The 143,842-nt window shown below is 37.9% G+C and overlaps 10 protein-coding genes, 7 non-coding genes and 2 pseudogenes across 23 annotated transcripts; 9 read left to right on the top strand and 10 right to left on the bottom strand.

Moving 5' to 3' along the window:
- The first annotated feature begins 40,042 nt into the window (after positions 1-40,042).
- On the top strand, positions 40,043-43,795 carry LOC113279751 (annotated as a pseudogene).
- A 7,503-nt stretch (positions 43,796-51,298) lies between these two features.
- LOC113284698 lies at positions 51,299-51,454 on the bottom strand. Its single transcript, XR_003328328.1, has one exon. It is a non-coding gene; the product is annotated as a U4 spliceosomal RNA (small nuclear RNA).
- Positions 51,455-52,094: 640 nt separating this feature from the next.
- On the top strand, positions 52,095-52,165 carry TRNAG-UCC. The gene has a single exon. It is a non-coding gene; the product is annotated as a tRNA-Gly (tRNA).
- A 1,706-nt stretch (positions 52,166-53,871) lies between these two features.
- On the top strand, positions 53,872-57,189 carry LOC113279750 (serine hydroxymethyltransferase 3, chloroplastic-like; the record flags this gene model as incomplete). The annotated part of the gene is made up of 7 exons (XM_026528420.1): positions 53,872-53,883; positions 53,976-54,133; positions 54,213-54,387; positions 56,397-56,514; positions 56,617-56,729; positions 56,841-56,963; positions 57,091-57,189. Coding segments are annotated over exons 1-7 (798 nt in total), but the record flags the coding sequence as incomplete, so codon positions are not given.
- Positions 57,190-57,748: 559 nt separating this feature from the next.
- LOC113279749 (serine hydroxymethyltransferase 3, chloroplastic-like) lies at positions 57,749-62,083 on the top strand (the record flags this gene model as incomplete). The annotated part of the gene is made up of 9 exons (XM_026528419.1): positions 57,749-57,900; positions 57,980-58,154; positions 58,280-58,397; positions 58,500-58,612; positions 58,724-58,846; positions 58,974-59,078; positions 59,534-59,585; positions 61,311-61,432; positions 62,018-62,083. Coding segments are annotated over 9 exons (1,026 nt in total), but the record flags the coding sequence as incomplete, so codon positions are not given.
- LOC113284658 lies at positions 60,914-61,111 on the bottom strand. Its single transcript, XR_003328298.1, has one exon. It is a non-coding gene; the product is annotated as a U2 spliceosomal RNA (small nuclear RNA).
- A 1,743-nt stretch (positions 62,084-63,826) lies between the features above and the next one.
- LOC113284855 lies at positions 63,827-63,990 on the bottom strand. Its single transcript, XR_003328408.1, has one exon. It is a non-coding gene; the product is annotated as a U1 spliceosomal RNA (small nuclear RNA).
- An 88-nt stretch (positions 63,991-64,078) lies between these two features.
- LOC113277906 lies at positions 64,079-67,840 on the top strand. 6 transcript variants are annotated; one of them, XR_003325203.1, is made up of 6 exons: positions 64,079-64,363; positions 66,385-66,490; positions 66,673-66,712; positions 66,828-67,120; positions 67,241-67,384; positions 67,510-67,840. XR_003325203.1 is itself a non-coding variant. In XM_026526880.1 (4 exons), exons 3-4 carry the CDS (start codon positions 67,271-67,273, stop codon positions 67,753-67,755), a joined length of 360 nt encoding a protein of 119 aa, XP_026382665.1. In that variant the 5' UTR covers positions 64,079-64,363; positions 66,385-66,490; positions 67,241-67,270; the 3' UTR covers positions 67,756-67,840. The 6 variants fall into 6 exon arrangements, 3 of the variants coding, with proteins under 3 accessions (XP_026382665.1, XP_026382664.1, XP_026382663.1); XR_003325204.1 differs by having other exon boundaries at positions 66,362-66,490; positions 66,828-66,904; XR_003325202.1 differs by having other exon boundaries at positions 66,362-66,490.
- Positions 67,841-68,107: 267 nt separating this feature from the next.
- Positions 68,108-68,304, bottom strand: LOC113285092. The gene has a single exon (XR_003328590.1). It is a non-coding gene; the product is annotated as a U2 spliceosomal RNA (small nuclear RNA).
- A 387-nt stretch (positions 68,305-68,691) lies between these two features.
- On the bottom strand, positions 68,692-68,840 carry LOC113284705. The gene has a single exon (XR_003328333.1). It is a non-coding gene; the product is annotated as a U4 spliceosomal RNA (small nuclear RNA).
- Positions 68,841-69,293: 453 nt separating this feature from the next.
- Positions 69,294-69,414, bottom strand: LOC113284719. Its single transcript, XR_003328343.1, has one exon. It is a non-coding gene; the product is annotated as a U5 spliceosomal RNA (small nuclear RNA).
- A 723-nt stretch (positions 69,415-70,137) lies between these two features.
- On the bottom strand, positions 70,138-72,414 carry LOC113277904 (mitochondrial inner membrane protease subunit 1-like). The gene is made up of 5 exons (XM_026526875.1): positions 72,125-72,414; positions 71,533-71,702; positions 71,223-71,447; positions 70,846-70,956; positions 70,138-70,410 (listed from the first exon to the last, which is right to left on the bottom strand). Exons 2-5 carry the CDS (start codon positions 71,665-71,667, stop codon positions 70,366-70,368), a joined length of 516 nt encoding a protein of 171 aa, XP_026382660.1. The 5' UTR covers positions 71,668-71,702; positions 72,125-72,414; the 3' UTR covers positions 70,138-70,365.
- A 662-nt stretch (positions 72,415-73,076) lies between these two features.
- LOC113277905 lies at positions 73,077-76,189 on the bottom strand. 2 transcript variants are annotated; one of them, XM_026526876.1, is made up of 6 exons: positions 75,719-76,189; positions 75,246-75,415; positions 74,956-75,149; positions 74,227-74,272; positions 73,433-73,751; positions 73,077-73,310 (listed from the first exon to the last, which is right to left on the bottom strand). In XM_026526876.1, exons 3-6 carry the CDS (start codon positions 74,956-74,958, stop codon positions 73,289-73,291), a joined length of 390 nt encoding a protein of 129 aa, XP_026382661.1. In that variant the 5' UTR covers positions 74,959-75,149; positions 75,246-75,415; positions 75,719-76,189; the 3' UTR covers positions 73,077-73,288. The 2 variants fall into 2 exon arrangements, with proteins under 2 accessions (XP_026382661.1, XP_026382662.1); XM_026526877.1 differs by lacking the exons at positions 74,956-75,149; positions 75,246-75,415; positions 75,719-76,189 and adding an exon at positions 74,357-74,417.
- A 690-nt stretch (positions 76,190-76,879) lies between these two features.
- LOC113282986 (B-cell receptor-associated protein 31-like) lies at positions 76,880-79,917 on the bottom strand. Its single transcript, XM_026532091.1, has 2 exons — positions 79,435-79,917; positions 76,880-77,458 (listed from the first exon to the last, which is right to left on the bottom strand). Exons 1-2 carry the CDS (start codon positions 79,721-79,723, stop codon positions 77,100-77,102), a joined length of 648 nt encoding a protein of 215 aa, XP_026387876.1. The 5' UTR covers positions 79,724-79,917; the 3' UTR covers positions 76,880-77,099.
- Positions 79,918-83,415: 3,498 nt separating this feature from the next.
- LOC113279748 (protein MAINTENANCE OF MERISTEMS-like) lies at positions 83,416-84,348 on the top strand. Its single transcript, XM_026528418.1, has 2 exons — positions 83,416-83,688; positions 83,770-84,348. The coding sequence occupies exons 1-2, from the start codon at positions 83,416-83,418 to the stop codon at positions 84,346-84,348; spliced, it is 852 nt and encodes a 283-aa protein (XP_026384203.1).
- A 4,044-nt stretch (positions 84,349-88,392) lies between these two features.
- Positions 88,393-96,430, top strand: LOC113282985 (methyltransferase-like protein 13). Its single transcript, XM_026532090.1, has 15 exons — positions 88,393-88,959; positions 89,067-89,133; positions 89,463-89,644; positions 89,807-90,067; positions 90,473-90,556; positions 90,663-90,710; positions 90,863-90,927; positions 91,288-91,336; positions 92,070-92,307; positions 93,165-93,286; positions 93,627-93,707; positions 93,800-93,874; positions 95,000-95,124; positions 95,231-95,381; positions 95,974-96,430. The coding sequence occupies exons 1-15, from the start codon at positions 88,444-88,446 to the stop codon at positions 96,169-96,171; spliced, it is 2,262 nt and encodes a 753-aa protein (XP_026387875.1). The 5' UTR covers positions 88,393-88,443; the 3' UTR covers positions 96,172-96,430.
- Positions 96,431-97,195: 765 nt separating this feature from the next.
- LOC113279746 (cytochrome P450 CYP749A22-like) lies at positions 97,196-97,852 on the top strand. The gene is made up of 2 exons (XM_026528417.1): positions 97,196-97,406; positions 97,483-97,852. The coding sequence occupies exons 1-2, from the start codon at positions 97,204-97,206 to the stop codon at positions 97,850-97,852; spliced, it is 573 nt and encodes a 190-aa protein (XP_026384202.1). The 5' UTR covers positions 97,196-97,203.
- A 757-nt stretch (positions 97,853-98,609) lies between these two features.
- On the bottom strand, positions 98,610-103,788 carry LOC113282984 (annotated as a pseudogene).
- Positions 103,789-116,960: 13,172 nt separating this feature from the next.
- On the top strand, positions 116,961-118,064 carry LOC113279745 (uncharacterized protein DDB_G0286299-like). The gene is made up of 5 exons (XM_026528416.1): positions 116,961-116,997; positions 117,081-117,119; positions 117,230-117,307; positions 117,593-117,781; positions 117,868-118,064. Exons 1-5 carry the CDS (start codon positions 116,970-116,972, stop codon positions 118,062-118,064), a joined length of 531 nt encoding a protein of 176 aa, XP_026384201.1. The 5' UTR covers positions 116,961-116,969.
- The last annotated feature ends 25,778 nt before the right edge of the window (positions 118,065-143,842 follow it).

The raw sequence follows: 143,842 nt of genomic DNA, 5'->3' as shown, positions 1-143,842 counted from the left end.
AATGAATGGGGTTAGGTGCTGATATCTAGTTCAGTGATTAATCGAATGGATCAATGGAAGATTTCAAGTAGCCTCATCCAAGCAGCTGGTGTTAATGGAGGAAATCGGTGAAGAACCGGAGGCTAATTTCTATTACAGAAACAACAGTTGAAATTGGGGATTTCGGGTTTTGGTTTTGGTCTAAATTGTTGTTGATTGTGTTCGATGTATGGAGTAGCTATATGTAATGATTTTGGGGGATTGAATTGTGGCAACTGTGGTTTCTTGATGCTGTTTAAGAAAGTGCATACTTAGATGTATGTTAAGACAGGGTTGTGAAGATGAAGATGCAGATGTAGCTCATGATTTTTTGTGTTGAGTGGATCTGTATTTGATTTTTGTGTTGAAATTGAATGGATCCTTATTTGATTTTTGTGTTGAATAGAGATTTAAGATGCTCAAAGCTTAAACGAGACCACAAATTAACTTCATTAGGTTTTAGATTAATATTAATTAAACAAGACGGGTAACCCGTAAGCCCGCAGGTTTTACCCGCTGCGGGTGCGGGTTGATGAAATGACGACCCGTGAAGAATATCAACCCGTAAGCTTGGACCCGTGTTAACCCAAACCCGTATAACCCGTAACAAGCCAGCCCCGGCCCGCCCGTTTTCCAGCTCTACTCACATCCAGCTACCTTTCCGCGGTGGTTAATTGAGGAAGACATTTGTTATTACACTAGAACTTGATTGACTCACGAGACAACAAAAAACACCATGAGCACATGCCTCCCAAGTCAAATTATCAATGATCTCAAGGTTATTTAGATATATGCATGCCAGTAGGTTGTTTTACTGATATTAAAGAAACTTTATGCATTATTATTTTACCGATATTAAATATGATCACTTCTTTGTTCCACTGATTTGGATGATTATTTTACATATCGGTCATACCATCTTGGGTGATTACTTAGGATCGGTTACACTAATAAAAGTCATACCAATACATAAGTCAGGCACTGTGATTATTTTTACCAATATACATAATAAACCATGATCGGTTCTACTAACTCACACATATTGGTAATCCAAAGATATGCAATGAATAACAATACCAATAAGCCTAGTGATTTCCCTTTCGATTCACAAAAAAAGTTTATGAATGTACTTCCTTTAAACAAATATAAATATTGTTTCCTAGGATGAAATCTTCACCTTTACCCATACACATAATCACAATAGCATTCATACGATTATGTCGATGTCATATATACGAAGTTCAAAAGATAAGTGTTATACTTCCTATTCTAATTCCTTAATATTATGTCTCACTACTAGAGTATAATCATTCACAGCTTCGCAGTCATGTTTTCAATATAGCAAGACTTGAAAGATATGTTAGGAATGAAACAGTTCAAGTCAAAATAAACTAACCTCAAGAGGAAGGATGACGTCGTCGTTGTAGCTCGTCACGTCTTCACATTCTTCAAGTCTTTGAGTAATACTTGTATGTCTCATAATCCTAGTCTCTCTAGTTCAACCTATACGAAGTTGTCTCTAGTACATAATCAAGCGACAAATGAGTTTTGATTCACTAAAATATGACAACAAAACTTGACATACCAACGCTTGGTGGGTTCAACCGAGCTATGTTCTAACAATTCTTCAAGTCTTCGAGTAATACTTGTATGTCTCATAATCCTAGTCTTTCTAGTTTATCATATACGAAGTTGTCTCTGGTACATAATCAAACGACTCTTTAAATGAGTTTTCATTCACTAAAATATGACAACCAAACTTGACATACCAACGCTTGATGGGTTCAAACAAGCTATGCTCTAACACATATGTCCCCTCGGAACCTGTTTCAGACCAATAAACACATCCTTGAGACGAACTTAAAAAAATCGATACTGAAATATACTTGGGGGAAACTCGAAAGATAAGCAACACAAAATTGAATACTTATTTTATAGATTATTTATTTTCTTATTCGGTTCTTTAAATAAATCAACCAAAACCCCAGGTAATGACAACAAAGGAAAATACAGCTATCCAAGTGAGATTATTTTTACTTTACCATAATAACACGGGTCGGCCAAGTAAGTTACATTGTCTCCCTCCATGCCCAAAATATGCTTAGTAAGAACCTTTTTAGGATTCTCAGGTGAGTGTACAATAAGTATATCTCCATTATTCACCTTTCGATATGTTCTCCCCCCCACCCCACCCCCAAAAAAAAAAATCACAAGTTAGATTTAAAGTAGAGAGACCATACACCTGGAAAAGAGAAAAAGGCTGAGAAAAAACATTCAAACACAATTGTCCCTTAATTTGCAGAGCCAGATAGTAGAAAATTGGGATCAGTTGCTTACAAGAGTAGGACTGCAGATGTAGGTGTTAGTAACATGAAGAAAGCAAAGAAATTTCCCAACTAAAATTGTTCGATCAAATGATTTTTTTGCAATCTCAAGCCCTATACTTTCAATAGATTCCTTAATCCATTCATCTCTCTTTATATTCCATTTTTTGCGCTTCTCCAGCCAGTTAAGTATAGAATTTAAACACACTTAAACAAAATCCTTCAAACGGCAAATTTACAACCTTTTTTAAACTGACTTAACTAGTGCATTCTCTCTATATGAACACAGTTAAATTCAAATCGACATTTCGTCGAACACTTTCATGGCATAATCTAGGCATCCAAATAATCACGTGCAACTGAAGTATTTGATTACCAGCATGAATACTAGACTCAAATACCTAAAGTAAACAGAATAACCTTTCGAAGAACAGATTTGAATAACGAAAGTGTCATCTAACAATTTTGATATCAGTTGTAAACAAATCAAGGATAATATGTGATAAAATTGATAATATAACTGTAAAATTCTACACATGGTATGCGAAAAGATTGCTTATTTTACTGATCACAGAGAAGCTTCACCTAATGCTTTTGCTACAACAAGAAAAAAAATCACTTAAGCTTGAGGGCAGGCATTGAATTCCGGTCCACGCTTCGCACCCCAAAAACTAAGCTTCAGGGAAGGCAATGAAAAACCAAAAATAAAAATGAAAAATTTCCCGCCTAGCCAAATGCAGTCAGCAATGGTCGCTCGGCATCCCCGCAAGGAGCGAACTACGAGGTTAAATAAAATACAGTTCCAGTACGCTTAACTCGATGCTAGTCTTGCACATCTTGGTGTATATATACCAAAGCAAAATGAGAAATCTGTAGGATGTAGGACTAAATATTATAAGCTAAATAAAATACCACAATTTTTGTTTGTTTGTTTTAACGTTCCTTCCGAGTCCCCAGTAGGGATAAGTGAAATTTAGGATCCTAATGATCCTCAAATTAGGAATGGGATTCTTGTGGTTTCTGTCTTTCAAACACAGATTTGGAAGAAAGTGAAATGATTGACTGGCTGAGAATTCTGTTTCTACATCTATCAGTTTGTGTTTTGGTTTTGGATATCACCCACTAACTCAAACTTAGCCTTCGGTGTTGCTGCAAATAAACTGTCAAGGATGGGAAAGCTAATTGACAATGATAAATGGAAAATAAGACTTAAGCAACAACCATTAGATCATGAAACACAAGAATTGTATAATCTGTTGCAGATTCTGGGAGACTCACCAACTCTAGTGTAAAATATGGCACACTACTTTGCACACTGGGATCAGAATCTCTGGTAAGGGAGAGATGCTTGTGGATAAGTAACCAACATCGTTCTGTGTGTAGCTGACCTTCCGAAAGCATATGGGTAAAACATATACCCCCAAGGTACAAATTTTTTGCTTGGTTGACAATCCAAGATGCAGTTACTACGGTGGCTAAACTGAACAGGATAGGATGCAACATCACTTCTAATGTGCCATTTCTTTTACTTATTTGCTTATCAAGACCACTTAAGTTTTTCTTTTGTCTAATTACCTATTTTGGTGAGCATTATTGTATCGTGTGTTTGCAATCTAGCACTGCATTATACTTTCCTCTTGTTGCCGGATGACTATTTTGGTTCTTCACTACATTGTTTTTTTGTCTCTGTAACTAGCTATCCAAATGTCTCATGAGTATCTTTACTTCTTATTCTTCTTTTTTCCCACTTGAAATAGAACAAAGATGAGAACAAAGAAAGCCTTGATAAAGGTTTGCCTGTTGTGTCTATTTCAATTGGTGATTCAACAGAGTTACTATATGGAGAGCATGGATATGTTGAAAGAGAAAATAAAATAGTCTTGGAATTAGGGGATGTACTGATATTTGGTGGTAAATAACGTCGATTCTTCTGGATACAAATACAACACCAAAATCTTTGGATGCTGAAGCCAATCTCCGTCCAGGACGACTCAATTTAACCTTCAGAAAATACTGAAGTATGTTCGAGATGAAGTTTTTTCTCATATTGATCTTGATTGTTATTCTGAACTTTTGTTCTGCCTTATTTTTTCAATAATTACTGCATATTCACTTCACTTATTATTGGATGGCAATTGATTGTAATTTGCCTTGCAATTAGGTCCAAGTTGTTTTTTTCCCTTTTTCTTTCAATAAAATTTTATTTTTTTGGCTCAAAACAAGAACAACAACAACAAGCAGATAAATTTAAAAAAAAAAAAAACCATTGACAAAACTTTCTAAGTTAAGAGATTGGTTACAAAAAAATTTAACAGGAATTCAGTTAAACGCAATCTTCCTTTGATATGCTTAAAATGCCGCTGAAGGTTGGAACCTATCATCATTTTTGGATGATATCAACGAAATTTGCTTGCTTAACAACAACAACAGAAAAGTCTAACAACAATTCAGTTTAACTATATCTTATTGACTATTTTAACTTCTCAATTCAGTTTAACTATATCTTATTGACTATTTTAACTTCTCTTCCCAATAACGAAGCTGCATATTAACAGTATGAGCACATAAATTAAGAATGTTGTATGACTAAAACACATACCAAAACTCTAATATTATAAAAGAGTGAAGAACATAACAAAAGTTTCTAGCCAAATAATGTTTTTTTAACACATACATGAAGATGAGTAAACATTCATCATATAAGATGAATGTTTTTCTAAATAATGAGTAAACATTAAATAAAATTATATAATTAATAAACATCATACATTAAACCATATTAAATAACATTATACAATGAGTAAACATTCATCATATAATGTTTTTCTAAATAATGTTTTCTAAATAACCATATAAGATGAGTAAATATTCATCGTAGCCAAATAATGTTTTGCTAACTACACGAATCCTACATCAAAACCCCATACGGGAGTTACATTTTTTTTCTTTATTTCATCTATTCCATGACATATTAACTCATTATTTGCTAATAACAAAAAGCAAAAATCAAGTTTTCACACGGATCTGTCAAGTTGTTCTAACACAAACAACAAAAGTAATTAACAAAGCTTTTACCAATACCACTTCTTAAAATCTTTCAACTAAATTAAAAGATAATTCAATCTACAATTAACAAAGCTTTTACCGTTATTACTTCTTAAAATCTTTCAAGTAAATTGAAAGATAATTCAATCTACAGATATAAAATTACCCTCAATCAACTTTGGTCGTTGATTCACACCATTAAATCTTGAAACTTCCAACAGTGAAGCTCCCCACTTGGTGAGACCATTGGCGTTGTCATCCCCACTGTCAATTGTCTGTTTCAACTTTTCTTGCCAATAACCAAGCTGCAAATTAACAGTATGAGCACATAAATAATACTAATAATATCACTAGAACGCATACCAAAACTCTAACAGTATAAAAGAGTGATGAACATAGCAAAAGTTTCTAGCCAAATAATGTTATTCTAACTCATACGTGAACATGAGTAAACATTCATCGTAACCGTATAAAAACTACACGAATCCTACATCAAATTCCCATATGGTATTTACATTTTTCTTCTTCTTTATTCATCTATTTCAAGATGTATCAACTCAATTGCTAACAACAAAAAGCAAAAAAAATAAGTTTTTCACACAGATCTATTGTCATACAAACAACAAAAATAACCATGTATACAAACTACTCTAGATCTACAAAATTATAAAGAAAAACAGAAAATCACACCACTTCTACAAATTTAAATCCAAGCCATAACAGTCTACAAAATTAGAAAATCACGTCAGATCTTGCTGCTAATCCGCTTTTTATCGAGAGATCAACAAGAAAAGTTTTCACCTCAGAGCAAGAAAAGTTTTGAAACTGATGGAAAGAAAGTGAGACATTTTGTTAGAGATCTAATGTAGATGTATTTACAAAAAAAAAAAAAAGAATTTAAACTAAAATAGACATACCCAGTTTGGTTAAAGTACAAACTGGGTTTTTCTGTTATCCTTTACAAGTTTACAAATGCGGCAATTTTTCCTTGTCCCGCGAGCTTTATTATTTCAAATTAACTGATTGTGTTATATAAGGACATCCGATATGGTTAAGGGGAAACTGTCTTTTAGTCTTTTTTATGCCCGGAAAACAGAAGACCAAATTAAGAACGTAATTGATGAATTCAATTAAAATCATATTTTAAGTGCTGATAATCTGATGATGTTGATCTTTATTATTTCTATTTTTCTTTAGTTGCGAGTCTTGTAATCGACTTTAGTCCTACAGTCCCTCAAACAATAAAAATAAGCAATTAATTATAATAAATTGTAATTAACCATGTTTTGTATATAGGGAGCCTTTTGGAAAAAGCGTGGGTCTAACAACACCATCCAATATTTCACTTAGCAATCTATATGGACTAACTCGAATATACTTTTAAGAGAATCAACAAGACTCAATCAATTAAAAGTACATCAACGAGTTTATATCTCTCTCTTGATTTGATTTCCTCAAACTAAAACTGCGAGTACTAATCAAATACAAGGAATAACTTGGATGGTACCAAAGGCCAATATTCAAGGATCAATCAATGAAAATCAACAACCAAAGGTTGGATTACTCTAATTGATGATCTAATGCACAACCTGTATTATTTCAATTATAAAGATAAAACAATATAATGCGAAAATTGAAATAACACAGACACCAGAAATTTTGTTAACGAGGAAACCGCAAATGCAGAAAAACCCCGGGACCTAGTCCAGATTGAACACACACTGTATTAAGCCGCTACTGACACTAGCCTACTCCAAGCTAACTTCGGACTGGACTGTAGTTAAACCCCAATCAGTATCCCAATGATCCAAGGTACAATTGTACTCCCTACGCCTCTGATCCTAGCAGGATACTGCGCACTTTATTCTCTTAGCTGATCTCACCCACAACTAAGAGTTGCTACGACCCAAAATCGCAGGGTTTAACAATAAACAAATTTGTCTCCCACAGAAAAGTCCCTCAAAGGATCAATCTGTATCCCACAGATAAACCCTAAAGGTTTTGTTCCGTCTTTTAATAATAATCAAGGTGAACAAGAACCAATTGATAATCCGGTCTTATATTCCCGAAGAACAACCTAGAGTTATCAATCACCTCACAACACTCTTAATCGTATGGTAGCGAAACAAGATGTTTTGGAATCACAAACAATGAGACGAAGATGTTTGTGACTACTTTTTATATCTTGCCTATCGGAGATATCAATCTCAAGCCAATCAATCTGATTGTACTCGTACGATAGAAGATGCAAGATCAGATCACACAACTACGATAAAAGTAGTATCGGTCTGGCTTCACAATCCCAATGAAGTCTTTAAGTCGTTAAACTGGTTTTAGAATAAGAAACCAAAGGTTAAAGGAGAAACAACTCTAGCACTCAAACTAGTATCACGCGTAAGGTGTGGGGATTAGTTTTGCACAATACTAGATGTCTCCTTTATATAGTCTTTCAAATCAGGGTTTTGCCTTGGTGACAAAGCAATCAATATCCACCGTTAGCTGAAAACCTGATTTAGATCCAAGCTAATATTTCTCAACCGTTAGATCGAAAACTTAGCTTGTCATACACACTTGACAATGCACGTTTCTAGGTTTGTTAACCGTACCCAAACGTATGACTTGTTGGTTCAATAATAGTTAACCAATTGGTTAGCCATATGAGCATTTCATATCAACCATGTTCTTCTTCACCATAACTAGTTCAAATGACTTCAAATGAACTAGTTAGAGAGTTGTTCAATTGCAAGGAAATCTCATGTACTACACAAGACACTAGTGAAGCAAAGATGATTTGATTTACTTGAATCAGTTCATGAACTTTTATAGCCACGGTTTGCAAACTGCACTCCTTAGTCTTTTTAAGTTTAAGTTCAGAAATCATCTTTAGATATGTAACCTTCTTAAGTTCGCACACTAGGTTGGCGGACTTAAGCAATCGGGAAGAGTTTACAAACTCCGGCAGAAAATCTCGGCAAAAGACCTTCCGCCGGTTCGCGGACTGGTACTCACGCAACTAGTTTGTCAACTCCAGCAGAATTTCTCGGGATGAGAGGTCCGGCAGTTTGCGGACTGAGTTCGCGGACTTGGCAACAAGCCATTCTTCCGGTTTCTATTGATCAACAAAGTTCGCAAACTTTGGTTCAAGGAATAGGACTTATGCACATATGTGTTTCCACAACAATACTTATGTCCGTCATTGGTTATATAATCTAAACTCTCATTCCAACCATTGAAACATTCTTAGAGGACATTATACAGTTGTTCATATTTCGAGATATAGATAGGCGAGGTATACTCGGCTCGAAATACCAAATGTGTATAATCCAAGTCTATATATATATATATATAGCATACGAATTCTTGTCTCAAAGAGTATGAGATAGAGTAGATAGACTTTTGAGTGACAGATAAGCTCAAGTCTTCACATACCTTTTTGTCGAGAAGTTCCACCGGTTCCTTAAGTAGTTCTTCTACTTGTATGATGAATCGCCATGAAGTCCTTGAGCTTAACTACACTTTCTATTCTAGTCCAAGACTTAGATATAATAGACTAGAAATCAAGACTTATAGTTTTGATCACTAACATAGACAAACATGCTTGAGATAGAAACGCATGCGAGTTCGACCGAGAAATGCTCTAACGATCTCCCATTTGTCAATTTTAGTGAAAAAACTATTAATACATATGGAATACAAAAAAGATAAAGAAACTTTTGTAGTTCCTATTCCACATGTATAATCTTCAACATTCCTCGAAATCTTCGTCACTTCCAAGTACTCCAATGATCCCAAAGGTTGTAAGTTTAGCATCACCGTTGTCGAATTTTCGTAGCTATAACAATGAGAAAGCATCGGTCTCGATCATTGTTGTACAGTGCATAGTATTATTACACAGCGTCAAAGTTCAATTGTATCACAACTTCAACAATAATACTATGGTGATATGTATCACTCCCCCTTAGTCAATACTCCATCTCACATGGAAACCACTCCCCCTTACACAATGATCCGAAAACCATATGTATTTGTAGTATGAACTACATATTAATTCTCCCCCTTTTTGTCAATAAAATTGGCAAAGGTACAAGAACGAGATCATAATGAAATTTCAGAAAGATACATTTCATGACTAAAAGAAAAAAGTACATACCAACTAATTTAGATGCAATCATAAAGCCGAAGCTAAATGCATTCATCAAGGAGTTTAAAGATACAAGATAACTCCTCTAAAATTCCACAACCGCACAGCCCTAAAGATATGACCATTAAGCACAAGTTCAAAAGAACTCTCCCCCATTTGATGTCATTCCCGAAAGAACAACAAGAGCGACCTTAATTTCGAAAGAAAAGAAGGATTTTTATTGGACACCAAAAACCATGAGAATGATTTCCTATATCCAAAAACTCAATCAAATTAATCACAAGTAAACCCATGATTAATTTAATCGGAATACGCAATCAAATTAAACACAAAAGTGATCAACTTAATTGATTATGCTTGACATAAGAGAACTTACAGAGCATACGACTAACATAACCATTAGAAAATGAATATGATAGTCGTTCATATACTCAACATAAGAGGAATCTTACGGAGTATGAAAATACTCAACTAGATTAATTACAAGAGAACCCATAATTAATCTAATTGGAATACACAACCAAACTAATTACAAAAGTAATCAATTTAATTGTCATTTTTTTTGCTCGACATAAAAAGACTTATGAAGCAATAACTAAATAACCAAACAAGATGATTAATTTAGTTCAAGAATGCTCAACATAAAGTACCTTACAAAACAACTAACAAAGCTAATCAACTTGGTTGTATCGTGCTCAACATAAGACACATTACGGAGGCTCACAGTAATACATAAAATATGGATCAGGGATGATCAGTACTGTGGAATACTCAAGGATTCATTCTATCTTCCCATCACTATTTGCATAACGATATTAATAGACATAATCCTTGAAAACAAAAGATTTTAACCTATCTTCCATCAAATAAATTGACAATATAGGCTTAACTTTTGTATTTCTCAAAATTCCATTCATTCTTTTACCAGTACGTGAATACCGACCACGAACGACTTTACTTTTGACAAAGTATGGTACAATCAAAGTTCACGGACGCAAACACACATATCCCATAACAAATTGCAATTTCACAAAATTATAAAGATTAATACTGCAATAACATCTTTTTTAATATTTTTAGAAAATAAACCCAAATCTATAAAAAAAAAAAAAGATGAAAATAATAGCTATGTGTAATCACAATCATTGTTATTCAAAGCACTAGTTATTCTTCCAACTAAACCAAAAAGAAGACATACTAGGCAACAATTGAATCAGATTTCTTTAACCACTTCATACCTTTGAAACAGACCATCAAAGTAAGTATCGCAGATATCCTTGATCTTCTTGACAGTCGAAACACCATGTTCAAGAGTTAAAACATTAGTTTTTCGGTCAACAATGAAAGCAAGATGTCTAGCTTTGGCGCAGTCAAGGATAACTTTCTTCCGATTCCTGATTAAGATATTATGATTACCAAGGATTTTTGCCTGTCCATCAATAAGCTGGTTTATCTGCAATTGAAGGTTAGCAAGTTCGTTCTTAACCTCAATTTGAACGAGAATTAAATCCTTGACAGATTCTCCAATCCAAGAGTTATACTCTTTTCTTTCGAGCATCTTCTTCAGAACAAAATCTTGAGTTGGATCACATCCTTTTAGGTCTTCCTCAATTATAGGGTTTACTTCTTCTTTAGGAACAGTTTCCATAGACATCCTTTTTGAAGATTAAGAACACATATATGAGATATATACATGTTAAGTAGTACACCCTAGACAGAAACCCTAGAGTTCCTTGAGGAGATATGGACGTCCGTGGGCTAACCCGAACGTATGAACAAAAAGGATGGACCAAACAGGGAAAACTGCATATTGTGACATTTTCAAAGCTTATGAACACGTTAGAAGAGTCACAATGAAGAAATACTAAAAACTCACAAAGAATCTATCAATCAGACATATGAAAATCAACTAAATACTTGAGCATCTCTCAATCATCATCCTTGTATCTCTCAAGTTAGATACAAGAATGGAACTTTCTATTACTAGGTAGCAGAGGGAGACATAGTCTCACCATAGGTATTGAGAGAATAGTTGTGTTTTTCACCTGGATGTCTGACCTCAGTATTTCTTGTCTTCCCTTGGCTGTTTTCAAATTTAGAGAAATTTCTCACAGCCCTTCCTGAAAACTCAAGAGAATAAGCTTTCTGATTACTGAGTCTAGGACCTCTAGAGATCGGTTCTAGAGGATTTTCCGAAATGGGTCTCCATACTCTAGACTTAGATTTACCAGAGTTGTTCTTATAAGCACAGGACATGCTTTCATTAGCAGCACAAGAACTTGTACCACTAGAATGCACAAAGGTTCTGTAATGATTTCTAGGGAAAAGATCATTCTTATAAGTTGTATGCTTTCCTATGGACATAAGGTTCACTGCTGTAGTCGACTGACTATTTGTTCCATTGACAGCGAAGTGAAGAAAATTGTAAAGATTAGCAATTTGTTTCCTCCTAGCAAAACAATAGATAGAATAGTGGTTCCATTTTCCACAGAATGTACAGGTTCGTGGAGGAGAAGCAAAAAACGACATCTGTTTTAACTTCACAGCCCTGTGAGAAGATGGTAAGTTATGTAAACTTTTCTTGACACAAACTTCTCTTGGAGGATATTTCTTCATGTACTATACGTCAGGAACAGTTGGAACAGAAGAATTTTTCCTTAAGACAAAGTTATCCTTTTCTAAGGACTTGCACTGTTCATGGGATGGTGAAAGGGATGATTCTAGTTTCTCTTTTTCAACACAAAGTCTGTCAAGATCAGATGAATGCATCTTGATCAACCGTTTTCTCTAATTGACCCTTCTTTGAAAATCTTTTCAAGATCACAAATCTTTTCACGTTGTAGATTATTTTCTTGAAGAAGTTTCTCAATATCCTTAGAGAAGGACTCAATAATGTTATAGAGTACACGTTCTCGATCATTAGACTTTTCAAATTCATCAATGAGTTGATCATGATTATGAAGATCAACAAACTCAGTAGATTTTTTTGCGATTCTGGTGAGCTCCATTTCAGCTTTTTCCATTATGTCCAATGTCTCATTGGAGGAAGAGTGATCAACACAAGATGAGACAATATTCCTACCTCGGGATTCGGAAGAATCAACTAAGGAACAATCCTTTGAGGTATTCCCGAGACAGCTGACATAGTTGAAAGCTTTATGAGGCATCTTGGTATGCGTAAGAGATTCTGTCCTCAGACTCAGATTGCTACAAACACAGACTTGTAAGATCTTGAACGTGTTTGCTTTCTATAATACCAATTGAAAAAGCGAGGGTCTAACAACACCACCCAATATTCTTATCAATCTGTATGGACTAACTCAAATATACTTTTAAGAGAATCAACAAGACTCAATCAATTAAAAGTACATCAACGAGTTTATATCTCTCTCTTGATTTGATTTCCTCAAACTGAAACTGCGAGTACTAATCAAATACAAGGAATAACTTGGATAGTACCAAAGCCAAAATCCAAGGATCATTCAATGACAATCAACAACCAAAGGTTGGATTACTCTAATTTATGATCTAACGCACAACCTGTATTATTTCAATTATAAAGATAAAACAATATAATGCGGAAATTGAAATAACACAGACACCAGAAATTTTGTTAACGAGGAAACTGCAAATGCAGAAAAACCCTGGGACCTAGTCCAGATTGAACACATACTGTATTAAGACGCTACTGACACTAGCCTACTCCAACATAACTTCGGACTGGACTGTAGTTGAACCCCAATCAGTCTCCTACTGATCCAAGGTACAGTTGTACTCCCTACGCCTCTGATCCCTGCAGGACACTGCACACTTGATTCCCTTAGATGATCTCACCCACAACTAAGAGTTTCTACGACCGAAAATCGCAGGCTTTAACAATAAACAAATTTGTCTCCCACAGACAAGTCTATCAAAGGATCAATCTGTCTCCCACAGATAAACCCTAAAGGTTTTGTTCCGTCTTTTGATAATAATCAAGGTGAACAGTAACCAATTGATAATCTGGTCTTATATTCCCGAAGAACATCCCAGAGTTATCAATCACCTCACAACAATCTTAATCGTATGGTAGCGAAACAAAATGTTGCGGAATCACAAACAATGAGACGAAGATGTTTGTGATTACTTTTTATATCTTGCTTATTGGAGATATCAATCTCAAACCAATCAATCTGATTGTACTCGTACGATAGAAGATGCAAGATCAGATCACACAACTACGATAAAAGTAGTATCGGTCTGGCTTTACAATCCTAATGAAGTCTTTAAGTCGTTAACCTGGTTTTAGAAGAAGAAAACCAAAGGTTAAAGGAGAAACGACTCTAGCACGCGAACTAGTATCACACGTAAGGTGTAGGGATTAGTTTTACACAATACTAGATGTCTCTTTTATATAGTCTTTCAAATCAGGGTTTTGCCTTGGTAACAAAGCAATCAATATCCACCGTTAGATCGAAAACTTAGCTTGTTATACACACTTTACAATGCACGTTTCTAGGTTTGTTCACCGTACCCAAACGTATGCACTTGTTGGTTCAACAATAGTTAACCAATTGTTTAGCCATATGAGCATTTTGTATCAACCATGTTCTTCTTCACCATAACTAGTTCAAGTGACTTCAAATGAACTAGTTAGAGAGTTGTTCAATTGCAAGGAAATCTCATGTACTACACAAGTGTTGATGGTGGTTTTTAGCTTAGGGTTAAAATCGTAAAACTGTACAACTGACATGACGTCACTATGAACATTAGCACATTTATTGAATCAATCAGCATGCCTACGTAAGAATTACCAAAGTACCTTTTTTTTATGTGTCATGTTCCACTACAGAACCCTTAACATTGACCGACATCATCTATGTCAAACCCTAATTCTCATGCTACCGCGCCAAGGCATGCCAACCATGCCAGCCACACCACTGTGCCAATGGCAAACCATGCCAGCCACATCTCCGCGCCAAGTGATAGACGCATTTATTTGTCTAATTTGTCCTCAATGTTCTGTATTGTTAGTACTCGTTTTCGTACTTATTATGGTGTTTTGTGTGTTTGTAGGTATTTTTTGGAAATAAATATTGTTGGAAAAATTCGGCTCGAAAAGTTGTGCGGGGTACCCCCGGAGGACAATTGCTCTACGGATCCCCACCTTTGCTAAGGGGAACCCACGTCTATGTGTAACCCATTTGTCTATAGCACCCACTGGTTATCTGGCACCCAAGACGTTGGATAAGGGATAACCTCCTTCTTCGTTTGAATTCTGAAAAATGGCGGGAAAACCAAGTTTCAACTGCCGGAAATAGGGTTTGGGATTTGAACTTGTTGTAGTGAGACTAAAGGGCTGGAATTAATTGGGTCTACTCCAATGGGCTAGACAGGGATTATGTATGTGTTGGTTTCGATCCAGTTGGGCTGAATACCAAAATTCGAAGAAATCAGGGAGATACTCACTGGAGGATATATTCACAAGATTGCGCGAGCAGCAGAGGAGTTTGCACGTGTTTGGAAGACCCTAACAACTATTTGGAGTGTTAAGGAGTTAAATATGGCAACTTGGAAGCTTCAGAACGCGTGTAGAGATCAAAAATCTGAATTATTTCCTAAACTGGCCGCGAAGAATAATGCCGAGTAATGGAGAATTATATGAAGTTATTACGTGAGAATTTGTTTTTGCTAGGTTATAAATAGGTGCTGGGATATCATAGAAGGATGACGGAGAGTTTGTGAGAGTTTTGAATACCACAGAGGCGAGAAATTGGAGTTGCAGAGAGTCACCATTTCTACTGCTGTCCAAGAACACGAAGAACAAAGACCCACAGAGACAGTCGTTTTTGCTACAGTAACAACGACAATTAGGTTTTATCGTTCCCTGTAACAGTTCGGTTTGTAACAAATATAATTGTTACAAACCCGGTTTTAATCATTTTCATCATTTGTAAACCCTTTGAGCAATAAAAATGATTTTTGAGCGTGTTTCCAACATGATGATGAGCTAATTCTCCCACAACCAAGGCAATGAGGAAGCTATTTACGCATGAATAATTGGTAACTATTTTATTTTCTCTAATTTTATAATTTATAATTCACTCAATCACTGCTTTTGCAGAGTTTTAAATTGTTTGCATAATTTTCTTAATTAGTTGTGATTCAATCTGATAGGTTGTACTTTGTTTAGTCAATTGATAATCTATGCTTAGGGAATACAATTAATATTTGAGAATTTTCCTGATTATTTGTGAGTTAAGAAATAAGGGACTTAAAAGATAATTAGAGTTTGTGGTTATTTACCACATTCATTCATGTGTAATAGTGGAATCAGTGTCTAGGTTATTTTTAATATCTTGAAATAAATTTTTCAATAAGTTTTCTTTATTTTTTAAGTTTTATAAGTCTAAAATCTATTGCTTTCACAAATCTCAACGAACCTACAACTACAACAACTTGAAATCACAACAATTTTTGAGATTAATGTGTTTTTAGGCCCATCTGAAACTTTACCTGTGATTATAGCATCCGTCTCGGATAGTGACCAGGAAAGTAGGCTAGTGACCGTCCTTCAGAATAACAAGAAAGCTTTAGGGTGGACCATAGCGGACATTAAGGGTATAAGTCCCACTGTTTGTATGCATCAGATCTATTTAGAGAGTGATACCAAACCTTCTAGGGAGATGCAACGTCGACTAAACCCTAATATGAAAGAGGTAGTTCGAAACGAGGTCCTTAAGTTGTCAGATGCAGGCATTATCTACCCCATTTCAGACAGTAAGTGGGTCAGCCCCGTTCAGGTTGTACCCAAGAAATCCGGTATTATTGTAGTCCAGAATGATAACAATGAGTTAATCCCGACCCGAATGACCACGGGTTGGCGTGTTTGTATTGACTATAGGAAATTGAACAAGGTCACTAGGAAGGACCACTTTCCCCTTCCCTTCATCGACCAAATGCTAGAGAGATTAGCTGGACGTAGCCATTATTGCTTTTTATATGGATACCCAGAAGACCAAGAGAAAACCACTTTTACCTGCCCCTTTGGTACCTTTGTGTATAGACGCATGCCTTTCGGGCTATGTAATGCCCCTGCGACCTTTCAGCGTTGTATGCTGAGCATATTTTCTGACATGGTAGAACGGTTCTTAGAGGTCTTTATGGATGATTTTTCAGTGTTTGGTTCATATTTCGATGAGTGCTTGCATCATTTGTCATTAGTTTTGACTAGGTGTAAGGAAAATAATTTAGTGCTTAATTGGGAGAAATGTCACTTCATGGTTCGTTCAGGAATTGTTCTAGGGCATATCGTATCTTCGAAGGGTATAGAGGTAGATAGAGCCAAAGTTGACCTTATTAAAACTTGACAGGTCCCAAAAACCGTAAGAGATATTAGGTCATTCTTAGGGCATGCAGGTTTTTATCGTCGATTCATTAAGGATTTTAGCTTGATTTCTAGACCTCTTTGCAATTTGCTTACAAAAGACGTTAAGTTTGTCTTTGATGATGCTTGTTTAGAGGCTTTTGAGAAGCTTAAGAATTTACTCACTACCGCCCCTATAGTCCAGGCACCCAACTGGAACCTACCCTTTGAGATCATATGTGATGCTTCAGATTATGCTATTGGTGTTGTGCTAGGTCAACGAGAAAACAAATTACTTCATGTGATTTACTATGCTAGCAAAACTCTGAATGATGCCCGGTTGAACTATACCACTACCGAGAAGGAATTGTTAGCCATTGTGTTTGCCTTAGACAAGTTTAGACCCTATCTCTTAGGTTCTAAGATCGTAATATATACTGATCATGCTGCTTTGAAATATCTTCTGTCTAAAAAGGATACGAAACCTAGATTGATTAGGTGGATTCTTTTGTTGCAAGAGTTTTCTCCAGACATTAGAGACAAAAAGGGTGTCGAAAATGTAGCAGCAGACCACTTGTCTAGGCTAGTTGTTGATTCCCCTGATGATTCCCTTCATATAAGGGATGGCTTTCCTGATGAACAACTGTTCTTTGTCACCCAATTACCTTGGTATGCAAATATAGTGAACTATCTTGTTACTGGTCGAATGCCCCAACATTGGGGTAAACAAGATCGTTCTAGGTTTTTAGCCGAGGTGAAGCACTTCTTTTGGGATGATCCTTATTTGTTTAAGTATTGTCCAGACCAGATTATTAGGAGATGTATACCTGAGAGTGACCAGTCCAGTATTATTTCCTTTTGTCATGATCATGCTTTTGGGGGTCACTTTAGTGTTAAGAAGACTGATGCTAAGATATTGCAGTGTGGATTCTATTGGACTTCGTTGTTTAAAGACTCCCGTAGTCACTGTGTTACTTGTGAGCGTTGCTAGAAATTATGAACCATTTCCCGTAGGAACATGATGCCCTTGAACCCGATTCTAATTGTTGAGGTCTTTGATGTGTGGGGTATTGACTTTATGGGTCTGTTTTCTAATTATTTTGGTAACCTATACATCCTTGTCGTTGTAGACTATGTCTCTAAGTGGATTGAGGCGGTTGCGTGTAAAACCAATGACCATAGGGTTGTGGTTGAGTTCTTGAAAGATAATATACTTACACGTTTTGGTACACCGCGTGCTATAATTAGTGATGGAGGGTCGCACTTTTGTAATGGACCTCTTAGGCTTTTGATGAACAAATATGGTATTACACATAAGGTAGATACCCCGTATCATCCACAGACTAGTGGTCAAGTAGAGGTGTCCAATAGGTAGATAAAACGTATATTAGAGAAAACAGTTAATCCTAATCGGAAAGACTGGTCATCTAGGCTTACTGATGCCTTATGGGCTTACTGTACTGCGTGTAAGACCCCCATTGGAATGTCACCTTATCGACTTGTGTATGGAAAGGCATGTCACTTACCTGTTGAGTTAGAACATAGAGCATATTGGGTTGTTAAGCAGCTAAATTTTTCACTCGACAAGGCAAAATCCCATAGGAAACTCCAGCTCAATGAGTTGGAAGAAATTCGTTGAGATGCATACGATAGTGCTAAGGAGTATAAGAACAAAATGAAACTTGTGCATGATAAGAATATTTTAATAAAGTCATTTTCTCCAGATCAAAAAGTTCTTCTGTATGATACACGCTTGCATCTTTTCCTTGCGAAGTTACGTTCTCGGTGGACAGGTCCTTTTATTGTTCGCACTGTCTTTCCTCATGGAGCTGTTGAGATCGAGACACCGGATGGTAGTAGTTCTTCGAAGGTTAGAGGTCAGAGATTGAAACCCTTTTTAGAGCCCTTTCGTATAGGTGATGTTGAGGAGGTCCCTCTGGAGGATCATGTTTACCCTTGATTGACCATCGAGGCGATTGTATGTTGTATATTAGTTTTTAATTTCTCTCTTCACCCAGGTACTATCTTTCCGACTTCTCTCACTGATTCCTCATGTTACTTTACTTTTTAGCATTGCTCTTTCATTAGAAACATTGAGGACAATGTTAAATTTAAGTTTGGGGGTGGGGAAGAAACTTTTTGTTAGCTTTTAGTTGCAATAAATAAACTCCAAATCCTAGAAATGTATGCTTATTAAGGTTGGCACTAACCAATCTAAGTGGATGGGAACATCTTGGTTGTAGAAGTTGAGGAACCAATTTGATTAGATGGAAACATCTAAAGAGTCTATTCATAAAAGCACATAGCTCAGGTGTTGGAATTAAAAAAAACATGGTAGTTTCGCCATATCTCGTTGAATCCTAATCCCTTCTGTTTTATTTCTTAAGTGATTTGGTGGGGCACACGATTGAAGTTGCTACCATTGCTAGGTGAAATAGAGTGAGTGAGATATAAAAAAAATGAGACCAGACCATCAAACCAACCGGAATAAATTCAATAAAGTCGACAACTGGTGCCCTTGTATATGCCAGTTGTGTTGACCTAGAGTTAGGTTTATCGACCACTGGTCCCCTTGTATATGCCAGTTGTGTTGATATTAGTCAGACCGGTATCTCAGTCCATTAGGATATGTTCATCTTGGCAGAGGCCTTCAAACAGATATGGGAAACACCGTTCACTTTAAACCGTCGATTTTTTTTTCTCTTTATCCATCTTCTTAATCTTTCCGTGTGATTGGTTGACTCCGGTTATGATGTCCAGAAACTATCTGAGTAGAGCTTTGTCACTTATATATGAATTTTAGTATGCTGAGTGCAAACTCGTATACAACAATTGGAATTTCGCATCAGGGTACTTCCTTCTGTAGTCAATGAGAGTATGCCAACCAAGGAGATTCTTTAGTGCCTTCCAAGGTTCTGCGTAGATAGCTAGGGTTTGGAGTAAAGGTTTTGTGGGTACACCTCTGGTAAACCCTCCGGAGACAACACTCCGCCGCTAGGGCCACCTAGCGGTTTAACGGCTTGCTGCACGTGCTAAGTGTAGTCATTTTATTTTCTAGATTAGTTTTGCTCGAGGACTAGCAAATAATAAGTTTGGAGGTATTTGATAAACGCATTTATGTATCTAATTTGTCCTTAATGTTTCGTATTATTAGTACTCGTTTTCGTACTTATTATGGTGTTTTGTGTGTTTGTAGGTATTTTTTGGAAATAAATATTGTTGGAAAAATTCGGCTCAAAAAGTTGTGCGGAGTACCCCCCGGAGGACAATTTATATACGGACCCCCACTTTTGTTAAGGGGCACCCACGTCTATGTGTAGCCCATTTGTTTATAGCACCCACTGGTTATCTGGCACCCAAGAAGTTGGATAAAGGCTAACCTCCTTCTTTGTTTGAATTCTTAAAAATGGCCGGAAAACCAAGTTTCAACTGCCGGAAATAGGGTTTGGGATTTGAAATTGTTGAAGTGAGACTAAAGGGCTGGAATTAATTGGGTCTACTCCAATGGGATAGACAGGGATTATGTATGTGTTGGTTTCTATCCAGTTGGGCTGAATACCAAGATCCGAAGAAATCAGGGAGATACTCACCGTAGGAGATATTCACAAGATTGCGCGAGCAGCAGAGGAGTTTGCACGTGTTTGGAAGACCCTAAAAACTATTTGGAGTGTTAAGGAGTTAAATATGGCAATTTGGATGCTTCAGAATGCGTGTAGAGATCAAAAATCTGAATTATTTCCTAAACTGGCCGTGAAGAATAATGCCGAGTAATGGAGAATTATATGAAGTTATTACGTGAGAATTTGTTGTTGCTGGGTTATAAATAGGTGCTGGGATATCATAGAAGGATGACGGAGAGTTTGGGAGAGTTTTGAACACCAAAAAGGCAAGAAATTGGAGTTGCAGAGAGTCACCATTTCTTCCGTTGTCCAAGAACACGAAGAACAAAGACCCACAGAGACAGTCATTTTTGCTACAGTAACAACGACAGTTATGTTTTATCGTTCCTTGTAACAGTTCGGTTTGTAACAAATATAATTGTTACAAACCCGTTTTTAATCATTTTCACCCATTTTCATCATTTGTAAACCCTTTGAGCAATAAAAATGATTTTTGAGCGTGTTTCCAACATGATGATGAGCTAATTCTCCCACAACCAAGGCAATGAGGAAGTTATTTACGCATGAATAATTGGTAACTATTTTATTTTCTCTAATTTATAATTTATAATTTATAATTCACTCAATCACTGCTTTTGCAGAGTTTTAAATTGTTTGCGTAATTTTCTTAATTAGTTGTGATTCAATCTGATAGGTTATACTTTGTTTAGTCAATTGATAATCTATGCTTAGGGAATACAATTAATATTTGAGAATTTGCCTGATTATTTGTGAGTTAAGAAATAAGGGACTTAAAAGATAATTAGAGTTTGTGGTTATTTACCACATTCATTCATGTGTAATAGTGGAATCAGTGTCTTGGTTATTTTTAATATCTTGAAACCAATTTTGCAATAAGTTTTCTTTATTTTTTAAGTTTTATAAGTCTAAAATCTATTGCTTTCACAAGTCTCAACGAATCTATTACTAGAAAAACTTAAAATCACATCACCAAGGCATGCCAACCATGCCATCCGCACCACTGTGCTTATGGAAAACCATGTCAGCCACATCTCCGCGCCAAGGCATGCAAACCATGCCAGCCGCACCACTGTACCAATGGAAAACCATGCCAGCCATGCCTACCGCGCCAAGGCATGCCAACCATGCTACTCGCACCACGCGCCAATGGCATTCCAAACCCTTGGCCCCACCATGCGAAGCCAACCGCACATTTCCTTGGACCCAACCATGATATCCGCACCATGCGTCAATGGCATGCCAAACCCTTGGCCCCACCATACCAAGCCAACCGCACCTTGCCTTGGCCCCACCATGCCAAGCTGTCTGTACGAACCCTTGGCCCCACTATGCCAAGCCAATCGGGCCATTGGCCTTGGCCCCACCATTGCGGCCTTCCCTATGCGTCTACCAAGACGAAGGCCTGCGACAGTCAACGGCCACCCTTCCATCCTAGATGCAAATCCTAGCCGTCCAAGGTCGCCAAACAACGCATGGTAACCTTTGGCCCAAAACCCTAGTTTGGCCACGCCAAACCGCGCCAAGGCATGCCATGCCACATGTACCAATGGCATGCCAACCACCATGCCGGCCTTCCCTATGCGTCTACCAAAAAGAAGGCGTGCGACGATCAACGTCCACCCTTCCATCCAAGATGCAAATCATAGCCGTCCAAGGTCGCCAAACAACGCATGGTAACCTTTGGCCCAAAATCCTAGTTTTGGCCACGCCAAACCGTGCCAAAGCATGCCATGCCACATGTGCCAATGGCGTGCAAACCACCTTGTCGCGCCATACCATGCCGGCCTTCCCTATGCGGCTACCAAAACGAAGGCCTCCAACAATCAACAACCACTTTTTCATCTAAGATGCAGATCTTAGCCGTCCATGGTTGACAGCTAACACATGGAAACCTTTGGCCCTAGTTTGGTCGCGCCTAAACAAAGCCAAAACCCTAACTTTTGGCCGCGCCTAAACTGGGCCATATTAAAGCCATACTGATCATACTTTCATGCCACTGGCTACCAAACGAAAGGTTGCAATAATCAACGGCTAACTTCCTCTTAAGATGTAAAATCTCGACCGTTGAAGGTCACCACCGAGCCGGCAAGTCTCCCAAGCTAAACTTGCCAGACAACAATAAAATGCTACATGTTTTCCACGAAAACACTCGAGACATCAACACATGTCACAAACTGGGGGATGCTCATTGGGTATTGGTTTGGCGGTTTACAGCGTGCGGCATACACTATGCTCGTTATAAGAAAGTGTCATAAGGATGAGGCGGTTAGTAAATACAGGGAGTAATGGTGAAACGCTTTCTTTTATGGAACATCAATTCCAAGCGTTACCGGTTACCACCTCCTCCCATTTACTCACTCGTTTTCCATTTCTTAATGAGACCAGAGTACGTTTCACTTCGACTTGTATAAATAGGCATTACCTATTTCCATCGAACAACAAGTTCAGGTCAGGAGGACACAACACTCAGAAAATATTTGCTAGCTTTACATTTGTTAGCTTCCCACTTTCTGGTACAAGTCGTGAAACAACTACTCTTCCAAGATCAACTATTTTGGTCTCAACACTTTCTTCGCTTCCCTCCCCAAAACCAACCCTTCTCCTTCACTTTGTGACCGAAGCAAGTCTGGAACGGCCATTTCTTGGTTTAGGCCGGATTTGTACAGATTGATCTCTCAAATCTAAAGTACTCCCTTGCAGTACATTGTTTAGGGTTTAAATTCGTTTCTCACCCACACACCCGAAATTACCAAAATCAGCAAAAACCGTTTTCACCCTCAAACAATTGGCGACCACAGTGGGAGATTGATCTTTCGGTTACAATGTCAATTTTCGACCATCGATCTCATGCTTCGACCAAGACATCAAGGCGGTAGAAGCAGGCGATCCGCTCAGGGATCGACGACTCAGTTACCAGACGACCCGATTATCAGTCTTGACACGGCGAGGGATGACTGGGGACTGCTTAGAGTTTAAAAGCGAACGATTCAACCAGGGATCGACGACTAGATTATCATATGAGACGACTGGAGACTTTCCACAATCACGGCGGTGCCTCCCGTAAAACTCGGTCTTACACCCGAAAGATTCCGCTTTCATCAGGAGACCTGAAAAATCGAGTAAGTCTTACCTAGAAAAAAATACATGGTTTGCTATTTCAAGTTTTCACGGGAATGATGAAACCGATATCCATGTTATGTTTCACCCCATGTTATCTACCGACACGCAACGCTCACGGTTCCATGGTTTTCCTGGGATGTTTACGTTACTTGCAATCGTAACCAAGACAATATCATTCCCAAAACAACCCATTCCAAAATAATTCATTCCAAAAGAATAATCCAAAACCCTCAAGGTAACATTTATCTATCAACCCAAAAATCCAAGAAATCAAAACCATAAACTAGGCATTTCATTTGCCTTTCAAAAAAAAAACCTAAAAATAAGAAGTTCAGAAGATAGAAATACATCCAAGGAAAGTTTTTCAAAAATGGTTTGCTCTTCTTAGCAAGAGCCTCCTTCGTGCTTTGGAGAGCCGCCCTCTTCAACTTCAGCTTCCTGGACAATTTTTCGACTTCCGCTTCCTGCTTCTTTACTATATCCGCAGAAGGACCTTCGACTGTTTCGACCAAAAACTTTTCAACCTCAGAGAAACCTTCAACGAACCAAGGAACATTGAACTCGAAGTTTACACACATGTCACGATGGAACCTCCAGCTCGAGATTACATCCTTAGAAACAGTATTACCAGTCACGTTGCACATGTTGTCAATCGAAGACAAAGCTTCCTCCACACGCTTAACCAACGCAAATCGACTAGTAACCTTCTTGGTCGTGGAGATATGTCAGTAGCTTTCCCATATCTTGGTGTATAGCGCCGCATGTTTGGCTTACACGCTAAATCCCCCTACCAACACATGATCCGGATAAGGAACCAGGTATGGAAGGTTGAAAGTGGCGCCCGCGTCTACATCAGCAACCGGCAAAGGATTACTAACGACAATTGCACCTGCGGCCACTGGAGTACTCTCCATTGTCTGAGTCACAACTACGTTTTCATCTCGATCAACATCCATTCCAAGGTCGCCCGGTGCGGCTGCCACAATTGGAGACAAAGATGTATCACCACCAGTCTCCGTCTCAGGGTCATCTTCATAAACGGTTTCCCCCATGACATCACGGATTAGATATTTTCCAAAGAGGAAAAAAAAGAACATGCAGGAGACTCACTGATTCGTTTTCAGACTGGCTAGAGGAAGATTCAGCGCTACTGTCGGAAGAACTAATCTCACCATCACTGAACTTTGAGCTTTCATCCTTCTCGGGTTCCCCATCGCCACGGATAGGCTCAGCACCGCCACCCTCCGTCTCGAGAAGCGATGTTTTCTGACTATTTGCAAGTTTGGTAAAGGCGTTCACGCTGCTGAGACCCTAGGCAAGATACAAAGACGGATACTCAGGAAAGAAACAATGATATACACGATCCAACTAAAGTCAAGAGGAAAATCACACGTACCCGCATATTGAACGAACTGAAAGTCGGTAGGGCTGTCGAAACTGACTGGGAACCATCTGCACGGCTTTTATATCTTTGCACCTTCACTTGGGGACTATCTGCATTCGGGCTAACGGATTTTCGCTTGGGCGAAGAAGGATCCCTCAGCAGTGGATGCTCCGCTAAAACCGCATGAGAAGGCCTACCACGACGGTTTTCTACCACATCATTCACGAATCCATGGAAAACGAGAAACTCATTCTGCCAAAATATGTTATATTTGGAGGTTGTTGATGGATTTTGTTCCGCAAGCAGGAAAGGGAGACTTTTACCCGACACAAGAACAGTAGCATCGAGAACAGTTGTAAACGAGACTTATGGAATAACCGGCATGACGAACAAGTGGGACCCCTTGGTCAAAAACCATATGCCGATTCGCCCTATCAATATTATAAGAGACTGGTTTGCAAGATCCTCGAAAGAAATATGACACATAACCGGGCGTGCAGCTTAGCATGAATACCATCTCTCCAACACTCATGTCCTCTTTATCAGAAGACAAAGACATGCTCGGAGCAGGAGCAAAGGTACTTATCTGAGTTATGGACCCATGCACAGGAGCCCATGGAAGAAAATTGATCGTGTGCGAGTTGTCAAGGAATCCAACCAGATTCGAACCAATCTTTGGGCGCCTATTCGACCAGCGTAGTATCCTAGAGCCACCCCAAGACTCGGGAAGTACGGCCAACAGTTTTGGAGCATACCTTTCGAATTGCTCCCACAACCACGCTTGGAGAAAGGAGGATGAATACACGAATTCACTTTCATGTAACCATTTGAAGCGCACATGTCCGCGACCAGCTGATCCAAGTGTATGTACATAGAACCAAGAAACAAGCCGCCAATAGGGAGAATGACACCTTTTGAAAATTTTATGGCAAACTTGATAGGTTCCTGTCTTATCTCCTTCTTACCCGAGCCGTCATCAAAAATATCTCTGGATAACCAAAGAGCCAAGAACGCCGCGACATGAAGCGTACTATTCTTCTGATTCGGCTCCAACTCATCGGAAAACCACTGAGACACCCACCAGACATAGAAGCACCTCGTCTCGTTTTCTTTCCGAACTAATCCTTTTGATTCGCAACCAGAGCGGCGCACATTTATTCTTCACCTGCAGAAAATTTGACATCGAGGTTTCCTATTACAAGAAGGTTCAGCAACACTGACACGCTCTCTAAGGAGACAGTCATTTCACCCCACCTGCATATGGTCGTGTGAGTGTCTGGACACCATCTGGAAATAAAAGCAACCAAGCCTGGAATATCTTTCCTAATTTGAAGCACTGCGGAAGCCGCGACAGCATCAATGATCCGTGCCTTGGTTAAACTGGCTTTTACACATTCCTGGCTCATCATGAATCGCATCCATTTCTCAAAGGGACGCAACGGATTCACAGAGATTTTAAAGTCAATAAGAGAAGCATGATACTCTTTCCTCTGAAGACAAAACCTTATTACACCTCCTGGCCGAACCGACCGGGCCTCTCCTTCACTTTCCGGACCAGTCAGAAGAATCAACACATACTTGGGATGATTTCTCCTAATCGTGGAGGATGTTGTAAAGAACTCATCATCTATGTTTGGATTGGAATTGCCAACATCTTTCGGTATGGCAGAACTTTTCTCAAATGACATCCTAACAAAAATTCTCTCACACTACTTCCACCTTCGAAATAACTACAATGGAACAATACGAAGAGAAATTATTGCGGAAAGTACATGGAAATTATTTTATCAGACACAGGAGATCCATCCTGGACGCAAGCCAATTTATTTCAAAGTCATAATGCGCATAGGCAAAGAAATGGGGACTAACAGACCCTGCATCACAACCTCATGCCAAGATCATACCCTGCAGCGGGAAATTTGCGCCCGGCCGAGGAGGCGCGCCCCACCACGGGAACCATACACACGGTCACACCAGGAAAAAGGAGTAAACCCTAGAAGCTAGGTTTTCGCGGGAAGGGAATGATAATTAGCAGCTCATGCATGCCTACTTTGCACGATAATTGAGGCGGCCAACATCACTACGGTATTCACACCTAAATGTTACTACAAGTTCGTGCAAAGCATACCTACGGCTAGGATTCACACCAACGCAGAAGGACAACGTTTCTACAAGTTCATGAAAAGGTACGCCTACATCTAGGGTTTGCACTAACACAAAAAAAAAAGTTACAGAGGAAGTGTTGGAAGACATACCTGGGATTCGCTCGTCTGTTTTACTGTTACCACACGACCAGAATAAAAAAAAATAGGTGTGAAGTAAAAAGAGAGGTCGGCCCTCCTTTTATAGGCGTGATACTTGGGATTTTGAATAAGGAAAGGACTTCCTACTTGAGTCAAGTAAGGAAAAGAGGAAACCGGGCCCGCGAAGACCTATCACCATGCCAAAACCGTCCGCGCCATTGCTTTGGCCCCACCACGCCAAGCCGTCCGCCATGCTTCGCCAGGACCGCTCCATGCCTTGGCCTCACATGCCAAGCCGTCCGCACATGCTTTGCCTCACCAAACTGAGTCATTGCCTTGACCCCACCATGCCAGGCCTTCCGCGCCATGACTTGCCGCACCAACACCGACAACTCGCCAAGCCAGGGTCATGATGTTCCCTAACCCAGCCAAGGTGATGCATAGCCAGACTAAGCCAACGATCTTCATCTCACCACTTCGCGATCTACACCACGAATAGAATCTACACAAGGCCGCAAAACACGAGGATCATGGACTCTCCTTACCTCTCGAAAAGGTTAGTCGGACCTTCCTGACCATCTTTCCACGACTTGTCGTTTCGATTTTTGTCATTGCCCGTCACCATCTTATGCTTACCTCAAAACAATGCTCTAGTTCGGAGCTAAGCATGGGACTTAATGTTGATGGTGGTTTTTAGCTTAGGGTTAAAATCGTAAAACAGTACAACTGACATGGCGCCACTATGACCATTAGCACATTTATTGAATCGATCATCATGCCTACGTAAGAATTACCAGGGTACCTTTTTTTTTGGTGTCATGTTCCACGGTAGAACCCTTAACATTGACCGACATCATCTATGCCAAACCCTAATTCTCATGCTACCGCGCCAAGGCATGCCAACCATGCCAGCCACACCACTGTGCCAATGGCAAACCATGCCATCTGCACCACTATGCCAATGGCAAACCATGCCAGCCACATCTCCGCACCAAGGCATGCCAACCATGCCAGCCGCACCACTGTGCTAATGGCAAACCATGCCATCCACATCTCCGCGCCAAGGCATGCCAACCATGCCAGCCTCACCACTGTGCCAATGGAAAACTATGCCAGCCACATCTACGCGCCAAGGCATGCCAACCATGTCAGTCGCACCATTGTGCCAATGACAAACCATGCCAGCCACATCTACGCGCCAAGGCATGCCAACCATGCCAGCCACGTCTACCGCGCCAAGGCATGCTAGACGCACCATGCGCCAATGGCATGCAAAACCCTTGGCCCCACCATGCCAAGCCAACCGCACCTTGCCTTGGCCCCACCATGCCAAGTCGTCTGTACCAAACCCTTGGCCCCACTATGCCAAGCAATCCGCGCCATTGGCCTTGGCCCCACCATGCCGGCCTTCCCTATGAGGCTACCAAAACGAAGGCGTGCAACGATCAACGGCCACCCTTCCATCCTAGATGCAAATCCTAGCCGTCCAAGGCCGCTAAACAAGGCATGGTAACCTTTGGCCCAAAACCCTAGTTTTGGCCACGCCAAGCCATGCCACATGTGGCAATGGCATTCCAACCACCTTGCCACGCCATACCATGCCGGCCTTCCATATGCGGCTACCAAAACGAAGGCGTGCGACGATCAACGGCCACCCTTCCATCCTAGATGGAAATCCTAGCCGTCCAAGGTCGCCAAACAACGCATGGTAACCTTTGGCCCAAAACCCTAGTTTTGGCCATGCCAAACCGCGTCATGGCATGCCATGCCACATGTGCCAATGGCATGCCAACCACCTTGTCGCGCCATACCATGTCGGCCTCCCTATGCGGCTACCAAAATGAAGGCGTGCGACGATCAACGGCCACCCTTCCATCCTAGATGAAAATCCTAGCCGTCCAAGGTCACCAAACAACACATGGTAATCTTTGGCCCAAAACCCTAGTTTTGGCCACGCCAAACTGCGCCAAGGCATGCCATGCCACATGTGCCAATGGCATTCCAACCACCTTGTCGCGCCATACCATGCCGGCCTTCCCCATGTGTCTACCAAAACGAATGTTGCGACAATCAACGGCCACCCTTCCATCTAAGATGAAAATCCTAGCCGTCCAAGGTCGCCAAACAACGCATGGTAACCTTTGGCCCAAAACCCTTGTTTTGGCCACGCCAAACCGCGCCAAGGCATGCCATGCAACATGTGCCAATGGCATGCCAACCACCTTGTCGCGCCATACCATGCCGACCTTCCCCATGCGGCTACCAAAACGAAGGCGTGCGATGATCAACGGCCACCCTTCCATCCTAGATGTAAATCCTAGCCGTCCAAGGTCGCCAAACAACGCATGGTAACCTTTGGCCCAAAACCCTAGTATTGGCCACGCCAAACCGAGCCAACGCATGCCATTCCACATGTGCCAATGGCATGCCAACCACCTTGCCGCGTCATACCATGTCGGCCTTCCCCATGCGGCTACCAAAACGAAGGCGTGCGACGATTAACGGACACCCTTCCATCCTATATGCAAATCCTAGCCGTCCAAGGTCGTCAAACAACGCATGGTAACCTTTGGCCTAAAACCCTAGTTTTGGCCACGCCAAACCGCACCAAGGCATGCCATGCCACATGTGCCAATGGCATTCCAACCACCTTGACGTGCCATACCATGTCGGCCTTCCCTATGCGGATACCAAAACGAAGGCATGCAACAATCAACAGCCTCTTTTTCATCTATGATGCAGATCTTTGTCGTCCAAGGTTACCAGCTAACACATGGAAACCTTTGGCCCTAGTTTGGTCGCGCCTAAACAAAGTAAAAACCCTAACTTTTTGCCGCGCCTAAACTGGGCCATATTAAAGCTATACTGATCATACTTTCATGCCACTGGATACCAAACGAAAGGTTGCAATAATCAACGGCCACCTTCCTCTTAAGATACAAAATCTCGACCGTTGAAGGTCACCACCGAGACGGCAAGTCTACCAAGCTCAACTTTCCAGACAACAACAACATGCTACATGTTTTCCACGAAAACACTCGAGACATCAACACATGTCACAAACTGGGGGATGCTCATTGCGTATTGGTTCGGCGGTTTACAGCGTGCGGCGTACACTACGCTCGTTATAAGAAAGTGTCATAAGGATGAGGCGGTTAGTAAATATAGGGAGTAATGGTGAAACGCTTTATTTTATGAATATCAATTCCAAGCGTTACCGGTTATCTCCTCCTCCCATTTACTCACTCGTTTTCCATTTCTTAATAAGACAAGAGTAGGTTTCACTTCGACTTGTATAAATAGACATTACCTCTTTCCACCAAACAACAAGTTCAGGTCAGGAGGATACAACACTCAGAAAATATTTGCTAGCTTTCCATCTATTAACTTCCCACTTTATCATACAAGTCGTGAAACAACTACTCTTCCAGAATCAACTATTCTGGTCTCAACATTTTTTTCGCTTCCCTCCCCAAAACCAACCCTTCTCCTTCACTTTGTGACCGAGCAAGTCTGGAACGACCATTTCTTGGTTTAGGCCGGATTTGTACAGATTGATCTCTCGAATCTAAAGTACTCCCTTGCAGTACATTGTTTAGGGTTTAAATTCGTTTCTCACCCACACACCCGAAATTACCAAAATCAGCAAAAACCATTTTCACCCTCAAACAACAAGATACAATTGAAGCAAAAATGATTTGATTCACTTGAATCGGTTCATGAACTTTTATAGCCACGGTTGGCAAACTGCATTCCTTAGTCTTTTTAAGTTGAAGTTTAGAAATCATCTTTAGATATATAACCTTCTTAAGTTCGCACACTAGGTTCGCGGACTTAAGCAACCGGGAAGAGTTTACAAACTCCAGCAGAAAATCTCGGCAAAAGACCTTCCGCCGGTTCGCGGACTGGTACTCACGCAACTAGTTTGTCAACTCCAGCAGAATTCGGGATGAGAAGTTCGGCAGTTCGTGACTGAGTTCGCGGACTTGGAAACAAGTCATTCTTCCGGTTTCTCTTGATCAAGAAAGTTCACAAACTATGGTTCAAGGAATAGGACTTATGCACATATGTGTTTCCACAACAATACCTATGTCCATAATTGGTTATGTAATCTAACCTCTCATTCCAATCATTGAAACATTCTTAGAGGACGTTATACAGTTGTTACACCATTTCTCGTCAAAGCAATTTTCAAGATGATTGAAAAATACTCGGTAAAGATAAACTTGATCGAAGCGAAAAGCTTACCAACACATATTTGGAGATATAGATAGGCGAGGTATACTCGGCTCGAAATACCAAATGTGTATAATCCAAGTCTATATATATACAATACGACTTCTTGTCTCAAAGAGTAGGAGATAAAGTAGATAGACTTTTGAGTGACAGGTAAGTTCAAGTCTTCACATACCTTTTTGTCGATAAGTTCCACCGGTTCCTTAAGTAGTTCTTCTACTTGTATGATGAATCGCCATGAAGTCCTTGAGCTCAACTACACGTTCTATCTTAGTCCGAGACTTAGCTATAATAGACTAGAAATCAAGACTTATAGTTTTGATCACTAACATTGACAAACATGCTTGAGATAGCAACGCATGTGAGTTCGACCGAGCAATGCTCTAACACATTTAATTAATTATATACAGACCAATTAAAGAGCAAAATAATCTAATATCTCATATTCTCATTGTTGCTATGTTATTCGTATTTCCCCCACATAAGTTGTTATTCTGCACCAAACAACTTTGCTAGTTCATCTGCTACTTTATCCTACAAAGGATGGTACTTGACTTCTCTCAAGAAGTGAATATTTATTTCAGCTGGGGAAAAAAATGTAGAAAGAGAAAATGATAATTGTTCTCTGGTCTTCTTGGTAAATATAACATAACAATAAAAAATATATCAATGTATTAATAGAAAATGAACAACATAATGCAACTATACCGAGTAATAAAGTTGACAGGAATCAATGTTAGCCAGTTTTTCACTTGTACCGTGGAGAGGAAGGCCTTAACCAGAACAACCACGTGCAAGGTGACCAACTTTCCTACATGGCATATAGATTCATTATTGCATTGGACAACATTTCCTGACTTATTGCATCTCCAATACACATGGTTTTCATTGCTTTCGCCAAACATATGCTGAAATAAGATAAAAAATACATCAAAGAATAAAAATGAAAGTAAACGAACAACTCAGCAAATGAAGCTGCAGATAAAATGAGTGTATCATAAGACTGTATCTTCAGGAATAAAAAGAATGATTATTGACATTATCCCCACTCTCTGAGTTTCTACTGAAAACCACATTTTTTACTGGTTTACTCATGAAGTCTACAGTTGTTGCAAACAACCACATCAGGACAATATATGGCATAGTGTCCAGGCCTCTTGCAGATGCTGCAAAAATGACCATATGAGAATAACCTAGATGGGGATGGTATATGGGGATACTTATCTAATCTGTGAAGTGCCTATTATAGATAATCAACTAATTTTTTAAGGCTACTACTTACATTATCATCGAGCATGAAGACGCCTAGGATGGCGACCTAAGTGGTCCCATGAAATCTAGAACAATCCACTTTCTTGAGATTCAAACATGAGTCGTCCATTTTCAACAGATGATGGGAGAAATGGAAAGAAACAAGAAAATCCCTAATAATTGGTACATAATTTCAACAGACATAGGTCTTAGTTTGGTATTGTTGTGAATATTAACTGGCGGATACAGTTTCGCTAGGCGGAGCCTAAGGAAGTATCTCCAATGGGGAACCAATCATGTTTGATGATTGAATATTCACAGCACATAGGTGACAAATAATAAACTACGTCGAATACTTACATTGTCATCAAGCATGAAGACGTCCAGGCTGGTGACCTCATTGGTCACCATGACATCTAGTTCATTCCACTTTCTTGAGATTCAGACGCGAGTCATCCATTTTGTTCCTTCTTCTGCCTCACCAATATGAGAGAAATTTTTATAGGAACCCAGTTGAAAATATTGATGGGGTATATATCGCACAAAATTGGAATCAATTTAGTCAGCAAAATTAACTTGAATGATATATGAAAACTAAACAAATACGGTATGGGTTTTTCTAAACAAATATGATATATGGAATTTTGTCAATATTATTGAATGATATATTAAACAACGATATTAACTTGAATTGAATGGGACTTATTAGAGTTATGAGTACATCCCTAAGGGTTTTTCCTACTTCACAAAACCCAAGATACGGTGCACAACAATCTAGCATGCATAAGAAGTGAGATGTTCTTTTGTCACTCAATTTTATAACAATCACTCATTCACAGATTTACAATTCTAGATAGGAATCAACAAAGTCTAGAAACAAAAAAGAAATCAATCGGACACAATCATAAATGCAAATGAATTACCTAAGATGTTTAGAACTGTGATGATTCTCTGAACCTACAATAGAACAATAAAATTATCAGGCACTCATATTTGTAACAGTCACTCATTTGCAAACTCATTCACATATTTACAAACACATAGAGGAATTAACAAAGTATGGAAACCTAAAAAAATAAAAAAAATCAATCGAATCATAAACAAAATTGAATTACCTAAGATGTTTAGTACTCTGATTATTTTCTGAACACAAGAATCGAAACCTACAATAAAATAATAAAATTATTAGGAACATAAATTGAAAAATCAAACTGGAAGAATTAACTATAAAAATCACCGGGCGTGTAATTCCTATGATGATCTACCAAATCGATGAAACATGGTGGGATGATGAACTCTTCAAGGGTTTATGTAGGGATGTTGTTGTATGTAATGTATGAGGAAATTATTAAGGGGTCTTCAAAAAAATCATTTTTGTTTCCTTAAATCAGAGGAGTGATGTAAGAATAGAAGATTAGGGGAGAGTTTTGAAACGGAACAGTGAGGACTGGGGAGATTATTCCATAAATTAACGCTGATTTTATCTGGAGTATAATGATTCCATAACAGAGGAAAAGGGTAATAATGGATGGGATGTGAGCGTTTGGATATGGGAATTAAACATAGGTTGATTCTGAACCACGATTTGTCTCTCAACTTTGATAGCAAATGAGAGAAAATGACGGTCGTCGATCACAATAAAACACTGATTCAAAACCGTCGGATATACTAAAACATTTTTTTTTGCTAAGAATGATAACATAAGTTCCACATGTAGATTTGGTTACATTTTCAAATTGGTATGACAAAAACAGTACATATTGGTATGTAGTCTAAGTATCATTTGAATAGATATTTAACTTTTTTGAGGATTACATTTGATTCCTCCCCTTTGGATGCTGGTGAAGGAGTACCGTCGTTTTCATTCGTTTTCGTTGATGGAGGGAGTGACATATTGAGAAGATTTGGTCATACTTCTTGTAGTTGGTGAATTTGCAGGGGGTTTCGTTTTTGTTGCTCGTGAATCAACGACAGTTTTCCTTCTTGTTTTTTCCGGTGAAGGAGTTTCTTCTACAATTACTTCTCTAATTGTTCGTTTAAGTTCCCTTTTGATAACCATTTATTTTTTTCAGATTGAAAATTATTGGAACGGTTTAGGGTTGCTGAAAATGGAGTCAGGGTTTGCTGAAGAAGATTGATTGGAGATTTTGGTTTTTGTTGAAGAACCTTGATCAATTTTTAAAGATGATTAAACATGAGTTTTAAGTTGATTTTATTTTTGGTGTTGTTGATTGATAAGAAGGAAGAATGAGTTTTGTCTGTAGATGAAAACAATGAAAAGAAAAAATAAAGAAAAAGAATGAGATAGTTATTTCCACACGTGAGCGGTGAGGGTAAGCGAGTAATTTTAGCTATTCAAAAGTTTTTTGGACCTCCGGTTAACTGATTTTTGGCGCTGGACTACATGATAAAGTTAGACGGGTTTTCTGGATGAATCAGCAAATTTCCAAATTCAAAATCATCAGGACACGGATACACGTTTATATATTAACTAAATAATTTTTATATACGAATATCATATAGACACGTTTATTTATTAACTCAATAATTTTTATATATGAAAATCATAGTGATACATTGTATCAAAAAAAAAAGATCATAGTGATACATTAAAAAATAAAAAATAAATTTTATACGGTTAGGTAAGCTTATCAGTTGGAAAATTTGACTACCTACTAATTTTCCTAGCATACCATATTACCCAACCAGTAAAATAAAGTATAGTTTTTGACACTTGCGTTGTGTCGGTATTCCACGTGTGTCTTGTGTCCAACATGCATTTGAAGTGGATATGGCGTCAATAGCTTCATATCTGAGTATATTAAGGGCAATTCCTATGGCAATAGTCAAATTAATTTTTTTGTTGAGCTAGGTGGATGGCCAAAATGACTTTTCCACTATGGTAAAGCAGTGGGTGGGTTATCATTAAGCGGCTGGACTAGGGACACACGCTGGCGTGTATAGGTTAAACGCGGCGCTGGTATGGAAAACGCTGGCACTCGAGTCAAAAACGCTGGCGTTAGTCATACCAACGTGGGCGTTAGAACCCAAAAAGCCCACGGTCGACTTTCCAACGCCCATATTTCAACGGTATTATTTTCAAAGTATAAATTCTGTCAACTGAATTCATTTTCAGTCATCACTACCATTTCTTTCTTCTAAAACTCTTATAAGCCAACAAAAATTAGTACAATTTGAGCAACTTATTCAGAAAAGCGATGAATATTATAAAGAAGAAAAGAGATCGAAGAACTGATCCGGCACCGCGTCCTGCCATAAATGTAGATTATTCTCAAAATTGGGAAGCAGAGTTTGCTTCGCTGAGTGTCGTTGATACTATATTATTAGTCCAAGGTCATGTGATGGGGCATCAAGATCGGTTTGAGGGTTATTATAGAATGAGAGGTGTATTTTTAGACTTAAAGTATGTTTATGAAGGTCTACCCCCTCGATTCTGAGAAAGGGTTGACATATATACCTGGCATGCGCTTTATATTGTGAAGCCTAGAAGACACGACAATAAAATTACGACAACAGTGGTAGAAAGGTGGTGGTTGAAGATGCACACATTCTATTTTATGGATTTTGAAATTGGTAAGCTTGTTTAACTTAACTCAAATTATATTTTTAAATAATTATTAAATAACCAAAAGAATTAATCATAGTTGATATTATTCTTGTTCATGCTGGTTGGCTTCAAGGTTTAAAAGATCTTGAAAAAGTACCATATTATGACTGGGGATCTGCAATTTTAGCAGAATTGTATTGTGGGCTGGATCAAGCTTCCATGGGTAAGGAAAATTTCGCTAGTTTCTGGGGCATCATAGAGGTAAATATCAAAATTATTATTTTTAAATTTAAATAATATTTATGAACAAATGTAGGTTAAGTCAAAATACTAAAATTATGGAGTAATTTGCAGTATTGGTGGTATACGTACTTCCAAAAACCAATCCTTAAAGACTCTACTCATAGATTTTCAATCTTGTACATGTACATCTCGAGCAACTGGGAGAAGGACACTGGCAGCGACGTCTCGGCTTCCAGTTTTGTTCATAGGTTTCAACAGATGACTCGAAGCCACAAGAATGTTGTTGTTCGCCCTTACATTGATTTTCCTCAGTATTTTGAAAATGATTCAGGACGTGTTCTTGATTGTTCTCTCCGTAGAGTTGTTTTTTACACTCCAGATTGGATAAAGGGGCTTGGTACCTGGGAGAAAGACTGCAATACCAAATACAAGGTATATATGCAATGAAATCAACCCGCTACAACAGATGGAAATCATATTTTGATCTTCTGAGAAGAACCAACTAGGAGAGGTATGAACTAAATGCAAAGAGGGGAATTAGTGAAGCTGAGTACGTAACTGGTACGAGTCGATTGCGAAGCCTATAATTGGGACACAAAACATGCACATATATGGGTTTGATTTCCCAGGGTTATCAACCCTGTCCCATGATGCAAATATCGTTTCTATCCAGCTACCTCCAAAAGAGCCATGCTTTATGACTTACCCCACCACGAGTGCAAGTCCTTCATCATCTTCGCCAAATATGCCCGAAATTCATTGGGAGATGGCAAGTATTACTTCACAAGGTGAGCCAACCACGATACCCATTGTTTCCCAAGGTATGGAACGTGATTATCCTTACTACAATGTGACTGCCAGTAACGAAGATTTGAAGAGACAACTGAATGATATGTATTGGCTGAATCGGCAAATGGAGGCTACACACTTGGTTGTGTGTCGGAAATGGCAGACAGAAACAATGTTTGGATTGAGTCCAACTGTAAATGATGATGTGCGCTCACAGTCTTCTGATTCCACCAGGGACACCAGATCATGGCACGATAGTGATAATACAGTGATGGGAGAAACACAGGTACGACACAGTACTTCACCACAAATTGTGCATGTATCTCAGCCTCAACTAATTCAGCCAGATCCTAGGCGCATTGCATCATCATTCTCGCCCTACAACCCAAATGATTTCTACACCGTTTCACCACCACCACAACAACAACAACAACAAGCATCTTATATGTTTGGAGGACCGAGTGCGTTTGGAGGACCGAGTTCTTACCAATCGTGTAATGTTGTTCAACCAGTTTTTACCCCTTATGGACATTTATCTAATATTTTGGCAAGTGGGGATATCCCAGGTCTTGGGGAATTCTTAACTCCAGAAGATAACAATGAGCGAGTTAACCATGAGCGACGTTAGAGATTGTAAACTTTAATTCTGCTACATTTGTAATTCTAGTTTTAAAAGTATGACGGTTTGACTTAAATGAAATTACATATGTTTAAAATTAAGCGTCTTACAAATAGATTCATCTTCTTCTACAATATACGGAACTCTCTGAACTAATAAGGGCTGAGACATTTTTGACAAATAGATTCAAGAATTGAAGAATTTTTTTAAGCTCAAAGAAGAAAAGAAGACTAGATGTGTTAATTTGGAGTGAAAATTGAGAGTATTTATAGAACTCAAAATTCTAACCGTTGGATGACAAGAATTTAGCTGTTAGCGTATTTGTGTCAAACGTTGGAGATTTCAATACAGATGCTGGCGTGTGAAATATCAACGTGCGCTTTAACCAAAACCGATGGAGCTTTTCTGTCAAACGCCAACGTTGTGCCCACCCGCGCCCGGCCTTCCATCGCGCGCGCGTCTATTCTTCCAACTCAGTGAATAAACCAACAATTTTATTGGTTTGTCCATCCATTTTTCAAGTTTGTTGAGTCCATAGTGAAAACAAAATAAACAAATCCGTGATTTGTTCATTCTATATAGGAACTGCTCTAATTTTCACGAGCCAAAACAAAAAAGCAGCACAGGAAGACAGACCACAGCAGCGCGCGCGCACACAACAACAAAAAGAACAACTCCTATGACCCCACCCCAGGCAGAACCAGTAGCCTGGTCTATCGGAATATAAACCAAAGGAAAATATGTAACCTGTACGATGGGACTAAACTTCTGTAAGCTTTATAAACACACACCAAAATGTTAAACTTCACATCTGTCTGTTTTAACTCTTTTCAGGCGATAAGTGAAAATTTGAAATCCTAATAACAATTATGCAATTAGAAATGGGTTATGATTTCTCTCACTCAGATTCGGAAGAAGGGAAATGTCTGATTGGAGGGGGGATTTTGTTTCTACATAACTCTACTGATGGTATTGTGACAGAAAATAGTGATGTAGAGGACACACCTGTTTTGGTGATTGGAAAAGAGAAAATAGAGCTTCAATGGAGATTCTTATTCATCTAATTGATTTACAAGGGGAGTCTAATGGAATGTATGTATGCCGATATTAAGTTTGATTTTACTTGACTGATTTAGAGTCGTGGTTTCTTACAGTTTTCCTGATTTCCTAGGGTTTCTGTGATTTTCTTTCAATGTCTCCAACCTTTATTGAATTTCCCTAAAATACTACTAATAATCAAGGTTTCGTTTCATTTGACTAGTTTTTTAACCATAGTTTTTGATGAAGAGTGTTATATTTCAAAAGCAACACTTTGACGAAACATGTCTGGTGTAGGTTGTGGTGGCTCTGGTGCAGGTGGTGTATATCACCTTGGAGATATCAAATGATCCCCAAGAGTATCCTGAAGGCTGAAACTGATGCCCACCAATAACAAACCCAAGTCTTTGCTTGAATTCCAACCTCCATCAACAAATGTCAAACATAACACCAACTAATTCCGTTTCTGAGCACATGCCAAATGTTGTTATTATGCAATACAAAATCTAATTCTGGCAGCTGATGAGGTTCCGAAAAGGCATGGTCCGACAATGAGGACTCTAGCTACTCAAGTGCAGGTGCTTATCTTGTTACATATTTCTTTTTTGACCGATTCATCAATTTGCTGTCTCTTACTGTTTCAGTGTTTGATATTGTTGTCCTATCTTAGTGTTACCATACTTGGGTTGCATCTTTGATACATTTGTGCACACATTACAACCTTGTTTCATATGCTAGTAAGACGAGCCTTTGTTGATTTATAAATTTGTATGTTTCTGTATGTGCACAAACCATATTTTGTACATGGTTAACTGATATAAATGTCCAAACCTGCTAGTGATATTAATCTTGGAATGTTGGAACTCTAAACATGGAATTTAAAAGAATACGATTAACTTATCAAGTTATGAAGAGTCAAGAATAATTTGAGAAACAGAAACTTATAAACAGCACTACTATATAAAGAATCTTGGATTCTTAATGTTTCTTTTATGAGTTCCACTTTGAGTGTGCTATGGAGGTCTGTCCCCAGTAATATGGATGTTCCACTAGCACAGCTACTGCAGAAGAGGATTCAAGAACTGGAGGCTGGAGATGCCAGCCTCAAAAAAACCATGTCACAGTTAATCCTTCAGGCAAGCACTCCAGGGATCGGATATTAATCTCAGTCAAAAGTAACTGAGGAATCAAGATCTTCCAATCCTAGGAAAGTGGGTACTGGTGTTAGGATTTGTAAACATAGTGAGATTAGTAGCCTAAATGTTCCAAATAATCCTCCAAGAGGAAGTATAGATTTCATGAATAAACAGTATTTGGATATCTTGCAGTCAATGGGCCAGGCACTCCATATTGTTGATCAAGATGGTCTGATAGTTTACTGGTGAGTGTTTTTAGCTTTGGTTGAACCACCTAAAAGAAACCGAAAAAGTAACAAATGAGGGAATGTGAAGGAAGACGCCAAATAAAACTTGTTGGGTTCATTCATTTTATTTCCTAGTCCCCCTCTAAATTTGAGCTCAGATTGATGTCGTTTTCAGTTCACATAGTGTAGTTTATGTAACATATATACTACACTTCCACCTATAAATATGCTTATGGATAGTAGATCAGAATTTCGGATCTTAAACGTTTTACAATGTTATTGCAGGAATAGAGCAGCTGAACAAATTTATGGTTACTCTGCATCTGAAGCTCTTGGTCAGAATATCAATGGCTTCATAATTGAGGTGCAGGACATCAATGCAGCGAATGAAATACTGCAAAGAAATGCCTCAGGGGAAAACTGGACAGGGTTTTTTCCTGCCAGGAATAAGCAATGCCGGCTATTTCAAGTACTTGCCACCGGTGCCCCGTTATATGATGATAGTGGTACTTTGGTTGGAATCATTTGTGTAACAATTGCTTCGGAGTCTTTTGAAGAAACCTTGGTACCAGATTCTCTTGGTACAAAACCTTTAAAAGATAATTCCTATCCCAGCTCTAGTTGGCTGCATAATGGTGGTCTAACAACAACCAAACCTGATTTTGATGCTCGGCACAAGCCTCTGAAATCTATTACATCTTGGCTGATACCAAAATTGGTAAGTTTTGATCTATTAAGAATGTAAACCATCTCTTCTTCTTCTTCTTTCTTATGCGTCTATCTCTCTCTTTCTCTAATAACACAACTTTGTATCAGATATGGAGATCAAAAAATAAAGTATGTCTGAAAACGAAAACATTGGAAGCCGCTCTCTCTGACCACAGGGTGCACCCTTCCCTTGAGAACATATGGCCAAGGAATCCTTTTAGAAATTCTTCTGATGGCAAGGATGCAAGTAAGAATGGTGTCTACAAGATGATAACTTCTAGAGTGAAGGGAATATCATGGTCCTGGGAGAGCCAACAAATCCCGCAGGTTGCGGGTGGCAATGAAGTCTCTAGATCCCTGTCATATTCTACTAACAGTGATGGAACAAGTAGCATGGGCAGTAGAAGCAGTCCTCGTCGCAATTTTTATATGGAAACAGATTATTTGAATCATGATATCTCGTTGAACAATTTGACATTCGGTGAGCAGATTGGGCGAGGTAGTAAATATTTACATTATTGCTAAAGCATTTACTTCTGTGTTACTTTATCAACTATAAAGTTCTTTTGTCTTATCCATAATATTTTGTTGTTGGGTCTCAGGTTCATGTGCAACTGTGTACCATGGTCTTTGGTGCGGCACGGTATATTTCTCTTTCCATCTTGAAATCTACATTTCTTGATAGAAGTACCACATCTTATAGAATTCACATTAATGGAGCATCTCTGTCAGACTACATTGTCAATTTGAAAATGATTAGGTATATCCTCCGAAAGATAATTAGAAGGTAAAAAGAGAAAGAAGCACATACTTTTTAACCATGACCTACCAACCCTGCATAGGTTAGGGTCAAACCTGACTCGTTACATGGTTTTCAAAAACAATGGAGCAAACAATATACTGTAGGATCTAGCATTTGTCACCCAACCTGGCCCCAGAATGGTGCAGAGGGATTGTATTCCAACAAGCTGTTAGAAGGAACTCATTTCCATATCTCGCAGGATTGTGCGATCAAAGTATTTTTGAACTTTGATTACTCAGAAGACTTGCTAATGCAACATTCCTTCAGACAAGAGGTTTGTTTATGAACTCAAGCTAAGTTTTATCATCAAATAGTTATATTGCTTAAAGAAGTTTCGGAGACAGGTCTATATATTTACTGGATTTCGCTGTGAATCTATTGCTTAGGTTTCAGTTTTCTGTCATCTGTAGAATTGGATTAAATTTCTATGCCTAAAAGTATGTACTTTATTAAAAATGAAGGTATTACTGATGAAGAGGCTGAGGCATCCAAACGTGGTACTCTTTATGGGGGCGGTAACTTCACCTACGCATCTGTGTATTGTCACTGAGTTCCTTCCACGGTTCGTTCTCTACATTTATCCGTTTTTCATTGTTTGCTTACTGGATAATTTACCTTTCAATTCCTTTCAACAACTTCTATTAAGGAAATTTCATCAGGAACCAGATTTCAGATATAAATATCGTTTCTGGGTCTACCTCTTTTGCAGGCACGAGGAATGAATTACCTTCATCGTCACAACCCACCAATCATTCACCGTGATTTGAAGTCATCAAATCTTTTGGTTGATAAGAACTGGAGTGTGAAGGTACTTATTATCTATCTTCTGGGATGCTAATAATATGTTAATACGGAGAAGGAAAATAATTCATTAACCTCCTTGATATTGTTTTCATGTTAGGTTGGTGATTTTGGTCTCTCACGGCTGAAATATGCAACATTCCTAACAACAAGTACCGGAAATTGAACGGTAACACACGTCATAATAAGCATTGCGTTAGTTCTTTTGCTTCCTTTTGCTGTAGCTTTGAAACAAGATTCTTTTTGTTTGCTGTTTTTTGCAACTTCAGTGGATGGCTCCAGAGGTTATCCGTAATGAGCCAGCAGATGAGAAGTAAGCGAGCAAATTCTTGAGATTGCACTCTTTTATTTTCTTGCTCGATCCGCAAATTCTAACGGATACATTGGAAACTAATTAGGTCAGATGTATATAGCTTTGGAGTTGTTCTATGGGAGCTTGCCACACTAAAAATCCCTTGGAATGACCTGAACCCAAAGCAGGTATGTTCATCACATGATATGATTCTGTGATAATCAAGTAACATTCTTACTCAAGGTATGGACTGTGGAGATGAACTACGCAGGTGATTGCCGCTGTAGGATTCATGAACCAACGAAATGAGATACCAAAAGACACTGACCCACTCTGGGCATCTCTAATCGAGAGTTGCTGGCACAGGTTTGTGCTTATCTTGGAACGTGCTTTTGTTTTTATACAGGTCAAATAATCAGCTCTATGTTCAGTTAAGCATTTCCACAAAACAGTTCGAGTACACATAGCAGTATCTAAAATTGTCAGTGAAAAATCTTTTTTCTAACTTGTAACTGCAATTTGATTAGAGGAAGTGCTTGTCAGCCAAAATACCGCCCAACATTCGAGGAAGTGCTTGAAAAGTTGAAAGCTATGCTGAGACATAATTAAAAGCCAACATATGATATATAGGACCTTGTCGCCTTTCTGTCTAGATATATGTAGAACTTTTTTTTGTTATGCACCACATTAGGCCATGGTGAATGTAAGAGTCAAGTACAAAACGAGTTAGAAAGAGCAGAAGAAAGGTTAAGGATTATCCGGAAAAATCAGGTTTTAACTTTTTATTTCCTTAATATGATACCACTGTCTGTTGGTTTTTGTGATTGATTAGGACAAGTAATGGATATTTATTCTATGACCCAAGGTCGAATGTGAGAACCATGCTAAGAAGAGAACAGATTGAAGCACTCAAACAACAAAATGACTCTTCTTCAGCCTTTGCCGATGCCTAATTGGAAGCACAAGAAAGAAATGCTTTCTTAGTAATTCTTAATTCTACCTTACTTACGACTGTAAATATTGTATTGAATGGACTGAACTCTACTTTGATTGAACCATAATATTGGGCATACCAAAATCTTTCAAGGCATACTGAATGAAGACAAAAAAGGTTGTGAAATAGCAAAATCAGATAACCCCTTAACCCAAAATTTTTTTAATGGCAAATCTGCCCTTTACGTATTAGTGTTAATAATCTTGATTAGTGATTAAATATTTTGTTTAGTGATTAAGATAATTTTCAGAATTATAAGAGTTGTTTAGATGAAAAATTTGAGGAAAAAAAAAATCAAAGTTTTGGTTTGGTTAAGAAGGAGAGAAAGAGAAGTAGAAAGTGAGAAAATTCTAATTCTTGATTCAATGGAGGATGAAGAGGGTCATCATTCATCTAAAAAACCTAGGAAAATACACATCAACTACAACAATGATCCAGAAATGGCTGATTTCTTAGATTATGAGAATGATTTTACACCCACTCAAGCTCAAACTCAAACACAAACTCAAGATGATGATTTTTATGAGCCAAATCCTGATGATGAATACATTGATGAGGAACCCAATTCTTCTAATACACAGGTACACTTATATCCTATACTTAATCTCACTTCTATAGCTCTCAATTATCAGAAGTTAGGTTTTTTGAATCATGGTTCGGCGAAACAGGTTGAGGTTCGGCTCACATCTATGAGCCGAATCTACCATTGATGAACGGTTCGGCTTACTGAATCTGTTTACTGCATGCGCCGAACCTATAATTTCCAATTCCAACCCTTTTGCTAGACACTAGTTCGGCTTATATGAAAGTTTCATAGTAAGCCGAACAACATCCTGAATAGCCCGGAATAGAATCATTACTAATTCGGCTTACATATCCAAAATCGTATGTGCCGAACATAATTTTTTAATTTCTGGGTCGAAATATTGTTACTGGTTCGGCACATATGGAGAATATCGTATCAGCCGAAACCTATTATGTTCAAGGTTCGGCACATAATTTGATTATAGTATGAGCCGAACATAAATTTGTAAATTTTTGGGTTAAAATATTGTTCGAGGTTTGGCACATATTGAGGATATCGTATAAGCCGAAACCTCTTATGTCCAAGGTTCGGCACATAATATGATTATCTTCTGAGCCGAACATAAATTTGTAAATTTTTGGGTTAAAATATTGTTCGAGGTTCGGCACATATTGAGGATATCGTACAAGCCGAAACCTCTTATGTCCAAGGTTCGGCACATAATATGATTATCTTCTGAGCCGAACATTCATTTGTTAATTTTTGGGTTAAAATATTGTTTGTGGTTCGGCACATATTGAGGATATCGTACAAGCCGAAACCTCTAAATGTTTATAGTTCGGCACATAATTTGATTATCGAATGCGCCGAACCTTGTTATTATATTCCCTTTCTAGTGGTTAACCTTGTGATATTCTTTGTAGATCGTGCTTGGACCCATGGAAAATCAACCTGATCCAGTAGACATAATTCACGAGGATACCAAGGATCACTTCCAAAATGATTTGGTATGTAAGAACCTTTTGCTTACCTTAATGTTGTCGGAATATTCCAAAGTTTTGCTTATTAATTACTTGTTTTGGAATGAACGTAGATATGGAAAACTAAACCAGAAGTTCTGGATTGGCTTGAGGAACACGCGATGAAGATAAATTGTGTACTAGTTAAAGGACAACAAAGCCGATGGGATCGGTTTGAAATGATTTGTGAGCGTCGTGGAACCGGCGCTAGCAAGGTTAAAAAGGGTATTGTATACGTTGGGAAGACCGGGAGAAAGAATAGGACGAAGACGAAGAAAAGAAATTGCCCTTTCAAGATCGTTTTCAACCTCAAGAATAAGTCCATGAACAAAGAAGATCAATATTGGATAATGAATAAAGATATGGATTGTCGTCATAACCACCCACGTCCCAAAGACCTTCATGGACATGCGAAAGTAGCGCGACTCAAACCCGACAAGATGCTAGAAGTGGATAAAATGACACGAGCACGTTTGCCACCTTCTAGGATTCTTATCAAATTGAAGGCGGACAACAACAATAACAAGTCGACTATGCAAACTGTCTACAATGCAAGACAAAAGATTAGAATACTCAATTTGCAAGGTAGGATGGTGATGCAACAAGTAATGTGGTTAGGGGTGAAGAATAACTACGCTTTCCAAAAGAAGTTGGATGACTTCGGTCAAGTCACACACCTTTTCCTTGCCCACCCGGAATGCGCCCAATTGGCTCTATGCTTCCCACAAGTTATTATATTGGATTGCACGTACAAGACTAATAAATATGAGATGTCGTTGATGAACATTGTGGGGCATACTTCGACAAAGGCACCGTTCACCGTGGATTTTTGTTTCATGAAAAACGAGAAGAAAGAGAGTTATGTTTGGGGGTTAGAACAATTGAAGTTAATCTTCCGGGAGGGTGCTCTTCCTAAAGTGTTCGTTTCCGATCAAGATTCATCGTTGATGTATGCTATTAAGAAGGTATTTCCGGATGCATTCAATTTTCTTTGTACGTTTCACATATGGTGCAATGTGAGGAAAAAATGTCAACCGATAATTCAACCACTTAAGTTGAAAGAATTAGAGAATATTGCTAAGCTACCGTTGGAGACACGAGTAAAGAAAAAGAAGGAATTCTTGAAAGCATATGAACATAATGAGATGTTGTGGGCTTCTTTCCAAGGCGAATGGGAAGCTTTGATATGGTCAATTACCGAGGATGTCTATGAAGAAAATTTTAAAATGCTTATTAAGCATTGGAAGACCGCCTACCCCGATGTCATTACTTACTTGGTCAAAGATGTGTTGGAACCTAATAAAGAAAGGTTCGTGTGTTGTTTCACAAATCGGCACAAACACTTCGACAACCAAGACACAAGTATGGTAGAGTCGGCTCATTATCGGTTGAAGAAGAACCTTTTTGGTTATGTTGACACTTTTGTCACGGTTTTTGATGCAATTGATGAATATTTCAAAAGTGATGTTGTGAGAATTAAAACCGCGTTCGAGCATGACCTTATGTTTAGACACAAGAATTATGGTACTAATTGACTACGGGAATTAACTTATAAAGTCTCCCATCTATGCATCGACTTGTTGATGAAAGAAGTGGATTTGATTGAGACATTAGGCGCCACCTTGGAGGAAGAGTGTGTTTGTACAATGAAGACATCTATGGGACTTCCATGACGCCATGACCTACTTCGATACAAGGATGGTATCATACTATTTGAGGATATTGATCATTTTTGGAAACAATTAAGCTTCGATCCTCTCCCAACCGAAGACGATGAGGATGATCTAGAGATATGGGACACGACAAATGGGAAAAAATTGGCGGAGATGTATAGGAGTATGTCCCGACCTCAAAAGAAATTCCTATGGGACAACATGATGCCGGCCATGTATCCTTTCACCCAAGAAAATATTTTGGAACCGGAGAAGAGTGACCCGAAAGGTAGGAAGAGTAAGAAAATGAATAATTTTCAAACTAGACAAGCCAACAAGGAACTATTGGATACTAAAAGGAATCCATCCGGCGTTGAGTACCATGATGCAAGGTTTGAAAAGGCAAAGAAAGAAATTGAGAAGTTGATGAAGGAGGAAGAAGTCAAAGTTCCAAAAAAACGAGGTCGCCCGAGTATTCAAAAATCGGAAACAAGTAACAAAGAGGTGAATGATAATGATTGTCCGTCACAAGCTAAGGATAGTAAAGAGGATGTCAAGGGGAAGGCTAAGATGTATCCTTCACAAACTAAGATAAAGGAGAAAAGAACCGTACATGAAATTGGTAGGATGAGAGGACCCAAAAGAGATAAGTCCGGTAGGTATATGAGGCATATCAATTTTATATACGATAACTACTTGGAAGATCTATCGCCAATAATTCATGAGCATATTATAGAAATGGACGACGTGCAAGGCGATGGAAATTGTGGTTATTACGTCACGGCGGAACAACTTGGTCCTTTTATGGAAGGGAATAATCCGGTGCCCCCTGAAAATGAAGTGAACTATATTCGGCAACGATTGTTACAAACCCTACGTAAAAACAAAGAATTCTATAAGACAATGATGAGAACAGGTCCAAGAAAAGATGCAGGGGTGGCAGCGGAGTACGTTGCATTCGAACGTCGTTTGCATGGGGATTTTATCATTACCGAAGAACATTGGATGTCAATGCCCATTTGTGGGTTTTTAATAGCGGAGACATTCAATTGCGTCGTACATTGTTTCGCATGGACGGGTAGTAGCTTTACTTACGCGCCTCCAACAAAACCTTACAATGATGGTGTAAAGGATAGAAGACTTGTTCTTGGATTTGTTCAAAGATGTTAAGAATGAGGTCAGTGAAGATGATGAGAAAGAGGTCAGTGAAGAGGATGAGATTCGTTTAGGATCTCCATAAAAAATGTTTCATTGATTTATCTTCTTATTTTGTGTCAGATTCGGCTTATAAGAAGAATTCACTGAAAGCCGAACCTGACAACAAAAATATACCAGAGTTTTTTTTTCAGATTCGGCTCATATTATTATTTCACTGCAAGCCGAATCTTGAAACTTTAAAAAACCAGAATTACTTTGCTAGGTTCGGCTTGTAGTATATTTCTGAAGAAAGCCGAACCTTTCATGATTCATGAAAACAAGAATTATCATATCATTCCAAATAGACTTTTCAAATTCATAGAAATTATGGATTACATCCCTGCTACATAGTAGGCTTGCAATTAATTTCTAATATCCTAAACGGGTAATGAGAAACCTTCTAAGAATGTGGTAGTGATCTTTGTATTTGAAATTCTTTCCCTTCCATCGTCGCCATTCCTCTAGAGCTCGAACTTCAATCTCAGAGTTTGTTTCACCTTTGAGTCGATATCGACTCACAATCCGAACTAAAGCTATGAAGTCTGAGACTTTTTTCTTAATACTTATAATTCGGCAAAACAAGGACGCACTATCCCGGTTGTGAGGATTACATGTTTCCATGCTGAAGGCTTCATGAATTCTAACCAAGTAGTACATACTCATCAGACCATTTACTCGTCGTTCTTCACCCTTCTTTGGATAGTATGCTACATAATTAGTGCAAAGAGATAAATCTTCTTCTAGAGTAAACTTAGGAGTTGGGGGTGCCATTTTTTGAGCATATGTGGTTAAGAATATGAAAAAACATGTAGGTATATATAGAATATAGTTTTACAATGGCTATATCCTTCAAAAAAAGAGTCGTTCCTAGATTTTCGTGAAAAAAAGTAAAGGTTCGGCTTATAGAAATTTTAGAACATAAGCCGAACCTATATAAGTAACGGCTATTTTTTAAAAAAAATTGAAATTTTTTACAGATTCGGCTCACCATATTGGTGAGATTTAAGCCGAACTATGTACTGGATTACACCAATAATGATTTTTAAGGCTCGGCTTATAACTCAAATTATAGAAAAAGCCGAACCTGAAGGACAAATGATTCGGCGCGTAACTAACATTAGAGGATAAGCCGAACTCTATAAATTCGGCGCATAACCGTTAAGCTATTCATTAAAACATGAAATTGAAGGTGTCCATAACCAAACCTAGCACAATTAAAAGCAAAGTTAAGCACCTAAAAGCAAAGGTGTTTGCAACACCATAAAAGTGTACTTAAAACTTAAGAAAAACATTAGAAGGAAGTTGGAAACATAAAAGGACATTTAACCACGACCCCTCTTCTTAGTGGTAGGCTTTTGTCCGGGTTCCTCGGGTCCTTCTCCGTTGTTGATGATTGCATCCCACTTTTTGTAGAGGTAGTTTTGTTCTTCCACGGTCATTGGTGTTTTGGAATCAATTTTGTCCTTCATTTTTTTCAACATCTCCCTACACGCGGCATTGGTCCTGACACAAGTATGAAAGTTATAAGACTAATTCGGCGCAAGTATGGATCATGCCTTGAAATTTTTATTAGCTTACACAGAGAGTGGATCGGCTCATACCACAAAATAATTATACGCCGATCCTAAATATTCGGCTCAAAACCTATATTGTCGCGTAAGACGAACCCTGTATTCGGCTCACAACCGATATTGTCGAATAAGCCGAACCTATGATTATGAACTCAAACATGTGTTCGGCGCAACATGATATCATATAAATAAGCCGATCCTACACACTTGTAAAATTTTTGAAATTTTAACAATGATATTCGGCGCAGCCCTAATACTATCGAATAAGCCGAATCTAGACTTATGAATTGAAACATTTATTCGGCGCAAAACTAATACTACCATACAAGCCGATCCTAAGCACATGCAAAAATTCTGAAATTCAAACAACATTTATTCGGCACAAAACTAATACTACCATACAAGCCGATCCTAAGCACATGCAAAATTTCTGAATTTCAAACAACATTTATTCGGCACAAAACTAATACTACCATACAAGCCGATCCTAAGCACATGCAAAATTTCTGAATTTCAAACAACATTTATTCGGCACAAAACTAATACTACCATACAAGACGATCCTAAGCACATGCAAAATTTCTGAAATTCACAAAACATATTCGGCACAAAACTAATACTACCATACAAGCCGATCCTACGCACATGCAAAATTTCTAAAATTCACAAAACATATTCGGCACAAAACTAACACCATCGAATAAGCCGATCCTAAATATAAGTCTCTGTTTTACTAAGTTCGGCTCAAAACATATTTCAGATATACGCCGAGCCGTTCATATGCACTTTCAGATTTCAGTTTCAAGAACAGCTCGGCACACATCTGACATTTGTTTTACGCCGAACCATACCCTGTAACCGCCGCAGAACACATGATTTTGACGAATTAAATCGACCAAAACAATCAAAAACATCAAATATGAGATGGGTTTTTAGAACTAACCTTCTTATTTTCATTTCCGGCGTTGGTTCTTTTTCATTCTCTTCTTCCAATTGATTTTGTGGTTGATTTTGAGTTTGTTCTCACTCTCTAAATCTTCTTCTTCATGAATAGGTTGTTCAATCGATCGATTTGAACGAGATACTGCCTTACGACGATCCATTATATAGTTTCACAAATCGACAATTAAATTTCCGCGATGAAAAAAAAAAAGAAAGAGAAGGGTGGAGTTCGGCTGTGGAGAGGAAGAAGAAGGTGAATGAAACTGATTTTAGGTGTAGTTGATTGTAGGTTTTGTATTAGGGTTAGGGATAGATTAGTAGTACTTTAATGGATTTAAGGGCATATAGGTAATTGAACCACATGCCCAAAATTGGTGTTCCTTTGATTTTGTAAACGCTACATAAAATTTTAGTTTAGTATTGTAGGGCTTTACCCTTGATTAGAGGGAGCCCTTACAGAAATTCTCGACGGCCCTAGAAGACCCAAGGCCGAGGAGGGGGTTTGGAAATAGTTTTCAACCAGCAATTGACGCGCCTCGGTTATTACCTCATTAGCTGCGTCATTGCCCCAAGCGCAAAGATACCTAGAACAGGCTGCATCGACTAGTTTTTATAATACCTTCATTTGCATTCCCATCTCAGATTAGAAGGATGTGGGACTAAAGGTTTGCTAGCTTCACTGCCAAAACAGCCTTAGATAAGTACTCTTCTTATTCTCCTTGTGCTTTCTTGGCCACCTTATGATTCTTGATAAGTTCTGGCATAGGCCGTTCCATGGCAGTTGCAGAGGTATAGCTTCCGCCAACAAACAGGTTCTGCAAATCCGTACAAAAACTTCAATGGTCAACTTTAAAATAATTAAACTGATGTTTGCAAGATCTGAGATTCTGAGTCTCACCAAAATTACTCTGATATTATTTCTTCAATGATCATATTTTGATCCCTCCTTGTTTGTCTGCCCCTTCAAGCAATTCTCATGTATTGTGCAAATGGTAAAAGACAACAAGTAGTTGTCTGCACCATGAATGTTGAATGCAAGACTGTAAATGGAACTGCAGTTGGAGACATATTCCAGACATAGTGGTTGGAGTAATATTGCATCCAGGCTCAACAAGAGTAGCTTCTTCTAATGCATTTCACCACGGACTGATCGTTTTGCTGGGTATAAACATCAACTGATTTATATGCGAGTAAAATAAAAACCAAGATGTTACAACGTTCAGCACCAGTGGTCTAGTGGTAGAATAGTACCCTTCCACGGTACAGACCCTGGTTCGATTCCCGGCTGGTGCATGGTTTTGTTGCTTTGCTGCTCTGCAAAGCTGTGCATGGTTTTGTTGCTTTGCTGCTCTGCAAAGCTGTGTAATCAGCTCTAACAACAGAGCAACATCTAGCACGGGAAATTGGAAAATATCAATTTGCTAACCTGCGCGGTAGAGAACTGTGTGCAGCGCGATGTTCGTGCAGGTAACAAGTGCTGATTGAAATAGCGAAGAACATTCCCACCTCTTTGATTATCACATTTTTCCATCCCATTTGAGATAAATTTACAAGATACACTGATCCATTATGCACTCTGGTTAATTAGCATTCTAAATACTAGGAATTACCAATAGGTACTATTATGGTAGTCTTAGTTAATGGCAGGTCCACCCACTAAAGCCCAGTAAGCATAGGTCCATAATTAAAAGAAAACATGAAACTGGACCTAATTTTTTAAGCCTAGGTCATGTACACGTGCGGGACACATGTGACTATTATCATAATTCCCAAAACACCCCACAAGTTTTTTTAAGCTAAGAAACACCTTCGTTTCTTTTTCATTCTCTCAATTTATGTTTTCAGAGAAGAGCTCTGCAAGTGAAGATTATTTGAGGTCCTTGTTTGATTCATGAGTTCGAGCTCTGCAAGTGTAATCGGTAGGTGGATTTTTTGTTCTTACGATATTAATCATCACTACGATTTTTTGTTCGAGCTCTGCAAGTTTTATTCGAAGTTTTTCCAGTTTTTTTTGTTCGATCCATGGTCTAATCGTTGTGGTGTTTGATTAAGATTTTGATCTCCATGTTTGATTTCTTGATTATTTACTAGATCTAGATGAATAATCACGTTTTTGGTTCATTTCGTTATTAGATTTGATCTAACTAGTTCCATTTTGTTGTTTTTAGATTTGTTTTTTTGTATGAAACAACAGTACGTATGTCCTGTATTGACAGAAACCTAGCTTATTTTGAATGAAGAAGAAGAAGAAGATGCATCGTTATGACTTACGACAAGAAGATTTGTTGTGTTTCCATGTATGTTTTCTTATCATCTTCTTTGATTATTTTTTTCGTTTTTCTTCTATTGATTGTATTATGAAGATGAAATCGATTTTCCTGACGTTTTTATGTTTTCAGGTTTTTTACAGTTTGTTTTTGTGTATGAATTGACAGTACATATTTGGTGTACTAATAAAAAATTCTTATGATTTACGAGGAGAATATTTGTTTTCTGTTTTCAGGTATGCTTTCTAATCATCTTGTTTGATTATTTTGTTCGGTTTTCTTCTTTTGATTTGTTTTTTTGATTGTATTCTGATAATCAAATCGATTTGATTGACGCTTTTATGGTTTTTAGGTTTGTTACAATTGTTTTTCGTGTATGAATTGACAGTACATATATGGCGTACTGATACAAAACTCTTCTAATTTTGTTTTATTTGAAGTTTTTCCAATTTTTTTGGTTCGATCCATGAGTATGTATGTATAATACTGATAGGAAGTGCTATTTTCTGTGTTTTTGCTCCTTTTTTAGTCTTACCCTTCAGTACTTATGTGAAATACTGTAATATGTCTTTCGATTCTCTTATTTTTCATAGATCTGTCACCTGTTGTTGTCATACTGTTGATTTGTAGTTCATGAATCTTCAGTACATATATCGCATACTCATAGGAAGTGCTCCTTGTTATGTTTAAGGAGAAGTGAAGAAGATGCAGGCATACAGTGGAGCTGCAATAATGGGTGTTGTTGTACAACAACCCAATCTTTTTACTAAAGGTTCTTAAACTTTTTTTCCCAAGTTGGGTACTACTACTGCGGATAGATTACCTTCTCAAGTTAGGCAGACCCTGAAGTACGTTCAATAATTGATAGTGAGAAGAATCGTCAGTTTAACAGCTTGGAGCTCATTGCTTCAGAGAATTTTACATCTCGCGCAGTGATGGAAGCTGTGGGTTCTTGTCTCACAAACAAGTATTCAGAAAGGCTTCATGGTAAAAGGTAAAGATGGTGCTTAATGTTGTATTTTTTCCATGTATTTGTATTGAAATGCATTTGATCATTTCATTCTGCAATGTAGGTACTATGGTGGCAATGAGTACATTGATGAGCTAGAGACACTTTGTCAACAAAGGGATTTGGCTGCATTTCACTTAGACCCAAAGAAATTGGGAGTTAATGTCCAACCTCTGTCTGGTTCTCCTGCTAACTTTGAAGTTTACACTGCACTTCTCAACCCACATGACCGTATTATGGTAAGTTGAGGCCTCTTTCTCTTTCTCTCCAATTTTTTGAAATCAGTTTTGAACCCCTAAGGGATGTAATCAACTCACCTTTCAAAATATGGGGCTGTATTAATTTGTTCATGTAACTGGCACAGGGTCTGGATCTTCCTCATGGATGTCACTTGTCACATGGATTTATGACTCCTAAAAGACGGGTATCTGGGACTTCGATTTATTTTGAATCGATGCCCTACCGTCTTGATGAATCAACAGGTGTTGCTCTGCATTCTTATATTGTGTAATGACTATGTGGTCTATTGTTGTTCATTTATAATTCGTTGATAATTTGCATTCATTACCAAATTCACTTGCAGGCCTTATTGATTATGATATGCTTGAGAAAACTGCCACCCTCTTTCGACCAAAACTCATCATTGTTGGTGCTAGTGCTTATCCTCGTGATTTCGATTATCCTCGAATGAGAAAGTTATACACATTTCTTTTGATTATCAACAGTTGTGATTCTTAGTGATCAGAGAATCAGACTAGTTAACCCATTACGCACACCTAATTCCCTTTCCTGCTATGTTTCTTGAAGATTGCAGATTCTGTTGGGGCTTTTCTCATGATGGATATGGCTCACATAAGTGGTCTCGTTGTTGCATCTGTACTTTCCGACCCATTTGAATACTGTGATGTTGTAACAACCACCACTCACAAGGTACACCTAGTCTCATTCATGAAGTCTGCAAGACTGCAACTACTGACACCAACACAAGCAACATTTTTTTTTATTGGTTTAGGTTCAAGGGTCATGTTGTTTACTATGTATTCTGTTTCAATTTGCAGTCATTACGAGGTCCCAGAGGTGGCATGATTTTCTTCAAGAAAGATCCTGTTCTTTGGGTTGATATGGAATCTGCGATTACCAATGTTGTTTTCCCAGGGTTACAGGTAACTAAAACTGTAGCGGTTATTTGTGATTTATCATTGGTTCAACATTATAACATTTTTTAGGTTTGTTACAGTTGTTTTTCGTGTATGAATTGACAGTACATATATGGCGTACTGATACAAAACTCATCTAATTTTGTTTTATTTGAAGTTTTTCCAATTTTTTTGGTTCGATCCATGAGTATGTATGTATAATACTGATAGGAAGTGTTATTTTCTGTGTTTTTGCTCCTTTTTTAGTCTTACCCTTCAGTACTTATGTGAAATACTGTAATATGTCTTTCGATTCTCTTATTTTTCATAGATCTGTCACCTGTTGTTGTCATACTATTGATTTGTAGTTCATGAATCTTCAGTACATATATCGCATACTCATAGGAAGTGCTCCTTGTTATGTTTAAGGAGAAGTGAAGAAGATGCAGGCATACAGTGGAGCTGCAATAATGGGTGATGTTGTACAACAACCCAATCTTTTTACTAAAGGTTCTTCAACTTTTTTTCCCAAGTTGGGTACTACTACTGCGGATAGATTACCTTCTCAAGTTAGGCAGACCCTGAAGTACGTTCAATAATTGATAGTGAGAAGAATCGTCAGTTTAACAGCTTGGAGCTCATTGCTTCAGAGAATTTTACATCTCGCGCAGTGATGGAAGCTGTGGGTTCTTGTCTCACAAACAAGTATTCAGAAAGGCTTCATGGTAAAAGGTAAAGATGGTGCTTAATGTTGTATTTTTTCCCTGTATTTGTATTGAAATGCATTTGATCATTTCATTCTGCAATGTAGGTACTATGGTGGCAATGAGTACATTGATGAGCTAGAGACACTTTGTCAACAAAGGGATTTGGCTGCATTTCACTTAGACCCAAAGAAAATTGGGAGTTAATGTCCAACCTCTGTCTGGTTCTCCTGCTAACTTTGAAGTTTACACTGCACTTCTCAACCCACATGACCGTATTATGGTAAGTTGAGGCCTCTTTCTCTTTCTCTCCAATTTTTTGAAATCAGTTTTGAACCCCTAAGGGATGTAATCAACTCACCTTTCAAAATATGGGGCTGTATTAATTTGTTCATGTAACTGGCACAGGGTCTGGATCTTCCTCATGGAGGTCACTTGTCACATGGATTTATGACTCCTAAAAGACGGGTATCTGGGACTTCGATTTATTTTGAATCGATGCCCTACCGTCTTGATGAATCAACAGGTGTTGCTCTGCATTCTTATATTTTTTTAATGACTATGTGGTCTATTGTTGTTCATTTATAATTCGTTGATAATTTGCATTCATTACCAAATTCACTTGCAGGCCTTATTGATTATGATATGCTTGAGAAAACTGCCACCCTCTTTCGACCAAAACTCATCATTGTTGGTGCTAGTGCTTATCCTCGTGATTTCGATTATCCTCGAATGAGAAAGGTATACACATATCTTTTGATTATCAACAGTTGTGATTCTTAGTGATCAGAGAATCAGACTAGTTAACCCATTACGCACACCTAATTCCCTTTCCTGCTATGTTTCTTGAAGATTGCAGATTCTGTTGGGGCTTTTCTCATGATGGATATGGCTCACATAAGTGGTCTCGTTGTTGCATATGTACTTGCTGACCCATTTGAATACTGTGATGTTGTAACAACCACCACTCACAAGGTACACCTAGTCTCATTCATGAAGTCTGCAAGACTGCAACTACTGACACCAACACAAGCAACATTTTTTTTATTGGTTTAGGTTCAAGGGTCATGTTGTTTACTATGTATTCTGTTTCAATTTGCAGTCATTACGAGGTCCCAGAGGTGGCATGATTTTCTTCAAGAAAGATCCTGTTCTTTGGGTTGATATGGAATCTGCGATTAACAATGTTGTTTTCCCAGGGTTACAGGTAACTAAAACTGTAGCGGTTATTTGTGATTTATCATTGGTTCAACATTATAACATTTTTTAGGTTTGTTACAGTTATTTTTCGTGTATGAATTGACAGTACATATATGGCGTACTGATACAAAACTCTTCTAATTTTGTTTTATTTGAAGTTTTTCCAATTTTTTTGGTTCGATCCATGAGTATGTATGTATAATACTGATAGGAAGTGCTATTTTCTGTGTTTTTGCTCCTTTTTTAGTCTTACCCTTCAGTACTTATGTGAAATATTGTAATATGTCTTTCGATTCTCTTATTTTTCATAGATCTGTCACCTGTTGTTGTCATACTGTTGATTTGTAGTTCATGAATCTTCAGTACATATATCGCATACTCATAGGAAGTGCTCCTTGTTATGTTTAAGGAGAAGTGAAGAAGATGCAGGCATACAGTGGAGCTGCAATAATGGGTGCTGTTGTACAACAACCCAATCTTTTTACTAAAGGTTCTTCAACTTTTTTTCCCAAGTTGGGCACTACTACTGCGGATAGATTACCTTCTCAAGTTAGGCAGACCCTGAAGTACGTTCAATAATTGATAGTGAGAAGAATCGTCAGTTTAACAGCTTGGAGCTCATTGCTTCAGAGAATTTTACATCTCGCGCAGTGATGGAAGCTGTGGGTTCTTGTCTCACAAACAAGTATTCAGAAAGGCTTCATGGTAAAAGGTAAAGATGGTGCTTAATGTTGTATTTTTTCCCTGTATTTGTATTGAAATGCATTTGATCATTTCATTCTGCAATGTAGGTACTATGGTGGCAATGAGTACATTGATGAGCTAGAGACACTTTGTCAACAAAGGGCTTTGGCTGCATTTCACTTAGACCCAAAGAAATTGGGAGTTAATATCCAACCTCTGTCTGGTTCTCCTGCTAACTTTGAAGTTTACACTGCACTTCTCAACCCACATGACCGTATTATGGTAAGTTGAGGCCTCTTTCTCTTTCTCTCCAATTTTTTGAAATCAGTTTTGAACCCCTAAGGGATGTAATCAACTCACCTTTCAAAATATGGGGATGTATTAATTTGTTCATGTAACTGGCACAGGGTCTGGATCTTCCTCATGGAGGTCACTTGTCACATGGATTTATGACTCCTAAAAGACGGGTATCTGGGACTTCGATTTATTTTGAATCGATGCCCTACCGTCTTGATGAATCAACAGGTGTTGCTCTGCATTCTTATATTTTTTTAATGACTATGTGGTCTATTGTTGTTCATTTATAATTCGTTGATAATTTGCATTCATTACCAAATTCACTTGCAGGCCTTATTGATTATGATATGCTTGAGAAAACTGCCACCCTCTTTCGACCAAAACTCATCATTGTTGGTGCTAGTGCTTATCCTCGTGATTTCGATTATCCTCGAATGAGAAAGGTATACACATATCTTTTGATTATCAACAGTTGTGATTCTTAGTGATCAGAGAATCAGACTAGTTAACCCATTACGCACACCTAATTCCCTTTCCTGCTATGTTTCTTGAAGATTGCAGATTCTGTTGGGGCTTTTCTCATGATGGATATGGCTCACATAAGTGGTCTCGTTGTTGCATATGTACTTGCTGACCCATTTGAATACTGTGATGTTGTAACAACCACCACTCACAAGGTACACCTAGTCTCATTCATAAAGTCTGCAAGACTGCAACTACTGACACCAACACAAGCAACATTTTTTTTATTGGTTTAGGTTCAAGGGTCATGTTGTTTACTATGTATTCTGTTTCAATTTGCAGTCATTACGAGGTCCCAGAGGTGGCATGATTTTCTTCAAGAAAGATCCTGTTCTTTGGGTTGATATGGAATATGCGATTAACAATGTTGTTTTCCCAGGGTTACAGGTAACTAAAACTGTAGCGGTTATTTGTGATTTATCATTGGTTCAACATTATAACATTTTTTAGGTTTGTTACAGTTGTTTTTCGTGTATGAATTGACAGTACATATATGGCGTACTGATACAAAACTCTTCTAATTTTGTTATATTTGAAGTTTTTCCAATTTTTTTGGTTCGATCCATGAGTATGTATGTATAATACTGATAGGAAGTGCTATTTTCTGTGTTTTTGCTCCTTTTTCAGTCTTACCCTTCAGTACTTACGTGAAATACTGTAATATTTCTTTCGATTCTCTTATTTTTCATAGATCTGTCACCTGTTGTTGTCACACTGTTGATTTGTAGTTCATGAATCTTCAGTACATATGTCGCATACTCATAGGAAGTGCTCCTTGTTATGTTTGATTCAGTACGTATATGAAATATTGAAATAGATGCTCTTTGTTACGTTTGATTCAGTACTGGAATTGGATATGGAGATTATCTGGAGCTGCAGTTCAGAACTTATTGCAAGAAATGACAGATTTTGAATGATAGGAACATGAGTTGTTGTTGGTTCAGATTTGCAAGCTTGTGAAATCGGTGGTGGTCTTGATGAAGTTACAAATTGGTTGTGACGTGTGTTTGAAAGAAGGTGTGATGCAAATGGATTTGGAGGAACGTAGAAGGTTGGGTTGCTACATTGTATGATCCTACAATGTATGTGATGTAATACGTTTTCTAATTTATTTATCATTGATTCTTACAGATTTGTACTCTACCTGGAAGCAGTGCAGCAAATATGTACTCGAATTTGTAAGCATTCAGATATATAATTGGATTTGTAAGCAGTACGACAGATATGTACTCAGACAGATATGTACTCAAATTTGTAAGCAGTGTAGCAAATATGTACTCGAATTTTTAAGCAGTGTACCAGATATGTACTCAAATTTGTAAGCAGTAGACACACACGTTTGGTAGTAATGAGCATTATGGACATTTTCATGTTTTAATTAATTTTGGACCTCCGGATAAAAAAAAATTCCGGTTGGACCCTACTATAAATAACTATATGGGCCCAGGACCAAACAAGAAATTTTCCTTCTAAATAACGGTGTTCAATCTGCAATGCATTTGCTTAAACTGAATGAGCCACCAGGTGTAGCTTTTCATCTTTCCCAACAGTGTGTGGAGATGGCAAGCGTTAGTGATGGTGTCAATTGCGTGGGATTTGAGGTTCAAAACCTTAGACTTTCATCATTATTTGGTCGGTGCAGATTGTCACCGGGCCAACTCACCTGGACTGGACGGAAAAAAAAAAAGGCGGAAGATTAATCATCAAAGAAAAAGAAGATTAAGGATAAAGAATTCATTTGTGTTAAGAAAAACTATGAGCAAGAAACCCAAAAATTGGGAGAAGAAGCGGCTAACTGTGTAAACCTTGTCATTAAACCAAAGAATGAAAATACACAAATAGGAAAGAGCCGGGAACTCAACTCACCACCTGACAGAGAAGCTATTAAGACTTCCGAGTTTCAAGGCAGATCCCAACTGAACCAAAACAAATCCATAAAAAATTACTAGAAAATAAGAATGGTACAGTAATTTAGGTCCCAAGCATAAGAAAAGTTCTAGTCTTGAGAGGGAGTTAAACTCGACAGTCAACAATACCAAATTTCTTTCTGAAACAAGAATATTAGACATGGTGGTGATGACCCTTGAGATTCCATCCAGATACAAGAAGAAGTTGGCAACAACAAACATACATGGTATTACTGCCAAGTTGAGATGTTTGCATTTTGGGGTTCCTGAGCCATAACAGGTGAAGCATGAACTCGATGTTTTCATTAGTTTTGGTGGGGGTGCGCCAGGCCTTTGCAGTAGTGCAACGCAAGGGCGACGCATGAGAACCCCAGCAGCAAGCTGCTGTGATGGGAACTCCCCCATGAAAAAAATTAATTTAATATCGTGTGAGCCGATGGCTCACATATCAGATATTAAACTGATAAGAACAGATACTACACTTGATCTTAGCCAAAAGGCCGAGAAAGGTATGCTTGTTCTCGTTATTGGCTTCCTTATTTATACCGTCTCTTTTCCATTCCGCTGCTCTGGACTAGTCCATGTGGGACCTTATCTCGATCTCCATGGGACTGATACGAGTCCAGTTTATTTGGAGCACAATAATTCGCCTGATGCATGAGATTAAAGCTTGATGGAGTGGCATTTAATCATCGTTAAGTGATGATTTTAGTATTTAATAATTGGCTTGATGGTTGCAAAGATATTTTCGAAGCAATGCATCAACTAGTTACGACACCTTCAGCTTTGAACATCATGGAACTATTACTTGTTACTTCCACTGACAGAAATATAGTAAGCTACTGTATAGCTTACTGCTAGGCCCTTTGGCCTCTACAAAATCTAAGAAACTGCATCTTGGTCTGTAATGTGTTCCTTGAGCAACACCAGGAGATGTGGTCAGGAAAGATATTTGCGGCATAATGCAATTTAAATAAGAATTACTCTAGTTTGCGGTTTTGTTTTGCTCGGAAAGAAGAGAAACAGCCATTGTTTGGTGATAAAAATTATGAATGAAAAGTAGTAGTGAACATGGTTATACAATTAGATTGTTGTATTGTATGTTTGAGATCGAAGAATCAATGTATTACTGCGACTTAACTGAAGGCAGACATTGCTTTTCTAAATAACCCATGAACAGAGAAAGAAAAAACAAAAGCTAGATTGTACCACTTGAAACAAGTTTTCTGAATAAGGAAAACTTGTACTATGTGAATTAGACCTACCTCTCTTGAACCACTTCTGCACCAGACATATTCATCTACTGCCATAGCTTGTGCAAAGCTGGATGTTACATAGCTTTATTAATTGCTTGAACTGTTTTCAGTGTCTTGAGCCGTTATGTATCTCCGTTTTTTTCTTATTTGTTTGTGAATGCAGTTAGACGGTTCCCAAGCATCATGTAAGGTACTGAACAACAGTCTTTTTGATGTACCTCTGCAGTGATTACTGTTTGTTTGATTTCAGATTGATTTTCTATTAATTATTTGGAAGAGTGGTCTCAGGATCGAATCCCTCCCCCTACTGATTGTGCATATATATTATTATATATATAACATTAGTCCGGGAGCGGGGCTTTGGGGGTCTTGGGAGGTCTCTTGAATTTGGAAAGTATTTTTGTTGTGTTTAAAAGAATTTTTCAAACCGTTTTACTGCACTTAATTATGTTTTAATTGCGCTAATTATGGCATGATTTATTTGCCCGTTTTTTGACTGTTTTGAATGGAATTTTAATTGCAGCAATTAATCCAATTTATTCTCCATTATTCTGCATTGACTGCCTGGTTATAAAAACAGTTTTGAGAACAGAAAGAAGATACAAGTTTTTACACTATTGTTTTTCTGAGAATCAAGAGACCAAAAATACTTAGCAAAATAGAGAGAGTAAAAGTGATCAATTTCTTATTGTGTGCGTGAGAGATCGAAAGAGTGTTTTTTTTCTCGGCTGTTCTATCCTGGGGGCGTTGTGGCGGAAAAGAACTGCTTGCACAAAATTCAAGGCAGAGCCACGAAACGTCCTAAAGAGAGCGACCTGGTCGTGACTCAGCCGTCAGTTTGTTTCGTGTCTTAATCACTGTTTTGCAGGTATGAAATCGGCAATTGTTCCAACAGTACATGTCTGCCTTAGAAAATAGAGTTTCCTAGGAACAAATTTGGGCAGAGACGAGTTTATGGGCATGAGTGTATTTTCAAATTTGCCTTCCTAGTAAAGGTTTGCTAATTTCACTGCAAAAACAGCCTTAGCTAAGTACTCTCTAGCAAACTACCAGGCACTTCATTTTTGTTTCCAAACAATTTCTTGGTCAGTTTTGATTATTTATAAGTTCTGACATAATACATTCTATGACAGTTGCAGAGGTTTCGTCTCCGCCAAAAACTTCAAGCATCAACTATATTAGCTAATGTTTTTAAGACCAAGTCTCGCCACCTTTGATATTGCTTCTGCTGAGACTAAGGTTATCTGATTCAACATGGAGGAGCAGATCCATAAAGTTTCTTTGAACGTTTTTAGCACTATCAATAAGAGGACGCGTGGAGTGTCATTAGTTCAGTTGCGTACTCGATGTTCAATTGCATAGTATTGTTACCATCATTCTTCTATTCACTGGAAATGATTAGTTCTAATTTTCATTAAAGGAATTTTGCTTTAGGTCGTACGCTGAGGAAAAATATCCATTGCAAATAGGAAAATTGAACATGGAGACTCAAAGTAAATAGTGGTACATAAAGCTTAATGTGTTGACAACCATCGATGTCGTCGGTTTGCATGTTGCAATTTTTTTTATTTTGAGGATCGTTGGGTTCTTCTTAAAGAAAGAGAAACCCTCCAAAAATAGGCAACTAATCTTTCTGGACTTGCTAACCGAAGGAGAAATAATAAGCTTCTGAAATGTACTCATTCTGCTTCTAGGTGAAGGAAAGGTTGCCTTCCTAGTGATTCTTCTCGAGGTAAGGAAAACCTAAAAAGGGGATTGAAATAGTATTCACTTTGATTCATTCTCGTATATTATGCTAATGGTAGAAGGAACACAAGTATCTTTCTTGCACCAAAAGACAACCAAGTATTCGTGTTCATTGCAAGCCTGCCTGCATATGGAACTGTAATTGAGGACAATCAAGATACAGTGAGTTGGAGGTTATTCCCAGTGCCTTGCATTGACCAGTAAGGTAATATTTGGTTTAGAATTGGCAGGGGCCGCGCGAACGCGTTCCCCCTCAGGAACAAATTATGACGTAGACTCTCCCTCATTGGGGAGATCTTAGGCGAGCACCCATCCTTAGTGTGCAATGGAGGTCGTTAACCTAGGCCATGGACATTCTTGATCATCCATAGACCCCGTCCAGGTAAGTATGTTTTCCCATTCCCATGTCTCATCTACTTATACTCGCTCGTTCCTTGTCTCTTGAATGAACACAAGCAGTGTGGGACTAATCGTTTTGCGGAGAGAAACATCTATCAGGTTTTATCTATATGGGAGGAAAATAAACACCGAGATGTTACACCGTTCAGCACCAGTGGTCTTGTGGCTTTTCTTCTTCTTCTTCTGCTCATTTTTTTCTTTTCTCTAATGCTCGGAAACCTACATCAACTATTCCTAAACATGACGGTATAATATACGATCAAAATCAACCAAGGAACTCCAGCTCAAGCCAACGTAAGACTAGTAATCGATCTTGGTGGAAAATTATTTGCATCATCATCTCGGATTCACTTGCATATTTAAGGTACGATCAATTCGAACCCCAATTCTTTACTCCTCTCTTGCAAATTAATCAGGCTCTCTGGTATTCGATTATGTAAGTTTGATTTTTTTTTTTCTTTATTGGGTCTGTATTAAATCAAGGGTTTAGGGTTTATCTTTGTCTTCAATTTTTGTTTGTGATGAATTCATCAAATGAAATTCTTGATTTGAAGTCATGATATTGGTATTTAACTAGGTATAATTTGTCCCTCCCATGAAATCTAGAAGCGGTAACTATTGACACCCAGATAATCCGTCACCTCTATATCTATTGTCTTCTTCATCACTAGGGTTTTGATGCTTCTCATGGGTCTAAAAGGACTGACCATTAAATTGGAGCACTTGTTCATTTCTACTTCAACAAGCTCTTAAGTTACTGAATTGTATGTTGAATCTCATTTTATTATGCAGTTTACTTGAATTTAAATCTATTTTTTGATTTTGTCATCCAAATCGTCATCATTAACTGTATTGAAATGTTTCCGTCTGGATATTTCAGTTGGATATGTAAGATATTGTCTATAGATGAGTAATTGAGATGCCTTTACTCTCTACTCTATCTCCTTGATGCTCCTAGATTCATTAAATAAATGGTAGTAGTTTAGGAATCATTAATTGGAGCTATTGGGCACTAACTATCTGACTGCGGGATAGAATATCTCAAGTATGAGGATGTTGCTAAGATAATTTTTGGTCTGTTCAAAAGTAATTTTGGGCAGGGCCTGCCATTTTCTATGTTATGTAGGTATATTTTACTATCAACCAGATCAAATTGTGTATTGACTGCTACCCGAGTGTAAATTACTTAAGACTTTGTACACAATGTTGTGTGAAACCCGTTGGTTCTTTATGACTTTGCTTTATCAGAATCTAAGTCTACCGTGCATATTAACACCGCCAAACGTGTTTCTTTCGGTATGTCACAGCATTGGTTTCATCAAATTCTAGGGGCATTTTGTAATGAGTGCACTGTCCTCTCTTCAGGCAATGACAGTGACGCTATAAGCTACTCTTAAAATGATTTTTGTTCTTGAACTTAATGCGGCTGCCAAGATTTAGCATAGATAAGTTTTTCCTGTCCCACCACTTCCTAAGACGAAAACCACTCCCCTGTTTTACCTTTTATGTACCGCCTCTGTTACTGCCTCAAGCACCTTTCTTTGCTCGATGTTCAATCCCTTGTGCAGCCATAGAAAAACCTCAAAAGTGGAGGTTTGTAGTGCCATATAGCTCTTGACTGATGAGCATGTTTTCTTTTTGAGTTGTTCATCTTCGATCTCAAAATCTTCACTGTCTGATACATTTTTTTGTCCATGTTTAATATCATCAGATAGGATTCTCCACTACCGGTTCCATAGTTCTTCTGCATTTGTTATTTCGCAAAATAGTAACAACGCAGTAAACATTTTAGTAATAACTTACTGGATGGGCAAGTAACTGTCTCTTCCATAGCCTCATGCTATTCTCTGTCATCGTCCATTCTTTTGGAATTTTGGAAATGCAAAGTGGTGGGTTTGGTAGTTTTGCTGTAGTGTGCATGTGTATTTATAATGTTACAAAACGATGTGATATCCTAAATCTAAAGCTAAAAGGTTATGATTTGGAACAGGGGATATATCTTCATGGATTGTGCCGGTTAGAAAAAGAGTTACCTTGTTGACTTTTGGTAATAATATTGTTTAAGGTTACGTTTTTTCTTTTGCTTCCTTTGAGGGGGTTATCAAAAACATGAATAAGTAAGCTTACCATCAATTCTTACCATTTTTCTTTTTCTTAATAAGATAAATTGTCTAGCTGACAAAGAAAAGAATACATGACGAAAAGGAAATAGATTTGTCTTCTGGTTAGAGAAGAAGTTGGTTGTTCTTATTTGACTAAATTGATTTCTCTAATTTTACCTGTTCTATGTAAGGTGTTTACCTGTTCTATGTAAGGTGTGGGATTATTTAATTTCGTACAATACTGACTTAGTTCTTATTAGGTTTGGTTTTTCTGCGTCTGTAGGTTCGTTATTGATACTTGTAAATGCTTGAAGGAGAGAAAAACTTATCTGGTTTGGAATGCTGTGGGTGTTCTTGGTGTCTCTGCTCTGAGTGATATTGTCAACGAGGTGAGATGTTTTTTCTCTTTCACATATTGTGCAAGTGAATTGTGACCATGATGCTCTTTTTTGAGTGACAATTTCCAGGAATAAAACTATTAAAGTGACACTTTTCGCAGTGTGTGTATTGTCCAGCTTGTAACCCCACAATTACTCATCGAGTTAAAACTGTATTTTACTCTCGTTAGCAGGTTTGTACACAGATCCAAGGAATGAGTGGTTTCGAACATGGTACGTCTATGTCTGTAATTGAGCTGAACGCTCTAAAGTTGTTTTAAGTCTATGTGTTGTGTCAATGTTGGTTTCTGATCCAGTGACTCATTTTTGGTGTTATTATCAACTGTAGACTACCATTGGAAAGTTTGCAGTAAGAGTGAAGATTTGTTTCCAATAGCTGCAAACTAGAGAATCGCAGCTATCTAGGTAAATTGGTAAACTGGAGTTTCACCACATTTTCGACATGTAAGCTTAGACATGCAAGTTGAACATTATGTTGAAAAGAAACCGTGGAACAAGAAGGAACACAAAGAAATGCAAATGTAAATATAAGACCTTACTAGTTATGCAAAATCCTAGAGTTACTCCCAAGAATGAAAGTAAAGAACTAAAGAAGGAAGAATCTTGCATATCAACTCACCTGTATGTGCTACTTTCTGTTGGATAATCTTTTTTTACTTTAATATCCTGAAAACAAACTTACTTGTCATTATTCTTTCAGAATTTTCTTGGAATTTGTAAATAGAAATTTTAAACTTGCAGGTGGATGCAATTCAGGCATGTGGAGGACAGATGACTGCTGATGGAAAGCATCATCGCTATGGTGGTGGCATATTATGGGGCATTCTGAAGAAACATGACCCTAATGCTTACAAAGAGATCATGGTCAAGGGCAAGGAAATTGAGGTTTGACTAAATATTTTTGCGTTACATATTTCTTTCTCCAGGCTCCTACGTATTTTGAAATTTTAATGCGTGTTCATGACTTCATTCTAAATTTTTTTTGGATATCATATCTTTCTCTAATGCAGAGGCAATTCAAACAACAAGCGCCAAAGGAATTAAACCCGTCTTTGCAAAAGACTGCACAATCCTCAATTGCTGGTCCAATGATTAACCAGACATCAGCTGGAACTGCCCTTGCACCTCCTCTAAACTGTCGACCCGCAGCTTGTAATATAAAAAGAGACCGTATATCTGTTATGAATAGGATTCGGGTACCTGTAACTTATGATGACTTGCTTGGAGAAGAAGTGGAGGACCATGAGCGAACGTGATGATTTTTTTTTCTGAATCAGGGCATACTCAGCTGATACGTGTAAAGAATGCAATTTTAATTTTGTTGATGTGATTCTTCCTTAAGATATCTGTTGTAGTTTCCTCTGAAAAAATTATGTTTCTCAAACAGGAGAAAAAAGTGAGTCTCTCTAGCAGAAGCATGTTCTTTTTTATGACACGACTAGGAACAATGGCAGCTTCTGATAATGTTTTTTTGAATGCCACAATTTTGAACACTCGGCATTAATACCTTCCAGTGTAAAACATTTTGATCACATATATATATATATGAAAGGAGTTCAATTTTGTGCACACTCCGCTGAAGAGTTCAATATTTTCATTAGGTTTTGGTTGGGGTGCGCCAGGCCCTTGCAGTAGTGCAACGCAAGGGCGACGCGTGAGAACCCCAGCAACAAGCTGCTGTGATGGGAACTCTCCCATGAAAAAATAAATTTAATATCGTGTGAGCCGATGGCTCACATATCAGATATTAAACTGATAAGAACAGATACTACACTTGATCTTAGCCAAAAGGCCGAGAAAGGTATGCTTGTTCTCAATTTGGGCTTCTGTTTTTATATTGTCTTGTTTCAATTCCTCTACTCTGGCGTAGTCCGTGTGGGACTAAATCTTGATTTCGATGCCTTAGTAGTCCTTGGACAAGTTAAGTTTAATTGGGAACTGAGATGAATCCATGGGCATGGTTAGGTCCAATTTATTTGGAGCACAATAATTGGCTTGATTTAGGTAAGTGCAGATCATGAGATCAAAGCTTAATAGGGCGGAAATTATTTACTGTGGAGTTAGTCTGATGTTCTAGCTTCAGGTGCAGGTCAATAAATAAGAGCTCATTTTTTCGTTGGCCTATCCTTGCAGAACGATTAGTCCTAAGTGTGTTTACATTCTTGCAGGAAGATTAGTATGAAGTATTCTATGGATTTAACCCTTGATTAGAAAGAGCCATTCCAGAAATTTCCAGCTGGCTTGGGAGATCTAAGGTCGAGGCAGGAATTTGGAAATAGCTTTTAACTGGCAACTGACACGTAGTACGTCATTAGCAGCGTCATTTCCCAGGCGCAAAGATGTTACGGAGTAATGCATCAACTAATTATAATCATATGACAGATTTGAATCATGGGACTAAGGGAAATTTTGTTACTTATGTTAACAGAAACATACTAGGCCCCCTAATAAATCTAAGAAACTGCAGTTGGTCTGGAGTGAGTTACTAAGAATTGTTTCCAAAGAATAAGGAAATACCCTAGCATTTTCCTTGAGCAACCCAAGAGACGAGGTCAGGAAGCACTTTATATAAAAGAAGATATTTGTAGCAGGAAGCACTTTACATAAAAGTTGCTCGAGTTCGCCGAGTAGGAGTGAATATGGGCACAAAAACAAACTGATTAAAATAGACCATGAACTAATATGGAGTGATGTGTGCCTGCCATCTAAACCGAACATTCTCCTTCGATGGGATCTGTCAAAGGACATGCCTTCAACAAAACAAGGGGTAAGCTTTGGTTTTGAAAATTGTTGGGTTCCCCTTAAAAAAGAGAAACCCTCCAAAAATAGGCGTATGCCGCTTATAAACGGCAAGCACACGGTATTCTTTAGTAAAAGGCGAAAGAATAGTTCGCTTTGTGCTTACCGCACGGCTGCGTGATTCCTTTGGGAGAGTGAGGTGCTAGTTTTATACACATCATTTTGAGTAGAGTGGTACTTCCTGACCTTTGTGGGACTAATTATTCTTCAGTTCAACTGAGATTTGAGGTTTCATTCTACGCGCTTGGAGGAATAATGGGATTCAAAACCTTATGATTTTCTACTCATTTGGTTTCCAAGGAGATGGGTAGCATGGCAAATACTTTGAGATAGATGTCACATGAATACGTGATGGAAATCACTTTGATCCCATCATCTCTCCCTCTAAGTTCTAGCAAATGGTTGTAAAAGAAAGTCGAATAGCTTTTTTAGTGTAATTAACGTTGTGTGCAAGTCCGTAAGGAAACTGCAGCTGTAGAGGTATTCCAGAAGTAGTAGTTGGATCTTTATATTTTGGGACATCCCCGTCAAGAATGCAAGATTTGGTTTATTGATTTGGGCAGGGCTACTCCTTTTTTTGACATTTTGAGTGGCCATAACGCTCAGCACAATGTATATTATATCTATCCATCATTTTAACAAACCAGTTGGTAAATCATTCTACTCCATGACCACTTTTCTGAGTAAAATCATGGATCGCTTAAAACCAAAAATATCACCAACTACCAATCTGCCATACATTCCTGGAAGGACATGATACCACCAGTGGAATAACCTTAAGAGTCCAATAAATTCTACAGCTTCGCAGAATTAGGAGTCTTATTATTATAGATAGCAAGTACAATAAGTTGTCTTTCAAATACTGGCAAACAAATGTTTTGTCCACTCCTGTGCACAATACCTTTTACCTTACATCTCCAGTGCTATGAAACAATAAGAGATACACAAAATTTGCATACATAAAAAAAAAGTGTGGATTACAAAAGGAAAGAAAACAGAAAGATTCAAAATGTGAATGTAAGATTGTTTTACAGTAAAAAAAAATCACCTTTACTATCAAACGAATACTAGACTTCTTCTCCTAGCGATCCAAAGCCGCTGATTGGCCAAATCTACAAAACAGCAGCTAACAAAGGTAAGCTTCGACTCCCAATCCAAAAGTATTGACTAAAAGGTTTGGGAACCACAAAATACCAAAATCACTTCCAGTTGTAGCAAGGCCAGAAACGTTGATTTATACATCAAATATAAGCCAAGGTTGGGTTGTTGGTGGACAAGATGGTAATAGAAGATGTGATGAACCTGTTACAGTGTTTAGAGAGAATTTGGCAACAAGACTGAAAGAGTTCACAAGTTGAGACAATGGTGGATGTCGTGAGGATAAGGTTGGCGAAATGGGGTTCAGTCGGGGAAGAAATCTAAGTCCCAAAAACAATGTTGTATGTTTACTTATGATTATTATCCAAAGAAATATTGTATCTTAAGTCTGTTCAACAACACATTCAACATTCAAGTCTCGGCAGTAAACATAAAAATATAAAACTCACCCTCCAAAACACCTTGCCTTGAACAAGACCATATGGAACAGGACCGAATTGGCGTGAGTCCATTGAGGCATATATGTTATCTCCTTGGATCCAAATATGTCCCTTTGGCACCTGTTGCACACCAGTAAGATGGAAAACCCGAACAATCAGTTAAAATGGAAAACTTCATATGCTAAAAACATTCTCGACACAATATTAAATCATATCCAAACTGAAACATACTTGGAGAAACTTGAAACTTTAAAGATAAGCAGCACAAAATTGAAAAACTTCTTTTATAGACTCTTGTCCCGTTCTTTAAAAATATTAATCAAAACCTCAGGTAATAATTACAAAGAAAAAATACAAACAACCAAGTGAGATTATCTTTTCCTTACCGTAATAGTTCGACATTTCTCAGAATTGTGCGGGTCGATCAAGTAAGTTACTTTGTCTCCTTCCATGCCCAAAATACGCTTGGTAAGAATCTTTTTAGGATTCTCAGGTGAGCGTACAAGCACTATATCTCCATTATTCACCTTCCCTAAACGAGTAGATATCTTCTCCGTCAAAACCAAATCACCTGTTATGCTTAAAGTCGGGAGCATACTAGGACCAAACACCTAGAAAAGAGAAAAAACAATCAAACACCATTGTCCTCAATAATTTACAAAGCAAGAGAGTAGAAAACTGGGATCAATCGCTTACAAGAGTAGGACTGCAGATGTAGTTGTTAGTAACATGAAGAAAGCAAAGAAATTTCCCAACTAAAATTGTTCGATCAAATGCTTCTTTTGCAATCTCAATGCCCTTTCCTTTGAACAGATTCCTCAATGCATTCATCTCTCTTTAAATTGCTTTTTCTGCGCTTCTCCAGCCTGTTCAGTTCAGAATTTAAACACACTTGAACAAAATCTTTCAAACAGAAATTTACAACCTGTTTTAAACCGACTCAACCAGTGCATTCTCTCTATATGTACAAACTCAAGAAATTCTAATTGACATTTTGTCGAACACTTCCAGGGCATAATCTATGCATCCAAATAATCACATACAAGATAAATCTTTGATTACCAACAAGAACATTAGCCTCAATTCAATACCTAAAGTAAACTAATAACGCCGCCTACAAGTAGTTCTAACAGAATAGCCCTTCAGAGAACAGACTCGAATAATGAAAGTGCCAGCCATGAACAAGGCCACTAATTTTGATATTGAATGTAAACAAATCAAGCATAATATGTGATAAAATTGATTATCATAACTGTAAAAATCTACACAGGCTATGCAAAAAGATTACCTGTTTTACTGATCGCAGACCAGCTTCACTTATGCTTTTGGCCAAAACAAAAAAAAAATATAAGAAAACAAAATCACTTGAGCTTCAAGGCATTGGTAATCTCGATGTGGAATAAACAAATCACACCCGAAAAACAAAGGCATTAAGCTTCAGAGAAGAGAGGCAAAAAAAAAAAGCAAAAAAAAAATTGGGCGCGCGGCGGCAAAAAAGTTGGACAGGCAGAACTCCGTATTCCTGCCTTGCAGGTCGCTCGTCATCCCCGCAAGGATGGGGAGCTACGTGGTTAAACTACAGATCCTGTACGCTTAGCACGATGCTCTAGGGCCTGTTTTTGTGGTATATAAACCAAAGTCAATAAGCTAACTACAAGGTGTGGGACTAAATTTGTAAGCTAAATAAAAACACACTAAACTTTTAAACCTTTCTCTGTCTGTTTTAGGAATTATGGAATCCTAATAGTAATTCTTAAATTAGGCATGGGCTTCTTCTGATTTTTCTACACGACTCTTCTGTTAGTGCTGTGCTTGAACAACTACAGTTTTGGTATAGGCCAGCTACAGTTACGATGAGATACTTGGCCACCTGACGAGAAAACTGATGTGAGTAGGTTATATCGGTTTTGGTGTGCACTTAACGTTTCATCCTTATGTTGCCTTTATAATCGATCTCTATCTTGTCTTCTGACGTTGTGGTTATCATGCGTTAAAGAATAAGTTCGAATCCACCTGACTTGGGTTGAGTGCATTTATATTATATGTGAGATGAATGAGAGGCTGATTTTGATGTACTGATCCCGAAATCACATGTCACCTCTGATTGATGGTGTTCAAGCATGCAAGACTTGTACATTATGAGATTTGAAACTGCAGAAGGACTACATTTTTAGTTGAAATTCAAGAGGTACTTTATTTCTCTTTAGGCACAAAATTTTAAAATTTATACTAGAGGACCTTATTACTCGACTATACTAGCTGTTAACATGAGCTATTAGAATACACTCATCAGACCCCCAGGTCTTTCTTCCCTTATGGTTGATCTTGTTTTCTGACCTTGTGGTTATATGCCCTTAGCTGCTCTCCATTTTCAATGACATCACACACCTTTCGTGGCTTGTGACATCACTAGCCTTCTAATGACAGCTGGTTCTCAAAAGAAGCTAAGTCCTTATTCCAGCTCCAATAAACACCTGATTTAGTTAGGCTTGAATCACTTACCACCAGAAGCAAGAATCAATGGAATTGTAATTTAATTAACCATATTATTATTGTTCTGGTTCCACTTCAATTGAATCTGACGCTAATTTCTTACCTGTGCAAATCCTTTACCAACCCTTGGTAGTGTACTTCTGGAACGGAGGGAAAAGGGTTCTGAACAATGGAATATGCTCCCGGAACAAGCAATGCAACCAGGGCAGAGAGAAGCAAATGTAATTCCGGTCTCCTGGTGATAATGTCTGTGGAACTCTTGCATGTAAGCATGTTGCGGATTTTGCTATCCTTGTAGGCCTTGGCACCATCAAAGTTTCCTCCCTCAATCATGGATGAACTGTTCAACCCATTCAGCCTCCTGCAAGTCCACGAAAAGTTGGCCTTTGGAGGTACATTACCAGCCAATGTGTTTGTGTTACCTGAAAACCCACCAAGTGTAAAATCACATCGTTTACTACCTTGACACGCTATTTTAGTTCAATTAATACATTCTTCAACGTTGTAAGAAGAGGATTTGCTGAAGGGCTGAGTGTATGCTAATGCATAAACAATTCAACCAGCTAAACCGCCACATAGAGTAGCATCTAAATTGACCTGATCTATGGAACTCAATAAGAGACTAATTGGATCTATGGAACATCCCCATCGTACACTATTTATTTATTCGGGTTTTGAGTAAATCCGTCAAGTAAATTTGTTCTCCTAATCTGGGTTACATTAAAGCCAGAACAACAGGAGATTCACAATTGCATACATTAATTATTAGACTGACTATGTGCTACAATTTCCCCCTAGGAAACCATTTAATAAAAGCAAGTGAAGAGAATGCATTAGAAAAGGAAGAAAAAAAATTCAAAATGAGAGTGTAAGATTGTTACAGTAAAAAAAAGTTACCTTTACAGTAGACTTCTTGTCCCATCAATCCAAAGCCAGACCAAACCTACAGAAATTGCAGCTAACAAATGTGAGCTTTCACTCCAATCTCAAAATTAGTGACTTAACCAGTATGGGAACCACAAAATACCAATATCACTTCATGTTGTAGCAAAGTCGAGTTAAGATGACATCAAAAACGTTGATTTATACATTTAAAAAAAAAAAAGAAAAAGAAAGAAAAAAAAAAAAAAAAGAAAACTAAATCCAAGGTTGCGCTGTTGGTGGACAGGATGGTGAGAGTAGATGTGATGAATCTGTTACAGTTGAGACAATGATGGATTCCGTGAGGATAATAAGGTTGGCGAAATGGGTTCAGTTTGGGAGGAAATGTAAGTTCAAAACAACTTGAATATTTACGCTAGATTCCACGGATCCCGTGAGGATAATAAGGTTGACGAAATGGGTTCAGGCGCGAGTCTTTTGAGGCATATATGTTATCTCCTTGGATCCAAATATGTCACCTCGGCACCTGCTTCAGACCAATGAACACATCCTTGAGATGAACTTAAAAAAATCGATACCGAAATATACTTGGGGGAAACTTGAAAGATAAGCAACACAAAATTGAAAACTTCTTTTATAGATTATTGCCTTTCTGATACTGTTCTTTAAAAAAATCAACCATAACCCCAGGTAATAACAACAAAGGAAAACACAGACAGCCAAGTGAGATTATTTTTAATTTACCATAATAACAGGGGTCGGCCAAGTAAGCTAAATTGTCTCCTTCCATGCCCAAAATATGCTTAGTAGGACTCTTTTTAGGATTCTCAGGTGAGCGTACAATAACTATATCTCCATTATTCACCTTTCGATATCTTTTCCCCCAAAACCAAATCACCAGTTAGACTTAAGGTAGTGAGCATACTAGGACCATACACCTGGAAAAAGAGAAGAAGGCCAAGAAAAAACATTCAAACGCAATTGTCCTTTAAACTGCAGAGTCAGAGAGTAGAAAATTGTGATCAATGGCTTACAAGAGTAGGACTGCAGATATAGGTGTTAGTTACAGGAAGAAAGCAAAGAAATTTCCCAACTAAAATTGTTCGATCAAATGCTTCTTTTGCAATCTCAATGCCCTTTCCTTTCAACAGATTCCTCTATCCATTCATCTCTCTTTATATTGCTTTTTCTGCGCTTCTCCAGCCTGTTAAGTTCAGAATTCAAACCCACTTAAACAAAATCTTTCAAACAGCAAATTTACAACCTGTTTTAAACTGACTCAAACAGTGCATTCTCTCTGTATGTACATAATTAAGAAATTCTAAACGACATTTCGTCGAACACTTCCATGGTACAATCTATGCATCCAAATAATCACATACAACACAAATCACATACAAGCATTAACACTAGACTCAAATACCTAAAGTAAACTAATACATGCCGCCGATAAGTAGTTTTCACAGAATAAATAACCCTTGGAAGAACAGACTCGAACGATGATTACCTGTTTTACTGATCACAGACCAGCTTCACTTTTCGCCACAACAAGGGAAAAATAAAATCACTTGAGCTTGAAGTTCCCGTCCACCCTGCGGTAATCAATAAAACTAAGCTTCGGGAAGGCAATGGAAAGCAGAAAAAAAAAATCGCCTGCTAGATCAGCCGCCAACTGCTGGCATTGGTCGCTCGGAATGCCCGCAAGGAGCGAACTGCGAGGTTAAACTACAGATCCTGTACGCTTAACTCGGTGCTAATTCTGCAGATCTTGCTGTACAGATACCAAAGCCAGATGAGTAATCTATAAGATGTGGGACTAAATATTATAAGCTAAACAAAGAACCACTAGATTTTTCTGTCTGTTTTTACGCTCCAGGGATAAGTGAAATTTAGGATCCTAATGATTCTCAAATTAGGAACGGGATTCTTGTGGTTTCTGTCTTTCAAACACAGATTTGGAAGAAAGTGAAATGATTGACTGAATGGGAATTCTGTTTCTACATCTATCAGTATGTGTTTTGGTTTTGGAGTCATCTTTATCAGTTATCACTCACTAAATGAAAGACAGCCTTCAATGACAATGATAGATGAAAGATATGACTTAAGCAACAACCATTAGATCAGGAAACACAAGAATTGCACAATCTGTTGCAGATTCTGGGAGACTCACCAACTCTAGTGGAAAAGAGGACACACTACTTGGTTCTTCACTACATTGTTATTTGTCTTTATAACTAGCTATTCAAATGTGTCATGAGTCTCTCTTTACTTCTTATTCTTCTTTTTTCCCACCTGAAATAGAACAAAGATGAAACCAAAGAAAGCCTTGATAAAGGTTTGCCTGTTGTGTCTATCTCAACTGGGATTCAGCAGAGTTCCTGTATGGAGAGCATGGAGATGTTGAAACAGCAAATAAAGTAGTCTTGGAATCAGGGGATGTACTGATATGTGGTGGTAAATCCAGACATATTTCATGGTCGATTCTTCCAGATATATAGCTTTGGCTGCTGAAGCCAATCTCCGTCCAGGACGACTAAATTTAACCTTCAGAAAGTACTGAATTGTGTTCGAAATGAAGTCTTTTTCCATATTGGTCTACCTTTGGGTCCAAGTTGTTTCTTTCAATATTTTTTGGCCCAAAAAAAGAACAACAACAAGAAGCAGATGATTTTCAAAAAAAGAACATCATTGACAAAGCTTTCTAAGTTCAGAGATAGGTTACAAAAAATTTAACAGGAATTCAGTTAAACGTAATCTTCTTTGATATGCTTAAAATGCCGCTGAAGATTGGGACCTATCATCAGTTTTGGATGATATCAACGAGATTTGCTTGCTTAACAACAAAAAGTAATTCCTGCCCACACATATTGTTTTAAATCGTTTGACTTCTACCTGTATCCGAGATTCTGGCTTTGAAGAATTTGATTGTCCTCTAGAAGGCGGTCATATTCAAGCAGTAGGTCGTTGGATTGCTTCTGAAGGGCAGCAACGTCAGATTCTGCTGCAAGTACTCGTTTATCCTTTTCTTCAGATTCTGATTTCATCTTTTTCAAATTCTCTTTCAGTTTGGAGACTTCTTCATTTAACAGTCTTCTTTCCTTTGAAGCTTTTTCTTCCTTCTCTTTGATTTTCAGCTGAAGTTTTTCCACTTCCTCTTTGCAAAACTGGGCTTTAGTCTTTAGACCACACATTTTCGTAAGATAGTGGTGCAACCGGTAAATAATGAACCAGAGGAAAAGGGAGAATGCTGCAGCGTAGCAAAGAAAATGAAAACCCATAAAGAGATGAATCAATGACTGTTTGGAATAATACATAAGAAATACTGCGAAAAGAAACCTTATGCAACTGACGACATGCATGGAAATCTCTGAAACATATCTATTTCATGTCGCTACCTTGTAAACTGGTTTAGAAGTTCCATACATACATGAGCTGTAAACAGATTCTAATTATGTCTACCAAAGAAACTAAACCGACATAGAAGAAGCAATTCAATCTCTATGCAACTTTGATATGAAACTTTGAGATCAAAGCATACAGCTGAATTAGCCTAAAGTGTAATGCTGCAAGCTGGTGGAAACAAGACTACCAGCTGAAAGGGAACACTTCAAACTCATTTGAACTTGATAGGCCAATTACTTTTTGATCGGTCTGTAGGAACTAGAGTGCTGACGAACTTTGAACTCAGATCATGAATATCAAAACCCAACAACTTTACCACTCTATTAGAGAAACATCTGCAACAGTTTGAACACATTATCAATGAACAAGTTTGGCTAATTGGCTTCTTCAAGTTTGTAAACCAATGCGGATGCTTTTCTAGTAGAGCAGTAAAATCATTAGATGTTCATATCTACAACTTGAATTCGAAACTCGTCAGCATCCTAATTCCTACCGACCAATCAAAAATAAATGGTAACCTAATCCAAGATCAAACCTACCGAAAACTGATGCTACTTAACCACTCTCACGTGATATAAATATATTCATTTAGTCGTGATATCACTCACGAACCAGTAACCTTTTTGATTGTCACTGTACTCCTGACTTTAATTTCCCTTGTGGTAGAAAGATCATTTTAGATGTTAAGGATCGGTTGTGAAAGAACCAAGTGAGATATTGAGGGTAAAGACAATCATTTGGCTTTGTTTCCTGCTTAACAATAACTTTGGACAAATAAAGAATGCCCATATCCTAGACTGCCATTTAGTACCAATGTTGTAACATGAAAACCAGCATTGAGTGTCTAGCGATGACTTTCACACCGTAGGTGTAACATTGTCGCAAGTTTCAGTTCACCAACACTAACCAAGAGAAAGACACCCAAGTCCCTGTGATTGGTTTAGTTGTGCTGTTGCAGTATTCTAATTTCTAATTACATATGATTATGAGATTGTAAATCTTTCTTGCCCATTGCTTCAACTATGTAATAAGAGGATTTGCTGAAGGGGCTAACTGTATGATAATGAATAAACAATTCAACCAGCTAAACCGCCATTAAGCATCAATTCATCCATAGAGTAGCATCTAAATTGACCTGGCCCATAGAACTCAATCAGAGACTAATTGGGTCCATGGAACACCGCCATCGTACGCATTTATTTATTCAGGTTTTGAGTAAATCCGTCATCTAAATTTGTTTTCCTGAGCTAGGTTACACTAAAGCCACAACATTCCAATTCCAAATTAGATATCACTTAACTGAAGTTGCCGAACCTTCACACAGTTTCTACATCAAAAGCATACAAATTTGTTACCTTCTAAAGATTAATCTCATCTGGATTACCATGTACCATGGACATTAGAAACAACACTTTCAAAATCCATACTTTGATACGTCGATCATCTCCCGTTAACTTACCTAGTCCAAAGAGTCCAAACTAATTGTCTAACCCTGCATTCTACCTCTAGATGATAGAAAGCGCATATCTTTCAGACTTCTGCAGTAGCTTAAATTTCCTTTACATAACCTAATTAGTAATTACTCATCATTTTTCTCCCAAAACCCTAATTTCTAATTTCAAAATGAAATAAAGCTTTGTATAAGATTCCAAAATTTCCCATTTCTAAGAAGTACACAAGAAACAAATCTACAACCCTAAATCGTACATCAAAGTGATTACAATCAAACCTTTACAGTTAAATCTACACTAGTGTTAACAAACAAACAAGCATCAAATACAGAAAATTCAAAAAGAGAGATTGAGATAGAGGGTACAGTACCAATCAGTGAGGAGTCAAGAAGGTGAGTTCTAACAAGAACTTGATCCATTGGTGTGAGAGTACCATGCTTGACATTTTTGTTCTGGATCCAAAGAAAGTTGTAAACACTGGAAGCAAGTATCAAAGACATAACTCCTACAATAGTTTTAACTGTGATTTCTGGTCCTTTACCAGTCTTTAACTGGTCTATCACTTTCATTACTAAATCTCTGAATGGTCCGATCTTTACTACTAGAAGAAATGCCATGATTCCTTCAACAATCAAAACCATAATTAATAACTGATACATCTCTCTATCTCTATTTCTATCCTTGTCTCTCTTTGTAAAATTTCTATCTAAAGAGAGATTTTCCTCCTGATTTGAAGCTCAAAGCTTCTGCCTTTCATGGAGCTACAGAGAGGTGAAGGAGAAAAGAGAAATGGGTTCTGGAACTCAAAACCCCAAAAGCTAAGAAAATGAAAATGTGTGCGTGTATAGGGAATAATAAAGTGGTGTCAGTGAAGGAGAAGAATGTGTGAAGAAATTATTATTAAGTGAGATAACTATGGGGTTATTTGGTAAAGTAATGTTTGTTAACACAGCCTTGAAGCAAACATTTTGTAGGGTATAGCAGTATAGAGTACTTTGAAGAGCTAAATCCCAGGGTTTGTTTGGTGGGTGGAAACCAAAATGAAAATGTCTTATTTGTTTGGATTTGACTCTAGGTTTGAGTATAATTTTGCGTCTTACTCGGTTGGGATGTGACGTCAGATCGTTTGTTTTCTTCAGTATGTCTGAAAGTTTGAATCAGCTCATGCATTTGATTTGAAGTTATCTAATAAGTCATATATGTAGTCGAGAACCGTCAAGTGGTATGATGGTCCTCGTGCTCCTTCTCAATGTGGAAATGGGGGTTTGAATTATATCATTGCCAAACCAACTCCAATTTAAAAGATCTGGATGTAGTCTAGGGATCATTGTACTACCATATAAAAACAAAGAGTCATATATACAGTTGTGTACATGGTATGTTGTGCACGCCATGATATACCAGTTAAAGAAAAAACATGTATGTAGTCTAGGGATCATTGTCCTTTACCAGTCTTTAACTGGTATGTTGTGCACGCCATGATATACCAGTTAGATTCAAAAGTTTTTCACAAGTCTAACATGTATCCAATAATTTGAGCCAGATATAATTAATAAAACTCAGATACGATGATTCAGATGAGTCGATTGATTTAAAAAGAAAAAACAACTGATTAGGCTAACCTTGATTCCAAACAATGACAATGATAGCTTAGATCGTTGCTAACCATCAATAACTAATTTACTTGAACCGGATGTTGTAAAATCAACCATTTTTAATTGGACACAAATAAATGTACACTCTCGAATATGACTATGAGGTACATCGGTGGGTATGCTAAAAGCAAGACATATGTGAAAAGACGAGGGTACCCAAATACACCATAATCTTTTTGTTTCAACCTATAAGTCATCTACCGATTGTGATCGTCTATGGACAGATTCGAGATAATACGACAATTCGGTTCACACTTTGTGTGATTGTCTATGGATACGAGATCGATACAATACAACAACAGGATAACTTGTGTGATTGACTATGGATACAAGATCGAGACATTACTACAACAAAGTGTGTTGCTTGATAATAGGTTCGGTAATAACAAAACTCTATATGATCACGATCAAGTAATTCGAAGTTAACGTATATGTGTATTTTACTTTATTATAATAAACAATTATAATGCGGAAATCAAAATAAAAGACACGGCAAGATTTTGCTAACGAGGAAACCGCAAATGCAGAAAAATCCTGAGACCTAGTCCAGTTTTAATGCTCTTAGAATTAAGTCGTTATACAAAATCTAATACCAACTTCGTATAGCTAAGACCAAGCAGACTACCCCTAGCTACTTAGTTCCTTCAGTATCCCCGCGCCTTGGACTTTTAGAGTCACGCACATGAATATCAAGTTATTTGGATCGTATTCCAAACATCAAAGGAGCAATATGTTTGGTAACCACTCTAATTAATCTTGCTAAATGATTTAGATAAGTCGTTGAAGGCTCTTCCATTTAATTTAATAAACTCCTTTGTATGGTTAGATCAATCCAACTTTGAGTACCGAAATACTCAAGTATAGATTCACACTCAATCAAAATAGATCTCAAAGAGATGTATTGAGAATACCGATCTCACGCAACTAATCAATTGAATAAATACGATTCTAGTTGGATCTCATCCGATCAAGGTTTGTGCACACAATTCACAAAATACGAAAATCAATAAGAAATCATTTTCATCTTCAAATCTTTTTTAATCTTCAATAACCCGCACAACTCCACTCGAATCTCTTGTGATCAATCACGCGCAGAACGAAATCTGTTAATAATGGATTATCACAAGGTCTTTAGATCTAACAACAGTTCTAAAAATCCTGTCGATGCTTCGATCTAGTTTGAGTGAATCTTATATCAGAAGAGAAGATTCTCAAGCATAAACACACTAGGTGCGATCAAAGTTTCAACAATCGTTAGTCAATCAAATCAATCAAAAACTAATAACACTGCAATTATCTACTTTCCCACCAACGGTACTCGTAGAGCTTCTTAATCCCAAAAGAAGTCTTTAAATGAGCGGTCGTCACCTAATTAGGATACTTTCCTCTCCGAATAGACGGCTCTACCATAAACAACAAGAAATGAAGTTTTCCTGGCTCTTAGGATAGTTTGCTAGAAATGCAAACTTAGGTATTTATAAACCAAGGATGTTTGGACACCAAGGAATTTCCAACACCGAAAGTATTCTCAAGATATGCAATGAATGGAAAAATTCCGTTTTCATAATTTTAATAAATGCTTGTCCAGTATTTCTCAAATCTCCCAATATAAAATCTTTAATTAGTAAATGCACATTACTAATTTTTATTCCCTGGAGATATGCATTAATTGTTGGTAATTAAGCATATAAGAAAAATCTTGATTTATTTCGGCACAAGATCACCTTTAGGCCTATTCCTATGTACATGCCAAAAAAATGGTGTTTGGCATACCAGGTGGCATGGAAAACCATTTGCGCCACTATGGGAAAACCGATTAGCGCTAGACTATCGAGCGATATTAACTAGGTCGTTGGTGTTATAATCAATATCGCCAGCGTGTGAGATTCTTCCTCCTATAAATACCGCAACTTCACATTCCAGCCTTCACAATTCCCTTCTCAACTCTTTTGTTTCCATTTTCAACTATTATTTCCTTCTTAAACACAATCACTTCTTAAACAAATATGGAGAGAAAAAAAAAAGAAATAAAAAAGCCAAAGGATGTACTAGTATCCCAGCCAGTGGAATGAGTTTTGTTGTGGATACAAATTATGAGTTTAATAATGTTAGACAAGTAGCTGGTGAAGGTATGCTCACTTCTCACCTATCTGACCATGAGGAGCGAGTTAATTCAGTAACTCTAAGAGGTGGATGGACTGAGTTAAATACGATATATGAATTACTTCGCCCTGTTGTTCAAGAGAGAGTTAGCATATATCCTTATCGACATCTATATCATATTCAACCCAGAAACCACAGGACTCAAGGAGTTCAAGTTATATTCGAAAGATAGTGGAATTAAGACTACAAACACGTTTGTTTTCAAGGACTTTGAATGCGGTAAGTTAGTATTTTCTAGTAATTTATTTTTTAAAGTATGTATTTTGTTTTATAAAAATCAAGAAACGCTAAGTATGAATAATTATTGTTAATAGGAGTTTCCCTGCTAGATTTGTACATGTTAACTGGAATTCCATGTGAGGGAATCTTACTTCCATTTAACACACTAAATTGGTTGACAGAAGATAAATGGAAACAAAGACTTCATTTATACTCAAATGAATTAGAAGGAAATCCTGCACATAGAACAATAAAAGTGTCTGGGGTTAAAAGTGGCTTGGTTGAAAAGTTTTTTACAACGTTATGCTAGGAATATGGAGGAGAACATGGGACTTGGTAATCAATATTTGTTCCCTAACCATTATGATGAGCTCAAAAGGGTGTTTGTATTGTGGAAACTAGGGAAATGTCTATTTACAAATGCTAGCTCAGTGGTTTTAATTGGTTTTCTCGAAGCATTAGAAGATTTACAACAAGCACCAACATATGATTGGGGGTCTGTGATTTTATCAGAAATCTACATGAATCTCATTGATTGCTCGACGTGTGTCAGAGATCGTTTTGATGCTTTTTGGGGACTTTTGGAGGTAAGAACCAATACTACTTACAATATTTGATTGTTACTTTCACATGGAAAATTTAATAACCAATAATGTTATTATTTGCAGTATTGGTGGTATACATGGTTCCGTGTTTCAGAACCTTCTATTAAGAATCATACCAATGTTTTTCCGATCATACGGAAGTACGATTCCGAGAATTGGAAACCTATACAGATTGAAGATGGTCAACATACTGCTATTGTTCATAAGATTCAACAGTTGAGCATAACAAGCCGTAAATTTATCTCCCAGCCGTATGAAGCAATACCTGAGTTCGAAGAAGAACAAGCTCAGAGAATGTTGCAGCTAAGCCTTACAAGGATCGTGTTATACAACCCTATTTCTCAAAAGGGTGTTTGGTATTATGGTGAAAGACAACTTCTTCAGTTGCAAAGAAGATCAGTAATATCCGTCAACCCCTATCAAAGATCTGAGGTTTCTGAAGATGACTACTTAAAATTGTTAAGGGAAGATCATCATTGGCAAGAAGCTGATCAATTGATCCAGGAGCCAACAGATAGAAATGATTACCTATTTTGGTTTGACACTATTTTCAAGTCCAATATTGCTATGCAACCGCAAATTTTAGGTCGAGTTGATTTCCCAGCTTTAGGTAGGATTGCACTTGCTGATGAATTAACATAAATGATAAGAGTTACTGCTCGTGCGCAAAGTATGTTGACATCTTTTCACTGCAAATACTTATTTCATATTTACATGGATTTGCATTCTTGGAATCGGTTATACCACACTTCCAAACAAGTTTAGAATTGGTTCACCTGTTTTCCAAGACTACTATGTGATTGATCAAATAACAAATCACATACATGGGTTCAATCGGTTCTACCAATCACTAGGATCGGTTATACCTAATTATGGAAACAATTTTGATCGGTCATACCAGTCACTAGGATTGGTTACACCAGTTACAAGGATCCGTTCCATCTACACATGGTATTACTTGTGATCGGTTACACCAGTTACCAGGACAGGTTATGCTAATTACAAGGATTGGTCACATACACCCTAATGATCGGACACACTAATTTACTAGGATCGTTCGCACCAATTACAAGGATCGATCATACCATCACATGGTGATTACTTAGGATCGGTTAAACCAATTAACAAAAACCAGTCATACCAGATCATAAGTCAGGCATTGTGATTAGTTATAACAAAATACATAACTTAAGTTAAGATCGGTTCTACCATCTCATGCATATTGGTCATCCAAATATTTGCAATGAATAGCCAGACCAATAATCCTAATGATTTCCCTTTTAATTCATGAAACAAGTTCATGAATGTACTTCCTTTAAACAAGTTCATGAAGCTGTGAAAATGTTGTTACTATCCAATAAAATTATTGAATGGATGATAATAATCGTAGTTGCGGTTGGATAGATGAAGAAATTTGTTTAACTTGTTACTTTGAATTAATCGTTCATCGTATGAATCATATGCTTACACGTAGTAATTATATATCTTTAAACATCATTTACTCTCTAAAAAATTGTTGATTCTTTCATCTTACACTTACTTCCCCATACTGCGGTTTTCTCCCACCGTAGCCACTTACACCTCCACCACCACCACCAATAACAAAAAAAAACTCAAATCCATGACTTCCAGAATCTAGACGAGTCTTTTAACTGTTGTTGCCTTTGGAGAATACCAAGCTTATGATAAGTATCTTGCTTTTAAGAAAACATACGTAGATTTCAAAGGAGGATATGATAAAAATGTGAAGCCAACTCTTATCGAGATTTTTTTTTGAATATGTGTGAAAGGGTCTTTAAATGGGGTGTGTCTCTATTTTTTTCGGTTGAACCTGCCAAACATTGGTATGTCAAGTTTGATTGTCATATGTTAGTCCCAAAACTCAGGGTCGCTTAATTAGATTACTAAGTTCAACTCTGTTTGGTTAGACTAGAAAGTATAGGAATGTTGAGACAAGCTCGTGTTACCCTGAAGAACTTGGAGACATATCGACATCAACGAACACATAATTGTTAATCATGCTTACATTCTATGGCAAGACGAATATTTAACTACCATCATTTTATGACTTAATTCCACGATGTCGGATTCAACAATATTTTGATGGAGTTATTTCTTCACATGAATTAAGGACAAACATTGAAATTTGTTTTTCAGGTATCTTCTACTTACACTATTCAACTCGTACAAAAACAAAATTTATTTGATTACGAAATGATATCACCACAATTTATCTGAGTGAGATCAAGAAATCGTACCTAGGGGCTGCCAGGTATGTAGTTACTGATAACAAGATTGTTGTTAATATTGTATTTGGAATGAGCTCCTCATTTGAAATTTCGCTACATCTACCAGAGTTGGATATCCTATTGTTACTAGTGTTGAGATTCATAATAATCTTATAAATTGTAGGAATTGTTATTACCTCCATAATTAAGTCTCTAATTGCCGACTATGAGAATAGAGCTTTTCTGGATAACATAAATTTTCATAATAATTTCCTAAACAAAATTAAATCAACAATTTATGAATTCACATCCAATGATGAGAGGTGGATGTAGCCAAAAATATAAATCTAAACGACCCTGTAATCCCAACTCTAAAGGTGGTTTTAACCAACAAATGTCCAAACTTGTTTATCCTGGATTTAGTTCAGCACCTCCTTTATCTTTAGTTACTTTTTGAAATAAGATTCAATGTTAAATTTGCAGAAAAGATGTTCATTCTGCAGCTGAATGCTCCAATAACTAAATTTTACTTATCAAGGTTGTGCTCCTTCACATAATCTTCATTCCATGTCGAAAACAACAAATATATTTTGAGAGAATCCTTGGTTTGTAGATAGTGGAGCAAATAACCTCAATGTCTCAGATACTTCCCAACTTGATGATCATATTTCATATGATGGATATGAGTACATTCAAACTGCTTGTCGTGAAGGTTTTCCTTTTTTATGACTAACAAATAGTTTACTCTCCAAGTGTTTTACATGTTCCACGAACATCCAATAATCTTTTGCCAGTTGATAAGTTTATCTGGGATAATAATTACACTATTACTTGTTTTCATTTGGTTACATAATACATGATCTTCAAACTGGAAAGATTCCGTTGCATGGTCCTCAAGACAATGGTCTTGCAATCCAAATTGAAACCATCATTTCAAGCTCTACAAACTAGTAAATCTTCACCTGAACTCTAGCATTACAGCTCATACATCATTTCAAGCTTTACAAAAAGTTTATCAAGTTTACTCACAATACAGTAAAAAAAGAAGAAGACAATACTCTTATGTGAATGTCGTCAATCAGGAAAATCTCATCAACTACTATTTAGTATTTCTTCTTATTGTACCTACAATCCACTAGAGGTTTTGTACATGTGCTTGTGGGGTCTTTCACTTGTGATGTCAAATAATTATAATCTATATTATGTTAGTGTCATTAATGATTTTCACAAAATCGTGTTGGCTCTTTCCACTTCATGTAAAGTCTGAATTTAAGACAATCTTTTGTAACTTCAAAGATCAAATTGAGAAAATCACAATAAGGATAGATGGTGGTGAAAAATTTATTAATAAGGAACTTGCTAATTTTACCACGCTTCGTGATATCAAACATGAATTCACTTGCCAATATACTTCTGAACGAAATAAAGTGGTTGATGCCAAACATAAAATATTTTAGACATGGCTAGAAATTTTCTTATTAAAGATACTTTACCTGATTCATTTTGGGTAGGCTCTTTTATGACTTTAAATTACACAATCAATAAGTTACTAACCAGAAGTATTCAATTTCATTATTCATTTTAAAAACTTTTCGAAAAATCACCATATTACTCATTCTGGAAAATATCCAATAGTTGTGACTTGTGAGGGTTTTTAGTAATAGTTATACTATCATATTTCTGTTAGTTGTAACGTGTGAGATTATACTCATTTCATGAGAAATATATTCTTTTATCTATCTCAACCAAAAACTCGAACACCAAAAAGTCTGCCATTTTGGTAGTTCTTTCTTTACCAAATGGCAATAGGTCTGTAGTACAGTCCGAAAACATTACTTCACCCATCTACTATTTGGTTTGAAAAAGATACAATATTTTTTTTTCGGACTTCATCTCATATCTCGTGTTCTAACTTATTAGGCATATGCGATTCAATATCATTGGATTCATCTCATATCCCGTGTTCTAACTTAAGGTGGATGCAATTCAATATCATCAGATACTCAACTCTCTCATAAAGAATCTGATTATATACGCATTCTTCAACGAGTGTTCAAATTCACACCTTGTTTGTTTGTTCCCGACTCATCTGAGTCGTCTGAATCTGACTCGTCTGGATTTGACTGATATCACCTGACTCAATAGCTTGGTCCCATGAGTTAAGGGCATTTTATTTCCTGACTCAAATGGGTCCGAATCAGATCCGATTCGAATAAAAAACAAACCGCCTCACATTTTATTCGAGCTTAGTCAGGGAATAAAGTCAGATTCAGACGCCGAGTCAAGGCAAGAGGAGATTCAACTGCTCAAAAAATTTACATCAAACTGGATTCCCCAATTCCCCTTCTGGTCCTGGAACCGATTTAGACGGATATACTCCGTTCACATACGATCCAACCGATCCAGATACACCGCATTAATCCCTAGCAGCACCTTCGCTTTTTCATAACAAGAAAATCAAACAAGAGTCAAAACTCAGTAAAACCCCCTCTTTCTAAAACCCTCAGACATGGCGAAGAAAGCAGAAGCATCATCATCAGCTGATTTACTAAGCACACTTGGTGATTTCACAAGCAAAGAAAACTGGGACAAATTCTTCAGTATCAGAGGTAGTGACGACACCTTCGAATGGTACGCAGAATGGCAATTTCTCAAAACCCCACTTCTTTCTCATCTATCTAACCACACCACTCAAACCCTAGATAAGTCCAATTCAAAATCACCACCCCCACCCCCCTCGGCTCTTCAGATTCTAGTTCCTGGTTGTGGAAATTCTAAATTATCTGAAAATGTCTATGATGCTGGATTTCAGAACATCACTAACATTGATTTCTCAAAAGTTGTCATCTCTGATATGTTACGGAGGAATATCCGGACGAGACCGAGTATGAAATGGCGTGTTATGGATATGACACAGATGCAGTTTAAGGATGGGATTTTTGATGCTGTTCTTGATAAAGGAGGGTTAGATGCTTTGATGGAGCCTGAGCTTGGACCTAAACTGGGAACTCAGTATTTAGCTGAGGTCAGATGAACTTGAATCTTCAATTAAATAGATTATTATTTTGTTTTTCGCAATATCTGGATGTAGTTTATTTTGGGTTTACATGGGCAGTTTGCATTTGTTGCCAGGTAAAAAGAGTTTTGAGAACAGGAGGTACTTTTGTGTGTCTCACACTGGCTGAGTCTCATGTTTTAGGTATGCTCTTCATTTCCATCTTTTGTAGGGATTCAAGTAAGCTTAAACTTATCTGAGCAATGTCACCTCAGTATACAGTATTGGTTATGGAATTAGAATGCTGTGTAGAAAAGCTCAGCACCTAGGCCTGATTAGACATTGTAGGCTGGCCTAAAATTTTAAGTGTTTTGTGCCTAATTGGTTAAATCAATTAGGCATTCATTTTTTACTGATTACTTACCAGTTACCATTTAAGTATCCATTTCATGTAGTGTCATGTGCATATGCTATCACATTAGGTTTTCTGAAACATGATACTTATCATATGCAATTTTCTGTTTCTCTTGTAGGTTTACTTTTCTCGAAATTTAGGTTCGGATGGAAAATGAATCTTCACGTCGTACCTAGCAAACCATCTAACAAACCAACTTTTCGAACCTTCATGGTGATTGCTGAAAAAGACAAATCGGCTGATTCATACCAGATCAAATCGTCGGTTGAGCAGGCTTCTCTTGATTGCGATAAGAATCAGGTATGTTGTATGATTTTTATGTTATAGGATCCTTTTGTTACAATGCTGTACATGTTAGGGGACATATGGGTATTAGGGAATCTAGATGGTATAATATGATTCCATGCTGACCAAACATCTTGAAATAATTCATCAGTAAATAAGTGAAGTGTGTTATTGCAGAGCCGTGGTCTCTTTGAAGCGCTTGAAGCTGAGAATAAAATACGCAGTGAATGCTCGCCTGGTTCTGATATTTTGTATTCTCTTGAAGATCTAAAGCTAGGAGCTAAAGGTGATCTGAAGAAGATCTCTTTAGGCCGCAGGTTCCTTCTTACATTGGGTGAAGAAGGGGGGTCTCGTTTCAGTTACAAAGCTGTAATTCTTGATGCTAAGAAATTAGCTGACCCATTCATTTATCACTGTGGAGTTTTTATCGTTCCTAAGGTTTGTAATCTCGACGAATGCTTTACCTGGTTTAATATTTTGTATTATCATGTTACTTTTGTTCTCCGATTCTACTGCCCTTCACTCTTAAATTAATATACTGTGGAAACAATTATCTCAAGCATACAAATTACACTTGAGCACTGAAACTCCGCCTTAAAAATGAAAGGTGAGACCCAGTTTAGCATCACATTTACATTCCATCGTATATTCCACAATGGAATATTTTAGATTATATAACTAAAATGACACATCTGTTGAATCTACTCAAAAGGTACATCTGTGGCGCGGATAGACCTGCGTAATCTTTTCGTCCCCCTAATTATTCCAACCTAAAAATGTTGTAAAGAAAAGGCTGGTGAATTCTTGACTCTATTGATGTTTATACAAAATATTAAATTCTAGGTCCGAGCTCATGAATGGCTTTTCTCATCGGAAGAAGGACAATGGATGGTTGTGGAAAGTTCCAAAGCAGCTCGTCTAATCATGGTATCATATCTATGACCTACTACAAGACTTTTTGGAATTCTGTTTGTACATATCCTTCAATTTGCTTTATTTATGTAAGTTTTTTTATTTTTCTGTTTTAATTTAGGTTTTCTTAGATGCCAGACACACTCATGCAAGTATGGATGAAATCCAGGTAATTATATAACCTTGTTATTGGAATTTCGTTTTTGGACCCAATTCCATTTATATTCGAAAAAAAAGAGATATTTAGATGAAGTTATAGCTTTTCTAATAGGCTGTTACGGTGTGGTTTCTTCTTACTTACTTAGTCTGCTTCTCTTTCAGAGGGACCTATCCCCTTTAGTAGAAGATTTGGCACCCGGCGAGCATGATGATGAGTCCAAAATACCGTATGTTGACTTACCTTTTTTAGTCTGTTTCCCCTCCTCCATTTTTTAGTCTTTTGTGCTACTTCTCTGTTCCCTAAACGGATCATGTTGCTATGCTTCCGTTCAATCTACCGGAAGCATCAACATTCCTATTTTTTATTTATTTTCATTCTAGGTATTGGCATGGGAAGGGATGGAACATAAGTTGGATGATAAATTATCCGTGACTTATTCTTCTTCTCATCTACAAACATGCAACTTATATATACACATGTGTGAACCTGGAATGACCGAAGCTTATCCATCCTTTCTTATTAAAAAGTGTGCACACATGATTTTTACCAGTTCCTGTTTTCAAATTCTCACAGTTCATATTTGCAGGTTCATGATGGCCAGTGATGGTGTTAAGCGGAGGAAGGTTGTTCACCAGGTTATATGCTCCCATTTTGCTGAACTATTACCTTATATGCTTCCATTTTGCTTAAATATTACCTTGTTAATAAAACCTGGTAGTTTTCTGGTTATCATTCTCTAGGGAAAAAATAAACATTGGAATGTTGAGATCATGGCAGACGCATAATCAAGTGCAGTATGTTAATGTTTACTGATAATATTTAACAAGAAAGCATTGCATCCATTTCATTGATCAAATAACAAATAACTTCGTTAAGTCACAGGCTCCTACATTACTGATTTGTTTGATAAGCTTATATTATTGTTTTGCTGGCCTATTAGCTAAGATGAATATAATGTTTTCTTGTTTCTGTAGATGGTAGTTCTTTTCCTGCATGATTCATGTTCTTCTAAACTTGCTTCATCTAGGATATGCTAGAAAACGAAAGAAGTTAGGGGAGGTAATTTAAAGCTGCTATGGTGGATCCTTGTCTGTCTTGTTTATGGTGGTGTAAGTGAAGCATGGACTTGTTTGAGCATTGAAACATCCCTTTTCAGTTCATTGTATACTATGTATAATCCCATCTCATCTCCTTTATAAAGAGTCGCTAATTTTGTATCCCTTTGATCGTCTTATAAAGAGTCACTAATTCTGTATCCCTTTGATCGTCCTGATTGAGATTGTCTTTTATGGTTACAAACATTTTTTTACGCGTAGCGCTGTTTCTTGATTTTTGTTTGACACGTATTTCGTTGTTACTATACCGTAGGTCACGTCTGATATGACTGGACCCATTACCGTGGAAGACGTGGTCTATGAAAATGTGGATGGTGAAGGCTCTGGTGTCACTCCACCTAAAGATTTGACATTTCGCCGGCTTACTTTTGAAAGAAGTGTGGGGTTGGTGCAGTCAGAAGCTTTGGTAACAAGAGAAAGTCCTGGACAAACAGAGAAGAGAAAAAGCAACTCAGCGAAATCCAGGAAAAAGGGAAACCAAATAAGTTCTGGTAACTATTTACTCTGTTTTCTTAGATCTGTTTTTCTTTTCAGAATCAAATGCTATCTGCACTGATGAACTAGTGTCTAGGTTCAGTCACCTTTCTTTGGTGTTTGAGAAAATTGACTGATATTCACATTTTTGAAGATCGTTATTTCCCGAGTGGCTCTGGTGCAGACAAACTCGTGGAAACTCCAAATAGATCCTATAATAATATGGAAGGAAGTAAGAAGGGTGCCAAGCTCCACTTATAGCCATTTAGATATTTTAAATATATAGCACAAGGCATTCAGCATTTAAGAGCAGTTGCAAAAAAAAAAAGATTCCTAGACCTGCAGTCTCACTGATGACTGGCTGCAACAAGGCGTTCACCACATAAACTTTGGTGTATCAATTTCATAAAACATCTTTCTTTCAGAGTTGACATGTAGTCTAGATTTTGTTTAGTTGATTATTATGACCTTAAGGGACCGGCATAGCTTCTCTTAAGTTAGAGTAACTAGAACTCCGTATTCAAGAAACAACTGAGAAGTTCTATAAATTACCATAGGCGAAAGAACGGTGTTATGTTGCCAAATATTGGCCAGATTGTTGTACCAACTATTGCCTATTAGGCTATTACGAGGTTTCACTGTAAGTTCATCTCATTCTGGTGGCAGGAAGGTTCAACTCGTTGTCCAATGTACGCTATTAGTTCAGTTGGTGTCCTCTTCTATGGAGACCTTGGATATTTCTTGAAAACTGTGTAGCAATCAAACATCTTGTTTAATGTTTGCCAGCTTTTTAAAATGACTTTTATCATAATCAGGTTTGACATTGTACCGTTTTTTATTTTTACTCCTGTCTCCTTTCTTTCTTGTTTTGTAGATCCCGAAAGCATTCTTAAGGTTGATCACCATTACCTCGCCAGCTCTTATCATACTGGGATTATATCTGGCTTTATGCTGGCTGCCTCTAATCTTGAAAGCATAGCATCATCTGGAAGGACGGTAAGAAAGGATTCTTTCTTAAGAACTTTATTCTTGTTAGAGTTGGATTCAGAATAAATTCCAATCGAAGAAAAGAAAAACAGAAGTTTGGTTCAAAAATAGTTTCAAAACATAATACTTTAAGCGAATAACGTATACTATAGTCCAACTTTTGGTGATTAATATTTTTATTTTTGTAAGTGCAATCATCATTACATGCTATGAGCTTGAGCATTCCCTCAAGCCGTTTATCAGTTGGTGCAAGCCTAGTCAATCATGCTTGCGACCTTGGACATTAGTTATTTAGTACATCGAGTGCATATTTTAATTATTTATCTATCCAGGATCTTATGTTCGACAGATGAAGACTGTTATAATTGGTCTTGGAGCTGGGCTTCTTCCTATGTTCATTCGTGGGTGTATTCCTTGTTTGGATATCGAGGTAGATGCAATATCGTAATCCTTGTTTGGATATCATATTACGGATTCATCAGATATGAGAAATGCTTATGCTCTTCTTTTTCATTTGCACAGGTGGTTGAATTAGATCCTGTAATTGTAACCCTGGCAAGAGATTATTTTACTTTTACCGAGGACAATCAATTAAAGGTAATTTGTTCGTACCTTATCAATGTCCTCTGTTCATCCTAAATTAAAGATAGGAGGAGGGCAAGGTTTATTGTGGAAGAAAGATACCCTATGTTTGTTACATGTAAGTCCCTTCAATGTTATAAATATAAGAATCTTCTTCCACACTGTTGGTGAAGTTCGCCAGTGCTATCATTATTCGGGAAACATCTTAGTTTATTCAATTATCATTTAGCTTTCAATATAGTGTATCATGGGTTTGGGACACCTCTAAGAACTTTGTCCTAAACTCATCTCTATGTGACCAGATATTATGGCTAGCAGCTTTAAATTAGGTGAAATATGTGATGATAAGATTTCTATAAATAATGCACTCGATTCAACTTGGACACAAAAAGCCAGTCAGCCAGGCATGGGTTTTGTCCGTATGAAATCTCACCTCGAGGTCTATCAATATAATCCGTAAATATCAACCTATTTTAGGTTTTCCTGATGGAACTTGATCCCAATGTTTGCGGAAAATTATGGCCTAAATTCAATTGTGATAGGTTTGTAAGGTGAAATGCTTTGGCAGACACACAATCTGTTCATCTGTGGTTATGTCTTTGATGATTAATATATTAGTGATTATATTATGCTTGTTTCATTTTCTTAAAGTGGGTTGGTTGAAGTTATTAACAGAGGCATACCTATAGATCGAATTTGTGATTTACATTCATCTATTTATTTTTTTATTTTTTCCACGAGGGGTAAGAAACAACTTGCATGTATTATTTAGGATTCTTTCCTGTTTGGATATATGGTTAAGCCTGATGTTTAGTATACTTCTATATGTTTCATTTCTCAAGTGGTTTGATTGACGTTGTAACAAAGGAAGGATTCTCTGCTTGTTTTCCTTGGTGTTCTCAAGAACTAGCAGAAAGTTTATAAATGTTGAAAAGTTTATATCAATCATATTATCACAATTTCTTGTTCTACAGTATTATACATTTTGGCCAGCTTTTATAAGATGATTACCATTTAATCAGATGCTTGTGAAAAGTACTCTCCATCTGAAATTGATGCGAAGGGCCATCTCCATTCCGTCTTAGATATCAACTTATTTTGCTGTAGTTCATCTTGTGACTTCCCTTTCTGATGGTGTAGGTACATGTGGTGGACGGTATCAAGTTTATTGAAGATGCTGCTACTGCTGCATCATCTTCCAATGAAACTAATATTCGCGAGAAAATTGACATACTGATTATTGATGCCGACTCCTCCGACTCAAGGTGAAAACAGTCACTATCTGTAACTTCTGTTTCATCATTACACTGATGTGAAGTCCACCTAATTTTTTTTTTGGTGTGTATGGTACTATTTTTCTTTTTTGTGTAGCTCTGGAATGACCTGCCCCCCTGAGGACTTCTTGGAGGAATCTTTTCTTTTGTCAGTGAAGAAATCTCTTTCAGAAGGAGGTCTCTTTGTTATTAATTTGGTCGCAAGATCTAAAGCCATTAGGGAGATGGTTGTTTCTAAGCTGAAAAAGGTAAGAGCATTAGTACTTAAGTAGTTTGTTAAAGATTGACAATAAGGTCTGCTAGTGATGCTGCACTTAGGCAATTGGTTCACGGCCAAATAATTACTGAATCTACAATGGTACCAGCAGCTGAAGTGATTGCCTACTTATATGTAGGGTTGTCAATGGGTTCTTGCGAATTATAGATTGTATTTCAAATATCAAGACTCGAGATCTGAGTCATTAGGAATATAAGCTATTGATAGAAATTATAATATCCCTTTTAGATTCTCGGGAACTTTTGTAAAGAATCCCGGCAAGTTGAGAAATTTGAGTTGGCTTCACCAGTAATAAATTTTCCATTGAATTAGAACTTTAAATATGTAAGCAGCAACTGCAAATAAATAGATTTTGGTTCCGAGTAGTTGAATCCAACTCATACTGGACTGCTGCCATACCTTAAATCCTTAAAACAATATGTGTAACATTAAATTTCTATGCCATTAAGTAGTAGTCTCTTTTTCTCCTGATCATGTGTTAGTTTACTACTTCAGTGAATTCCTATAGTTCTTTCATGGATCAATAACATTAAATTAAATTTCTATGTGATTTTTGTTTCCAGGTGTTCGGCAGCCTCTTTTACCTTCAGCTCGAGGAAGATGTTAATGAAGTAATTTTTGCCCTCCCAATGGATGTGCCTCTTAAAGAAGAAAACTTTCCCGAAGCTGCTCTTCAACTTCAGAAGCTATTGAAGTGTACCAACCCGGATAGAAGCGAAAACATTTTTAATACCGCAAAAAAGATCAAGTGTTTGAAATAGATGGGTTTATACTAGAGTTGTCAAATCCTTAAAAAAAAGTTTGTGTAATTTTGATTGTGTTTACCCTCACTACAAGGTTCTGTATTCTTTAATCCCATCCAATTTGTCTAATAAACGGTTTCTCATTGTCATCAACTGACATATTTTGGTCTACTTGTTGGTTTGAACCAAGTATTATGATTTTGTGAGGGCATGAAAATTGAAAATCTGTTGGGGCTTACCCACGTCTGGGAAGCACTTAGAAAGTAGGGTATGCCTGTGAATTGTTTATTTTACGATTCTCCACTCAAAACACTGTCTAATGATCAAGCTGAAATGAAAAGAAAGGTACTCTTTCTAAGATCTTACAAAAGATATGGTTTGAACAGATTATTATACACAGACTGATCAAAGCATTTCATGGCTAGTTTTGGTATAATTAGTTCAGCTGTGGTTACTGTGTACTTCATCTTCCGTCTTACAAAGTTTCTTTACAAAGTATGGATTTGTCCGATGTATATTCAAAGGGTGTTCCGATCACAAGGAATCAATGGCCCTCCTTACAAGCTCTTCTATGGAAACAACAAAGAAGCCTTCAAAATAAGAAGGGAATCCATGGCCACAACCAACCACGGAGTTGTCACCATACTCGTCACATGATACTTATGTCAAAATTCAACCACACATTCACTCATGGATCAAAACCTATGGTAAAACATTCCTGATGTGGTATGGCACTAGAGCTCAATTGATTGTAACCGAACCAGATTTGATGAATTTTTTTTTTTGCATAATAGAGATGGGACATATACGAAAAAGAAAAATGATGGGCTCATTGAAAAATTGTTTGGCGAAGGACTTGTTATGAGCCGAGGTCAAAAATGGGCGAGACACTGGAAATTGGCTAGCCATGCTTTTCATTCTAAACCTTTGAAGGCACGTTCATATAACTCAGTAAGCTTCAATTCAGTAAAGACTGAAATCTAATTCTGTTTGTTGTTTTCTTTGGTGTATGGTTGAAGCAGGAAATGGTTCCAGCCGTCCGTTGAAGCTATGCTAGAGAAGTGGAAGATGATTCATGAAGGGAATAAGGAGATCGAGGTTCAAAGCGAATTTAAGCTCTTAACGTCAGAGGTAATTTCAAAGGCTGCTTTTGGAAGCAATTATTTGGAAGGCAAGAGCATTTTTGATATGTTGCAAAGCCTTGTTTCGCTATTTTCCATGGATTATTCTGCAGCAAGGTTCCCTGGTATTAGGTACATTCCCTTTTTTTGCGTATTTTTTTTCTTTCGTTTTAGTGTACAGTTGCACTGAACTTTTATTGATGACTAGAACAAGAGCTGAAATGGATTCGGAGAAAATTGAAGAAGAAATGCACAAATCCATTTTGAAGATAATAAATAAAAGAGAAGCCAAGTTGAAAATGGGAAATGATTTTCTTGGATCACTCATTGAAGCTTACCACGAAGTGGACGAAAATAAAAGAATTACTCTTGAAGATCTCATAGATGAATGCAAAACTTTCTACAATGCTGGTCATGAAACCGCGACACCTTTACTTACATGGACATGTTTATTACTAGCCACTCACGCAGATTGGCAAGAAAAGGCCAGAAATGAAGTGATTGTGTTACTAAAAGAAGATCAAACCGCAGTTGCTCAAAATCTTCCGGCTTATGAAGATATATCCTACCAAAACTAAAAATTATGAGTAGAAAACAACATTGAAACTCATTCTAGTTGTCCAAATTTTGTATATATATGTGAGCCAGGATTTGACATATCATTTGACCCTGGTTGTATGTATTGGGATTTCATGTAATCTAAGTTCCGATTTCTTTTCTTGCAGATGAATATGATCATTAATGAAACATTACAGCTTTATCCGCCAGTGGTTATGATAATGAGGATGGTCGAAAAAGAAGTGAAACTCGGAGCTAATAATCTGATCATTCCGCCAAATACAGAAGTGATTATTACACCTTTAGCACCTCACCATGACCCTGAGATATGGGGAGAACATGTTCAATTTTTTAAACCGGAGAGATTTTCAGAAGGCATATTGACAGCTGCACACAACAAGTTCGGTTTTGTTCCGTTCAGTTCCGGACCTCGAAACTGTGTTGGTATGAATTTTGCTGTTAACCAAGCAAAAATTGCATTCACCATGATTCTGCAAAATTACAGCCTTCCTGTCTCCCCTGGCTATATACACTCCCCTATTCATGGCCTGGTGAGTTGCCCTCAATATGGTCTTCAACTCACTCTTCACCCCATTGAGTGATGCCAAGTAATAACAGGAGTTTCAGGGATCTGAAACAATTCTACACCAGTGTGATAATATGGTTTGTATGATTCGCAGAAGTGTGTGTGTCAACATTATGTTTGTTTTCTTATTATACAGATCCTACTTGATTATATCTTATTATCTGATCTGAACCCAAAGTTAGGCGCAAGGGTCACAGAAAATTACCTGCTGAGAATCCAGTTTTGATTTTCTTTCTCCTTTACAAAATTTTGTTCACAAGGAATTAAAGGACAGATTCTACCATGGAAACAGAGCAAAGTCTTTAGCACAAGAAGTTTAAGCATTTGAAATCTCATCTGGATTTTCTAGTCTAGCGAAAAAACTAGGCCTAGCATTGTACTCCCAACACTTCATCACTCCTTAATAGAGCAGCCTTTTCTGCTAAACAATCGACACAACAACTTATCTCTGAAGCTATATAATGAAGAATGACAAAACAAGGATTCATGCAGACAAAATTAAGCACAGCATACTTGTCATCGATGGTTCCAAACACACGACTTCAAAATGGCGGGGAGTACAGCTTTCCTCACTGAAATGTTTGACAACTAGGTTTACTTCTAAGCTGATGTGAACGGCAAATAACTAATCCACTTTCCCTTTCTCTTCTTAGAGAATCTTCACCATTTTTTTAAAGCGCTTTTTCCTTCCGGGCAACACCAACATTTGTGATTTTTTCTTCTCCATTGCCTCCTGCTTCTTTTTCATCTGTAAAAAAATACATAATATCAGTTAATTAGACAAAGGTTTGATGACTTTGTTTTACTGAAACCTACTGTATAAGGCTCTCTACTACACATAAATTAACTAAATTCTAATGCGAGGCAAAAACAGAGATATTGGCAGTATCCATAAACTGAAAGGAAACCGCTTGAAATGGGAACACCGTTTCTTTATTACACAAAAATCATGGGAAGGTGCTGGATGAGCCCATAAGTTCTTTACCTTATACTCTTTACGCAACTGCCTACTATTTCTAGGCTCCCCCTCAGAAAAGACTACAGCACGTCGTTGTCCAAGGAACTGCCGCCTTCGAGTAGGAGCATCCTTGGTTTTGGAAAAAAAATAGGAAGTCAGATATGGCAGAATGACAATTTGAAAATTGTACCCAAAGTTCAGATTAGAAGATAACCTTGTCGAGCGAATCCCCGAATAGGGATGCCGTGAATAGGTTGAAACAGCGAGGAACCTCAACTGGTTTCCATTCAAGCCTGAAAAATTCATCACTTTTAAGAATTTCCCGGCGGAATGCGCATATAGCAATCCCTTCTCGGAGTTGATCTCCCTTCCTCAGTTTATAAACGAGATTTTTTGGTGCAGCCTGCCTCAAAACAATACGTTTAGTATCACAAAACAAGCTTCACCAGGAATGCAGGAGCTCCTGATACAACAAAAAAAAAATCCAATACAAGCATGTATCCAATTTGGACATTCTCTAGAAGGAACAGTTTTAGCCAACTCTATAGCACATTAGTGAAGGTGCGCCACATACAAAGTGATCCAATGACTACCTGTAAGAATGATACAGACATACAGTAACTCCGTCCGTTGAAAAACTACAATACCACAGAAGTAAATGGATTCCAACCTATTGTTCCATAACTTAGATACTCGCAGGGGAACCTAATGAAAGCATACAAGAGCAAATATAGAATACATGAAATTGTTTCCAAGCATGGTATATAAACGCCACAAACCTCAATAACTCTCCCACGAACTCCACTTGCGGTCTTAATTAGTGCATTTTTATGCCTGGCAACGTCAAGATCTGATCTAAACACGTCCTTGATAAGAGCAGTTTTCCCAATGATCTTGTATGGAGTTCCCTTCCGTTTACATCCCATCACAATCAATTCAGCTTGGTTGGAACCCAGTATGACACCTGTTGCTATAATCTGAAACGCTACCTGGTGTTCAAATGCAAGTCGTTAACAAACAAAATAAGAATTAAACATTCATGCAAATGAGTAATAGTTGAATTTATCTCTATGTCACATAGTTAAGGAAAAGTATCTCCATGTCACACAGTTGGTAGCAAACAACATAAAAAGTAGATAAGCAACAAAATTTTAACATTAACCAAATATAGGTGATGACAAATACAAAATGCAAATTTTAAGTTTTCGTCCAAGGTGTTATCCTCCACATCTAATACAAAGACAGTCTCGATAAGCACACTATTTTGCTACTCTATACTTTGTATTTGATTTTTGGCCAGATGCATTCAGCCATTCAGGGCTAGAATTAAGCATATATATTATGAACACACAAGAGCTTAAAGTTAGGATAGGGGAGCGCCGAGCACTCTATTTTGTTGCAGCTGAAGTTAAACATGTATCAAACCTTATCGTCAGTGACATTCTGAACAGCGACAATACCAGTATTGGGGCATGCAAGAGGCCCCCAAAACATTGCAAGACAGTACGTATCCTCGGGAGTGTAACGACGCATTTGATGCAAACCAGATCGTCTGGTTTCTTTCATGGCATAAACCGGTGTTGTCTGGTAACGTCTCCAACCAACTGAAACAGTGATTGGATCTTTTGTCTTCAATAATTTTGTGTGCAAACTATGCTTCTTAAGCCTTGCCTGGAAGAACAACACAAAGTACACGACTAAGAAGTTCTGTAGATGTATGTATCCCACTCTAGACGTAATGAATAAAATTTCATCAAAATGGTGCATTAAACAGTACAACATTATTTGACGTACTAAATTCAAAGTTAGAAAAGGCTTACAACCTGCATGTATCCAACATTTTCCTCTTCAAGACTGATACCTCCAACGAGAATAGGGTGACACGGATCAAAAGTTTCAATCATCTCGAAAGGAACACCATGAACTTCCAACCTTATAAAAATCCCTTTTCTGAGACCTTCTCGACCAGCTTTCCCAATTTCTTCGATATTAGACTGACCAGACTCATCAGGAGTCTCTATGTACTCCAGACCCTTGTCATAGAGAAGATCCCCAAGAACACACATTGGAGCACAAAAGAATGTTTCCTTGTTGCTCAACCCTTTATTTTGGCAGCAGATGGTAAAGGGCAAGGATCTGCTACCCTTGTAATGCCAGCTATAGGGAAATCACCAACACCAGCAATGTGCACCTGGAATAGTACACCTCTAATCAGTTCTTATAATGGCAACAAAATAGAAAAATACTTGTGATAGAATAAGTAAAAACTATAAGTCACATGTACATCCACAGCAGAAAAGTGGGCCAGCATGAATAAAGAGCGAAAGGTTGCAAACTTGCAAGTCAGCGTGTGCTTTAAGAATCCTGGACACTCATTTACCAGAAAGAGTGTTAGCATTAATTGCAAGCTTGCACCTCTCTCTCTCTATCTATCTATCTATCTATCTCACAGACACACACACACACACCAAAGACATGCACTTGTACTGTTTTTTTGACTTTTCTTGTACAAATAGGCACAGGTTCAGAAACAATAAAGAAAGCCAACCAACTAGATACCAAAATAGTTTCCAGATGAGACATTTCTATGCAAAATGCTATTTAGCAGTATGTTATAACTATCAGATATGCTCTTATCAAAAAAATGGACAACCAAACTATTTGACCAGGTGGCTGTACAAGAATGCAATCGCTCTATCGACCTGACACGTAACGGAATAAAAGGCATGTTTACTGTTCACTGCACCGATATAATATGCTTAAATTTGAAAGAGTCGCAATAACTTAACAAGATGTACCTTAGTTCCTTTCCTAATATTACATCCTCGAAGATAACCATCCAAAATTATATTTCTATCACATTTTTTGTCCATGTGCACTCGTGCAGCTGGTGTAACATCTTCAAAATGATCTACCAGCACATAAGGATGCGCGGCTCGCCATGACAAGGGATGTAATTTCATATCTGATATAAATCTTGCTAATTCATGAATTTGAGATTTCCGGTACCTGTTATTATAGATAGACTGGGCGAGAAACCACGATGAAAAAGCAGCATTCCCAGTTTGACATTTACAGTAATTTAGTCCTCTTTTAGTGAGTCTATTGAACTTAAAAATTGGCAAACAATAGGTGCATGGCTTATTTGACCCTATACACTTTCATCTGAAAGAAACTTACATCCCACGATCAAGACCAGATAAGGAGAATAGTTCTGCTCCATCGCATATCTCAGTCCAGAATTGAAGCCTGAGGCACTGCTTGGATTCGCTCATTTTCTTTATCTTTAAACTCATCCAGATGTGTCAGAACTCCCATAACCTTTGGAGAGCCGTGCACTTGTAAAAGGTTAGCGAACTCAAATGTTTCCTGAACATTTTGCAGAGGGACAAAAAGGAAAACAAAACAAAACAAAAAACACAACATTAGGCATGGAATCATATAACATTCTGACTTGTTTTCTCAATTGGCCAAAACAAACCACAACTAGTACTACTTATATGGTGTAGTTGTTTGACATTGTAATTTATATACACTGCATAATGGCCCAAATAAAAAGGGAATGCTAACGACGAGAAATGTGAATTTTCGCGGAAGATGGGTAGGCAAAACAAAGACATTGTAAACTTGGTAAACAGAAGTGATGCAGCATGTATCTATCTAGTATATTAATCAAGAACTATAGATGCATAGAAGGAATCAGCGTAACAAACGATTCACATATTTGGAATTTTATAGAGTGATGAGTTACCATTTCAAAGCCATAACTTGCATCAATAAGTAATATGACTACATCAGCATACTTTGAGGCATCAATCATGCCACACACATCATTCGGGCACTCGACAAACTGTAGCCGCCTTTTCTTACCTAACAAAACATTCAATCAAAAGCATAATCAAAACAACATTATCCCATAAAACAATTTAAAATAATAACAGAAAATGGTATATGCACCTGCTATGATGGTAATGGGTCCTCGGATGTCTTTAATACTTCGCTTTGTATAAAACTTGACTAACGATTTAATCAACAGGGACTTCCCAACCTATAATATGAAATACCGGCATAACTACGTTTATATTGAGAAATTAATCAATCGAAATAAACTGAAACTAAGCATAATTTTGATAAAAATTGGAAGATATAATTACATTGGGAGGTCCTTGAACTAGAATTACATATGGAGCTGGTTCTTCTTCTTCCTGATCAATTTGTTGATCCTTCTGATCACAAGCAGCTTGAGATTGTAAGTTGGCATCATCGTCATCTCTCTTCCTCTTCTTTAAGGGTTTTTCAGGAACAGATTTACCTTTTCGTTGAGTACTAGAAGAAGAAGAAGACGAAGCAGACACCATTCTAACAAGCGGCGAGCCGGCGACAGACGGGGCTTTCTTACTTTCTTTAATACTCCCTCCCTCCGTGTATAATAGGTGGAATATTGGATTTTCCTAATCTCACTAAATAGGCCCAATTCTAATTCCAATATACTTTTTGACCCATATAACCTTATTTATGTTGTATTGAGAATAAGACAAAGAATAAAAACATGAAAAAACATGAAAATTTATGAAAACCAAACAATTTCTTATTCTAAAAGATTTTAACTTTTCCGTCTATATAATAAGGATGGAGGGAGTAATTCTCTCTTTTTTTTTTTTACGGTTTCAGGGAAAAACCGTCCCGTGCCATAAACTCTGCCTAGTGAGCCGTGACCAAAATTTGGCCCTTCATTGGTTTGTGCTATATGAAAATGTGGTTTGGGCTTAAACCAATTAATGACAACCAATATTGTGGAATGCTAAATTCTTGTTTTGTCCTTGATAAATTTTGTTGAACGAAAATAACCCCAATTATCATTTTTTTAATTATTCAAAATCATGGAAAAGACGATCCCGATGTATAATTGAAGTACTATTTTATTTTGGTTTTGTACCCGGTCCGAAAAAGGTTGAGAGAAACACCTTGTTTGGTGATTAAATAAGGGAGAAGGAATAAATGGCATCAATGCAAAACCCCATCTTTTTAATTTCTATTTTAACTTCAGTAATTTTGTAAAACTTCTTCAGGATTTGGTTAAGGGAAGTCGTGGATAGTTGCAGGTAGTTCATCCATTAAGGAAGAACACTACTAAACATGAAACTTGTTTGTTTTTGAATATTATCCCCGTGCTAAGTTCGCCCAATTAGGTTGATATTTTGTCCAATCCCTTAGGTTTAACTGGTCAGGAAAGTTAAAAGAGACATCATGAATATTTAGAACTTGTGCATCCCAACTCCCGAGTCGTCGATTCATTCCCAATATTTAACAGAAATTGTGTTGATTGATTTAGGGCACTGGCCACGACTGTGTTTCGGCCATGATTTCTTCTAGACTAAATAAATTTATCCCTGAACTTGAAAAGGGATATGAGATTAGTATGTATTTTTGTGCTTTCAACTTGAAAGTACCAGACTCTTAAGAGACCAAAACGTTTCGATTCCCCCACTTTCCTACTCGAATGGTTGTAACCAATTCACTCGCACTCTATTCTTTTGAATTGTTGTCTTTTTATATCAGTTAATGTTAACTTTTGACATTATTCATTCCCTAACCTATTATTAGTAATTTCACAAAATCCAATCTTTTGATTCCAATTTCAGAATGAAGGAGCACGAGATTAGACCGAAGCATTTGGTGGTACTATTAGCAATCCCGAAGAATAAGTTTTTTCAAATGAGGGAGATTGTTATCATGGAATCAATTAGAGAACCTTGCGATTCACCGAATGATGTTCAACCTTCACTACACAGTGTTGGTGAAACTGAAGTATTTAACGAGGAATAACAGTCAGATCATTTTGATTACCAAGTTCATGAGGAACTGAGTGAGGAACCCGATTCAGTAGAGGGGGATGAAGAAGGCCCGAAAAGAATAATAATAAAAAATAATAAGAAGAAAAACATTATTAACCAGTTATTGCCTATTGAGGAAGTCGGTCATGGGTTATCCAGGGAAAATGGTGAAGTCCTCTTTGGATACTAAGACCACATTGCTGCTGAAATTTGGCGTCAATGGGTAATGTCGATGTTGTAGTTTTTGGTAAAGTTTGTTTAGGCATCATGTACTCACCAATATATTTTTACTGTGTAGAATCCTGAACGCGCGCGACGCTAGAATTTTGAAGCTACACAATCTATATGAAACAATGTCAAGTTGGCTGATGGACGAGGAATGCCTCGAGGTTCAAGAAATTGTGCACAAATCGGGATTTATTTGCATTTGTGGAGATGTTTTGTTTTGATACTGATCCCATTGGCGAAACAACAATAAACCCAGACGACGTTGTCCATATTTTAGGTTTACCCGTGGTTGGAGATTCGGTAGATGTTGGTTACGCCCCTAAAATTGATTGGAAACCCATGAAAGACTTAGGTTTGAATTTTCTTAGATGGAATGACACCGAAATGGAAGTTAGTCTAGGTTGCTGCTTAATTGCCTAAAGATAACCCGGATGAAGGACCTAAGAATAAAAAGAAGAGGGTTGAAATTCTTCAGGCTAACAGAATCGAGGGACCGCTTTAAGGGGAGTGTGAAAATACCAATTCCTCAATCCCCAGGAGAAATCAAGTGAACTTCTACGACGATATTCCCGGACAGAATAGGGAAATTGGTGGATACCAACACCTACAATTGTTTCAAAATGTCCATGTTGTTAGTATATATTCATGGGGCACTACTTGCTTTGCATTTTTAGTCCAAAATTTGAGAGAAGCCTCTCGGAAAAAAAGTAGTATAACTTTTCTCCAAGTAATAAATCTTTGATCCCCTTGATAATTGTAATGTGATTTTATATTGTTTAACCCTTGATTTAGTCGAGATTAGGACATTCTTGATTAGTAGTTTTAGACTTGGTTACTTATATGTGGTTGGTAATTATATAATTATGGGATAAGTAATTAACTTTGTGTATAGGTTTGGATATAAGAACATTTTCCAACATTGAAAAATAGGTTTGTGACAAACAAAACATGGGATGTGTCCTCGTACCATCAAGCTCGAGACTTGATGAGCATAAGGGTGTCGCTGGGTCATTTTAAGTGGGATGATAACAATAATGTCAAATTTGACCTTATATCGATTTGAGAGATGCTTATGAAAAAAGAACCAATGTCTCCATACCAGAAGGGTAGCCGGAGGATAAGGAGAAACTGAGTCGACCCAAAATTCTCCCCGATTCAAAGTTTTTGCAACCTGCATGTCCATAAATAAATCCTAAAAACCATCAATTGAGATTTCCTTTATCTTATCTTACTATATTCCATCTTAAAACCTTCTGATTTCCCTAATCAAACCCATTTTTGTCATCAATTTTTTTTATCATCCCAATTTTCTGGCCATGAGAGGCTGATCTGTTTTTCATAGATGGCTAAAAGTTACATAAGTTTATAGATCTAAGGTTGCTGAATCAGGATATGATATGGATTTTATTGAAGAAATGGAGGCCAGACCCGTTATATGAGAATTTTCCAAAACCCAGTCCAAGTCGGTGCTTCGGTTGGTGAAAAAGAAAATCATCTTTCTGTTAATCAGGTATTCCTTTGCCTAGAATATGTAGTTATGTTAATTCAAGTTCCCCCTATTCTTAGTCTGATAGCTTGTTTTTGTCCCTACATGGATTAATTATGCTGATACAAGTGAAGATCTTGGTTTCATTGGGTCAATTTTGGTTTTTTTCTGTTGTTTTTTCTACTAGAAACCGTTCAATCACCCATACCCTCTTAGTTCTTAACCTTTGGAATTGGTTTTCCTTCTTACTGTGTTGTGCATCTCAATTTATTTTTCTATTGCCAGATCTCTATTGCAATTTTTGTAGCTTCTCAGCTGGGTCTTTGTATCACCATGTCTACAGTCTGACATGGTGATGTGTTACTTTTAGCCAAAAAAAAACAAACTCTCCAGTGACCCTTAAAATTGTGAAGTGTTTGACGATTTGTCATTGAGTTGTTAGACAAATTGTGTGATAGGTGGTTTTTTCTCTTAAAAAGATAGCGACAGTTTAATGTTAGAATCGTTTTTGAGATTAAATTAGGAAGTTCAAGGGGGTTGTATTTTAAATAGTTAATCCTTTTCATCTTGAGATGCATAGAGTCTTTGCTTCCGTCTCTAGAAGGGTCTTTGGAGATTTGTTTTATTTCAAAAAGTAGATGAGAATTGATAGGCCTTAGGTTTGGTTTCCACTTGAAAAAATCCATTTTTTTGTCTTCTATTCATATTACATGTTTAAATCGCTAGTGAAAATCTTTGTAGCTTTTAGTTTGTACTGATGTTTTTTAATATCCTTCCAGACACCCATTTGGTTTAATTTCCGTCTATGTCTCGCAAGCTCTAGGATCAGACAACCCATTAATTTCAGTGTTTTTACTGAGAATAAAATGGGGTGATTAATGAGGTTAATTTTGAATTTTCATAACTTTATCTTCTTCATATATTTTCTATGGCTTTTGTGACCTGATAGAGCATAAGTTAAATGAAAGTATTAGTTTTGCTCTTGCACAACTAGAAGCAGAATTTCAACAAGCAGCGACACATTACTTACAATCTGTAATGTAGCAAGAAAAGACAAATGATGATGTCCACTGCATATGACAAGAGTTCAGCCTAATATGGTTTTTTTTCTGAAGACAGTCTATCTAGCCATCATCAGAAACACGGGTATATGAGTAATATGTTGCAGGAAATTTTTGGAAAATAAGTTATTTTATGGTCTACATTTATCTGGATTACTAATCATATCCTAAAAATTCAGCAGTTTTTCTTACAAGTGAACTTATCGTAACCAGAAGCTATCAGAGCCTATGAGCTCTTTTTAATTTGGGTTTGTTTTCCTTTCAAGTATATTATTATATGTTCCTGTAGTTGTTGTAGTCAATCATTTGTGAACTTTACTTTTAGCCTTTCTTTGTTGTGTCTGGCTTAGTTCTTTATTAGCTTTTGTAGCACTCCCAGTTTATTAGATTTGTTTTCTGCTTTTATCTATCCTAAGATACTCATTTGCTTACTCCATATACTAGTTCAGTGTTTTGGGTACTGTGGTTCTCTGTTCTTATACATGTGCCAATCCCTAGTGATTTACTCTATCTGTGAAGTCTCTTTTATTTCTCTCATTTTCCTTAATGTTGTTTTGCGGTGTTATTCCCTTACCTTTTTGCTGAGAAATTTTGTGGTCCCCTCCTTTCTTTATTTTTTACATACTGCTCCAAATCTCTTTTTAATCCACCCTTTTCCTTCATTCTCAACTTCCTTGTAGAATTCCAAGCCTTAGTCCCCTGTCCTTGTGTCATTATGAAAATTCTTTCTTGGAACGTCCAAGGAATTGGACCCCGCAATTACTCAGGACCACTTAAATTATCTCAATCAGTTTTATAAGCCATACATAATCTTCCTTGCCGAGACAAAAGCGCCGCTGTCTCGAACGGAACTTCTTTTGAAAAAATCTCAATTTGCTGATTGGTTTATTGTAATGCCTGCGTTCTTTTTCTTTTCTTTTTCTTAAAATATTAGGGTGCGATCCTAGAAGTTACACATTGTGGAGTGTGAATCTAGTTGTCGTTGTGTTTCAATTGAGAAACATTTTTTGTTTGAGAAATAATATTTCTCTTTGTGTGAGCCTGCCCGTAGCGTGTACAAACGTTAATAGAGTTTTTATACTCGAATTTGCGACAAATTGACATCTGCCTTGGGTATGTGTCGAGTTTAAGTCTAAAGAAGGGTATTTTGGTCATTTTAATTTATTTTATAAGCTTTAATCTTTGAATTAAATTCATATCTTTGCTTTCACTTCTGATTTTCTCTTCCACCTTACATCAAAGAAAGAAAAATTCAATCAAACAAATTAGAGATTGAAGCTTGTTTCACATAGATTGATTTAATTGGGTGGTTTTTGGATCCGTTTGCTACACAAAAGGTAGGGGGAATTCTTCTTTCTAACTGTTTTTGAATTGATTTTAATGATTTCAGTCCTTTGATTTGATATTCAATGAAATTGAAGCTTCTTCATAATCTTATGATGCTCTTTATGATAGATTTATAATGTTTAAAACGAATTCATGCTTGTTCCTTTTGAATTTGATTCTAGGGTTCATGAAACAAGTTAGGGTTTTCATATAATTTGATGTTTAAACTGTATTACTTCTAAAAAACTATCCATGGGTTCTCTCAATTTATTGGAATTGATTTTTACTTTATCTTCAAACTCAATTTAAAGCATTTCAGAGATTTCTGAATACAATTTTCTGCCTTGTTTTTGGGCTAGCTTTTCACCCAGTTCATGTAGCTTTTATATTTGATTATATTTTTATACAAAATAGGGATTTCCAAGCTTTCAAACGAGATCAAGTTTGCTAAATTATGTTGCATAATGAATTATACCCGAATTTTTGATTACAGACTACTAAAACTGAATTTTCTGAAGGACGGCACTTCTGTCATGTATAGTTGAGAGATTTAAACATAGTTTTTTACCTCATTACCCTTGTTTACCATTTTTATGTCAATGCAGGGTTTCTTAGCTTTTTAATAGTACCAAAACTTCTGAATTTCATTGTGTAATGATTTTTATACGAATTTTTGAATGTCGATTGCTGAAACTGCAGTTTCTGAAAAACAGTGTAGCTATCCTGTCTTATTAAGATGTTTAAACATATATTTGTACCTTATTACTTTTGGTTATTATTTTTATGGCAGCTCGGAGGATTTGGAACTTGCCGGTTGACCGAACTCCACGGCCGATCGGAAGGCAAAATTTTTCCGGGCTGTCACAGTTGGTATCAGAGCATACGTTTCGATTTTCTTTGGGATTTTCTTTGTTTTGCATAAGTGTTTTCCACACTTTTACTCAGTTTTGTTTGGAAATTTTGGTACTGAAACATTGATTTCATTAAAGGTTTTGACAAAGTGTTAAGAATCTCTTTATTTTCTGAAATGTAGAAAAAACAACCAGATACTTTGATATGTATATGATTGGGTTGTTAGTAATGAGTAGTTACTAACAAAGTTAACCTTTTAAATGTTTATTTTATTGATTCTGAATAGTGTGATTTTAGCGTATTCTGCTTCAGCTAAGAAGAAGAAGGGTCTCAATAGAGAATTGAGACCGTAAAACAGAAAAGACGATCATATTTGTGGAGGTGATTTAGCAACACCACAACTCTGAAGGGAGCTTGAATCTGAGATCCGCGAGAATTGTATGGAGTTACTAGGAGGTAACGTGCGTAAGTCTCTTTCTTTGTTTTGAATTTCAGGATGAAATTCTTTTTAAGTGGGTAATAATGTAATGCCCGCGTTCTTTTTCTTAAAATATTAGGGTGCAATCCTAGAAGTTACACATTGTGGAGTGTGAATCTAGTTGTCGTTGTGTTTCAATTGAGAAACACTTGGTTTTTGTTTGAGAAATAATATTTCTCTTTGTGTGAGCCTTCCCGTAGCGTGTACAGACGTGAATAGAGTTTTTATACTCGAATTTGCGAAAAATTGACACCTGCCTTGGGTGTGTGTTGAGTTTAAGTCTAAAGAAGGGTATTTTGGTCATTTAAATTTCTTTGATAAGCTTTAATCTTTGAATTAAATTCATATCTTTGCTTTCACTTCTGATTTTCTCTTCCTCCCTACATCAAATAAAAGAAAAATTCTATCAAACAAATTAAAGATTGAAGCTTGTTTCACATAGATTGATTTAATTGGGTGTTTTTTGGATCCGTTTGCTACACAAAAGGTAGGAGGAATTATTCTTTCTAACTGTTTTTGAATTGATTTTAATGATTTTAGTTCTTTGATTTGATATTCAATGAAATTGAAGCTTCTTCATACTCTTATGATGCTCTTTACGATGGATTTATAATGTTTAAAACGAATTCATGCTTGTTCCTTTTGAATTTGATTTTAGGGTTCATGAAACAAGTTAGGTTTTTCCTATAATTTGATGTTTAAACTATATTACTTCTAAAAAACTAGCCATGGGTACTCTCAATTTATTGGGATTGATCTTTACTTTATCTTGAAACTCAATTTAAAGCATTTCAGAGATTTCTGAATACAATTTTCTGCCTTGTTTTTGGGATAGCTTTTCACCCAGTTCATGTAGATTTTATGTTTGATTATATTTTTATACCAAAAAGGGATTTCTCAGCTTTCAAACGAGACCAAGTTTGCTAAATCATGTTTCATAATGAATTCTACACGAATTTTTGATTACAGACTACTAAAACTGAATTTTCTGAAGGACGGCACTTCTGTCATGTTTAGTTGAGAGATTTAAACATAGTTTTGTACCTCATTACCCTTGTTTACCATTTTTATGTCAAAGTAGGGTTTCTTAGCTTTTTAATGGTATCAAAACTTCTGAATTTCATTGTGTACTGCTGAAACTGCAGTTTCTGAAAAACTGTGTAGCTGTCCTGTCTTATTAGGATGTTTAAACATATCTTTGTACCTTATTACTTTTGGTTATTATTTTTATGGCAGCTCGGAGGATTTGGAACTCCACGGTTGACCGAACTCCACGGCCGATCGGAAGGGAAAATTTTTCCGGGCCGTCACATTTATAGTTCCTTCCGTGGGAATTGCGAAAGGGCTAGCAATAGCGTGGCACAACAACATAGAAATGCACCTAATCTCATCAAACCTAAACATGTGCCATTTTAAAACAAAAATTGGAATAACTGAGGTGATAATTACTTGCGTTTATGGTGCAGTTGAGTCGGAAGATAAATTTTAATGATGGTCATATATTGTTAACATTGGTCAACAGGTCAAGAAACCTTGGTTGATAATTGGCGATTTAAACGTTATTCTAGATCCAGATGAAAAACAAGGTGGAAACAAAACAAGGTCAAGTAGCAAATCTTTCATAATTCGAACAATTGATCCTTTGGGACTACAAGATGCGGGGTACGAAGGAGCACTATTCACATGGTCAAATAATATAGAAGTTCATGCCAATATTTGTGAAAGAATCGACAGAGCTTTAACATCCTTCCAATGGACGCAAAAGTTTCCAGATACAAAGGTGAGTCATTTGACGAGAGTTGGTTCTGATCATACTTCACTCCTTCTTGATTCAAATCCTAAAAAAAAAAAATTACAAAAACCATTTAGATGCATTAAATCCTGGCTGTCACATCCTACTTTGGCTTCTTTAGTTGCCAACTCTTGGAACTATCACTCCAGCACACAGGACATAAATATCTTTTCGAAGCTTAAACTATTATCCTCAGACCTTTCTAAATGGAATTATGATGTGTTTGGAAACATCCATAAAAATATTAGATCCCTGAATAATAGGATTGATTGTCTACATACATCTGGAAATTTCGCCAAAAATCTAGATAAAATTAAACAATTCCAAGCGGATCTAGGCAACTGGTACAAAATCAAAAACGATTATCATCATCAAATTTTAAGATAAAAATTCTTCAAGGAATATGACCAAAACACATAATACTTCCATGTTACAGCTTCCAATAGAAAAAGAATCAATTCTATAAATTCTATTAGAGAACCTTCAGGTCTCTGGCTTTCAGACAGAGATCAAATCAATACCCTTCTAGTTAACCATTTTACCCAGATAGGTACATCTCAGAATAACAACTCGATGGAAGACTTACCAAGTTTTATTGATCCATGCATCTCTGAGGTTGAAAATTCTTCATTAATTGTTATCCCGTCAAAAGAAGGAATATGGAAGAAAATTTCCAAAATGAACCAATGGGGTGCCCCAGGACCAGATGGGTTTCAACCAGGTTTTCTTAAAGTCAACTGGGATATACTGGGCCCGGATATAATCCTTTCTGTTCAAGATTTTTTAAAAATCGGAATGATAAACCCAGAATTAAATTACTCCTTCATAACCCTGATTCCTAAAATATCTACCCCACAAACACCTGCATATTTTAGGCCCATCAGCCCGAGTAACACAATTTACAAGATCATATCCAAGATTATTGATAACAGGCTAAAACCTATCTTAAACAAGATAATATCCCCTAATCAATCTGCTTTTCTCCCGAGGAGATAAATCACGGACAACATTATCATAGCTCATGAGCTTATTCACTCCATGAAAAATTCAAAAGCTACAAAAGGAAATTTCGCTTTAAAATTAGACCTCTCTAAAGCTTTTGACAGAATATAATGGAATTTTATTAAATCGGCTCTTCTAGCGTTTGGTTTTTGTAGTCCTTGGGTTAATCTCATAATGTAGTGCATTTCCACAACTTCTTTTTTTATCCTTCTAAATGGCTCTCCGGGTCCAATTTTCTCCACCTCTAGAGGCCTATGACAGGGTGATCCGCTTTCTCCATACCTTTTCCTAATATGCATGGAGATTCTTTCTAGACTCCTGGAAAAATCTGTTTCTGAAAAGAAAATTTCGGGACTCAAGATTAATAAAGATGCCCTGAATATTTCACATTTTTTCTTCGCAGATGACAATTTTTTATTCACAAGAGCTAATCTAGGCGATGCAAAAAACTTGTTAGATATCCTATCAAGATTTGGAGATATTACGGGTCAGATGGTTAACCTCCAAAATTCTGGTATCTACTACAGTCCTAGAATTCATCCAAAACACGGGAAAATTATAGCGAGGATCCTAAAAGTTCCCCTTCTGACAAAAAATGAGAGGTACCTAGGAACTCCCGATTTTTTGATAAAAATAAAAAACAAAATTTCGAACCTCTGCTTCAAAAATACTATGCCACTCTTCAAAGCTGGAAATCTAAGTTACTTTTTCAAGCTGGCAGAACAATACTAATAAAGTCCATCCTTAAAGGATTTCCAACCTACCAAATGCAAGTGCTTTCTCTCCCTATATAAACGCTAGATCAAATAGACAAAATCCAAAGAAACTTTTGGTGGAATACAAAAAAGCACAAAAGTAGGGGAGGCTATATAAATACCTGGATCAGCATCTGCAAGCCCATCTCTCAAGGGGGTCTAGGTATTAAGAATCCACACCAATTTAATATAGCTCTTCTTACGAAACTTTCCAATCGTCATATTTCAAAAAAAGATCAACTATGGGTTCAACTTCTCAAAGCCAAATATTTCCCAAAATCCCATCCTCTGGAATTCTCAAGATCTTCTAAATTATCATGGATTTGGACTAGCATAAAAAAAGGGCTGGAGCTCATTAAAGGTAATTTTGTCTGGCAAGTAAAAAACGGAGCGTCTACTAAAATATGGGAAGATAAATGGGTGCCTAATACATATATTATTCAAAAACCCATTAATATTCAAGATCATATTCTGCAGAAGGTAAATGAGTTGATGACTACTGAAGATACCTGGGATCTAGACAAGATATAAGAGCTAAGATTCTAGCAATTTCTCCGAAAAAATAAGAACAAGAAAAAATAAGATGGCAACATCACCCCTCAGGAGTCTTTTCGGAAAAAAAATGTATATAACTTTATCATAAACCAAAACCAAGAAGATAATGGCCTAAATACTTTTCCTTGGCAAAAAATATGGAAGATACAAGTAATTCCAAGAATCAAATTATTTGTTTGAAAATTAGCTCGAAAAGCCCTTCCAACAAATTTAAGACTCGGAGCTCATAATAAGGAGGTAAACACAGAGTGTCCAATGTGCGATTCACATGACCAAAAATCGGAACAACACCTCTTTCGGTTTTATCCTGTTGCAAGAGCCATTTGGTTTGGTCTCTCTCTAGAATCAGTGAATACGATAATTGGTGCGGACGCAATAGTTAATTGGATACATGAGTGAATCACGGACAAAGAATTCTCCCAATGGTCGGATAACATCGCGATTGTTTCGTGGTTTATTTGGAAGTACAGATGTTCGGTGGTCTTCGAAAAAATCATTCCGAACCCGAATCAACTCTTAGAGAAAATCAATAAATTCCTGAACCAGAATTCCAAAGGAAAGAGCCAAATAAAAATGAAGAACAAAGAAAAAAATATCCCCAAGGAAAAATGGCCAGATCTAAAGTCGGACTGGATAATCTTTATTGATGGGGCTTTTAAAAAAGAAGATTCAACGGTGGGGTACGCATTTCTACTTTACTCAGTGGATAGCGAATCATTCTTGCACTTTGCAGCGGGATCGGAGTAGGCTTCCTCAGCTTTTCATGCAGAATCGAAAGCTTTGTTAAAAGCCTCGTCTTGGTTAAGTGAAAATATATTATCTAGTGTCTCGATAGCAACAAACTGCAAAACTCTAAAGGAATCGATTAAAAATATTTACAATGATTCTCCTTGGAATGCTGATAATACCATTCAGGAAACTATCGCAATTCTGGAAAAGCTTCCTCAAGCCCAGGTAAAGTATATAAACAGGAAATACAACTATGCAGCGGATTAAATTGCCAAAGAAGTTAGGTTAAAGCATCTCAGGCACATGTCTTCCATTATCCAACAAAGAGTTTCAAAATCTAGTGTTATTTCCAATGTTTTTGTCAAAAATGAGATTTTAAATCTCTTATACTTTGTTATTTGATTAATATATTTTGTCTTTCCATCAAAAAAAAAAGTCTCCGTACCATGGATCCTTGCTTTATTTTGGTGGGTACATTTATTCTCTTATTAATTTATGTTATTAACAAACACCAAGACTAAAGCTATTCTCTCGTTAATTTGCGTTATTGACCAACACCAAGACTAAGGATATATTCTATGAACATGGTTTTCAGATAACTACGTAATAATATATTTCAAAAATTAAGTACTTCGTGTCGACATCTAAAAATTTGAGGGAATCGAGTTTCTTTCTGTGTTTGTTTTTCTGATGTGATAACGTATTCTATGTTTTCTTTCCTCATGTGATAATTTCATTCCAGAATGGATACCATACGGTATTCTGCCCACCAATTTACGTGAGAGAAAAATTTGTTATCTGACTCATGTTTGAGAGGGAAAATTGTCATTCACCAATAAATACAAGAGATATCGCCCCGACCAGCCTCTTTAACGATCATAACAAAAAATGACGCCTCTATGAAAAGACAGTGGATTTTGATCAAAAGCAGAGATTGACTTGCTCGTATTTCCTTTGGGGAAATTAGGCGCAGGCCCAGAATTTTTCTTTTCTTACCGCCAGGCCCACAATTACTTTTCCCTACAGTCGCACCCAACATTATTTAAAATTATTAAAAACGTGCAGAGTTCCTCAATTACCCTTCAGCGGTTCTGGGCAGTTTTATTAACTCCCAAAAACGGTCGGAACCATTTCTTTTCTCTTCTTCTCATTTTTTCTTCATCCGTTTTTCTATTCATATTCCTCCATAAACACTGTAACGGATGATTGATGATTGAAGTTGATCAAACCCTAAAACCGATGATTGAAGTTGATCAAACCCTAAAAATCAATTTCAAACTCTAAAAAACCTTAACCCTAGAATTCATTAGAACCAAAATGAATGAAACACCAACAAAAACACGTCTTCAGAAATCAAAAGAGAAGAAGTTAGGTACTAAAACTAGTTTAATCGATCTTATTCTTGCACGCATTCGGTACATTTGATTTTATTTGATTTTCGATTTTAATTTTTGTTCTTGATGCTTCAGATGAAAAAGGGAAAATCGAAGGAAAAATGAAGTCGAAGAAACAGAAAAAACCCGGTGAGATTTATCATTAGCTTCATCTGTTAGTGTTTGATTTTGTTTTTTTTTGAATTTTTTTTTAATCTTAAATTTTGTTACAGTAATTGCCGATGATGAACCTAAAAAGAAAACTGTTTCTGGTGAGAGTTTCATTCTGAATACCCATAATTTTTTTTGAGTTATCACTTTATTCTTCTTCGATTTTAACATAATTTTCTCCTCAATGTGATTTTACCTACTGATGTTGAAGATGAACAAGAAGAAATTGATAGTGTCGAAACACTGAAGGAGATGCAAATCAAGGCAAAGGGAGATGCTCTGAAGAAGAGTAAGAAAGGCTCTGATATGCATAACTAGTTCTCATGTGTGATTCTGCATAACATAAATCTGCATAACTTGTTCTGCAGATGCATGACAGGGTATGCAACATCAAATTAATGTGTGTAACTTGTTATTCAGATGCATGACAGGTTATGCTTACAAAAAAAAACACTGCATAACACCTGTTTTTAAGTGTTGCTTTTTAATTTTCATCTGTTTAAATTTTAACTTTCATCTGCTTACTAAAGTTACTGCATAACTTAAATAGCTTATTTATTTGTGTGTTGAAAAGATCCTGAAGCAACCCCATCAAGGAAGTCGCAGATATTAAAATATCAGGTGTCACCTCAAGTATCACCTAGTTCACCTAGGCCTGAAAAAGATACTAAGGAAAAAAAGAAAGCAAAGAAAGCTGCACCAAAGGAAGTATTGAGTGATGATACAGATAATGAGGATGATAATACAAATGATGCCGAAGATGGTAAGATTTGCTTGTGGTATCTTCTGTGTGATATATTGTTTAATTGGTGTCATTGATTTGTTACAATATGATTTGGCCTGTTTCAGTGAAGCAAGCTGTTGATCATCAGAAGAAAAGAAAAAGACATGAACCCAAACAATCGAAAGACCTGAGAAGGATGAAGAAGAAGCAAATCGAAAAATCCGAGAGTGAAGAGGAAGAAGAAGAAGAATCTAATAAGCAATGTGTTTTCTATAAACAAGGTGCGTTGAATTACTTCCTGTTCCTGTTATGCATCAGTTAATAAACTTCTCTTATCATTTACCTGCTTGTTTGTATGTAAAACACATTATGCTTGTTAAAAAAACAAATGCATAACAGATTGTGCCTTCTTAAAAAATATGCAGAATATGTTATCCAGTCAACTGTTTTTTTACGTAGTATTAACTAGTAGTGCATGATAGATTATGCATGGTAAAAGATGTGCATAATGGTTTATGCAGATACCTGAGAAAGAGGCATGTGTGGTTAAATACATAATAAGTTAAGCAGGGTTGTGTTTTTAAATGCATAATAAGTTATGCACCTTAACAAATCAATGCATGGCATATTATTCAGTTCCAATATTAAATGCATGACTAGTTATGCATTGTTTAGACTTGCTGCATCACAGGTTATGCATATAAAAAATGTTGTTATATTTGTTATGCATTCCTTTGTTGTTCTAAAATAGCAGTTCTAAAATGCATTTTTTTTGTTCTTTTTTTATGCAGTTAAACCTAAAACCAAATATGCAGTTCAAGGAGGTACTTATAGAGCAGGTTTCCTTAGGGTAGGTCACTTGTTTAGTAAGATAAAAGACAGAGGTGGTTTGAATCCGTTGCAGGATAACATGATGAATGTGTGTGTGTTTGGAAAGTTCTATAACTGGTTATATGCTGCAAACATGGAATACTTGGATGCTAAGAGCAACAAGCTGATGGATGAAGTCTTTCTATCATATGACCATGAATATTTGAATCAACATTCATTCAAGTTGTCTGAAAACAAGTCCATAGCATCAACGTCTAGTGAGCTTGCTATTACATTTCTGATTCCAAGAATTGAAGGAGACAGAGGAAATGATATTTTGACTTCGAAGGCAGAGATAGAGCTGACTCAGTCACATCCCCTCGTCAAGCAATTCCCATTCAAAACAAAGCCAGGATTTATCAGCAAAGATCCCAAAGCACGGGTAACAAAGGTGTGGATAGATGATATTGAAAGGCTGGTGTTGGAAAAACTTGATAAGAAAGGTCATGAAGAGGAAGTTGTCTGCCTTATCTGCCTTTACATGCTAGTTGTCTTGTTCTTTCGTCGTTCAAGTGGAGACAATTTAGACGTCTCGTATGTTGGTTTGGTTAAGGATTTGGAAACCATGGACTCTGTCTCTTTTCCTGATCTTATTCATGAACACCTGATGGAGAGCATCAAGACTGTCAAAAGAAACAATCTTCATATCAGGAATTGCAGTGGTTGCACTATATATTCTCTTGTGAGTTAGTTTTTTTTTTACTTTCATAACATCTGTCAATAAATATTACTTTCTTGGATACAAAATATCTTATTAGTTATTATTTTTTGCAGCTTTGGTTGGCTGAGCATTCTAACATAGATGAGATATCATCAGACATCGTCAAGGTAATTTCCAATGCTACACCGAGAGCTGCGAAGTGGGACTTGGCAGCAATGAAGAAAGCAATGCTCAAGAAGAATATTACGTTCTTAAAGGTACCTGTTTGTGAACATTTCATGATTTATAATTGACCTTCATGCATCTATGACAGTATCTCTAAATTCCTTAAAAATGAATGCATAATAAGTTACGTTAGCAAAAAAGGATAACTGCATAATAAGTTATGCACCTTAATAAATCAATGCATAACATGTTATGCAGCCGAATATATGAATGCATGACCGGTTATGCATTTTTCAATATTGAAAAGGAGTTAAGCAGGGTTGTGTTTTTAAAATGCATAATAAGTTATGCACATTAACAAATCAATGCATGACATATTATTCAGTTCCAATATTAAATGCATGACTAGTTATGCATTGTTTAGATTAGCTGCATCACAGGTTATGCATATAAAAAATGTTGTTATATTTGTTATGCATTCCTTTGATGAGTGTCTTTAATCATGTTGCAGTATAATGAGAAATTTAGATATGAGTACAGTGCAATGGAGATGGAATTCTGTGAACCAAGAAAACCAAGAAAAAGGAAAGAGATATATGATCTCGTCGCAATGAATCTTGAAGAGAACATGGAAAATTATGAAGAAGCATTTCTGGATGCGATTAAGATCATTGAACAAGAAACGTGTCCCCCCGATTGTGCTGAAGCAAGGTTGCAGATCATTGAAGCAAAGCTGAAAGACATGAAGCAGACTCAGGAGAGGAATAGACAGAGTGGAGTAGACTTCAATGAAAAGTTGTATAATTACGTGAAGGAATTGCTCGTTGATTGTGGCAACATAGAAGTGCAGGAGGAGTCGTCAGGGGGACCTAGTGTCAATGTATCATCAGCTAAGCCAAGCGACCCACTGAGCCAAAACTTTCCAAGGAATGAGACTCTTGTTGAACTGGTATCTTCAACTGAACCACCTACACAAGAATCAGTGCCAGAAGTTATCAGACTCGATAGCCAAGACCAAACGGCTAGTCAAGGTATCCAGTCTTCACCTTTCAAGTTCATGGACATGGAAAAAGCTGTTAATCTCTCCAGCGACGACAAGGAAACAGAAACTCAAGTGGAATTGGAGACAACACCAAATATAGCAACAACACAAGAAAGGCTTGAAGCACATGAAAGAGACTTTTTGGCCGGTGGTGATGATGACATTCTTCCAGAACCTCAGAAGAAAGCAAAAGAATATGTGGTGCCCACATTTAATCTGCATTTATCACAACCTGCTGCTGCAATTAAAGATGATGCTGGTGGACCACAACAACAAGCTGAAAATCTGCAACAACCCGCTGTTGAGATACCACAACATCAAACTGAAGAACCACAACAACCAGAAGAACCAGTGGCTGAAAAGCCACAACAAGTAGCTGTTGAGATGGTTGTTGATGCAGAGAAGGAGATGGTGGTTGAGAATCCTTTAACTCCTGGTGCCACACAAGATGCTGAAAGAGAAAACGGCTATAATGAAGATGCTGAGATGGAGACCATTTCAAAAAACCTGGTACCTAAAATATAAACAGATTTTGTATTTTAAAACTTTTAGAAAAGCAACATAACATCTTTTATTATGGTATTTTTATTAATGTCAAATCAACTATGTACTACTTATTATTTTTAATCAACTATAAACTGTTTACTATATTGTTGTTTTGCTGTTTAATCAACTATTTACTTAATTTCATAATAAACTGTTTATATCTAACACATTTTAGTTACATGAATCTCTAGGAAGAAGACGTAGGAGGGGAGTTTGTACCACGAACAGAATTTTTGAAGAGGTCAACACTGAAGAAAAATTCAGTATTGAAGCGAAAAGCAAACAAGGCAGAAGAGGATGTGAAGCAACCAGGAAGCAAGGTAAGAAGAATCAAGGAAAGGACAACATGGAATCAAAGGACAACCAGTGTACTACTCAAATATTGTGAGCTAGGGAAGCAGAAAAAGCAAAAAGACAAGCTTGATGAGAATAAAGTTGAAGAAGAAAATCCCCGTACGTCTGCTGGCCGCTGGAAACAATGGAATGCTTTCAAGATTACAAGGATACAATATAATCAGCCATGATGGAAGTACTGGAGACATACTTTGAGAATGCCAACAGCCTGTAAGTACATCAAAATTACCTTTATGCTTGTTTGCATAATATGTCATGCAGCTCCCAATGTTTAATGCATGGTTAGTTATGATTGTTTAAAATATCTACATCACATGTTATGCAGCTCCAATGTTTAATGCATGTTCAGTTATGCAAAAAATGTTGTTATATTTATTATGCATGTTTAAGAAATCAATGCATTACAGGTTATGCTTCTTATGAAATAAATGCATAACAAGTTATGCTTAAAAAAAAACCCATGCATAACACAACCCTCTAGTTTATGGTTCTGCCACATGTCACTTGAATAAAACATCTCACCAATTATGTCTTATGTCATCTGCAGAAATTCGGCTTGGAGTATCAGATAAGGAGAAGACCCGTACTTGTGGGATATTCGGATTCACGAAGATATAATAAGGTGGCTAATGAACAACAAAAACTTAGAAGACCAAGTAGTACGCTACTACAGTTATAGGTTGTTCAGGAAGCGAGAAAATGAAAAGATGGATGATAGTGTTGAACATAGGTATGCGGAGTCTGCATTCATGACACCAGATGCTTGGGTAAGTCAAGAAAATAAAATCATTTTGCTACATAACAAGTCATTCCTGCATATTATCTTATGCCCATATAATTACTTCAGATAAAATGTTATGCAAGTAGATTGAACTGCATAACAAGTTATTCAGCATTGTTTTCTACACCTGTTGTGCACCCTTTCAATTGCATCCACTAACTTTTTTTTCCTAAAAAATATTTCTTTTGCAGTTCTTTGTTAAAACAAAGGAGAAAGATGGGATTGCCAAATTGGTTGGAGAATTCATCTTGATTCTCCCTATTGAAGTTGAGAGAATGTTCATTCCAATGAACTATATGACAAAGGAAAACCCTGCTGGTACACATTGGACATTGTTAGAGTATGACTTTTCAGAGGGTGAGTGGAACTACTATAACAGTCTTGAATGCTATAAATATAACTGCAAGAAACAAGCTCTCATAATGGCAAAGGCTTGTATGCCGTATTTGATCCAAAGATATGATGAACTGAATCTATCACCACAAATCGTGGATATAAAGCGGGAACCGCTTGTATACAGGGATTTTTTACCAAGATTGTTCCTGAACAAGGTCATCACCTCGACTGCCTCATATTTGTATGCTATTATATGAAGATGAGCATGAAGTCTCAAGTCAGGGACAAATGTCTGATGTTGGGAAAGGAAGATGCAGTAGAAAAAGCCAACAAGAAAAGAGTAAGTCTGGTATTGAAAATGCTGACGGATCTTGGAAACAGTTGGGCGATAGATGCCAATGAAGACATCTGGGATGATGTTGCGTGTCAATGTGATGAAGCTGCGTGTCAAATGTGAAGCTATGCATAATAGAAAGGCTCAAACATAACTTTGTTTTAACAACCTGTGTGTTGTTGGTAGGTTGAGAAATTTAACTTGGGAGTGAAAACTAATGGGAAAGTAGTTAGTGTGAAGCTTAACTTCAGTCAGTAGTTATGTGTAATGTGTTGGTATGAAAACTTAACTTTATTCAGTAGTTCTTGTCAGAACAACTTATGTTATCTTGTCGATGTTTATATATATATTTATTATATATCAATGCTGGTTTCAGTGCTTCTATTTGCTGCAATCTTATTTCATTTAACTGTACTATGATATAAATCTTACAAGGAAAATGAAGGAACAACAAGTTACATATAAACATCTAAATAACAAGTTATGCAACAAAATAAACCTGAATAACATGTTATTCCTAATAAAATAAATGTGACTTGTTATGCAGACGCATGACTTGTTATGCAGATGAAGATGCATGAAGGAACCACATTTGCATGAGTCGTTATGCAACCATCTTTAAAAAAATAAATGCATAAAAGATCGTGCATCGTCGAAAAACAATGCATAAGAGATTATGCATCTTCAAAACAATAACACATAATACGTTATGCATCATAAAAACTAATGCATAACAAGTTATGCATCATCAAAAACTAAAGCATAATCCATTATGCATTTAAGAATAAAAATGAAAACATTATCTGATAGAAGCAGAAAAACACACAGTATAAAATTTTTTTTTTTTCATAAAACCAATACAAAAAAGAAACTAAGTAAAGAAAAAGTACTTGTTCATAAAAACTAATACAGAAACTAATGAAAGAAAAATGAATAAGGTTCAAACATAAAAGTAATAGTCTGAAGAAACAAACAAGATAATTTCTCTTCTTTAACTTCCCTTAGGCTGCTTCGGCGGCTTCGGAGGATTCTTGTAACAGGTAGGATTTGTACATGTTTGCTTGTTATGATGACCAAGATCAAAACAATTACCACAACGCATAGCTCTCCTGGGCGGATTCTCATATCTTCTCAAATGCCTATTAGCTTGTGCTTTCCCTGGAGGCCTCCTAACATCAGGTACATCGATAATATCATTACCTTCATAAACTTCAGGCTGTTATAGTTCGGAATAGGATGAATTGCATGACTGTAGGCATTATTGAAGTATGAAGTAGTGAAATAAGGTTCAACAAAATCATATGTATTAGAACCATACATTGTTATCGATGCGAAAGCATGCACACATGGAAACCCGTAGACGCGCCACCTCTGACAGGTACATGTCCTTGCCTCAAGGTTAAAACTATGAGAACTGTCCCCTCCTTCCACTTCATAAACATGAGTATCAGACTGTATAACCAGCCAGGTTAAACCCCCATCAATAAGAGCCTTCATCTTATTTTCATTCTTCGGTGTGAGAATTGTTATGAAACTATTACCAGTATTCCGCCTTTCTGACATCATACTCATCACATCCTTCCTTATCTGATCCAGAAGAGCATTTGCAGGGAGCTTCTTGTGTACCTTCATCCAACTATTGAAGGATTCAGCAAGAGTAGAAGATGTCCTACCATACCAAAAACCCTGGAAAAAGGCATTTGACCACTTCTCTGGAGGGATATCTTCAATATAGTCGGAAACCCAACCACAACCAAGACCCCTAATAGTAGCGATGGCAGTTTGGAAACCTTCGGGACTAAGAGCATAAGCAGCAGCTTGAAATGAATCAATAACTGCACCATACCTTTCGTCAGATGCATTAATAGGTAAGTTCATCTTAAGATGATAATAGCAGAAACTATGGAAGGCTCCAGGAAAGTAAAATGGAATCGCTCTCTTTAATCCTTCTGCACGATCAGATAAAAATGTGATTGGCCTTTGATCATGATTAAGAACATTACTCAAATTCCTCATGAACCATTCCCAGTTATCATTATCTTCATCAGGTACCAGGGCCATGGCTAGTAGGAAGAAGCCTGCACAGAAAAAAATAAAATAAAATCAAGCCAGCATCTACAAGAAGTATGTGCATCTAAAAAAATGCATAATGGCTCATGCATCTAAACTAAATAATGCATAATACATTATGCAGCTAAAAAAAAAATGTATAATGTCTGATGCATCTAAACAGAAATGATGCATGACCAGAAAAGTGAAAACAAATAATGCATAATGTCTTATGCATCTAAACTAAATGATGCATAAGACATTATGCATGTGCATAAAAAGGATGCATAAAATCAATAAGTGAAAACCATAATGCATAAGACATTATGCAGCTAAAACAAAAAATGTATAATGTCTTATGCATCTAAAATAGAAATGATGCTTAATCAGAAAAGTGAAAACAAATAATGCATAATGTCTTATGCATCTAAACTAAATGATGCATAAGACATTATGCATGTGCATAAAAAGGATGCATAAAATCAATAAGTGAAAACCATAATGCATAAGACATTATGCACCTAAAACAAAAAATGTATAATGTCTTATGCATCTAAAACAAAAATGATGCATAACCAGAAAAGTGAAAACAATAACGCATAAGACATTATGAAGCAAAAATAAATAATGCATGAGACATTATGCACATATATAAAAAGGATGCATTATCAGAAAAATTACCATTTTCAGCATTGATAGCGGTTGCAGCCATGAGGCATCCTCTATATGTCCCTGTAATAAAGGTAGCATCGACGTAAACCATGGGGCGAAGGTAACGGTAACCATGGATGCATGCCTCGAAAGAAATAAAAAGACGCACAAACTTATTTGAAGGTGCCTCATCTTCTAATTCAGCTGAACTATCCTCGTTTGCTTCAGGTTCATCCTTTTGAACTTGAAAATCAATCCAACTCCCAGGATTTGTGCTGCGAATGAAATCTACATACCATGACAGATGCGAATACGACATGGCTTCATCACCAAATATATCCTCATACACTTTCTCTCTTCCGTTGTAAGCTTGGTAGTATTTCACATTGATCCCGTAGATAGTTTTGAAAAACTTTGCCAAATCAGATGCTTTGAAACTCGGATCACTTCGGATTTCATCCTTGATCAGACTAGAAACAAATTTACTGCTGATCCTGTGGAAAATCCTTTCAGTTCCAACACCACATGTATGACTGCTCTCATATTTCTTAACCTTAAGCATCCTGTTTTCAACATCAACAGCACAAACCTTATACTCCCAAGGGAAATTTTCATTTTGCATAGAACCTGCTAGGTCCATTCTTCTTATATACAAGAACACGCCCAGCTTTTAACTCGTATTTCTTCACTACGATACGTACCTCTGCTACACCTCCAAAAAACACTTTACCAACTTCACCAAGTAATTTATCCCAACCTTCAGTCCTAAGAACCTTGTTAACAGGCACATAACCATCTTCAAGGAAATTCACCATAGCTTGTTCGGGTTCAGGTTCTATTACACGACTACTTGAAGCTCTACTACGACTTCTGGAAGAATTATAGCCAACTTCGACAAGTAAATCAAAGCTCTTCTGACCTTTATAGTGGCAACGAGATACAAAACATTGAAGCAGAATATCAGAATCAACTCGCACAAACTTTCTTCCATCATTAAAGGAAAATCTGACATGATGCGGTAATAAACAAGTCCACTTCTGGCAAACGGCTGTCTTCAGAGACTTCAAAGCTGTGTTGACATCAACAGGATGTGCTAAGAATTCACTGAAGTAGTGAATTACAGCTAGTGCACTACCAACAGGCATTTTCACCCTGCAAAACACAAAAGAGAAAAAACCAAACATATCTATCCTGCATATTGCTTCACAAAAATTCTTACTCAAAATTGAAAGATCAAATCAACAACAGCAGACAATCTACATTAACCATAATCAGATGAGAAATCAACAGGATATCAAAATCAATAACAGATAACAGATCAAAAATAAGAATGGAAAAACAAATCAAATAAAAAATCCAACAGAACAGAAGCAAAACCTAGTAAATTGGTATGTCAACATCGGAACATGAAATCAAAACAAAAAAATTTAATCGAAAAGATCTACATTGATGTTAACAAATTCAAAACCTAGAAAATAAACAAAAATTCAAAAACAAGCTTAAAAGATCTAAAAAACAATTCGAAAAACTAAATTAAGCTTCGGAAACCTAAAATAATAGATCCTAATCTTACAGAAACTAAAACATAAAATCAAATCAAGATTAAACAAAAATCAGAATCAAGATTGGAATAAAAATGAACGAACCTGAAATTGAATATCTCAATCAGCTCCTTCTCAGCTATCGATAGTTCAATCTCTCAGCTCTCGCTCTCGATCGTATTCTATCTCCTTCTCAATCTCTCAGAAACTGAATCTTTGAATCTTAATCTCTGCGCCTAAATCTCTAAAACTGAAACTGAAAGTGAGGCTAAACTGGGAAATAAAAAAGAAAATAAACGAATTTTGAAAATCCTGGGCCTGCGAATAATTTGTTGGCCGCTTTTGGGTGCGCCCGTGAGATTTTGTGGGGGTGGGTTTCACAGTAGGAAAATGTGTAAGAATGGGTCTCCCTGTAGTTTTCACATTTCCTTTAGCGAATTTTTTTAATTGTTTTTTGGGCCTGCTTCTTGCTGTAATTAATGTATATATAAATTGGCTTCAAAAGTTGTCCCAACTATCCCTATTACCAAGCCAATTAAATCACATATAGACTTTATAGTCAATCTAAAGAACTAAGCCTAGAATGGTACTAAACAATTCACACAACAATTTAGAAACATGTTTTAGGGAATACATAAAATTTCTGGCATATCAAATAAATGATAAAAGTGGGTTATTAGATAGTAATTTTAAAAGCCTCTAAGCTTTGGTTGGTAACCTAGCAACAAGCTGGGCCCCAACACATTTTTGAATAGCAACCCCTAATCTATGCAAAATAAAACTACCTAAACCACTACTAACATCATTACTAATTAGACAATTTTTCAAACGCTTAAAAAACACATAGTATAAGCTCCCTAGAGTAAAGAAGGCTAAAACGCCCAAACCATAGCCATATGAAACACATTCATCCAAATATCTAGTACATTTACGCGATACGGCTTTCGAGATGGGGTGGCCTGGGATGAAAGCACGAGTACCTTCACCAGTGAAAGGCGAGACACCTGTGACATCCATACACACATCTTGGACATTTTCCCAATCATAAACAAGGATGTACGCATGATGTAAATCCTTGTTATGATCTGACAAAAACCCCAGAGTAACTTCTTTGCAATTACATCTCGTACAAGGTCGTATCGAAACTTGAGACCAACATACTCGGAACAATGGAGTGCGTGATCACCAAAAGTATCCATAGGTATATTACATCTTGAGCACAACCCATCCTCGACAAACAAGGGAATACCAAGTCGGTAACAAACTACCACTCTAAACTTTCTAGGCCCAAGGCATTGATCCAGCCCGCTGATGGGTACGACCAAAATATAATCTTGTGCATGTTTAACTCGGTTACATTGCAAAGAAGATGCTTCAGGGGTTTTTATTAGAAATCAAAGAAGCAAATTTTACATCGAGGTGGTTGGTAGCCTAGCGACAAGCTGGGCACCGACCCCCTTTTGAATAACATTTTTATTTAGCATTATTATTATTTTCTTATTATTGGATAAAGAGTATTGCATTAACTAGTTGGAAGCATAACAAGATAGGTTCCAATGATACATATTCATCTCTGTACCTTGGCAACTATTACTATAGAGGCGGAATTCAGAATAATAATAGACGAAGAATAGAAAACAAAACACACTAGAAACCAGTTCCGAAGAAATATATCTTCTCTAAATTGTGAAAAAGAAAACTATTACAATACTCTCTTTGTTACTCTCACAATCTCTCTAGGTAAATAACCTTAAACTATTTTCTAAGCTTGCTTTTACAACAATTAATTGCCTCACAAACTTCCCTCTAGGTATGTGTGTTAAACCTCCTTTTCTAGGTTCCAAACCACACTCTCTAAATATGTCTTAGCAATGATCTAAACATCTCTATTTATAGCTTTTGGTTTGGTTTCTCAAACCTTCTAGGAATAATTCCTTATCTAGGAATCTATTTCCTTTTCTAAGAATAATTCTTTATCTAGGAATAATTTCTTTTCTAGGTATATTTCCCTTTCTAGGAATATTACCTTGTCTAGGAAGTATTTTCTTATCTCGGTATACTTCCTTACTTTAGTTTGGTTTCCCAAACCTCCTAAGAATTTAATTTCCTTCTATAGGATTACTATCCTTCCTAAATGATAATTCTATCCTCAATCCATCTTGAGGATCACTAGTTCCCGGGGAGAGGAAGATACACATGTATCATGCACCCCCCCCCCCCCCCCCCCCTCAAGAACTTGAACTCTTGTGAAAGTTATATTTGGAGGTTAGGGAACCCGAGAGTTTTTTTCACCCTGTTGAACCATCTCTCCTTGATGGGAACTTGACTTTGACTTCCAATTAGAAAAGCGTCCTTATCTTCTTTTCTTGTCTTAGTCACTCTTCGCTCCGTGTTGGATTTCTCTTTGAGTGGTCCTTTTCTATCAAAATACAAGTCTTCCACATGTGGAAAGATCATCTTGTCATCTCCGTCATTATCAAGTAATGGTGGTTCAAACATATTTAACCTTCCTAGGTCGTATTGTTGTTGTTTGGTTAGGTTTTCCAAACAAACTCTACTCGGCTTCTCGTCAAGAGAACGAGTCACAAGTAGAATGAACTTTGTACTAGCATTCACCAACCTGTTTATCCTGAGTGGTTGTAATCAAGCTCGCTCCCTCAAGAGGAGAGTCTATAGCTCGTATTACAAAAGCTTTCTCATCTTTGGTAAAGGTATACTTCTGGTTTCTCCTATATAAAACTGCATCTCGATCCCAAAAGTAAGGACTGCTAAGTACTACCTGACAAACATCTAATGGAACCACATCGCATGTAACCTCATCAATGTATGACTCATCAAAATAAAATTTGAACGTACACTGCTCTGCAACCTGTAGCCCACCTTCCTTTTGAAGCCACCCTAAAGGATAGGGTTTCAGATGTTTGAAAGTCTTCAAACCCAACTTCTGGACCAAAGAATGTGAAAGTAAATTCTTCTGACTTCCCAGGTCAATAACAACATCTATGAGTGCTGTCTTAGCCTGCATCTTAACTATGAAGAGTCGTTCCCTAAGGTCATCTTTTAAAGGTCCTTCTTTTGCTCCTGCCATAAGAGAGAGCTTTGAGTTGGGTTCTGTTAGTCCTTGGACTTCTATTGGAGCTTGTACGACTAGTGTTTCCATCATGGCATCTCTCTTTTGCAACCCTTTTGGTTTTAGATTAGGATACTTCATCCAACACTTGTCGACAATATGTCCTTTTTGTTTGCAATGAGTGCAAATCAAACCTTCTTTGTCTTTAGACTTCCTGTCCTCTTTGCTCCTTTCATCTCCTTTAGCGACGGAACCTCCATACTTCCCCTTAGTGTTACCCTCAATATCAGATATTCTATGCCTTCCTTCGATGGCGTTAACTTTTATGCTTGCTTCGGAGATAGTATCTACCGAAAACATCTTCAACTCCTTCCGTATATACTCATGGAACTCGGAAATATACTTCATATAGATAACATGATATTCCAAGTCTAAATCCAAAATCATAGCTTGATTCTGAAATTCCAAAGTATATTCTTGCACGGTTTGGTTGTAGGTCTGCTTCAAGTTGTACCACTTCAACCATCTCTCCTCAAGGTAGCCAACCGGATAAAACTGTTTCCTTATAACTTCCTTGAATCTTTTCAACGACAATACTCCCTTACCTAGTTTTGTCTTTGATAAGCTTTCCACCAGGTTAGAGCATGCTTTTGTAGCTTTAATGTCGCGAAAGCAATCTTTTCCTTTGAACTATATTCAAAGAAAGAAAAATACGTCTCTAGACGTTCAATCCAATCATCCAATTTTTCTACATAGACACTCCCATCGTAAAGTGGAATATCAACACGAAAATAAATTTTCAGATTCTTACCATGAAGTTTAGTTGAAGTAGGACTTTTAAGAAACTCACTTTTCTTCTTTTCATCGTCCTCATCTTCTTCTTCCGAATCGTCTTCTTCCGAATCATCTTTTTCCGAAACTTCGGGTGAAGGTGTAATATTTTCTTCGTCTTTGGCTTGGGTGTATGAGAACGGATACATTCACTCAGTTCCTTAAGGGTAACTTGAATTGACTTCATGTCTGTTTGCAGCGTAAGCCATATTTTCTTCCATAGTTTGTGGTTCGCTTTCCTTATATTTGTCATCTGACTTCGTCATCCTTGATCCCCTTGTTTTCTTAATGTCTTCTAGCTTCTCGAGTACCTCACCAAGCTTTATGTAGAGAAATCTAGTGAAGACCATAAACCACATGAATCTTCCCTGTAAGAAACAAACCTTGCTCTTGATACCAACTTGATACGTATTGATCTCTGTACCTTGGTGTTTGAGGGTGAAAACGGTTTCTGCTGATTTCGGTAATTTCTTGTGATGTGGGTGAGAAACGAGTCTAAACCCTAAACAATGTACTGCAAGGTAGTACTTTGATTCGAGAGATCAATCCGTACAAATCCGACCTAAACCAAGAAATGGCCTTTCCAGACTTGCTTCGATCACAAAGTGAAGGAGAAGGGTTGGTCTTAGGGAGGGAAGCGAAGAGAGTGTTGAGACCAGAATAGTTGATTCCGGAAGAGTAGTTATTTGACGACTTGTATCAGAAAGTGAGATGCTAGCAGGTTGGAAAGTTAGCAAGTGATTTCTGAGTGTGGTGTATTTTCCTGACCAAAACTTGTGTTTGGTGGAAATAGGTGAGACCTATGTATACAAGTCACAATGAAACGTACCCTGGTCTCGTAAGAAGTGGAAAACAGTTGAGTAAATGGAAGAAAATGGTAACGGGTAACGCCTGGAATTGATGTTTCCATAATGAAGGAAACGTTTCACCATTACTTATTGTATTTACTAACCATCTCACCCTTATGACACATTTCTGTAACGGGCGTAGTGTATGCCGCACGCTGTAAACCGCCAGACCAATACCCTGATGAGCATCCCCCAGTTTATGACATGTTTTGATGTCTCGAGTGTTTTCGTGGAAAACGTGTAGCATGTTGCACGTGTGGCGTGACCAAAGGATTTGGCGTTTGTATCCAAGTTGGTGCCGTGACCAAAGAATAGGCATCATAGCCAGGTTGGTGCCGTGACCAGAGAGTTAGCATCGCAGCCAAGTTGGTGCCATGAACAAGAGTTAGCATCGCAACCAAGACATTTCCACGAGTCGTTTGGTGGCAGGTTTGTATGGATGAGATCTGCATCTCAGGAGGAAGGGTAGCCTTAGATTGTTGTAACCCTTCGTTTGGCAATCAGCGGCATGGTTGCAGCGCTTGCATGATCTTGGGACGACCAAATTAAGTTTTTGGCGTCATGGCCAAGAGATTGCCATAAACCGTTTGGTGGCAATTTTTGCATCGTGGCAAAGAGATTGCCATAAATCGTTTAGTGGCAAGTTTGTATGGTTGAGATTTCTATCTCAGGAGGAAGGGTGGCTGTTGATTATTGCAACCTTTCGTTTGTAGCCAGGGGCATGGTTTAGGCGCGGCCAAGCTAGGATTTTGGCGTTGTAAAGGCGCGTCCAAAATTAGGGTTTTACAATAGTTTAGGTGCGTCCAAAATTAGTGCTTGGCATTGGGCCAAAAGTGGCCATGCGTTTGATGGAAAGCTTGTACGGATGAGATTTGCATCTCAGGAGAAAGGGAGGCCGTTGATTGTTGCAACCCTTCGCTTGGCAGCCAGCAACACGGTGGTAGGGCCGCATGGCTTTGGCATGTTTTAGGCGCGACCAAAATTAGGGTTTTGGCATAAACCGTGATGTTTGGCCTTGGGCCGGAAGTTTCCATGCGTTAGGTGGCGAACTTGTACGGATGAGATCTGCATCTCAGATGGAAAGGTAGCCGTTGATCGTTGCAACCCTTCGTTTGGCATCCAACGGCATGGTGGTAGGGCCGCATGGATTTGGGATGTTTTAGGCGCGGCCAAAATTAGGGTTTTGGCATAAACCGTGATGTTTGGCCTTGGGCCGGAAGTTACCATGCGTTAGATGGTGAACTTGTACGGTTGAGATCTGCATCTCAGATGGAAGGGTAGCCGTTGATTGTTGCAACCCTTCGTTTGGCATCCAGCGGCATGGTGGTAGGGCCGCACGGCTTTGACATATTTTAGGCGCAGCCAAAATTAGGGTTTTGGCATAAACCGCGATGTTTGGCCTTGGGACGGAAATTTCCATATGTTAGGTGGAGAACTTGTACGGCTGAGATCTATATCTCAGATGGAAGGGTAGACGTTGATTGTTGCAACCCTTCGTTTGGCATCCAGCGACATGGTGGTAGGGCCGCATGGCTTTGGCATGTTTTAGGCGCGACCAAAATTAGAGTTTTGGCATAAACCGTGATGTTTGGCCTTGGGAAGGAAGTTGCCATGTGTTAGGTAGCGAACTTGTACGGCTGAGATCTGTATCTCAGATGGAAGGGTAGCCGTTGATTATTGCAACCCTCTGTTTGGCAGCCAACGACATGGTGATAGGGCCGCATGGCTTTGGCACAGTGGTGCGGCTGGCATGGTTGGCATGCCTTGGCGCGAATATGTGGCTGGCATGGTATGCCTTTGGCACAGTGGTGCGGCTGGTATGGTTGGCATTCCTTGGCGCGGATATGTGGATGGCATGGCATGCCATTGGCACTGTGGTGCGGCTGGCATGCCTTGGCGCGGAGATGTGGCTGGCATGGCATGCCATTGGCAAGATGGTGCGGCTGGCATGGTTGGCATGCCTTTGGCGCGGAGATGTGGCTGGCATGGCATGCCATTGGCACGATGGCGCGGCTGACATGGTTGGCATGCCTTTGGCGCGGAGATGTGGCTGGTATGGCATGCCATTGGCACGATGGCGCGGCTGGCATGGTTGGCATGCCTTTGGCGCGGAGATGTGGCTGGCATGGCATCCATTGGCACGGTGGTGTGGATGGCTTGACTTTGGCGTGAAGATGTGGCTGGCATGGCATGCCATTGGCACGATGGTGCGGCTGGCACGGTTGGCATGCCTTTGGCGGGGAGATGTGGCTGGCATGGCATGCCAATGGAACGATAGTGCGGCTGCCATGCCTTTGGCGCGGAGATGTGGCTGGCATGGTATGCCGTTGGAACGATAGTGCGGCTGGCATGGTTGGCATGCCTTTAGCGCGGAGATGTGGCCTGCATGGTATGCCGTTGGCACGGTGGGTCGGCTGGCATGGTTGGCATGCTTTGGCACGGTGATGTGGCTGGCATGGCATGCCATTGGCACGATGGTGCGGCTGGCATGGTTGGCATGGAATGCGATTGTCACGATGGCACGGCTGACATGGTTGCCATGCCTTTGACGCGGATATGTGGATGGAATGGCATGCCATTGGCACGATGGCGCGGCTGGCATGGTTGGCATGTCTTTGGCGCGGAGATGTGGATGGCATGGCATGCCATTGACACGATGGTGTGATTGGCATGGTTGGAATGCTAGTGGCGACATTACTACTCACGCGTGACGTCACCGTTTGACTAAGGTTTTACGATTTTAACCCTAAGCTAAAAACCACCATCAACATTAAGTCCCCTGCTTATCTCGGAACATGGGTTTTGTTGCGAGGTAAGCATAAGATGGTGACAGACAAGGACAAAATTGAATCGGCAAGTCATGAAAAGATGGTCAGGAAGATCCGTCTAACCTTTTTCGAGAGGTAAGGAGAATTCGTGATTCTTGTGTTGGTGGCTTTGCGTAGATTCTGCTCGTGGTGCTGCTAGCTAGGCCGCGGAGCGGTAGTGGTGGTTGCTGGCCGGGATGCAAACAGTTGGCGTCAGCTTGGATAGTCTAGGGAATGCAGAGTTGTTGCCGTTGCTGGCTTGGCTTGGCAAGCCGTTGGCATGGTGTGGCTTGAAAAGGAGCCGCTGGCATTGGTCGGCTTGGAATGGGAGCCGCTAGCATAGACTTGGAGTGAAATGGAGCCGTCAGCATTGGTCGGCTTGGAATGGAGCCGTCATCATTTTTCGGCTTGGAATGGATCCGTCAGCGTTGTCTTGGCTTGGAGTGAGCCTCTAGCGTTGACTTGGCTTCGAATGAGCCGCTAGCGTTGGATTGGCTTGGCCGTGGTTCTGCTGGCACAACTGTGAAATGGTGGAAACTGTCTTCGGTCCAGGTGGAGACTGGCTTCAGTCCGCGGAATAGTGGAAACTGGCTTCAGTCCCGTGGAAGGATAACGACTGGCTTCAGTTCTGTGGAAGGATGACGACTAGCTTCAGTTATGTGGAAGGATGACGACTGGCTTCAGTTCCGTGGAAGGATGAAAATTGGCTTCAGATCCGTGGAAGGATGGGAACTGATTTCGTAACTTCGGCTACCAAGCGGTGGTGATGGCGCCTGAAAACTTTGTCTATATTAGGGTTTGGCATGCCGAGACCCTAATTAGCGCTCCTTACTAAAATCGTTGTATAATTTTCGTACGGACTCGGATTTTGACGGTCCGCCCCTCCTTTATGAACGAAAAATAATTTCCTATCTCCTTAAAAGAGAATATTTAGGTTTTGAGCTCGTTTAGGAGGTGAAAACAGTCCGACAGCAAAACTCAGGAAGAATTCATGATGGATGTTGCGGGCCCGAGGTGGCATATTCGCGCCCAGTCATCTATTTCCGTTCATGGAGCAAGAAGGAATCTTTGTTATGTTCAAACTCTAGAAACTCCGTCCGCATGAAAAGAGGTATCGACCCTCTTCTTTTTTCTGTTGCTCGTCTGGATCCGTGCTTTCTCCTGCAGTGTCTCTCCAGTGGATTCCAAAATTAGCCGAACTCCATTGCATTCTTGGGATGGATGAATGAAATATATGCTCGGCAACGATCATGTCAGGGATAATCTTGGGGATTGTGGTTACGTTGTCGGTCCATCCTTGACTTTAGGTTGTTCAGGGTCTGGACCTTCTGATCGCGATGATGATATGCTGTGGATGATTGTATGGTAGAAATCTTCCGAATCCATAAAAAGAAATAGATGAGTTGGGAGACATTATGTTGCCAATGTGCTGCTATCAAGTCTTCAAGGACTTTGTTCCAAGAGACATCCTTCGAACCAGCTTCTGAATCTTGGACTATCGCATGGAATGGGATGCGTTGAGGAGTCCTCAGTTATATTTTTGTTAGATCCGATGGCATGGCCGAATATGTGAATGTATCTTTGTGGAATTCTTTTGGAGTCTTCGATGCACATGTTCGGCTTCATGTTGAGAAATTCCTGCGGCTCGTAAAACTTCGGCAGTGATGATGTTGAAATCAGAAATAACCAGGTTGAGGGGAGTGAAAGCGTCCCATGCTGGTAGTCCCCATGTGTAGCCTACTTTTATTGCATCGCCTTGAATCCATGTCCACGGGATTTGGTACAAGCTTATTGTACTCTTCTGGATGTGAAGCTGGGATGCTCAGGATATCACATGGACGAAATATTCTGGATAACGAAGAGGTAGGAATGAGAGAGTTATGTTGTTTATCGTGGCTCCCTATGTTTCTTCAAGAAAATGTTTCAGCCGCGTCTCTGAAGTTATCTCATGAGTCTTTGATGGTCGTCGGATGGACTGCAATGAGCAGTCCCCAGTCGCATTTTTCTTTAGTTTCTGAATTTTTTTTCCTATGAGCAGTCTTGGGATCCACCGCGGCCTCGTAAAGTGTTAAAGGCGTCTTCTAGACAGAGAGGTGATGATATTGCTACACCCTTGAAGAGTATATGACCTTGTTGTGGCTATAGCCTTTGGTTGACTGTGTCTTCTGAGCTTTGACAGTGAAGGGATTCCGTGTAGATCCTCAGTCCCCAAGTATGGTTTACATGTTTCCATCTTGTATGGTCAGTGGGTTGACCATGATAAAGACATCATCATCGTGCGTGCGTACTGGTGATTTTGTTTCTTCTTCCACATGAAACTAAAATATGGAGGAGTACGAGTTACCTTTGTAGTGATTGATGCTACGGTGAAGCTCTGACTGGTATCAACAAATGAGCGGCAACAGTTCTTGGTAGCAGATGTAATCAGAAGAGACTACATTGTCGTGGGTACAAAGTAGGTTGGCTGGAATTGTATGGGCAACCATGGAAGTAAAGGATTGGCTGGATGTATAAGCGAGCAAACTGTCCATGATCACAAGTTTTGGCAGGATGGATCAAAAGGTGGCCATGACTACGAAGATTGGTTGGCTGCGATCATGATCCTTGACATGGGAAGTGTGGTGGCACAACCTTTTGCAGGAAGGAGTGGCGACCATGGTACGATCCTTGGCAGGAGGGAGCGGCGTTGAAGCGGCTTCGGCTCTTGGAGAGGACGTTGAAACTTAAGGAGCCAAAGGCTGAAGGTTCGACTTTGGATCCTGGAGAAGCTTATGGAGAGAACACTGAAGCGGAGCGGCTGCTGGAGAGAATGTTGAACCAGAGCGGTTGCCGGAGAGAACGTTGAAGCGGAGACGCTGCTGGAGGACGTTGAAGCGGAGAGGCTGCGTCAATCAGCGTGCTGTCAAACTGGACACCCTTCAAGCGAATAATGGTTAGGAGTCCCCCAGTTCCATCTATCAATCGTGCTTTCCAGGAGAGGTTGGGGTTTGGGAACGGCTTCTCTGGCTGGAAACAATTTCTTTCCTGATGCAGTGCGGTTGAGGGCTGTAAATGTCTTGACGATGCGCCTTGGGTAAATAAACATCACGATTTTGTAGACGAAGTCCCCGGAAATCATGCAGCTCCTGACATGAAGAGAGTATTTGTAAACTCAGGAGGGTTGCTGATTTTCTTTGCCTCGATTTTAGAGAAGTCGTTCCTGATCTTCACGTGTGATGAAATTGGATTACTGATTCCCTTATACTTGGCGTTCAAGAGCAACGCGAGCCTCTTTGTCTATAAACGCACGTCCTGCTGAAGTGCCTGCACCGGATGTTAATAGTATTCCTTGCCATATCCATCTGGGGTTGACGTGACTCTTGTGGTGGACGCTCCTCCGTTAGTGTCTTGAGGAAAATAGGTATTTCTTTCTGAGTTGTAGCCATGTCTGTCTGAGCCTTACGAGATCCTTTCATCTTTCCATCAAATCAACAACGGTAAAAGGAGGTCGGCTTATCTGGCTCCTCCAATATCTCGACCTGATGGTGGAGTAGCAGCGGCTCTGGTGACAGTTGGAGCTGTCACACTTGAAGAAACGTTGGGGGTGGCGGAAGCGGATCTGGCTCTGGTGATCGGAGGTGTGCACCAGAAGGGACATTTTCTGCGTTTCTGGTGTTGACAAGTGGCGTATTAATATCACTTTGTTAGGAGGCATGAAGAATCTGCGATCCTTGCATTCGCGGCTTTACATAAATTTGGTTTGGCCATTGAGTGTTGGCGTCAGCGCTGCAACTTTGGCTACTGATCGGTAGCGGTGGCACTGCAACTTGTTCCGTGATACGTTTCTATGGATGGCTATGGAAAGGGGGATGGCGCCGCCCCGGCCGGCTAAGAAATGACCCATGGCGCTGCTGGCTAGGACGCGAGCTGTTGGCGTCGGCTTGACATGGATCCGCCGGTGTTGGTTTTGAAGTGGAGCCGCTAGTATTGGCTCGGCGTGCGCCATCTTGGCTTGGTGAGCCGTCAATGTCGTTGGCTCGGCTTGGGACGTGGAGTTGTTGGTGCAATCGGCTATGGGCGGAGAAGTTGCGCTGGAAAGGTGCAAGCTGCTGGCGCTGGAAAGATGTAAGCTTTTAGCGCTGGAAAAGATGCCATATGCCGGCGCTGGAAGGACGCAAGATGTTAGCGCTGGAAGAGATGCAAGCTGTCGGCGCTGGAATGACGCAAGCTATTAGCGCTGGAAAAGATGCAAGCTTCCGGCGTTGGAGGACTTAAGCTGTTAGCGCTGGAAGAGATGCAAGCTTCCGGCGCTGGAATGACGCAAGCTGTTAGCGCTGGAAAAGATGCAAGCTGCCGGCGCTGGAAGGATGCAAGATGTTAACGCTGGAAAAGATGCAAGTTGCCGGTGCTGGAAGGACGCAAGCTGTTAGCGCTCGAAAATATGCAAGCTGTCGGTGCTGGAAGGACGCAAGCTGTTAGCGCTCGTATTATTGGCTTCGTTTCTATGTCTTGGTGTTAGCGGCAGAGTGGTAGCAATAAAGAAGGCGGACATATTCCAGGTACGTATCTCCGTGTTTCTTCTTTCTGTTTGCTCTTCTGTTGTTGACTGAGAAGTTCCCAGTCACTCCTTGTCGTGTGATAACTGGTGACTGAGCCGTTTGGTGACTGAGTTATTGATCCCCGAGCGGATCGTTTGCTTTCACCATCTTAGAAACTGTGTTGAAGAATGCAATTGGGAATTAGAAATTGATATTGTAACCTAGAGATTAATCTCCCACTGTGGTCTCCAATTGTTTGAAGGTGAAAACGGTTTCTGCTGATTTCGGTAATTTCGTGTGTTGTGGGTGAGAAACGAGTCTAAACCCTAAACAATGTACTGCAAGGGAGTACTTTGATTCGAGAGATCAATCTGTACAAATCCGGCCTAAACCAAGAAATGGCCATTCCACACTTGATTCAGTCATAAAGTGAAGGAGAAGGGTTGGTCTTAGAGGGAAGCGAAGAGAGTGTTGAGACCAGAATAGTTGATTCCGGAAGAGTAGTTATTTGACGACTTATATCAGAAAGTGAGATGCTAGCAGGTTGGAAAGTTAGCAAGTGATTTCTGAGTGTGGTGTATTCTCCTGACCAAAACTTGTGTTAGGTGAAAATAGGTGAGACCTATTTATACAAGTTGCAACGAAACGTACTCTGGTCTCGTAAAAAGTGGAAAACGGTTGAGTAAATGGAAGAAAATGGTTACGGGTAACGTCTGGAATTGATGTTTCCATAATGAAGGAAACTTTTCACCATTAATTCTTGTATTTACTAACCGCCTCACCCTTACGACACTTTCCTGTAACAGGCGTAGTGTACGCCGCACGCTGTAAACCGCCAGACCAATACCCTGATGAGCATCCCCCAGTTTATGACATGTTTTGATGTCTCGAGTGTTTTCTTGGAAAACGTGTAGCATGTTTCTACGTTTGGCGTGGCCAAAGGATTTGGCGTTTGTATCCAAGTTGGTGCCGTGACCAAAGAATAGACATCATAGCCAGGTTGGTGCCGTGACCAGAGAGTTAGCATCGCAGCCAAGTTGGTGCCGTGACCAAGAGTTAGCATCGCATCCAAGACATTGCCACGAGTCGTTTGGTGGCAGGTTTGTACAGATGAGATCTGCATCTCAGGAGGAAGGGTAGCCGTAGATTGTTGCAACCATTCGCTTGGCAACCAGCGACATAGTTGCAGCGTTTGCATGCTCTTGGCACAACCAAATTAGGTTTTGGCGTCGTGGCCAAGAGATTGTCATAAATTGTTTGGTGGCAAGTTTGTATGGATGAGATTCATATCTCAGGAGGAAGGGTGGCCGTTGATTGGTGAAACCCTTCGCTTGCATCCATTGGCATGGTTTAGGTGCAGCCGAGCTATGATTTTAGCGTTGTTTAGGCGCGTCCAAAATTAGGGTTTTGGCATAGTTTAGGTGCGGCCAAAATTAGTGCTTGGCATTAGGCCAAAAGTGGCCATGCGTTTGATGGCAAGCTTGTACGGCTGAGATTTACATCTCAGGAGGAAGGGCGGCCGTTGATTGTTGCTACCCTTCGCTTGGCAGCCAACGCCATGGTGTTAGGGCCGCATGGCTTTGGCATGTTTTAGGCGCGGCCAAAATTAGGGTTTTGGCATAAACCGTGATGTTTGGCCTTGGGCCGGAAGTTTCCATGCGTTAGGTGGTGAACTTGTATGGTTGAGATCTGCATCTCAGATAGAAAGGTAGCTGTTGATTGTTGCATCCATTTGTTTGGCAGCCAACAACATGGTGGTAGGGTCACATGGCTTTGGCATGTTTTAGGTGCGGCCAAAACTAGGGTTTTGGCATAAACCGTGATGTTTGTCTTTGGGACGGAAGTTTCCATGCGTTAGGTGGCGAACTTGTACGGCTGAGATCTGCATCTCAGACGAAAGAGTATGATAGACACATTTTTGTGTCTGATTTGTCTCGATTCTATATATTGTTAGGGCTCATTTTTGTACTTATCATGGTGTTTTTTTTATTTGTAGGTATTTTTGGCCAATAAACATTTTTAGAAAAAATTGGCTCGAAAAGTTGTCGGAAAGCACCCGGAGGACATTTGCTATTCGGACTCTCACTTTGGATAAGGGGTAACCTAATTACTAAGGGGCATCTCATTTCTAGGAAGTTGCTAACCGCATCCCTACCCTGGATAAGGGGCAACCATCTTCAACATTTCAAAAACCAGGTTTTGGTGGGAAAATAGGTGCAGTGAAGAACAGTTTTGGCAATCGTGATTTGGAGGAGTTTGAGGTCGATTAAACCTCTGATTTTCATAGGATAAACTCCTTATGGGTCTAGGAATCTGATATGGGTGTTTAAATCGATTAGACTGGGCTCAATCGACGGATTTTTCTCACAACAGAAAATATGGAAAGTCACGTGTGTGACCCGTTTTAGGGAATTTTAGAGAGATTAAAGTGCTGTAAACTTTCCCAAAAATTTGTATCTATCTAAGGAAGAGTTTAGAATAAAAAGGAAAGCTCAGAAACGCGTAGAAGAGATTTTGGAAGATTTGGGAGAGATTTAATCGGTATTTTTGATATAAATAGATGTCTTGGGTCATATAGAAGAGGTGTCGAGAGTTTGGGCTAAGGAGAGCCAGAGAAGAAGAAATCAGAGCTTTACCAAACTTTGTTTCTGCTGCTGCTGCTGCTGAAGAGGAAGAACGCGAAGAACATTGACGCACGGGAAACAGTCGCAGAATAGTGTCGTTGTTTAACAGCTGGAGAACATTAAGCTGTGCAGGACAGTCGTATTCTAGGGTCTTAAAATCAGCGACAAAGCAACAGTATTTACAACAGCTTTCTGTAACAGTTCCATTGTAACAGTTGTTTTTCAACACCAATACACTGTTGCAAACAGTCTGTGTTATTACTTTTCACTCTATTAATCATCTTTTGAGCAACAAACACATATTTTGAGATCATGATTAATATGAGGAGCTAAACCCCATTGCTGAGGCGATAGAGGAAGCTATTTTTCCAACAAAAAGTGGTATATTCTATTTTATCTTTTTATTTGCAATAATTATATGATTATTTGCCTTGAACTATTATTGAATATGATTTTTATTTGAGTGATTGTGATCTATTTTGATGGAGTATGCTTAGTTTTAAGACTTTTGATGCTTCATACTTGGTATTTACAATTACTACTTTTGAAAATCTACTTGTTGCAATATTTTAGAATCAAATTAAACGAGAAGATTGCATAAATATAAGTATTGGTTTAATCACTTTGAACTTGGAAAATAGTGGAATCTTAGCGCCAGTGTTTCTTTTAATATTGATATCATCTTTGATTGAGTTTGCTAAAAATTTTAGTGAGTTTTTTTTTATATTTTAATATTAGAATTTAAGTCTAATTAATATCCTCCACAAGTCTGAGAATCGAACCACTTTTACCACTATCTACAAATCACATCAATTTTTGGCGCCGCCGACGAGGACTTGTTTTTAGGGTTTTAGATTTATTTTATTTATTTTTTATTATTTTTGTCCCTTTTTATGTTTTTGGGTATTTATCTTGTGTGTACAGGTTCTGGATCATAAAGAAAATTGAGTCAAGGAGTTTGGTAATTTCATAAAGACTTGGAGCTAAAGATTAAAGCAAAAAGAACAGAAAAGAAGACAATTTTATTTTAGGGTTTGTTTGTTTTATTTATAAAAAAAAAACTGTATTAGGGTTTATTATTTTTGTAATTTTTCTTTATTTTTTTGGACTTTTGGACTTTGGGACATTATTTTTTATTACCCTACGGAAGGGTACTTTAAATATAAACTGTTTGCAGAGAAGGAGGACAATTACGATATTGTCTCTGCACCTTGGGTTCGTACACTAGACATCGGAGTCAGTGGCCCGAGTCGACTACAACCGATTCATCCCCCGTCTGGAACGGGAGGTAAGATTCTAAACACTCGCGAATCCCCTGTCAGCGAGTTACTGGACTCCTTCGTATGCATATATGTTGAGGACTGAATACGGACATTTATTTTTCTAGTAAAGGGCAAGGCCTGGCCATACAAGATAAGGGTTCGGATTTCATCACCGTTCTCTTCTTGCCCGCTTTAGGAACACGTAACCTACGCGAACCTAAGCCTAAAATTTTGACTAGAACGAGACCGATAGGGTAACGAGCTTAACAGGAAAGTCATTCGAAAAATATTGGTTACTCTTTTAAGCATACTTCGAAGTTCTTGACGGTTTCTGTAAGTTGAATGCGTGACTGCGCCGCCTTGTAATACCGGTGAGGCCTTGGGTATCAAAGCTCCACCGAGCTTCCCTCGCCTCTATTCAACTTACGTTAACTCGGATTGATTCCAGAGGGGTTTGCTTAAATTGTAACGAATTCCCGTTCGAAGGATTAGAAGCTGGTCTAGAAACAATCTAAGTGGAGCCATCATGCTTTTTGTTTGCTAGAAATCAATAGGTTTGATTTGGTTGAGTCGGCCTTGATCTGTGTTTGCTTACCCTTCCAATTTAGAAAATTCTATTGTATGCCTGAACGTAAAAGAGACGCACTAGGTAGATTTGTTAAAGAGAAACCTAGTAGTTCGAAGCGTCTCGATTACCTTAATCTAGAAAGTCTTTTGAAGAGTCTTTTTTGAACCTTTGACTGAGGAGAGAATCCTGTTGCTCCGATAGCGCCAGAAATGGCAACTTTGAAAGCTTTGTTGAATCCAACTA

The sequence above is a fragment of the Papaver somniferum genome, chromosome 5 (assembly GCF_003573695.1).
Source record: "Papaver somniferum cultivar HN1 chromosome 5, ASM357369v1, whole genome shotgun sequence".
Classification (NCBI taxonomy): Eukaryota; Viridiplantae; Streptophyta; class Magnoliopsida; order Ranunculales; family Papaveraceae; genus Papaver; species Papaver somniferum.
Note: the sequence above shows the minus strand (reverse complement) of the source record. Positions and strands in the feature narration are given on the sequence as shown.

Excerpts from the sequence above, each read along its gene's own strand:
- LOC113277906 (XM_026526880.1), top strand. The coding sequence starts at position 67,271 with ATGACTGCTGATGGAAAGCATCATCGCTATGGTGGTGGCATATTATGG. Across the intron at positions 67,385-67,509 it reads TCAAGGGCAAGGAAATTGAG|AGGCAATTCAAACAACAAGC; the intron begins GTTTGACTAAAT and ends TCTCTAATGCAG.
- LOC113277904 (XM_026526875.1), bottom strand. The coding sequence starts at position 71,667 with ATGAATGCATTGAGGAATCTGTTCAAAGGAAAGGGCATTGAGATTGCA. Across the intron at positions 71,448-71,532 it reads ACATCTGCAGTCCTACTCTT|GTGTTTGGTCCTAGTATGCT; the intron begins GTAAGCGATTGA and ends TCTCTTTTCTAG. Across the intron at positions 70,411-70,845 it reads AAGGCAAGGTGTTTTGGAGG|ATTTGGCCAATCAGCGGCTT; the intron begins GTGAGTTTTATA and ends GCTGTTTTGTAG.
- LOC113277905 (XM_026526876.1), bottom strand. Across the intron at positions 73,752-74,226 it reads ACAAGAAGTCTACTGTAAAG|GTAACACAAACACATTGGCT; the intron begins GTAACTTTTTTT and ends GTGGGTTTTCAG. Across the intron at positions 73,311-73,432 it reads TTGGTAAAGGATTTGCACAG|GTGTTTATTGGAGCTGGAAT; the intron begins GTAAGAAATTAG and ends TAACTAAATCAG.
- LOC113282986 (XM_026532091.1), bottom strand. The coding sequence starts at position 79,723 with ATGTATCAGTTATTAATTATGGTTTTGATTGTTGAAGGAATCATGGCA. Across the intron at positions 77,459-79,434 it reads TCTTGACTCCTCACTGATTG|CATTCTCCCTTTTCCTCTGG; the intron begins GTACTGTACCCT and ends GCTACGCTGCAG.
- LOC113279748 (XM_026528418.1), top strand. The coding sequence starts at position 83,416 with ATGGAGGAGAACATGGGACTTGGTAATCAATATTTGTTCCCTAACCAT. Across the intron at positions 83,689-83,769 it reads CTTTTTGGGGACTTTTGGAG|TATTGGTGGTATACATGGTT; the intron begins GTAAGAACCAAT and ends TATTATTTGCAG.
- LOC113282985 (XM_026532090.1), top strand. The coding sequence starts at position 88,444 with ATGGCGAAGAAAGCAGAAGCATCATCATCAGCTGATTTACTAAGCACA. Across the intron at positions 90,711-90,862 it reads CAAGTATGGATGAAATCCAG|AGGGACCTATCCCCTTTAGT; the intron begins GTAATTATATAA and ends CTTCTCTTTCAG. Across the intron at positions 93,875-94,999 it reads CCGAGGACAATCAATTAAAG|GTACATGTGGTGGACGGTAT; the intron begins GTAATTTGTTCG and ends CTGATGGTGTAG.
- LOC113279746 (XM_026528417.1), top strand. The coding sequence starts at position 97,204 with ATGCTAGAGAAGTGGAAGATGATTCATGAAGGGAATAAGGAGATCGAG. Across the intron at positions 97,407-97,482 it reads GCAAGGTTCCCTGGTATTAG|AACAAGAGCTGAAATGGATT; the intron begins GTACATTCCCTT and ends ATTGATGACTAG.
- LOC113279745 (XM_026528416.1), top strand. The coding sequence starts at position 116,970 with ATGAAGTCGAAGAAACAGAAAAAACCCG. Across the intron at positions 117,120-117,229 it reads TAAAAAGAAAACTGTTTCTG|ATGAACAAGAAGAAATTGAT; the intron begins GTGAGAGTTTCA and ends CTGATGTTGAAG. Across the intron at positions 117,308-117,592 it reads GGGAGATGCTCTGAAGAAGA|ATCCTGAAGCAACCCCATCA; the intron begins GTAAGAAAGGCT and ends TGTGTTGAAAAG.